The 121,896-nt window shown below is 38.5% G+C and overlaps 1 protein-coding gene and 1 pseudogene across 2 annotated transcripts; both read left to right on the forward strand.

The window, feature by feature from the left end:
- The first annotated feature begins 56,418 nt into the window (after positions 1-56,418).
- SNX2 (sorting nexin 2) lies at positions 56,419-117,668 on the forward strand. Of its 2 annotated transcripts, XM_030818284.1 has the most exons (16): positions 56,419-56,634; positions 79,294-79,411; positions 83,713-83,876; positions 85,893-85,959; positions 86,104-86,147; positions 87,491-87,632; positions 92,810-92,888; positions 99,655-99,730; positions 100,625-100,738; positions 100,992-101,085; positions 102,511-102,716; positions 109,767-109,910; positions 110,349-110,360; positions 111,086-111,166; positions 111,282-111,353; positions 113,337-113,835. In XM_030818284.1, exons 1-16 carry the CDS (start codon positions 56,527-56,529, stop codon positions 113,385-113,387), a joined length of 1,572 nt encoding a protein of 523 aa, XP_030674144.1. In that variant the 5' UTR covers positions 56,419-56,526; the 3' UTR covers positions 113,388-113,835. The 2 variants fall into 2 exon arrangements, with proteins under 2 accessions (XP_030674144.1, XP_003259935.2); XM_003259887.3 differs by lacking the exon at positions 110,349-110,360 and having other exon boundaries at positions 113,337-117,668.
- On the forward strand, positions 80,116-80,256 carry LOC115832035 (annotated as a pseudogene).
- Positions 117,669-121,896: the final 4,228 nt, after the last annotated feature.

The raw sequence follows: 121,896 nt of genomic DNA on the forward strand, positions 1-121,896 counted from the left end.
TATACGCAGTAATATATACTATTAGTATAGTATACAATAGTATATGTAGTAATACATACTATTAGTATAGTATACAACAGCATATGCAGTAATATATACTATTAGTATAGTATACAATAGTATATGCAGTAATATATACTATTAGTGTAGTATACAATAGTATATGCAGTAATATATACTATTAGTATAGTATACAATAGTATATGTAGTAATACTATTAGTATAGTATACAACAGCATATGCAGTAATATATACTATTAGTATAGTATACAATAGTATATGCAGTAATATATACTATTAGTGTAGTATACAATAGTATATGCAGTAATATATACTATTAGTATAGTATACAATAGTATGTGTAGTAATACATACTATTAGTATAGTATACAACAGCATATGCAGTAATATATACTATTAGTATAGTATACAATAGTATATGTAGTAATATATACTATTACTGTAGTATATAATAGTATATATATACACATATACTATAGTAAGTATGTGTGTATATTTATATATATATATACTATTTACTTCTTACATGACTCTCTAAGCAGTGTTTAGGAAAGTGGGTTAGAAACCACATGCTGAGCTCTCAAAATCTGGTGATACCCATGTCTCGCCAAATTAATGGAAATAATTTCTCTTTTTTGCAGAGATCTACATAGGGCTTGCTCCCTTAAAGAAACTATATAACTTGGGGCCAGGCACAGTGGTTCATGCCTGTAATCTCAGCGCTTTGGGAGGCTGAGGCAGGCAGATCACGAGGTCAGGAGATCGAGACCATCCTGACCAACACAGTGAAACCCTGTCTCTACTAAAAATACAAAAATAGCTGCGCATGTTGGTGCGCACCTGTAGTCCCAGCTACTTGGGAGGCTGAGGCAGGGGAATTGCTTGAACCTAGGAGGCAGAGGTTGCAGTAAGCCGAGATTGCACCACTGCATTCCAGCGTGGCAAAATATATATATATACTATAGAGTGTGTGTGTGTGTGTGTGTGTGTGTGTGTCTGTGTGTGTGTGTACTATTTACTTCTTACATGATATATATATATATCTATATATAATAATAATATATATATTTCTACATATACATAATAATATATATAATATATATATATATTTCTAACTTCTTACCACGGGTAAGAAAATAAAAAGAGAGAAAACTGGACATTTTAAAAGAAAAAAATTATGCTATGCCCTGTATATAATTGCATTGTTTGAAATGTGAAACAATGATTATGTTGCTAATAACTGAAAACTTCTAGATGAGAATTAACTTCTATTCCAAATTATTTTAAGATCCCTCTTTACCTTAAATGCTATGAATATTTGTCTTCTAGGATGCACAGAGATTGAATAAAAGGGAAAGATACTATAAGAATATTGGAAAAAATTATTTAACAAAATTAACTTCCATAAATATCTATGCTCCATGTGGCACAGTAACTCCTAATACATGAGTGAAAAGCACTATTTCCTGTTAGGAAATGCTCTCCCCACTACGGATACAATTACTTAAGTCCATAATTCCTTGCATTACCAAGCCAACTGAATAGAAGCCAAAGCTGCTATAAAGATTACATTGTAAAAGAAGCAAAATTTGTTGATTTGTAACTATTTTAAAGTTTAGTCTAAGGCCAGGCGCGGTGGCTCACGCTTGTAATCCCAGCACTTTGGGAGGCCGAGGCAGGCGGATCACGAGGTCAGGACATGGAGACCATGGTGAAACCCCGTCTCTACTAAAAAAAATACAAAAAATTAGCCGGGCGTGGTGGTGGGCGCCTGTAGTCCCAGCTACTCGGAGAGGCTGAGGCAGGAGAATGGCATGAACCTGGGAGGCGGAGCTTGCAGTGAGCCGAGATTGTGCCACTGCACTCCAGCCTGGGCGATAGAGCGAGACTCCGTCTCAAAATAAATAAATAAATAAATAAATAAATAAAAATAAAAAAAAAATAAAATTTAGTCTAATAGCTTAAATTTTCCCATTCCCAGGCAATATGTAGAGATTCAAAAAGTACTATTTATTGGATGTCAGAGGGCGTAGTTTTTTTTTATTTTTTAAATTTATTTATTTATTTATTTATTTATTTATTTTGAGATATGGTCTCACTTCATCACGCAGACTGGAGTGCAGTGGCACAATCTCAGCTCACTGTAACCTTCGCCTCCTGGGTCCAAGTGATTCTCCCACCTCAGACTCCGAGTGCCTGGGACTACAGGCACATGCCACCATGCCTGGCTAATTTTTGTATTCTTTGGTAGAGACTGGGTTTCACCATGTTGGCCAGGTTGGTCTCAAACTCCTGACCTCAAGTGATCTGCCCACCTTGACCTCCCAAGGTGCTGGGATTACAGGTATGAGCCACTGCACCCAGCCAGGATGTAGTTTCTTAAACTGAAATCTAGAAGTGGCTCCTTAGAACTTTTTTTAAAAGCATGAAAATGGGCCAGGCACAATGGCACGTGCCTGCAACCCTAGCTACTCAGGAGGCTGAGATGTGAGGATCACTTGAGCCCAGGAGTTCAAGATCAGCCTGGGCAATATAGTAAGAGCTCATCTCAAAAAATAAATAAAACATTAAAATAAGCATATGCTCAAGCCAAAAGTAATTCGAAAAGGCCTGACTCCAAATTATGCCAGAGATCTATAGAAAATTAATCAATTATCCAAAAAAAAAAATAGTGAGTATACTTTCTTCTCATTTTGCTCCTTTTTGATTGATGTTCAAAGAAATCTGATTCTAGAGGGAATGGGACTCCTATTCAATTTGCTAGAATTTACTTATATGCATCAGAGAGCAAAAGGCAGCTAGAATCTGTTGGAGATTTTCTGGGATTACCTGAAGATTTAAGAATTATGGCATACAGGAAAAACTACAAACTCTAAAGTTTGTAGACAAAGTTCAAAGTCACAATTTTCTAGGTTTATGTAAACTCTTTGGATCTCAGCATTTTTTTTTTCATTTAAAAAAATGGGTATACTAATGCCTCAAAAGATTAAAGATAATATATTTAAATGTATAGAATATAAGGGTCACTCTTGCATATTATATTAAAAAGAGAAAACAGAAAGCCACTTAAGGAGCCTTAAGCAAAATTATATTCACAAACTGTTTTGAAGTCAGAGATATTAGATCAAATTGTAAATTACATGAGGTTCTAATCCTATTTAATTAATTACATTAGTATGTTTTAGAGATGACATATACCCATAAGTCTTGAAAAGCTTAAAGAAAAATGTCAGTTAGTGGCAGAAATAACTATTATAGGCAGTAAATGGTAAAGAAAGGTAATATATTAAAAAGTAAAAGCCTTATTGGCTCATTTTTAAACTTCTAATAAGGACTGCAGAAATTTAACGTCCAAACTAAACAATCTAATAGAATTACTGAACATATACTTGACTGAAGGAAAATAAACATTATTTTGTAATCAAGAACCATATCTGAGTATGGTAATAGAGATGCTGAAGAGATAAGTAACATGGAAAAAAGATGCATTTTATTTAACCTCAAATATACAGTGTTCTCCTGGGTGTCATGATCTTCCTCATTCCTGGACCAGATTCTGTAATTCTACCCTAGTGACCCTCTAGCCCTTAGCTTTCAAATACAGAAGAGGGGCTCCCTACATCTTTGTGTAACATTATTGCAAGGACTCCAATACCATGGTGTTAAATATATATGACATAATTTAGTAGGGCAGCCTTTAGTCATTTCACTCAAAATCTTCTTGCTCTGCTAAAGGGGCTTTGCTGAAAGACAAATCCTGATGACTGACAGCATATGGCACTCAGATTTGTCTGTCCTCCTCCCCAGAGCTCGTATCCTGAGTCATGCTCACATGTCTGGAACTTCACCCATAGGAACTCTCTTCTGGAAGAACTTTCATTAAATTTTGCCAACAGCCTTCTGTAAGATTGCTCCACTCTACTGTCAGAAATGCTGATTTGTCTGAGGATCAAGCAAGGACTCACAGGAGTACTTTTCCCGGAAGCTCTTCGACCCCCATGCAAATAAGTTTCCAGCCCATTATTAAATAGATAGCTCTGACCATGTCTGAGATGCCAGATTCAGCCACTTCCTGCGCTGCAGAGAAATCACTGTTAGTGAACAAAAAAGTAAAAAACAAAAAAATCATGTTCTCCGTTATAAGAGGCAGCTGAACAATGGGCACACATGGACGTATAGAGGGAAATAATAGACATAGGGGACTCCAAGAGGAAAAAGGGTGGGAAACAAATGAGGGTTAAAAAATTATCTATTGGGTACAGTGTTCACTATTCAGGTGATGGATACACTGGAAGCCCAAACTCCGCCATTACACAATATATTCAGGTAACATACCTGCACATGTACCCCCTACATCTATAAAAATTTTTTAAGATTTAAAAAAAGATTTAAGGCAGAAGAATTCATGTAAATTGGGGTAATCCATGGCGTGTTGGTGGGACACAGAAAATCCAAGCCCTCCCTAACAAAATTTTAATGCTATTCTTTTGTCATAATCAGGAGGCTGATTTTTTTTTTCAATTTTTTTTTTTGTGGAGACAGGGTCTCATGTTGATCGGGCTGGTCTCCAACAGCTGGCCTCAAGCTATCCTCCTACTTCAACCTCTCAAAGTACTGGGATTACAGGAATGAGTCACTGTGCCTGACTGAAGCTGGATCTTAAAAACACTACAGTTCTCTAAAAGTATAGAGCCAGTATGGTGCTGTAGCCAAAGGTAAAGCCATGCTTTGTCAGAATAAGGTATTGAATACAAAACAGTAGCTCATTCCAGTATTGTCATATATGGAATACTGCATACAGTTCGGGTTGCTAAACTACAACATAGAGTCAAGAAAAATAAAATTCCAGGAAAGGGTGGATAAGATGTTAGCAATATATAAGTTTTGCTAATAAAGCATATGAATGCAATCAGAATGCTTTCAAAATCCAACTCAGTTACATATGAGGGGAGGAAGAACCTACTCAATACCCGTGATTACCTCCCAAGCCTTATCAGCATTTTATTTGTTTTGAGAAAAAAAATGCATATTTTGGGTGGGGCACAGGGGCTTACACCGGTAATCCCAGCACTTCGGGAGGCCAAGGAGGGCAGATCACCTGAGGTCAGGAGTTCGAGACCAACCTTGCCTGGCCAACGTGGTGAAACCCTGTCTCTACTAAAAATACAAAAATTAGCCGGACGCAATGGTGGGCACCTGTAATCCCAGCTACTCAGGAGGCTGAGTCAGGAGAGTCACTTGAACCTGGGACGGGGAGGTTGCAGTGAGCCAAGATCATGCCATTGCACTCCAGCCTGGGCTATAGAGTGAGACTCAGCCAAGGAAAGAAAGGAAAGGAAAGGAGAGGAGACGAGAGTGGATGGGAGAGGAGGGAAGGGGAGGGAAGGGGAGGGGAAGGGAGGAGAAAGAAGCTTATTTTGAGTTAGTTTTAGACTTAAAATAGAAAAAATTTACATAAGTAGTACAAAGACTTCACATATACCGTCTACCCAGCTTCCCTAAATGTTAATATCTCTCCTAACCACAGTAAAATTATCAAACCCAGGAAATTAACATTGATATTATACTATTAACTAACTAATGTGCAGTATTTATTCAAATTTCACCAATTGTCCCACTAATACCCTTTTTTCTGGTCCAGGATCCAATCCAGAATCTGACACTGCACATAGTTTTCATATCTCCTTTGTGTCCTCAGTCTGGACACTTCTGTAGCCTTTCTCTTTCTTGACCTTCACATTTTTTAAGAGTATTGGCTAGTTTTTTTGTAAAATATCTCTTAACCTTAGTTTGTCTGATGTTCCCTCATGATTAAATGCAGTTTATACATTTTTGGCAAGAATGCCTGGCTGTAAGATAGAAATATATATAGAAAAATTACAAAAAAGAATGCCCACAGAAGTTCTGTTGAGCCCTTCTCAGTGCATCTTATCTAAAAGAACATGATGCCAATGTGTCTCATTACTGATGATAACTTTGATTTCTTGTTTAAAGTCAGGTCTACCAAGTTTCCCCTCTGTAATAATTTCTCTCTGTAACTAATGAGTATTTCATGGAAAGATACTTTGAGCTTCGGTGAATATCCTTTTTCTCATCACTTTCACGCATTCATTTTAAGCATCCATTAATATATCTTACCTATACTCTCTATTACTGAGGTGTTTGTCAAACGATGATTTTCTATTTCCTCATTGTTTCTACTTTTTTTTTTTTGGCAGGGTCTCACTCCATCACCCAGGCTGGAGTGCAATGGCACAATCACAGCTTACTGCAGCCTTGACTTCCCAGGCTCAGGTTATCCTCCTCACCTCAGCCCCCTGAGTAGCTGAGACTACAAGTGCATGCCACCACGCCCAGCTAATTTTTGTATTTTTCGTAGAGATGGGATTTTGTCATGTTGCCCAGGCTTGTCTCAAACTTGTGAGCTGAAGCGATCCACCCACCTCAGTCTCCCAAAGTGCTGGGGTTACAAGCATGAGCCACCACACCAGACCTGCTTCAACATTTATTAATTGGGATTTTAAAATAAGAAAAAACTGTTGGCCGGGCACAGTAGCTCACGCCTGAAATCTCAGCAGCATTTTGAGAGGCTGAAGTAGGCAGAACACCAGAGATCAGGAGTTTACGACCAGCCTGGCTAACATGGTGAAACCCTGTCTCTACTAAAAATACAAAAATTAGCAGAGCATAATGGTGGGCACCTGTAATCCCAGCTACTCGGGAGACTGAGGCAGGGATAATTGCTTGAACCTGGGAGGTGGAGGTTGCAGTGAGCTGAGATCATGCCACTGCACTCCAGCCTGGGTGACAGAGTGAGACTCTGTCTCAAAAAAAAAAAAAAGAAAAGAAAAATGAAAGAACTGTCTACTCATTCCTGTTTTTATTTATTATTTATTTATATCAATATAGACTCATGAATGTTTATTTTATTTTATGGTTTATAATCAATTATCTAAAAAAAAAAAATTTTTTTTTTTTTGCTCAATTATTCCAGATTTGGCCATCGAGTACTTTTCCCAGTTAGCTCCTATATCCTTTTGGTAAGACTCCACATCACCTTTTGAATACTTCTTACTTTCTGGCTGTGGAAGATGTTTCAAATTCTTATTGTACTTGCTCTCACCCTGGAGTCAGTCACCTCTTCAAATAACCATTTTCTGTTTGTGCAGAAAGGGAGAGAGTTAAGCAGAATATTTTTAACTCTAGAGTCAGTCCTGGGCTTTTTCAAGTGTCTTTCTGATTCTACTACTTGGAGATACTTGCCAGAAAGTAAGTTATTTGAAAAAAAATTAAAAGGCTTACAGTACCATTTTTAAACTTTGGCTGAGGCAAACTCGGATGTAATTTCCCCATCTAACTTCTGGTCTCCTTGTTATTATAGTTCCACATACATCAGAAATAAAGTTCCCTTGGAGACTGGAGAACTCCATCTACCATTTTAACAAAATATTGAATTATGTGATTCTTGGTAGAGAGTAACAAAAGTCTTTTTTTAAGGGAGTTTTTTCAACATTCAGAGAGTTCCAAAAGGCTAGCTAGATCTCTAGTCTGAGTATTCTGGGGGGATAAAATATTTCAGACCCACTGAAGAAAACTGAGGAGCCAACATAACTCATTATTGTAGGGTTACAGACATCAGACTTTTTAGAGAGATATGATTTAGATTCAGGTTTAATGTGACAAAGATTGCTGGCTCTTTCCAATATTCATTCTCCTTTTTTTTTTTTTTTTGAGACAGAGTTTCACTCTTGTTGCCCAGGCTGTAGTGCAATGGCGTGGTCTCAGCTCACTGCAACCTCTGCCTCCTGGGTTCAAGTGATTCTTCTGCCTCAGCCTCCCAAATATCTGGGATTACAGGCACCTGCCATCATGCCTGGCTAATTGTTGTATTTTTAGTAGAGACAGGGTTTCACCATGTTGGCCAGGCTGGTCGTGAACTCCTGACCTCAGGTGATCCACCCACCTCAGCCTCCTGAAGTGCTGGGATTACAGGCATGAGCCACCACACCGGCTCCTCTTCTTTCTTAATTAGTAAAGCCTCAAAATTTGTCAGAAGTATGTGAACCAGAGCAACTCCATCTTAATTAAGAGCTGGGTAAAATGGGGCTGAAACCTACTGGACTGCATTCCCAGACAGTTAAGGCATTCTCAGTCACAGGATGAGATAAGAGGTCAGCACAAAATACAGGTCATAAAGACCTTGCTGATAACACCTGTTGCAGTGAAGAAGATGGCCAAAACCCACTAAAACCAAAATGGCGGCGAGAGTGACCTCTGGTCGTCCTCACTGCTACCCTCCCACCAGCACCATGACAGTTTAAAAATGCCATGGCAATGTCAGGAAGTTATCCTATATGGACTAAAAAGGGGAGGCATAAATAATCAACCCCTTGTTTAACGTATCATCAAGAAATAACCATAAAAATGGGCAACCAGAAGCCCTCAGGGCTGCTCTGTCTATGGAGTAGCCATTCTTTTATTTCTTTACTTTCTTAATAAACTTGCTTTCACTTTGCACTGCCAACTCACCCTGAATTCCTTCTCGAGCGAGATCCAAGAGACCTCTCTTGGGGTCTGGATCAGGACTCCTTTCCTGTAACATAGCCACCCAGAGTAGTACAGCTATACTTTCCAAGCTTCTTTAAAGCCAGGTGTGACGGTGTCACCATGGTCTGGCCAATGAGATGAGTAACTGACATTTATAACTCCCCAGTTACACTCTTAAAGAAATGGGTCATGCCCACCACTTTCCTTTTTTCTTCTTCCTCATGACTGAGACATGGACATTCTAGCAAAAGCTAGAGAAGTCATCTTATGCAAAAAACATGGAAGTCACATGCTGAAGAGGTCACACATTAAAGACGACAAGCTACAGCCTTGACATCATGGAGCTGCCATGTTAGGTATGGTCAGCTTACACTTAGGTTGAAACATGAGAAAGAAATTAACTTCTGTTTTTCTTCAGCCACTGTTATTTGGGGATCTGTGTTATAACAGTTAAACCTATATCTAACTAATATAGAAGCAGTATCTGGAAGGGGGACTTCTGTAACAAAAGACATATGTAATATTAATATAGCAGTTGAACAGGAAACAGCAAATATTCAGATAAGCCAGGGTGGAAAGCTGGTGACTCTTGTTATGTCATAATGAAACTCTGGCTAAACTCTTACCTGCCATATATTGGACAGTAAGCCATAAACTGTCAGAGTCTGTGACTCGAAGGCAACTAGCTGGAAAAATTCAGGATCTTGGTGTGTGTTGGCTGCTTCTTGCCACTTGAAGCAAAATCTTACAAAAGAGATAAAGTCTGAAATAGTTTCCCCTAAGGGAGGAGAACTCTATTTTATGAAAAGAGGCATTTTCTGTCTTGCCTGAAATATAAATTGAGTGAAAGTGCATTAATTTGGGTGCTCAAAGGTTTAAAAAAAGTCTTTTTGGTTTTTTGTTTTGTTTTTTGGAGATAGGGTGTCGCTCTGTCACCCAGGCAGTGGTGCAAACACAGCTCACTGCACCCCCAGCCTCCTGGGCTCAAGCAATCCTTCTACCTCAGCCTTGGGCCACCATATCTCACTAATTTTTGGGGTAGAGACAGGTTCTTACCATATTGCTCAGGCTGATTTCAAGCTCCTGGCTTCAAGAAATCCTCCTGCCTCAGCCTCCTAAAGTGCTGGGGTTACAGGTGTGAGCCACCGTGCCCAGCCAAAAAAGCCAATTCTTCTTTACCGAACACAAGCAAGAATAAAAAGTAGCTCTCAAGAGCAGCTGTAAGTGGAAATTAGAGTGTGGACCCCATAAAATGGAGAAATAAGGAAGGAAGGAAGGAAGGAAGGAAGGAAGGAAGGAAGGAAGGAAGGAAGGAAGGAAGGAGAAAGAAGGAAGGAAGGAAGGAAGGAAGGAAGGAAGGAAGGAAGGAAGGAAGGAAGGAAGGAAAAGAAAGAAAGAAAGAAGGAAAGAAAGAAAGAAAGAAAGAAAGAAAGAAAGAAAGAAAGAGGAAAGAAAGAAAGAAAGAAAGGAAAGAAAGAAAGAGAAAGAAAAGAAAGAGAGGAGGAGGAGGAGACTGTGGCCTGCAAACCTTTTTCAAGCACCTTTGATAAAATCCCTGACAGTCAGTGAGTAGCATCTCAGTCCAAATATCAGATGATGGCTGTGGCCTCCCACTCAGTCCATTGTTTTAAATGGCCTGAAGATGGCCACATTAAAATTGAGACGGCAAATGGACAGAGCACAGAGGGCAATAAATAGATCAGATACTTTAGTTTCAAAACTGTATTAACTGTATTAAGGTCAGATCTATGTTTGTGGTTACTTGTACCTGAAACTAATGATGCAAGTAAACCAGAAAATTTAAGTGGGGTGGGCAAGGAGGGGGATATTTTATTTCCAAGGAAATTATAGTCCTGTTGTTTTTTGGCTTCTGCTCCTGTATCAGAGTCCCATTAGGAAGGACTTAAATTCTGTAATTTGAGGAGAGTTTAATTAAGGAATTATTTGTACATGGTGAGAAGAAGTAGCAGACGGAAAGGAAGAGTAGGTCACCCCTTCAGCTTGGAACAGTGGGGTGCTATTACCATCCTTTAGAGAGGAGAGAAAACAGTTACTGAAACTGGCAGACAAAAAGAGATGCCTGACAGGCAACAAGACCTTTGCTTGAGGGACACCACAAGCCTAGGGCAACCCTGTGAAGGAGAGAGCAAGGGGAAGAAATACCCCAACCTTCCTCATTCTTCCCTTCCTCTGATCTTCCTCCAGGGATCCCCATTGGCTGAACCCAATTGAGAACAGAACAAGGAAGTTCTATTGAGGTAATCCTGTCAGTCTCCCAGAAAAAAGATCAGGGTAGAGAAGGAGAAAAATAAATAATCTAGAGGAGTAAATAAATAATATTCCACATAACCCCACACCTACACCAGCAGGAAAATGGGGTACAATGCTATGCAGCCTTTAAGAAAGGTTTATTCTCCAGTGTCCACCACAGATGAGGCCATGGAAGACGATGAACAGAGAGTTCCTCCTAGAAAACGGAACAAGATGTTGCCGTGTGAAGATCTATTCCCAGGGAAGGGGTCCTAGCAGTTTCTGTTCATCTGGACCAGTAACAGCCTCTTTCCTTTACCAAATGGAGTCTTAACTGTGGTTATTATGTTGTGAAGGAGAGATAACTTATTTTTTAGTTCATAAGTTGCTAGGCCACGAGGAAACATACCCAGACAAAATGAGAGCATTACACATAGACTTTGCTCAAGATGTGGTAATTAGATAGGACCTTTGAGTTATCTCCTCTTTGATAGGAAAGGAAATAAATATGCTTCATTTGTGAGAAAAAGCGTGTGCACAGATATTGATGTAGTTAAAGGCACTGACTGTGGCAGAGGTTGTTAATTATCCTTCAATATCTATTCTCCCCATCTTCCTTTAGAAATAGAATCCCAAAATTATATCTGGGCACATAGCCATCAGTCTCCTTTGCAGCCAACTTTGGTCATTTGACTAAGTACTGGCCAATAAAATCTAAGCAGTAGTAATGTTGAAATTTATTTTTATGTCCTTAAAGTAAAGGAAATGGTCTCTGCTTCCCTCTTTTCTTCCTTCCTACTGGCTGTGATGTGGACGGACATGTGCAACAGTGAGAGCAGTCATATCGGGCTATAGGTAAAAGCCGCATGTTGGAAATGGCAGAGCAATGAGATGGATGAAACATGGGTCCCAACATTATGAAACCACAATTATCCCCAGACAACTTATTCTTGAATGTTATTTAAGAATAAAAGAAAAAGTCTCAATTGAGTATACATTACAGAGGCCGAAACCTCTACCTTAACTAATACTTAAACCAGGTGTAACTAAAGAGAACAGGAAATGCAGTCACCCTGGAGAAAGCCAAGAGAAAGGAACCTACTCCAGATTTAGGGATGACTATGCCTTCTCTCACACCCAGAACTCTCTCCAAGACCATGACCATTTGGGAGAATACTGCAAATATATGTTGATATGAAAACCCTGGACATTTCCTCACTGGAATTGCATGTGAAAGAATCTATCAGATACTCAGTCCAGATACTTACCAGATACTTACTTTCTGCTTCTAAACTGAGGTGGCCCCATATACAAAAAGGGTCCAGCATGGCCCTAAAACCAAGAATTACTTGGACAAAAAGCAAATTCTCCCTTCTTTGAGGGGACAAAGAGTGATTATCTTTTTCTTTCTAGCATACAAAGCACAGGGGGAGGAAAAAATACACTTGGAAATGACAAAGAGTACTTTATTGAGTTTGGAGAAAACAGTGTGAAACCCAGGGCAAGGAAAGAGTCTCTACAATGACCAGTGAAGGGGGAAAGGAGGAAGAGGCAAGCAGGACTATTACCAAGAGAGAAAGGCGTGGTGGAAGCTGATTCAGAGCTCAGCCAAATATGTAATTGAAACCAGAACTGGTTAGGATGAAAGTACAAGTTTAAAAGTGAGATCACAAAACCAATTCCAACTAGCCACAGTGTTTATATGTAGAGATGGAATGGATCCTAAGAGCCTTAGGAGATCTCTTGCCTGTTTTCTAAGCAAGACTCATTCTAATGCCCAGCAGGGACACTTGAGGGCAATGAGTAAGTACATCCCCATTTGATCTGCCTATCAGATGGGAAATTCCCATGTGCTTTATATAGTTTGAAGTTTTCTTTTGAAATGCAACTATGGAAATGAAATTAAGAAGCAACTATTAAACTCTTGCACTAGAAACAATGAGTTTTACTTGACTATGGAGTTTGTTTAACTAAGATGATTTGGAATACCTTAAATACCCAGGAAGGAAGACGATCCCCTTAGGGACTCAGGGCCTGTTAGTTGTTCACCAACAGAACTAAAACTAGAGACTCACAATATTGGTAAATATCTTTTTCTTCTTATTCCCTTGACAAATGTTTGCCTGCTTGACAGAGTCCATTACTCATTTTAAAGGATGCTCATTGCCAGTTTCCTAAGTATACTATTATTAAAAGATGAGTACATTTTTTGAAAATGTCAATAAAACTTTAAGTGAATTTTAACACTGTAAGATGGAAATATCTATGCAGATGTTGTATATTGATTTCTAAAAATATTTTCTTCCCAAAGGCTGCTTCTCAGTTTTGGGTTTCGAGATCATTTCCCTCATCTACATTAACTGGAAAATTAGCACAGGGAATTTAAGTAATGCTATATGAATTCTCAATGGTCAATAGAACTGAATCAGAAGGCCCAATTTGCTATCTGCTAACCAAGAAATTAATTCTCTCTAATACTACTTCCTACCTATATGGTCTTGTACAAGCCTCTAAATCTCTCTGTTTTATTACATTTAAAATGAGAATAAGCAGCTCAAAAATTAGCTGGGCGTGGTGGCAGTTGCCTGTAATCCCAGCTACTAGGGAGGCTGAGGCAGGAGAATCACTTGAACCAGGGAGGTGGAGGTTGCAGTGAGCTGAGATCGCACCATTGCACTCCAGCATGGGCAACAAGAGTGAAACTCCGTCTCAAAAAAAAAATAAAATAATAAAATAAAAATAAATAAATAAATAAAATGGGAACAAAGGCCGAGTGCGGTGGCTCATGCTTGTAATCCCAGCACTTTGGGAGGCCTAGACGGGCGGATCACTTGAGGCCAGGAGTTCAAGACCAGCCTGGCCAAAATGGTGAAATCCCATCTCTACTAAAAATACAAAAATTAGCTGGGTGTGGTGGCACACACCTGTAATCCCATCTACTCCAGAGGCTGAGGCTTAAGAATCACTTGAACCCTAGAGACAGAGGCTGTAGTGAGCTGAGGTAGCACCACTGCACTCTAGCCCAGGGAAACAGAGCAAGACTCTGTCTCAAAAAAAAAATAAAATAAATAAAATAAATTAGATTAAATAAATTTTAAAAATAAGGCAATGCGCGGTGGCTCACGCCTGTAATTCCAGCACTTTGGAAGGCCGAGGCAGACGGATGACGAGGTCAGGAGATCGAGATCATCCTGGCTAACACGGTGAAACCCTGTCTCTACTAAAAATACAAAAAATTAGGCATGGTGGCGGGTGCCTGTAGTCCCAGCTACTCCGGAGGCTGAGGCAGGAGAATTGCTTGAACCCAGGAGGCTGAGGTTGCAGTGAACCGAGATTGTGCCACTGCACTCCAGCCTGGGCGACAGAGCGAGACTCCATCTCGAAAAAAATAGATAAATAAAAATAAAAAAATAAAATTGCTTTTCTTATCTATATGAGGAAGCACAATTGAAAGAATGCATGTGAGGCCGGGCGTGGTGGCTCACACCTGTAATCCCAGCACTTTGGGAGACCGAGGAGGGTGGATCACGAGGTCAGGAGATCCAGACCATCCTGGCTAACATGGTGAAACCCCAACTCTACTAAAAATACAGAAAAATTAGCCAGGCATGGTGGCGGGCGCCTGTAGTCCCAGCTACTCGGGAGGCTGAGGCAGGAGAATGGCGTGAACCCGGAAGGCGGTGCTTGCAGTGAGCCAAGATCGCGCCACTGCACTGCAGCCTGGGCAACAGAGCAAGACTCCATCTCAAAAAAAAAAAAAAAAAAAGAAAAGAAAAGAAAAAAGAAAAAGAAAGAATACATGTGAAACTGTACCATAAATTCTCAAATGCTGGTAGACTCCAGGCCTTTAGCTTAGGTAGAGCTGCCTCCAGAACTCAGCATCTCCAACTCTTTCTCTTGTTCAACCGCATTCTAATGCCAGCTTCTCTTCTTGCCTTCTCAGTTCTTACATTCTCCTTGCCTTCATTCTCTCTGTGTAAGAAATGGGAATTATATTATCTACCTAATGCAATTGGTATAAGGGCAACCTAGAAAGCTCCTGTTGTAATGCTTAGCATGTGGTCAACTCAATAAATCCAACTAGAGATGGGCAAAAGCAATCAGAGGCCATCTAATCCACTTCTCTTATGCAGTTGAGGAACCAGTGCTGAGAAGTGAGGAAACTGTGCAGTTAAGCAGGGAGCAGCAGATTTAGATCCCAGGTCTCTGGACTCTCAGAGCTCTTTCCACTGCAGATTGCGGCAGTATCAAAACAAATAAATGATCAAGGGGGAAATCATCAAGGCGTGTTTCCCAGTAGAGTCTTTCAGTGAAACCAGTATGAGAATGAAGTGAGGAGCAAGGAAGGGAAGGAAAAACAAAATAAACTCCTTTTCTCATGGTTCATTGGGCTATTATAGCTATATACATCACACAAATCTTCTAATGAATGTTTTATAATTTGATAAAATGCATTCTGATACATTACATAACAGAAGATTATCCAGCCACCAAAGAGTCTGAAGTAGACCAATAAGCACTAGCATAGAAAGGCATGCCCAATATATTTAGGGGCAAAAGGTGCTGCATGTTATCTACAACATGGTCCCATTTTTGTTTCATGTATATAAAGCTTATGATAATAAGTCTGGAAGGACATCATCCAGATCATTAGCAGTGGTTATCCTTCCATATAATAAAGACCTTTCCTTTTCTATTTTATTTCTGTATTATTTAAATTCTCATATTTTGATCATTAGGAAAAATAAATATTTTTTAAGTAAAAAAAAAACTTTTGAAATAAAGATCAATTGCATGAAAGTGCAATTATTCAGTATTATGAAAGATTAAGAGCTTTGGCAAGAAGAATGAAAATATTCAGCCCCTTTCTTTCTTAAAGATTATTGCATTTCCTTTATATGAGCAATATGAGCAAAAATAAAAAATAAAAATAAAACAACAGAGGCAAGCACTTATAATGGAATATCTTTTCCCCACATCCCTAATTAAATTAAAAAAAAATACAAAGCAGGCTATCTTGGAAGCAAGTATAAAAACTCTTCCCAGCCCCATATCTAAAAAGGAAATAAATCCAAATTATGTCTCACAGGACATGCACAATAGCCCTGCAGTGTTTTAATCCACTGTTACTTGGTATCTTAGTCCTAAGGATCTTAACCTTGTCTGGGAATCCCCTGAAATATACCAAAAGGTATACATTGTGCATGTGTACCATTTTCTGGGGAAAGGAACTATAATCTTCATCCAAATCCAGGAATATTAAGAACCACAGTATTCATGTATTCACACATATTCATTCTACAGACACTTGAGAATTGTTTTCTTCCGTGCATTGTTATACATGCAGTAGGAATGTTATGAGTCACTCTACACACATCATTTCTAATTCTGCCAGCAATACTGCAAGTAACGATTATCCCTTTTTTACCAGTGGGGAATATGGAGAATTAAAGGTGTCTACAAATCCTTTTTTTTGAGACGGAGTCTCTGTCCCCAGGCCGGAGTGCAATGGCATGATCTCGGCTCACTACAGCCTCCACCTCCCAGGTTCAAGTGATTCTCCTGCCACAGCCTCCCGAGTAGCTGGGACTACAGGCATGCGCCACCATGCCCAGCTAATTTTTGTATTTTTAGTAGAGATGGGTTTTCACCATGTTGGCCAGGATGGTCTCAATCTCTTGACCTTGCGATCCGCCCTCCTCAGCCTCCCAAAGTGCTGGGATTACAGGCGTGAGCCACCACGCCCGGCAAAGATGTCTACAAATTCTTTGACACTCCTTCCATTGACAGTTGGGGCACGACGCTCTTTCCCCTTGAGTCTAGATGGGCTCTGTGACTACGTTAACTAACTATGTTGGAAGTGAAACTGCGTCAATTTCCAGGCCCAGGACTTAAGACACAGGCATCTTCCAGTTAATGTCCTTTGGAATAATAGCTCTTCAAAGCCAGCCATCACATTGTGAAAAAGCCAAAGCAGCCCCCTGGAGATGCCCACACAGAGAGGAACTGAGCTCACCAACCTGCCAGCCACATAGATGGGCTGTCATGGAAGTTGATATTCCAGTCCCACTCCAGCTGCCCCAGATGATGCTGTGCGGCATAGAGATGAGCCATTATCCCCAATGAGCCTGTGGTAGGCAGAATAATGGGAAGATGTGCATATCCTAATTCCCAGAACCTATGAATATGTTACATTACATGGCAAGGGTGAATTCAAGTTGCAGATAGAATTGCTAATCAGCTGACCTTGAAATAGGGAGATTATCCTGGGATATCCAGATGGGCCCAATGCAGTAAAAAGTTCCTTAAAAGAGGAAAAGAGAAGCAGGAGAGAAGGTCAGAGTGATTCAGTGGGAAAATAACCTGACCAGCTGTTGCTGGCTTTAAAGATGGAGGAAGAGACTGTGAGCCAAGGAATACAGGCATCCTCTAGAAGCTGGAAAAGGCAAGAAAACAGATTCTGCCCCTGGATCTTCCAGAAAGATACACACCCCTGCTGACACCTTGATTTTAGCTCAGTGAGAACTGTGTTGGATTGCTTGCCTACAAAACTGTAAAATAACAGATATGTGTTGTTTTAAGCCACTAAATTCGTGATAATTTGTCACATAATAGAAAACTAACACAGAGTACTTTCCAAATTGCACATTTATGAGCAAAATGAATTATAGTTCAAAAACCACTGTGTTTTGGGTTGATTTTTTCCCCTGTGATAGATAACTAGAACAATAAAATTAAGCTCAGGATAATTAATCTTTCCAAGTGACCCAAAAAGTTCAATTACTTGGTTCTGGTATGACGTTTTTCACTGTGAAAAGCTTCATGGTCAAAATGTCACCAGCCATTCCCTCCCGCAGGCTTCCTGGACATCACTTATCTCCTTGCCACCCCCTGAATCTGCTCTCCCAGGGATTTCAAGTGCTCTCTTTGCATCAAACCCCACGTGGTCTTTTCTCTGTCCTCATTCTCAGTGGTGATGTTGTTGACCACCACTTCTCTTTCTTTCTCCAAGAAGAGGTTCTTACACACACCATTACTTCAATGTCAACACATTAAAATCCAAACATATCATTCTTAAAAATAATGACTACTTAAAAAGTTAATAGTACACAACAGCAAAATTAACAACTTTTTAGTATGCTATCCAACATTTTTATGAATGCCTAAGCCTCTTGTTTTAACTTACTTGAAGATGTTTCACAGATTTAATTTTCTATGTTTAAGTATCTTTTTTCAGTGGAACCATAAATGCCCTTTTAAATTAGTGGCAGTGAAAGTAGTTATCCTGGAAATAATTATATTTAGCAATTAACTTTTACAACAAAGCTATTTTAATCAGCTGAAATAACACTCTTCACTGGTCGTTATATTACTAGAGAAGGAGAGTTACATTTTCAGGCAGGGATAAGATCACTTCAGTTCTTCAAAAGGAACTTTCATGGTAAGTCTTCCCATAAAGTCTCCAAAGTAAAGTGGAAGACTGGAAAATAAGATCATTCTCCTTCATTCCTCCTCATTTGTTGAAGACCACCATTTCTTGATGTCTTTAAAGACTGATGATTTAAAGAAAGTCCATTTCTCCTGAGTGAAACCAGTGAGAGATATTTCAAATCTTAGAGAAACTCCCTCTGGCCTACCAGTCCAAACACAGATTAGGTGCAAGCATGTTTAACTTTAGAATATAATGAACCAAGTAGCCTTTTGACTCAAATCTCTGTGATACTCCCAGAAGTGTGGCTGTGAGTCAGAAGAGATAGCAGGGAAAATATATCACAAGGTGCTATTTGTTTAAAAGATAAACATAAAATATAAAATTTATGTTTTATGGTGCTGCGTGGTATCTACAACATGGTCCCATTTTTGTTTCATGTATATAAGGCTTATGATAATAAGTCTGGAAGGACATCATCCAGATCATTAGCAGTGGTTATCTTTCCATATAATAAAGACCTTTGCGCCAAATATTGAGTGTTTATAAATATTGCTCAAATATGAAGCAAACATGAATGTATTTCCCTGTAAACCAAGTCTCAATTGAATTTTTGTGTTCTTATTGCAATTTTACCAAATAAGGAGAATTGATACAGTGTGAATCAAAATTAAAACAAAAAGAGGATTTGAAACTAGGCTTTCATTATTAGGAAAGTAAAAAGGACTTCCAAGAACACTTGGGGAAACCTATCAATATACAAAGATAAAAAAGTCACTGGGTGACAGAGTAACTGGTCTGTTTCCCTACAGGCTGCAGGAGTGAGCTAATAAGGATACAAATTATTTTGTAGGGCTCCAAAAAAAAAAAGAAAAGAAAAATGTGAAGGTGTAAAATAACTCTACCAGTTGGCACTCTGTAGTAAATTATGGAAAATCCAACTCAAACTTGCCTAGTTAATTAGAGAAATATATTGGTTCACATAGCTGAAGGCTCAAGGACTAAGCTTCAGGCATAACTTGATTCAGGGGCTTATGCAATGCTATATGAGGTCAGTTAATCTCCAGATTTTGATTTTGTCATTCTCTGAGTGTTGGCTTCATCCTGAGGCTGTCTCCCATTGTGACAGCATTGTCAAGCCTCATGTCCTTACATCACTGGATTCTGTGGAAATGTGAGTGGCCTTCTTTCTCAGGAGCCCAGCCAAGGTCTCCCCATGTCTCCCTGTCTCTGATTGGGTTAGATGCCCATCATCAACCCCATTACTTGACCAGAAGAATGGGATATGCTAATTGGTTTTCCCAGTTTCTCCCTGGCACCGAGGAAACAGTCACACCCATACAAATATGGCAGAACATAGCGGGGTAGTTTCCCAAGGGAAATTTAAAGTATTAGAAAGTGTGAATGTTTGTTAGGTAATAGTGTCCACTATAATAAACTGGTATCAGATGTTAGTATGAGACATTTTTTATTGATACATGATATTTGTATAAATTTACGGGGTATATGTGCTATTTCATTATAAGCATAGAATGTCAGAATGTTTAGGATATCCATCACTTCGAGCATTTATGATTTCTATGTGTTGAGAACATTTCAAGACCTCTCTTCTAGTTATTTTGAGATATGCAATACATTGTTGATAACTAGTCACCCTACTCTGCTAACTAACATTAGAAATTATTCCTTCTATCTAACTGTAGGTTTGTATCCATTAACCAATCTCTCTTCATCTCCCCTTGCCACACACACACACCCTTCCCAGCCTCTGATAATTATCATTATCTCTCCCTCCACAAGATCAACTTTTTTAGCTCCCGCATGTGAGTGAGAACATGGTATTTGACTTTCTGTGCCTGGCTTATTTCACTTAACATAATGACTTCCAGTGCCATCCATGTTGCTGCAAATGACAGGATTTTATTCTTTTTATGGCAGAATAGTATTCCATAGTATATATATCTCACATATATATATAATGTATCATCACATTTTCTTTATCCATTTGTCCATCCTGGACCCTTAGGCTGATTCCAGATCTTTGCTACTGTGAATCGTGCTGCAATAAACATGGAAGTGCAGGCATCTCTTTAATATACTGATTTTATTTCCTTCAGATAAATACCCAGTAGTGGGATTGCTGGAATCATACGGATAGTTCTATTTTTAGTTATTTGAGAAAACCTCATACTGTCTTCCATAATGGCTAAACTAATTTACATTCCAATAGTGTGTAAGAGTAGTAAAAGACATTTTGAGTATTGTTTGTATATGTGTAAATGAGAAGTAAAGTCATTTAGGTTTATAAGATGGTCTAATATGCAAGTATAAAAAATATTCAGCCCAGCCACTTTGATACCTAATGAGATAATTATTTTGTTGCTCTTTCATTTGCTGTGTGTTTTTTTCAACTTTGTCTCCCACAACATCCATCCATGCAAACTTTGCTGTAGCCTCATCCATTGGCTTATCTGGATTGCTTACATCTATACCTTGATCTTCCCAATTCCTAGTGCCTGGAATGTCCCTTCCCCTCTTCATTCTCTAATATCTAAATTCTCCTTTTCCGAAGCCTGATTCATAGCTACTTTCTCTCTGAAGCAATTTAGAAATAATGACCTTTTCTTCTACATTTTCTCATAATTTTTAGGTTAAAATTTGCAATTTACTACCAATTCCCACTCTCTAGATCATGGACGATATTATTTTGACGGTGGAAGTCATGCCAGCTGACCTTAATATGATCCTAAGTTTATTCTCCATAGAGCAGTCCTGGAAGTCCCTATCAATCAATCAATCAAAGTTTGCTCATAAAATGAAACTTATTGGCCGCTTTGCATGAGCACTGGGTATTACATTCTCATTCTTTTCATTTATAACCCTAACAGCTTGTATGTTATGAGTATATAAAGCTTTGTCCCTAGAAAATGTTCAATAAATGGGCCGGGCATGGTGGCTCACGCCTGTAATCCCAGCACTTTGGGAGGCCAAGGCGGGTGGATCACGAGGTCAGGAGCTCAAGAGCAGCCTGGTCAAAATGGTGAAACCCTGTCTCTACTAAAAGAAAATACAAAAAAATTAGCTGGGCATAGTGGTGGGTGCTTGTAATCCCAGCTACTTGGGAGGCTGTGGCAGAGAATTGGTTGAACCCATGAGGCAGAGGTTGCAGTGAGACAAGGTTGTGTCATTGCACTCCAGCCTGGGTGACAGAGCGAGACTCCGTCACAAAAAAATAAAAAGAAAGAAAAGAAATAAAATATTCAGTAAATGTTTGGCAGATGGCACTTAATGGAATGGAGTGCAAAATCTAAGGGTAAACTAAATGATGGTGGTAACTGGTACAAAAACTAATTATGTATTAAGGATATATACTTCTGTGATGAGCATTTAAAATGTTAGAACTCCAGGTTTCCTTTCCCCAAACAATATGTTTTCACAAAATGGGAAATAAAATTTTAATGTAGATGAAAGCTTTCCCTGAGGAAATGGTTGGAAACCATGTAAAGCAAAATACTGACATTTAACTAATCTTGATCCTAAGAAATAAAATATTTCAGCAGATTCAGTTATTTAGAAAACACAATCTGTGGTAGGTGATATATTTGAGGAGAGGAAAAAAAAAAATCCATCCTCACAGCCAGATCTGGTTGGGGAATGATTTCTGGAATTGTGAACAATTATTGTGTATATTTTTAGCTACGGTTTTAGATGGCCTTATAGTGTTGGGAATTATAGCATTTTATAGCCCAGAAGTGATTACATAAAATCATGTTAAAGTGATTATAATAAGAACTACGAAGGCAGTAATGTTTGCTGCTCTGTAGAACACTTTGCCCAGGAGACTCTTTAAAGCTGAATGGAACAGAAAATGCTGGTAGTCATATTAGACCTGTTCCTCCAGTAAAAGTCCACACTCACTAGCAACCACAACCTGGCAACATTTTCTTTGAATCTCACATGTCATCTACTACTGAACATCAAAACAGCCAGTTACATCCTTGTAAAACAGGACAGATTAGCAATTCAGCAGCATAAGTGCCTCTTCCTTCACCCCCCAACATTTTTATTTTTATTTTATTATGTTTGTTTGTTTGTTTTTGAGACGGAGTCTCACCCTGTAGCTCAGATTGGAGTGCAGTGGCGTGATCCCGGCTCACTGCAATCTCCGTCTCCTGGGTTCAAGCGATTGTCCTGTCTCAGCCTCCAGAGTAGCTGGGATTATAGGCACCCACCATCATGCCTGGCTAATTTTTGTATTTTTGTAGAGATGGGGTTTCATCATCTTGGCCAGGCTGGTCTTGAATTCCTGACCTCAGGTGATCTGCCCGCCTCGGCCTCCCAAAGTGCTGGGTTTACAGGTGTGAGCCACTGCGCCCAACTGCCCCTCATCCACTCCCCTGTCATTTTTAATTTAAAAAGTTCTGATTTGAAAACACTGGTTTTTAATTCATTTAGGACAGTCAGTAAAGGTAATATAAAAATGTAAAAACTACAAATTTCAAAACGTCTTTTGTGTGTGTGTGTGTGACTAAGTCTCCCTCTGTCACCTAGGCTAGAGTGCTATAGCGCGATCTCGGGTCACTGCAACCTCCACCTCCCAACTCCAAGCGATTTTCCTGCCTCAGCCTCCCAAGTAGCTGAAACAACAGGCACGCGCACCACCATGCCCAGCTAATTTTTTGTATTTTTAGTAGAGACAGGGTTTCACCACGTTAGCAAGGATGGTCTCGATCTCCTGTTCTCGTGATCCGCCTGCCTCGGCCTCCCAAAATGCTTTACAGAAGAATCTCAACTAATAAAGGCAGAAGAAATGGTAACAGAACCCCCAACGAAGTAATACATCTAGCCAGTGAAACATCAATGGGTACTAATACCACTAGGCGAAATGTTCATGGGGAACTTTATAATGGATAGACCAGGTTGATAATACCTGAACATATTGATTGATCTTAGCATTATTAAAAGTATGTCAAGCAAACTGTATGTGATAAGCTGGTAAATGTTTTATCTATTGCTGCATAATAAATTACTCCAAAACTGAGTGGTTTGAAACAACAGTAAACATTTATCATCACCCACAATTTCCCTGTATTAGGAATTCTGGAGCAGTTTAGCTGGTGGTTCTAGCTCAAGAAATCTCATGAGGTTGCAGTTTAGGTGTAAGCTAAGGTTATTGTCATCTGAGGGCTTTGACTAGGGTTGGAGGATCCATTTCCAAGATGGCTCACCCATATGGCTGTCAGCAGGGGGCCTCAACCACATGGGCTTCTCCATAAGGCTGCTTGAGTTTGCAGCTGTCTTGATTGGCTTCCCCCAGATTGAGTGATCCAACAGGGAGAGAGGAAGAAGTCACATGCCTTTTATGACTTGGCCTCCTAAGTCCCATGTCATTATTTCTGCTATGTCCTATTGGTTCACAAGTCATTCCTCTTAGTCATAGTAGTAAGGGACTACACAAGGACATCAATATGAGAAAGTGAAGATTACTGGGGCCATGTTGGAGGCTGGCTACCACAAATAGGAAGTAATCCTATGAAGCATTCTTGCCCTATCCTCTGTAAAACAATTCCGGGATCTAATCCAACCTGTAGGTCTAACTACCCATTAGTTATAGCAAATGGAAGGCAAGAGGAATGGGTAGAGGAACAAATTAAACAACACCACAGGGAAGCAATCAATCTCTTCCACGATGTGGGACTGTTTAAAGAGCAAGATCTGATTTCCTCAGCCAATAAATGATACGGGGGTAGGGGAAGGTGGGGAACAGTTACAGAGTGAAAGAGATTTAAGAGATGTAACAACCAAGTGATAATGATTCAAACAAACCAGTTGGAAAATACTTCTGCACAGTTGTGAAAATGTCAAGGACTGGATATTAGCTTACATTAAGGAATTGTTAGGCATGTTCAGGAGGATAATGGCATTGTGGGTGGGTGTGTTTAATATCCTTATTTCTTATATGCTGAAGCATTTACAGTTGAAATGCTGTGATGTCTGAGATTTCTTTTAAAATAATTCAACAAAAATAACAAATAGTTGGGAATAGATGAAACGAGACTGACAAAAATTTAAAAATTGTCGTCGCTGACTGACAGGGTAAAGGGAGTTCATTTTACCACTCTTTCCAGTTCTGAATATGTTTTTAAAATCTCCACAATTTTAAGCCATAGAAAGTTTGGGATTAGTCACAGCAGTTAGCATTATGCAGAGGTATCTAGAGGAACTGCAAGGTGGTTAGCTGTGTTTGGGGATGAGGCGGGTCTGCAGCTGTGGTTCTACACTTGCATGAACTTTAGAGTCTGTAGCAGGAGAGAAGATGAACTGGGGTGCAAGGGAATGATGGGAGAGGTAGGGCGGTCAAGTGGGAGTAAATTGCAAAAGTCTGCACAAATTAGTGATAATGGTCTCTTCTGGGGAAGTGGCAGCAAAACCAGAAAGGAAGGAAAAATCCTAAACTGGTGCTTGGCCACAGCCTACAATAATCTGCAGTTGCTTCCTGTCAGATCCCCACTATTTCCTGTGTAACTTCCCTTCCTGGAGCAACACTTTAGTTTTGCCTTTTAGTGAATCTGTTACTGTTCCAACTCCAATTTCCTTAACTTTATAAAAGTTTTTTGTTCTGTTTAGAGTTTAAGGTTTGTTTGTGAGGGTGCTGAAGGGTCCAAGGCAGGGAAAGAGGATAAAAGTTGTTTTTGCTCTTCCTTTTAATCTGTCTTTGCCATAGGAATATTTCGACAATCTTTTAAAGCATATGATACATGTTGGGAAAGTTGGAGAAAGTCACTGTATAAATATGAAGTGATAAGTATCATGAGGATAGAGCAGGGATTACAAAAGAAGACAAAGAAGACTTCGATTTTTCTAAGTATTTTAAATCCTCACATTTTAAAAGTACTTGTATTTGAGTTGAACAAAAGGACCCAGAGCCAACTTTAGAAGGTTGTTTAAAATGTTTATATCTTCTCAGGCTTTCCTGGATGGAAACATTAGCAATTTAAAAACTCCAAATTATTCATGGAGAAGAATAAAGTCTTGTCTAAGGGATTGGAAAGCCTCAGAAGAAATCATCACAGAAATTGTTTTATCAAATTCTTGCTACTAAAAGATTGCATTTTATCCCAAAATTGAATGGAGTTTCCTAGCTATTCATGGCTCAGAAAAAACAAATCATCTTGTTGGTTGGCCTCAGATATAATTTGTCATTAAATATGGAAGTGAAGGAAGGGGAAAAGTTATCAAGTTTCAGTGTCCATAACTGAAATAAAGTTAATTACATGACTGTTCAGAACACATAAAAATACCTTATTGTATATATAATGCTTTTGTTTGGGAAATTTGTTTTAATTTCTTTCTATACCTTCTACAACAAGGATGTCACAATGATTTCAAATAAAGAAGTTAAAAATCTGAACCCCTATGAAAATCAAAGCACAAGTTGCAAAATTCAAAATTATGTCAAACTGATCGCTTGGGGCTATATAGAACCATAAAACCTGATTTAATTATAGCAGGGTGCTCAATAAAGAACAGTTTTTTTAAAAAGAACCTGTATTTTCTTACCAAAGGCCCCTGTTTCCTTACCCCACAGTGAGCTAGATTATGTGTGGACATGAAGGACCGGTGTCTCTGTCTGTGCTCTCTCTGGGCTGAAGGGTGGAGGCGCCCAAAAAAACAAGTATTACTGCTGCTTTCTAACTTCTTGCACTTTTAGTTTGGCCCCTGGACCAGCAGCAACCATGCTACCTGGGAGGTGTTTTCTTTAAGAAATGCAGACTCGGCCGGGCACGGTGGTTCACTCCTGTAATCCCAGCACTTTGGAAGGCCGAGGGGGGCAGATCATGAGATCAGGAATTGGAGACCAGCCTGGCCAACATGACGAAACCCCGTCTCTTTGTAAAAATACAAAAATCGTGTGAACCCATCCCAGTAGTACATTGTATTGATTGGAATGCTTTCAGCTGCTAGGAACAGAAAGGTTTGTCTTACTTTGTTAAAACAATAGGAAACATTTTCACATAGTAAGAAGTCATACGGTAGGGTGGATTCAGGGCTGGTAAATTCAGCAGCCCAGTGATTATTTCCCAGGATGCTGGTTCTTCTCATGTTTCTGCTCTGCCTCTTCAGTATATCAGTCTCATCCTCAGACTAACTCCCCAACCCCTGCCAATGGATAACTCCAGGAATTAACAGAACATTCAGAGACAGAAGGGAAAGTCTGAGTTTCCTTTTCAGATCACGGAAAATTTTCCCAGAATCCACCATTCACACATCCATCAAACTTCTCCACAAGTCTCATTGGCCAGAAGTGTGTCACATGCTTTTCCTGAACCAATCATTGTCAATGGTGATGAGACTGCTATTGGTGGTTTAGAGCAATCAGGATTACCACATTCCCACACCTGCCAAGATGTAGAATATGTGGCCAGGTGGGAAAGAAGGACACTTGAACAAAATGAGGATTTTACAAAGATGCAGGAAGGGGAAATGGCCGTTGGGCAGGCATTCAATGCATCTACTACAGGAGTAAAAATATAGCTTTTCTAAATCTTTAATTATAATGAATGTATTAGTCACTATTAAATTTTTAGCAATATTCTTTTCTGGCAGAATTTTATCTTTTTATTATATAAGGAGAGTTAGGGGTCAACATCTAGGCATGGATGGAAGTGAGACTGCGGAGATCAGCTCATTCTTTATAACATTAGCAGCAGGAGAAAATGAGAAGGCAAATAGGGGGTCAAAAAAGGGAGGCAGAAGGGCCTGTGACACTTAGAGGAGACTCTTCTGCCATCTGCAAGTGTGAGCCGGCTTCTGCTGGACAAAAGACGTGATCTGGGATGAACTGTTTGCCCAACCTGGGGAGCCTGCTGATTATTGACTGTACATGTAACCTGGAAGCTTCTGGTTCTGTGAATTTGGCAAAAAATCTACCCACGACATTTGGAAGTACAAATGGGAAGCATAAGTGGTGTCTCCTCAGAGAATAATGGTAGGGGCAGAGATCTCAACCCTGCTCTGAACTGACTTCCAGAGAGCTGGAGTTGGTAAAATGGAATGTTGTCAAAAAGTTGGTCTCAAGAGTCTTGATCTCAATGGTGGCATATAAGGGTATTATATTGTATGGTATTCTCTCTTATGTTATACTGTGTTGTGTTGCAGGATTTTATATACTATATACCTACATTTGTATCTACACCCACACACACCTGTATGTGTAAGAAAAAGACAAGGAAAGAGGGAGTTGGGAATGCGTTATGTGTCACTTGAGCAGTTTTGGCCAGAGGCAAGAGCTTCAGGGAACTCCTCTCGTGGTTCAGCTGTTTCAGCACACGGAGTGCCTCTGCAGTGCTCTGCAATCCTTCAGGAGCCCATTGTGCTCTCTCTCCCCAGCTCTTCTTTCTCGAGGTCTAATGTGGCTTCTTTGGTGTGGCTGTGGGATCCCTGCTCTCCACATAGTCCTCCTCCCTCTGAGCAGTATGGCCCATTTAGGGCTCCTGTAAGTTTCCTGTGAAGTCCCGGGCAAGCTACTTTTCTCCTTAGGATGCTTTGTGCTGCCAGCCAAGTCATGTCCCGTTGAGATCATGGGAGATGGAGTCTTTTACACAGACATTTGCAAATGAGGGCTCAAACTTGAATCTACAAGTTGGTGCTGGTGGCAAAAACTTGCAGGTGTCTGTTCCCATCTTCTGACACTCCCCACCTCAGTGTCCATTCCACATCTTCCCGCTTGCAGAAACTCTCTGGTCTCCTTTGAGTTTCTGTCTTCTCTGGGGTTCAGTGGGAGCCACGACCTGTGTGGACCCTGGAGCTAGGGGTGGCTGGGAGCCTCAGATCACCCTGGATGTTGCATAAAGGGTCAGGGTTCAATGGCACTGGCAGGAACCTCCAAAATGTGTTTCAAATCCATCAGCTTCTCTCCACATCCTAGGGAAGGGTCCATCCTTTCTTCCTGGACTGTTGCTGGTGTCTCTTAACTAATCTTGCTATTGCTCCCACAATCTGCTCTTCATATTGTAGCCAGAGTGACAGCTCCACGTGGCTGGGGAGTCCTCACAATCATGGCGGAAGGCAAGGAGGAGCAAGTCACATCTTATGTGGATGGCAGCAGGCAAAGAGAGGTTAGCAATATTCTTTTTTCTTTCTTTCTTTTTTTTTTTTTTGAGACAAAGTCTCGCTCTGTTGCTCAGGCTTGAGTGCAGTGGCGTGATCTCGGCTCGCTGCAACCTCCACCTCTCGAGTTCAAGAGATTTTCCTGCCTCAGCCTCCCAAGTAGCTGGGATTACAGGCCCATGCCACCACGCCCGGCTAATTTTTGTATTTTTAGTAGAGACAGGGTTTCACCATATTGGTCAGGCTGGTCTGAAACTCCTGACCTCTGGTGATCCACTTGCCTTGGCCTCCCAAAGTGCTAGGATTACAGGCATGAGCCACTGTGCCCGGCCAGCAATATTCTTGATTGCCCTATGAGAATGTAGGAAGACATTTCTGAAACAATTAAGATGTTGTTGTTTTCTAAAAATAATGTTTTAAAAACACTTGTTCACTTTTTTCTCTTTTTGTATTGTTAGCAGAGGTCTTCATGATTATCTCACTCATTTTAGTTCATTTTATTATGTACTCACAATATTTTGTTTGTTTTCTTCACTGAAAAGCATTTTTTAATCCACACTTTTCTATGTACTTTGAATCCAATTGAGAACAAAACAGACCAAAATTCCTGACCTTATGGGGTTTACATGGTGTTACTAGTAGGATATGCCTCACTCATATGAAAGGCATTTTAATAATGGGTAATAATTTTAAGATATAAAACATCAATTTTTGATGGCCTGAAAGAACAACCCAGTTTCTTGAAAGTTATCCTGAAAAGAAAAATAGGTAAACATGGATGCAAAACTATTCATTAAGTAGCTGCTCACCACAATAATCTATAACAGGGAAAAATTGAATACAGTCTAAATGTTCAAAAATCAGAGACCTAGCTAGGAGAGAAAATTGTGTGTCTGTATAGATAATCATTAAAAATAATTATGCTAGGCCAGGCACGGTGGCTCATACCTGTAATCCCAAGTTTGGAAAGCAAAGGTGGTAGGATCCTTTGAGCCCAGGAATTCAAGACCAGCCTGGGCAACATAGTGAGACCTCATCTGTACAAAAAAAAATTTAAACATCAGCCGGGCGTTATGGCACAAACCTGTTGTCCCGGCTACTCGGGTGGATCGCTTGAGCCTGGGAGGTCAAGGCTGCAGTGAGCAGTGGTTGTTCCTCTGCACTCCAGCCTGGACAACAGAGCAAGAACCTGTTCCCCACCCCCCAAAAAATTACGCTGTTTAGTTATTATTTAGAATATTGAATAGTCATTAAACATAATTGTGTGAAATAATATTTATTTGTAAAAATGTTCATGATGTAATAATACTAAATTTAAAAGTAGTATGGAAACAAAGCAGCATGGAAACCCTCTAATGACTCCTTTTTTTTTTTTTAATTGAGATGGAGTCTCGCTCTGTTGCCCAGGCTGGAGTGCAGTGGCGTGATGTCAGCTCACTGCAGCTTCCACCTCCAGGGTTCAAGCGATTCTCCTGCCTCAGCCTCCCAAGTAGCTGGGATTATAGGCGCATGCCACCACAGCCTGCTAATTTTTTTTATTTTTAGAGAGACGGGGGTTTAGCCTTGTTGGCCAGGCTGGTCTCGAACTCCTGACCTCAAGTGATCCACCTGCCTCAGCCTCCCAAAGTGCTGGGATTACAGGCAGGCATGGGCCACCGTGCCGGCCTCTAGTAACTTTTTATTACATATGAATAACACCAAACTGTTTTGTTATTGTTGTTTGTTTTTCAGACAGGGTCTCGCTCTGTCACCCAGGTTAGAATGCAGTGGCATGATCACAGCTCACTGCTTCCTCAACCTCCTGAACTCAAGAAATTCTCCCACCTTACCCTGAGTAGCTGGGACTACAGGCACACACCACCGTGCCCAGTTATAATAATTTTATTTTTTGTAAAAGATGGGTGTCACTATGTTGCCCAAGCTGGTCTCCAACTCCTGGGCTCAAGCAATCCTCCCACTTTGGCCTTCCAAAATGTTGGGATTATGAGCATAAGGCATTGCACGCTTAACTATTAACAGTAATTTTTCGTAGATGTTGTGATTTGGAGTAAGGTTTTTATGCCCTCTGTTTTCCAGAATTTTTTTTTTTTTTCCGAGACAGAGTTTCGCTCTTGTTGCCCAGGCTGGAGTGCAATGGCATGATCTCGGCTCACTGCAACCTCCGCCTCCCGGGTTCAAGCGATTCTCCTGCCTCAGCCTCCCGAGTAGCTAGGATTACAGGCATGCGCCACCATACCTGGCTAATATTTTTGTATTTTTAGTAGAGATGGGGTTTCTCCATGTTGAGGCTGGCCTCAAACTCCCAACATGAGGTGATCCACCCACCTTGGCCTCCCAAAGTGCTGGGATTATAGGTGTGAGCCGCCACTCCCAGCATGTTTTCCAGATTTTTATTTTCAAACATGTATTGACATGATAAATTAAAAGGGAGCAAATTAAAGTCATCAATGCTGACCTGAAAGTCTCATTATAATAGCATCAACCATTTATTTAGTGTTTTCCATGTGCCAGTCAATGCTCTAAGCACTTAACATTTGTTAGCTCACTTAATCCTTTCAACATCCTTATAGGTTAGGCAAGCCATGTTCTCCATTTTCTCCTCAGGCTGTAAATGATAAATTTAACCATTTATTATGTTAAATATCTTGCCCAAGATACACACTAGGAAGTGGTTCACCCTGAATTCAATCCAAAGTAGCCTGACTCAGAGTCTGCTCTTTTTTTTTTTTTTGAGACAGAGTCTCACTCTGTTGCCCAGGCTGGAGTGCAGTGGCGTGATCTTGGCTCACTGCAAGCTCCATCTCCCGGGTTCACGCCATTCTCCTGCCTCAGCCTCCCAAGTAGCTGGGACTACAGGTGCCTGCCACCATGCCTGGCCAATTTTTTTTGTATTTTTAGTAGTGAGGGGGTTTCACCGTGTTAGCCAGGATGGTCTTGATCTCCTGACCTTGTGATCCACCCGCCTTGGCCTCCCAAAGTGCTGGCATGACAGGCATGAGCCACCACACCCAGCCAGAGTCTGGTTTCTTAACCATTGATGCTTTTCTGCGTACAAATACAGACTGTTAAAAGCAGGTTGAATATGGCAGAAAATCAATGAATTAGATCACAAAACTTAGGGAAAAATATAAAGAGATAAGCAGAACTGTATCAAGAAAGCAAAATGACTAGAAGCTTCTCCAACATAAAATAAAGTGATCTTTTTAAAAAAACCTAAAAGCTGCTTCATAAACATTTATTGGATTAATAAATATGTAAAACACTACTGGTTTGGCTAAAAATTATTTGAAGAATAACTTTCAACTTTTCAGTTCATTAATCAGTTGTGGAAAAACCCTGTCCATTGCTTCTTTTATTTTCCCCTTCCTTTCTGTTGCTGAGGTTAACTCTTTAATAATCAGAGATACAACAAATGTGTATTACCGCTAATTGACTACTATTCTACTAAGAATGATTTTATGGTGAAAAGGTTAAGACTATTCTAATAGAAAACAGTCTTTTTCTAAGTTTTTGTTTTTGTTTTTTTGTTTTTTGTTTTTTGTTTTTGTAGTTTTCACCCAGCATGAGAAATCATCAAAAGACAAATGGGATATACACTAATAAACAAAACAAAACGAACGTGATCTCTCTACTAACACAATATATAGTCACCTAGTTGGAAACAAAGACCATAGCTCATGATTAAGAGAGAGCTGTTAGAGAATCATATGAGACACCTCCTGTGCGCCATTTCTTAGCCTCTTTGCCTCGCCTCTTAATCCTGTCACAGCTTTGGTGACCGGTAGCAAGTTCTACTACCTTCATGCTCAGCCTGTCAGCAACAGCACCTCACCTCAGCCTGTTTTAAGTACCTCTTACTCCCTATCCCGGGGTCTCTCTGACACTGTCCCAGAGGACATTCACAGAAGTCACTTAGCACTCACTCGAATACAACTGCACATGTGTGAGTCTTCTGCTCCCCAGGGGAATTGCCCTCTAGAGACTGCATCATTCACCCCGTCTTGCCCTCTGGCTAATTGTGTTCACCCGGTGAGAGGCACTGGCAGGAGATCAGCAGGCAAAAAAAAAAAAAAAAAGGTGGATCATTTCTTCTTTCATTCCTGTCCTGTTCCAGCAGAAAGTTCCTATGGTGACTGTCACTTTATAACTACAGCTCCTGTGGGCAATCCCTCTTGTTTGCGTCAGCACCTAACAGGCCATTTCCTCCCCTGGTCCCTTCAGGCGGGGCAGTGATAACATTCCATTGTTGCTAGTCCCTGGATGCCTCAACAATCCTTGCTGGTTCCCTTAGCCCTACTTACACCTCTGTAAATAGCTCTTTTACTAAATTGTCTTCAAAATCTCAATTTAGCATTCCCTCTGTTACAATTACAGACAGTCTTTTAAGAGCTAATAAGCTACCTCCTTTGTAAGAAAAGTAAAGGCAAAAAGAATACAAGTAATAAATTAGCATAGTTTAATCAATGAACTCTATGCTAGAAAGCTGAAAGAAAGAAATCAGGTGGAAGAAAGTATATCATAAGAAAAAGATATTGGGGCCGGGCATGGTGGCTCACGCCTGTAATCCCAGCACTTTGGGAGGCCAAGGTGGGTGGATCACCTGTGGTCAGGAGTTCGAGGCCACCCTGGCCAACATGGTGAAACCCTGTCTCTAGTAAAAATTACAAAAATTAGCTGGGTGTGGTGGCGGGAGCCTGTAATCCCAGCCACTCAGGAGGCTCAGGCAGGAGAAATGCTTGAACCCGGGATGCTGAGGATGCAGTGAGCCAAGACTGTGCCACTGCACTCCAGCTTGGGTGACAGAGCATGACTCTGTTTCAAAAAAAAAAAAAAGAAAGAAAGAAACAGATATTGGTTGGGCTGGGCATGGCGGTGCATGCCTATAATCCCAGCACTTTGGGAGGCCAAGGGGGTAGGATCTCTTGAGCTCAGGAGTTCAAGACCAATCAGGACAACATGGTGAAACCCTGTCTCTATAAAAAAATACAAAAATTAGTCAAGCATGGTTGCACGTACCTGTAGTCCCAGCTACTTGGGAGGCTGAGGTGGTAGGATTGCTTGAGCTTGGGAGGTCGAGGCTACAGTGAACGGAAATTGTGCCACTGTACTTCAGCCTAGGGGAGAGAGTGAGACTCTGTCAGGGAGAAAGAGAAAAAAGAAAAGACAAGAAAAGAGAAAGGAGAAAAGAAAAGAAGAGAGGAAGAAAGGAAGGAGAGAGAGGGGAAGAAGGGAAGGAAGGAAGGAAGGAAGGAAGGAAGGAAGGAAGGAGAGAAGGAAAGAGAAAGAAAGAAAGAAATTGAGCTTATAAATACAAGTCAAAAGTTTGATAGGGAAATGAGATAAAGATCATTCTTGTTTCTGAAGCTGAAGATACAATTACAAGGCTAGTCAAAAGAAATCTAAATACAAGAAATGGACTTATATTTATTGTTTTTGATGTTTAACCAAATAAACTGTTATTGTATCCACATAAACAGTTCCTAAACATGTTCCTGGGAAGAGATACAGTGAACTAGCAATATTATTCATTCTAACAATATGTTGTCAGCAATTCACATGTTTGAAATGGTCATAAACAATGACTTCAAGTCTAAACACTATTAGCACAGGTCACTTGATTTACAAACACTATGATAAATAAATGAGCTTTTAGTTAATACTAATGATAGGCCAGGCCCTGTGCTGATGTGTTCATATATATCATCTCTATTTATTTTCTTTAAAACAGTGCTGGAATGTGCAGTTGTCAGCTTATTGGATGCTCTCTTTCACAGAATCCCCTTCTCTGTATTGTTCCAAATTAGGGTTGGGCAAAGAGCTTAAGATTTGGAAGGCAGAGCAAGCAACAACAGTGACTCTTGGGAGATTGTCAGACACAATAAGAAACAGATGCAGAGGTGCCCGGCAGGTCCCAGCTTGTCCTCTCTGTCCACTGACCAGCTGTGGCCCCAGGCTCACCATGCGATGCTTGCCTGTGGACTAACACAGCCTATATCTTGGATGAGAAAATATTTTCTCCTGTACCACCTTACTCAAGAATCAAATCCTCCAGAGGTAGAGGGTGGGAATCCAGTCAGTCTAGATTGGCTTACTTGCCTTTCCATGAGGACAAGCACTTTGATATACAAGGGATTGCATATTGAGAAATAGGTAACTCCTGGGAAAGGAAATTAAGGCTAGAGAAAGGGGAATGGATGCTAAGGGGCCAAAAATAATAAGAACATCAAGTGTCCAGCCTATGCGTTTACCTGCTATGTTCTGTGTCACTGACTAGCTAATAATAATAGACAAAATTTATTGAGCACCTTCCCTGTGCCAGTAACTCAGAATTTGTATGTACTATCATATTTAATCCACACAATAATCATAGGAGGTAGGTACTTTTCTTTCTCTATTTTCTGCTATAAACTGTAACTGACCAGTGATGGATCTAGTTAGAGGTTTGACTCTAATATCAGAACTACTAGATTTTCAACACCAATTTTGCTAATTTAGGGGAAACTTTGCTGGAAGTTTTATGAATCCATCAAGCAATAATCCCAGTACTACTAATTTATATTGTAGTGACTAACTATATAGCATAAATCTCATCCTTCATTACATAGGAGAGTTCTAAGCTGCACTAGATATTTTATTTTATATTATTTTTAAAGTTAAAATTTAAAAACCTACGTTTTCCTTAAGCTTTTAATTATAATTCATAAATTCTATATTCTATTTAGTGAATTTTAACACTCACTTTTAAGGGAGCTTTTATATGTTAGTTAATCTAATGCTTTAAAATATTTTTAAACTGAACTTAAAAGTATATTACTTTTTTTAACTTTTAATACTACAATTGACTCAAAAATCTCTATATCAAGTAATTATTTTTTAACAGTTTCGTTTAGATATGATTCATATGCCATACAATTCATCCATTTAAAGTATAAAATTAAGATGTGCAACTTAAAGTACATAATTAAGTGACTTTACTATATTTCTAGAGATATGTAACCATTATCACAACCAATTTAAGACATTTTCATCACCTCACAAAGAAATTCCTCACTGCTTAGTCAAGTGATTCTTATAAATCAGCTGAGTTAAATTTATAGACAAGGTTAATCTTAAATTCTCTTAATTGTTCTAATACTCCTGAACTTAGTGAGATTTTAACTTAAAATCACAATTATAAAACCATTACCCAATTACTCATTTTATTTATTTATTTATTTATTTATGTATCTATTTTAAGATGGAGTTTCACTGTGTTGCCCAGGGCTGAGTGCAGTGGGGTGATCTCGGCTCACTACAACCTCCACCTCCTGAGTTCAAGCGATTCTCCTGCCTCAGCCTCCCTAGTAGCTGGGATTACAGGCATGCGCCGCCACGCCCATCTAATTTTCTATGTTTAGTAGAGACAGGGTTTCTCCATGTTGGTCAGGCTGATCTTGAACTCCCTACCTCAGGTGATCTGCCTGCCTCGGCCTCCCGAAGTGCTGGGATTACAGGTGTGAGCCACCACGCCCGGTCCAGCTACTCATTTTAAATTGGAATCATGGGCCCCTTCTAATAGGCCAAAATACCTAACACATTATAAACATCTAAGTATAGATTATTCCTTAACAAAAAAATTTAATAACATGGTTTTGATTTACTTCATCATTTTTACATTTAATTCCAAGTCTTCCCTGAGCTAAAAATACACCTGCCCACTAAAGAAAAATTATGTCAAACAAACATAATTAGAGATTTGCTTTCTAGAGCAAGTTTGAGGAAATATTTTCTTCGCTAGATGAAAATACATACCAATAAGATATTTTGGCCAGGATTTGAGATCTAGAACTAGCAACACACTCAGAACAACTTATCTCATAATGGTGAGTGACAAGTCATGCCCAATTTGATAGACACTATATCAAGAGAATTGGCCGTTGGTGGCTTAGTGGCAGCTGAAGGAAGGGAGTTTGGAATAACCTAGAAGACAGAGAGGCCCAAGTTATATGGAGGCAGGCAGAGTCCAGAACCTTGTACAAAAAGAAATTTTATATGATGAAAGAAGCTGAGGAATTTTAGGACAGGAATGTGTGACATTTTGTGTTGTAATTACTCTGTATTGTTGTCATCCATCCTTCAGCAGAAGTATAATATGGTTATGTTTGAAACATAAGAGGACAACTGGATAGCTAAGAGTGATGTAAGGAAGCATCAGTAATGTAAGCATTGATGCAGGCAGCAATGTAAGTTGATGCAGATGCAGAGAGCACTCCCCTCTCCAAAATGTCCTTGGTTTATTAGAGAGGGCTCTGACTGCTGTGAGTGGGATGGAGGCTTGAGCCAAGTTATTCGGATATTATAGGAAAGGGTGAAGGGTGAAGGACTTCAGAACCCCCAGGCAGCAGAGACTTGAGTTAAAGAAGAATGCAACCACATGCTTCTTAAGGAAAATTTATTCCTTAAAAGTAAATGAAATAGAGAAAAAATATGGAGAAGAGATGATGGGTTATTTCCTATCATTGTTTCTAAGAAGTCATTGAGTATCGAATTTATGCTGAGTTATAGAATTCTACACAGTTACATTCAGCTACTCAGCAGCTCAGCAACCAAAGAAAAGGATTTCTACATCCTCTTTTTTTACCAATGCTGATGAAAGAAGGTTTCAGCCCCTCATGTCATGAGGGAGGAAATGAATCATTTGGCTGCTCCAGCACCTACTTACTTCCCTTGAATTGCATCAACAGCCCCAAGAATTTTGAATTTGGGTGTTTGTAATTAAATGGAATGTTCTGTCAGTTTTTCATAGGAATTGTTTATCTTCATAACCCTCTGATTTGGCTTTATATAAAGACTTTTCAACAGTGTTTCGTGTGGGGCTGTGCTCATGTAGCCCCAAACATCTGATCTGTTTGGTGAAGTCAGTTAAATCACTGGCTGAAAATAATAGAAACAGATAAACTGGCTACTTGTCATCATGAAGACTCAAAAATTGGGCCTTATTTCCTACTTTTAATAAAGACACTTTTAATATTAATTACATAAATAGCCCTTTGTATGTAAACCAGGCTATTTGGGTTTGGCACCTTGAGCCCCTAACTATAAAACAGATTTTTGAGAAGTAGTGTCACTTTTATTTTCCTCTCTGCCTAGGTGTTTTGTTAGTAAAGGGATACAAAAGAGGAAGAGCGAGCTGTGCTTCGTGACACTGCGCCCTAGCTTCTGGGAGCTCTTTCACTCGAACCACCATGGTTATCCTGGCCATGCCTAGCATTTGTCCTACCTAGAAAGCCGCCAACTCCCCCACAGAGAAGTCTGTGAATGCCTAGTGAGAGAAGTTGAAAAAATCTGAATCGCAATTAGTAACTCTTCACACAACTTCGGTAAGCCATTAAATTCACCACAAATTAAATTTTGGTGGCATTTTATACCTAGCTCTGCAGAACAATTCCTGCTGTTAACAGAGTTGACAGTCTACTGAATATCTGTGTGGCTTCTCAACTGCTTTGGGGATAGGAGGTGTAGATGGACAATTACATTAATTTCTGCCTGGGAAAGAAGAAATATTCATGCAAGATTGAGCAGAACTATCATAATGAGTTTGCTTTGTTCTTTTGCCGAGGAACACAGCATCCTCTGCATTGCCCTTCTTCATATGAAAAAGCGTTTCTCCACAGAGTGGAGAAGTTCTTTTGGGCCTCTGTATAGGCCATGTCAGCTGTACAGGGAAAACCAAGAATGTGGCATTCCTTGCAAAGAAAGGAGATTCATTTTGAAATTGCTTCTCAACTTTCACATAAATTATGCCCAATATTTTAACACAATGACAATATGATCAGCTTTCTACTTCAGAATGTGTTGAGTTTTTTCCCTATCTTTATGCAATTGTGAAGTACATAGGAAACCAAGTGGGTAAATATAGTGTTATGGGCTGAATTATATTCTTCCAAAAGTTCATGTGTTGAAGTCCTAACCCCAGTTCCTCACAATGTGACATTATTTGGAGATAGGATCTTTACAGACGTAATAAAGTTAAAATGAACTAATTAGGGTGGCTCCTAATTCAACATGACTGGTTTCCTTATAAAAAGGGAAATTTTGGGCAGAGCACAGTGGCATATGCCTGTAATCCTAGCACTTTGGGAAGCAGAGGTGGGAGAATGACTCGAGCCCAGGAGTTTGAGATCAACCTGGGTAACATAGCAAGACCTCGTTTCTACTAAAAAAAAAAAAAATTAACCAGGTGTGGTCACACACACCTATAGTCCCAGCTACTCCGGAGGCTGAGGAGTTAGAGGTTGCAGTGAACTATGCTCATGCCACTGCACTCCAGCCAGGATGACACAACAAGACCTTGTGTAAAAAAAAAAAAAAAAAAATTATTAGCCGGACATGGTGGCGCACGCCTGTGGTCCCAGCTACTTGAGAGGCTGAGGCACGAGAATCGCTTGAACGCAGGAGGAGGAGGTTGCAGTGAGCCGAGATAGTGCCACTGCCCTCCAGCCTGGGTGACAGAGCCAGATTCTGTCAAAAAAAAAAAAAAAAAAAAAAAAAGGGCTGGGTGCAGTGGCTCACGTCTGCAATCCCAGCACTTTGGGAGGCTGAGGCGTGTGGATCACGAGGTCAAGAGATTGAGACCATCCTGGCCAACATGGTGAAACCCCGTCTCTACTAAAAATACAAAAAAAATTAGCTGGGCGTGGTGGTGCATGCCTGTAGTCCCAGCTACTTTGGAGACTGAGGCAGGGGAATCGCTTGAACCCGGGAGGTGGAGGTTGCAGTGAGCCAAGATTGTGCCACTGCACTCCAACCTGGTAACAGAACGAGACTCGTCTCAAAAAAAAAAAAATTAAATATTTTAAAAATAAAATTATGTCATCAACATATTCATTATAAAATTCTGATTAAACAATCTCATCAGTCATAGCTGTTCTTCTGGACTCTAATTACAGACCTTAATGAGGCAGTGACATTACTAGAAATGTAAAATTTTCTGGACTGGGCAAAGTGGCTCACGCCTGTAATCCCAGCACTTTGGGAGGTCGAGGAGGGCAGGTCACGAGGTCAGGAGATCCAGACCATCCTGGCTAACACGGTGAAACCCCGTCTCTACTAAATATACAAAAAATCAGCTGGACGTGGTGGCGGGCACCTGTAGTCCCAGCTACTCAGGAGGCTGAGGCAGGAGAATGGCATGAACCCGGGAGGCAGAGCTTGCAGTGAGCTGAGATCGCACCACTACACTCCAGCCTGGGCAACAGAGCAAGACTCTGTCCCAAAAAAAAAAGAAATGTAACATTTTCTGGATATCAGCAAATACCACAGAAAAGGTGTCCCTCTTCTTTGGCCTTGTAACTTGACCTTCAAGCTCTATAAATTCCTATTCTTGAAACCTCTGGGCCTTGTGACTCTTAGATTACTACATATTGACTTCCTTTTGCCTGCTTATCTAGTATCTTTTACTGCTAACACGAATTTATGTTCATCTTTTCTCTCTGTCACCCTTAAGTCCTTTGCTGGCTAATCCTTCCACCCCCACCATCATTGCTTTTTCCAAAACGTCTCTGGAGAAGCCTTTAGCTCATTAAGGGGACTTTCCAGCACTTTCAACATTGTTATACTTCTGTTTAAGTTTTCACGTGTCATAAATTTCATATTGTAAATTCTTTGAGGGCAAGAACCATACATTTTATTTATTGGTTTATCCTAAGCACCCACTGTGAGGTAGGTGGCCTTTTCCACTTAATTGATTACATCTATATCATTTTAAATTAGTGGTATGTAATTATTGTGATTTATGATGCTTTCCACACTTCTACAGATCAAATACACACCTTTTGTTAAGAAATAAACACATTTACTTATAGAGTAGTATTCATAAACATAGAAACTGGTTTTGCTTTTTGCGTGAATATCTGTTGGTTGATTTTTATTTTTTATTGCTACATTTGACAAACCTAATGTCATTAAAGAATTACGCTATCATTTAAGACCTTTAACCATGTGACTGCTTGTCTCACATGTTTACACTTGAAACTTTTCACTGCAGTCAAATAAGCAAGTAATGTAGATATTATCTACAGAAAGAATTCACCTGCGATACAGGATGTTACAAAAACAGAGAGTGAGGACATTTTATTGCTGTAGACTTCCCTCATTCAGCTGGAAATTTTCCCTTTTCATTTAACATTAAGTTGAATAGAGTGAATTTTGCATAAATACAGACATTTTAATCTTCATCTCTGATGCAACTCAAGAACATACATAACTGTTGTGTCCCATACATCACTGCACTGTTCACAGTCTTTCTGGATAGATCTCCTGATCATGGTGATGCAGTGGCTTCTATTTGCTGTGTGATGCTTCACTGTTCTGATGTGTCTTGTGTCTTTGCTCTTTGTGAGTTTGCATCTCTACATCTACGCTCCTGAAGATATTTCCTAATGGGCATTTGGCCTGAAATTTAGGTACAGCCTCCTGATCCATTTAGCAAAATGTCCTGGGGTGATGTGGGAGTGGTTGGAGAGATTTCAAGGCAGATAGGTAATTGGAAATCTAATGAAAGAGTAGTGAGTAGGAGGGCCTGATCTAGGATCAGATAAGAGGTATAGTTTCAGGGATTTGCCCTGGAGATAGTGGAAGGTCTTACAGAGCAGAGAAAGTAGGTGGAAAAAAAAACACAACTATGTGGAAGAGATAAATCAGAGCCCAGTTCTCTGGAAACGGCTGCAGTAATGACACAGAAAACTGGCTAGTGGGGATGAAGGTGAGTTTCTCTTTTCAGGAAAGGTGAAGGAGAACACAGGTGCCCGAGAGTCCTGAGCATTAAGGAGGCCAAGCAATCCTGCCATCTCCTCAGACATGTTATGGGGCCCAACAACATGGCTGCCAGCCAAGAGCACAGCCAGAATGCTCAGAGCTTCAAATCTCGATTAAGTAGCAATTGCAGCAATATTTCAAATTCCTTATTAGCAGGGAGAGATCTAATGCCTGATCACCTTTCTTTACTGAGGAGAGACAGAGCAAACTACAAATAATGGGGTACTTAGAGCAAAGAGCTTGGATGGAGTTAGAGCTAGAATAGAGAACTGGCATTTCTCATACAAGTGCTAATCTGAGTAAAAATATATAGAATGCTTTTCCACTCCACAGGATTTTATACAAATTTATTAAATTTATGAAGCTTATTTTAAAATAGGATTATTTCTAAATACTATATAAGAATACAGCAAAATGCAAATTCCTAGATACCATTACATTGTATCACTCACTCTAATGTCCTAAATGAATCTCACTTTTGTTAAATAGAAATTGTAGGAGGCCATTTTTTGGACTGAGCTCCTATACCAGCCTCCATCGGATGAAACTAAAAACCAAAAGAGTCACTCAGGTCAAAGTTCCATGTCGCCAAACTGAAACTGAGTTGTTATCTGGCCTTCTGAGAAATTGGTAGAGAAAGATCAGGCCAAATTTCCCAGACAGGCCAGTTTCAATGGACATAAAAATGAAATTCCCTCAGCTTTAATCCTTACCAAAATAAATAAATAACCAGAAGTAACCAATGTTAGTCAGTCATTTTTCTATTGTTCTGTCTTCCTGTTCCTGCCTTACAAGGGCTATAACTTTGAAACAACCAATCTGCTGTTCTTTCTTTGTTTTTGCCTTCAGCCCTTTTCTGTCTATAAAACCAAGCTCCTCTACTCACAGCTCATGGGGAAACTTCTTCTATTTTCTAGAATGAGTGTTGCTCATTTCTAGAATGATGACTAAAGCCAATTAAGACCTTTAAATTAAATTGTTGTTATTTCATATTTTGACATTTAAAAAATCTATTTTATATATATATGTATATATTATTTTATATATATATGTATATATATTTTTATATATATATATTTTTTGAGACAGGATCTTGCTTTGTCACCCAGTCTGGAGTGCAGTGGCACAATTATGGCTCACTGCAGCCTCAACCTCCCAGGCTCAAGTCGTCCTCCCACCTCAGCTTCCTGAGTATCTGGAACCACAGGCATGTGCCACCATGCCTGGCTAATTTTTAAAATTTTTTTGTAGAGACAGGGTTTCACTCTGTTGCCCAGGCTGATCTCGAACTCCTGGGCTCAAGCCGTTGCCCTGCTTTGGTCTCCCAAAGTGCTAGGATTACAAGCGTGAGCCACCATGTGTGGCCTATTTTGACATTTTAAATCAAGTTGAATTTCCAGCCTTGAGTAGGCCTTCCTTTCATTTTTTTTTTTTAAGATGACTCCTAGGCTCTTGATTAGGTTTATCCACAAAGTTCCATTCAAGCTGCTGCCATATTTTCCTCTGAATGTGCCCGTAGAAAAGGAGATTTGACTGCTTTTTGCTTTCAGATCTCCAGAGGAAAATCTCTTTTGCTATCCTCATGCTTCTTTTTACCTTGTGGTCAAAGCAAAAGAACAACAACAAAACAAACAAAACAAACACAAACACACACAACACACACACACACGCAGAGATATGTCTTTACAATCTACTTTCATCTGCACACAGCCTTTCTTCTTGTTACATTGGAAAGTGGGAGAAATGTTTCTCCGGCAACCTAAAGCCAATCCCTCACTTGTGTGCTGAATTCCATCCCCTTTCACCCTTTCAAATTTAAATAATCATGGTGGAGTCTCAGGAAGGAAAACTCCACAGGTGATAAATATTCATCTGTAGAAAACTATTGACACGGCTGGGCGCGGTGGCTCACGCTTGTAATCCCAGCACTTTGGGAGGCCGAGGCGGGCGGATCACGAGGTCAGGAGATCGAGACCAGGGTGAAACCCCGTCTCTACCAAAAATACAAAAAATTAGCCAGGCGTGGTGGTGGGCGCCTGTAGTCCCAGCTACTCAGAGAGGCTGAGGCAGGAGAATGGCGTGAACCCGGGAGGCGGAGCTTGCAGTGAGCCGAGATTGCGCCACTGCACTCCAGCCTGGGCGACAGAGGGAGACTCCGTCTCAAAAAAAAAAAAAAAAAAAGAAAACTATTGACACAAGAGGATGTTAACAATATGTTCTTAAATGAAAAAAGTCTGTACAACAATATGTATATTAGAATAGCATTTGAAATAGATAATACAGATACATAGGTAGATAGAAAAGACTGAGAGAATGTATATATGAGTAGTGATTATTCCTTAATAGCAAGATTATGGGTGGGGGTATGTGTGTCTGGAGGAGTGTCTGCATTTTCTAATTTGTATGCATAGAGTTTAATTATGTTTGGAAATTAAATTTTAAATACTTAAAGAGGCAAATCATGAGGGTAGCTGTTCACTCCCACTACGAATAAAGTCAAGTCTCCATCTGGAGCTTTAGGCTTTGAGTCTTATCCAAGAGCGCGTATTTGAATAACACAGTAAGAATCCATAGCATCAATCTTATGTAGACCTTTAAGAAAAGTACATTCTTGGCCCTATCCCATCCAGATAATTTGAACCAGAAAAGCTGAGGATAGAGCCCAGAAATCTGTGTTTTCTCAAGCCCTGCAGGGGATTCTGATGCACACTAAAGTTTGAGAATCATTGCTCACCATAAGTTGACTTCTACACAAAGACATAGTCCCACGGAGTGTGGAAAAAGCATAAGCAAATTGATTGTCATCTGCCCATGCTCTCATGAACAAATGAGAGAGAAACAAAAGAATCCTTAACTAAGAGAAGGCTAAGGGTTAGTTTCTCTCATCACCCTGTGCAAATGGAAGAGATGGATGGGTGGAAGCATTTCTACAGCCAACAAGTCTTTAGGAAAATTGAGCTTGACCATGCCATAACAAAAAGGTCAACATGGGCCAGGCATGGTGGCTCATGCCTGTAATCCAAGCACTTTGGGAGGCTGAGGTGGGCGGATCACCTGAGGTCAGTAGTTCAAGACCAGCCTGGCCAACATGGTGAAGCCTCATCTCTACTAAAAATACAATAATAATAATAATTAGCCGGCATTGTGGCACATGCCTGTAATCCCAGCTATGCAGGAGGCTGAGGCAGGAGAATTGCTTGAACTTAGGAGGTGGAGGTTGCAGTGAGCTGAGATCATGCCACTGCACTACAGCATGGGCGACAGAGTGAGACTCTGTCTCCAAAAAAAAAAAAAAAAAAGGTCAACATGAATTAACTGGTAGCCAACTGGATGTGTGCTCTACTGTGTTATGCTGTCCCAAGAGATGATTATTGGACCCTCCTCCCATTGGGCTGGCTAGATGTAGTCCTCTTATTGACAGGGGCAGGAAACTAGATGCACTGCCCAGTCACATCAAGAGAAATCAGGCATCAGGGAAAGGCTGCCAGGCAAAGGGGACTCTCCCTTTTAAAAACATATCACACACTAACATTTTAAACAGAACATTGGTACTTAAAATGCTGCATTTAACTGACTTCCATTAGCCTGTTTTCTATCTAAGGATATGGTTTAAAACATATTAAGGGAGAGTCATTACAATTAGTATTTGTCTGGAGGGGTTTAGGACTTCAACACATGAACTTTTGGAAGAATATAATTCAGCCCATAACACTATATTCACCCACTTGGTTTCGTATGTACTTCACAATTGCATAAAGATAGGGAAAAAACTCAACACATTCTGAAGTAGAAAGCTGATCATATTGTCATTGTGTTAAAATATTGGGCATAATTTATGTGAAAGTTGAGAAGCAATTTCAAAATGAATCTCCTTTCTTTGCAAGGAATGCCACATTCTTGGTTTTCCCTGTGCAGCTGACATGGCCTATACAGAGGCCCAAAAGAACTTCTCCACTCTGTGGAGAAACGCTTTTTCATATGAAGAAGGGCAATGCAGAGGATGCTGTGTTCCTCGGCAAAAGAACAAAGCAAACTCATTATGATAGTTCTGCTCAATCTTGCATGAATATTTCTTCTTTCCCAGGCAGAAATTAATGTAATTGTCCATCTACACCTCCTATCCCCAAAGCAGTTGAGAAGCCACACAGATATTCAGTAGACTGTCAACTCTGTTAACAGCAGGAATTGTTCTGCAGAGCTAGGTATAAAATGCCACCAAAATTTAAATGCCCCATCCAAAGTGGCTATCCTAGGAAATTCTCATAAAAGCAAACTGATAACTGTAATAGAAGAATATGCCCATAATTGCACCTTAATAGAGTTTTTAAAATTTGGGAAAAAATTGTTAGTATAATCTCTATCAATTACAATATAATTTCTCAGATAATTTTAGGCCTCTTTTGTGTAATTTATTCATTAAACATTATGTCATAATTAAATATAAAGATTATGTAATTAGAATATGCCCTTAAATATGGAGGGCAGCTAGGGAACATGTCAAGGCTATTTCTTCATTGGTAAAATGACAACTTTAATACAAAAACATACTAAAGAATAAGATGTTCTCACTACGGACACTATAAATAATAATGAACAAAAATGTCACAGTCTAGGCCAGTCATGGTGGCTCACATCTGTAATGTCAGCATTTTTGGGAAGCCAAGGCAGGAGGATCACTTGAGGCCAAAAGTTCAAGACCAGCCTGGGTGGTAGAGCAAGACGCCATCTCTATGAAAAATAAAAATAAAAAGTCGAAGTCTAAATCTATGTAAATAACACATTGACTCTATGTATAACATTCATTTCCCACTTATGCAAATATTTTCCATTTATTCCATATTTGCAAAAATAAAACCATTTTAAAAATACTTCTTTAAAATTATACCATCTCCTTAAAATTATACCATCTTCATTTCCTCGAATACCTATATTTACTTCCAAGTAATAATTTTTTTTAAGTTTTAGGCTTTGCTGGATATTATTTTATGAAAGGATTAGATATTGCCTTAGGAAACTTAAAAAAAATTTATAAAAATTCTTTCCAATGGATACAATTTTTCTCTGTTTCTAGTTTGCTAGTGCATTGGCTTTTTTTTTTAGGGTATGCAAATGTATGGAAATGATTCTTTTAATAGGAGAAATATCTATGTTCATTATTCTTGTTTCCTGAACCCTGTTCTGACAATGAGCTCACTCCAATACCAGAAATTAAGTTTCTTGGTAAACTCAGAGCTATTTTGAAATTTTATTTGTCTAATCATGATGTCTTGAAAGAAACATAATTCCCGTTCAAATGCCATCAGGCTCACTGATTTTCGAGATGATTTCATGTGTGATATAAAAACAGTAGGATCTGAGATTCCCTTGTTAGTCTTAACCTTCCAATAGATCCTATACATGCTGGCTTGAAATGACAATACTGAAATACTGAGCTCTTTTATGATCACATAAAAACATACCACTGTTATTTCCACCCATTTTAATAGTTCATGGTGGGGCTGGGTGCGGTGGCTCACGCCTGTAATCCCAACACTTTGCAAGGCCAAGGCAGGAGGATCACTTGAGGTCAGGAGTTCCAGACCAGCCTGGCCAACATGATGAAACCCCATTTCTACTAAAAATACAAAAATTAGCTGGGCATGGTGGCACATGCCTGTAATCCCAGCTACTTGGGAGGCTGAGACAGGAGAATCACTTGAACCTGGAAGGCAGAGTTTGCAGTGGTGAGCCAAGATCCTGCGACTGCATCCAGCCTGGGCAACAGAGTAAGACTTTGTCTCAAAAAAAAAAAAAAAAAAGAATAATTTATGGTGTAGGAAGAGCAGATTAAGCAGAAAGTAAAATGAACGTCTAGCTCCATATGCCTTACCACCTCCAGGCCACCATTCTGTCTTATCTGCCCAGAATTTAAGGATTGAGATTTTCATATTGGTTATGCACATTATGTTGTCTAATTTTCCCAAGAATCCATTAAGAAAGTTACTATTTTTATTATCTTCACCTTATAGATGATGAGACTGAGTCACAGAAACTCCAAAGCCTGCATGCTTCTCCACCACACAATATTACCAGAGATAGAGGAACCCCAACCCATTTACACTCATGGAATGCACAACTACCAGTTTTAAGCCATGGAATGGCCTGCATACACTCTTCTTTCCTAAGACTTTGATTTTTTTATAGTATTTACATTTTGATGATAGCAACCGTGATAAAGAAGAATTCTGCTTCTCAGCAGTGATTTGTAGTTGTATTATTTTGGATTAGATTTGGCTGCATGTGACAGAAGTTCTCAAACAATGGCTTAAGGAAGATCGCAGTTTGTTTCTATCTCATGTAAAAGCCTAAGGCAGGCATCTCTGGGCTGCTGCAGCAGATTCTCAGAACAGGGACTCAGGCTCTGCCTACTTTGTTGCTATACCAGTCCCAGGTTTACTTTATGGTCCAACATAGCTGCTGGAGCTCCAGCAATTGCATTTGAATTCCAGCCTGCAGAAGGAGAAAGTGTGGGAAGGGCAGGCCTTCCTTTTTTAAAGACATTTTCCAGAAGTTACACGTATAACTCTGTTTGCATTAAATAGGCAGGCCATACTTATTCACATGGCCACCCCTGGCTGTTAGGAAGGAGGAAAAGTTCCCTTTGTTCTGGGTTGCCATGATGCCTGCCAAAACCTGGGTGAAGTAAGAATGGGGTAGGAATGGATTTGGGGAATCAACCCAGTCTTTGCCACAGGAGAGGAAAATACATTCGTGTTAGATGGACACAGGGTGAGCTGGGGGCCATGGTATACTGGAGAGCATATGCTCACAGAGATATGGGCTACATACAGCCAGATTTAAAGAGAAGCCAGAAATCTAAATTTTTATGTGAGATTTCTTGATTCTTAAATATTGCCAGTTGATTAAAATATAAAAAAACAGTGCTGACCAAATAAAAGCCATCTGTGTCAAGCCTAGAGGCTGACAGTTTGCTTCCTATGATCTAAAACAATGGACTCTGTTTCTTTTTGAGATTTACTATTTTCAATCAAACAACAAACATTGATTGAGGACTACAGTGTATAAGGTACCATGTCAAGGGTGATGAAGGACAGAAAGATACAATCTTTCACTGGAACAAGAAAGTCTCTGATGTAGGAGACAGAGTTCATGACTAGAATTGAAAAAAAGAGGTTGCAGTAAACTACTCTTTAGTTTTGCTTCATTTTGTTTTGGTTTTGGTCCAGTTTCTTTACCTAGCCCCTAACACTGTATCTTATTTCCTTAGGTCTTTTCTCAATGTTTAATAGTTTCCATTCTCATTTTAACTCACTCAAGTAAATGAATCTGTCCCTAGAATTCCATACTTCTAAAATGTATCTCTTGGAAATACTGAGTCTCCTCTTCCTTATTTTGTTGCTAATGTTTTGGTTGACAGAAAAATTGTTTTAAGCCTTTCTTTACATGTGCTAGTCCTTGTAAAGTTAACCATATACACATACATATCATAATTTATGTCTGAACTTGACTTATTGTCCTCAAAAGGATGTGTGATGGGACAAACATTATTAATATGTAAATGTCTATAACATTGATTCCTGCTCCTCCCAGAAGTAGAGAGTGAGAAAGAGGTATTGGTGGCAAAGACCAAAGTCACTCCATCAATTCTCTTGGGGAAAAGCAGTGAGTGGAACACCAGCTAGTCTTCCCCTGCCCTAGGGTGATGAGTCACTCAACATTCCTGGTGTCCTCTGGTGCTGTATGACTGGCAGATGGGAGTCAGGACCAGCTCCATAATTTGCAAGGCCCAGTGCAAAATGAAAACATGGGTCCCCTTGTTCATAATTATTAAGAATTTCAAGTTGGTTACAACAGAGCATTAAGCCAAGCATGAAGCACTTCTGAGTGTGGGTCCTGTGTTGCTGCATAGTTGGCGGTGACTGTAGTGGTGCACCACTGGACACTTCTGGCCAAGGGAGTGGGGAGCGGCTGGGCAGCAGGAAAACATAGGCTCAGAGTTGTAGGGTGAAGCTTTTGTTTCTGGGGAATCTGGGGGTGACAGAAGCACAGGGGCAGTTTACAGTATAAGATTTTTTTTTTTTAATGGAGGGGGATCAGGGTTTTCTTGTTTCCTTGTTTGTTGAAGTGTTCCTATGATGTGCATGTCCCCCTTTATGGTGTTCAGGAAATGTGGCCAGGCGTGGTAGCTCACGCCTGTAATTCCAACACTTTGGGAGGCCGAGGTGGGTGGATCACCTGATGTCAGTAGTTCGAGGCCAGCCTGGCCAACATGGGGAAACCTTGTTTCTACTAAAAATACAAAAATTAGCCAGGTGTGGTGGTGGGTGCCTGTAATCACAGCTACTCAGGAGGCTGAGACAGGAGAATCAGCTTGAACCCGGGAGGCGGAGGTTGCAGTGAGCCGAGATCATGCCATTGCACTCTAGCCTGGGCAACAAAAGCAAAACTCCATCTCAAAAAAAAAAGAAGAAGAGGAAGAGGAAGAGGAAGAAGAAGAAGAAGAAGAAGAAGAAGAAGAAGAAGAAGAAGAAGAAGAAGAAAGAAGAAGAAGAAGAAGAGGAGGAGGAGGAGGAAGAGGAAGAGGAAGAGGAAACAATTATTATTAAAGGATGCGTTAATCTGCAGCACTCCATTGCCATTCAGGCACTGAGACATAGGAGTTGCACTATACAATGGACCCTTGGACAGTGCAGGGATTAGGAGCCCTGACCTCCCTCCCCCACAAAACAAAATTGGCATATAAGTTGTGACTCCCCAAAAACTTAACTACGAATTGCCTCCTGCTGACCAGAAGCCTTATCAATAATGTAACAGGTGATTAACACACATTTTGTATATGTATTATATACTGTATTCTTACAATCAAGTAAGCTAGAGAAAAGAAAATGTTATTAAGAAAATTGTAAAGAAGAGAAAATATATTTACTGTTTATTAAGTGCAAGTAGATTGTCATAAAGCTTTTCATCCTCATCATCTTCATGTTGGATAGGTAGAGGAGGAGGAGGAAGAAGAGGAGTTGGTCTTGCTGTCTCGGGGTAGAGGCAGAAGAAAATCCAAGATTAAGTGGATCCACAAAGTTCAAACCCATGCTGTTGAAGGGTCAAATGTATAACCATTTCACAGTTCTTAGTAATGTCGCTGATTAAGGGTTGGCCCACACTTTTATAGTAATAGGAATTTATTTGTTTGCATTTATGGCCTGTGAAGAAAAACAACAACAACAACATTATACTTGGCCATCTATCTCCCTCCTTACCTCTCTCCATCCCTCCCTCCCTTCATCCAGCCCTCTTTTCTTCCTGCCCTCTCTTCCTCCCTTCCTTTCATCTTTCTTTCCTTTGCTTTCTTTCAAACAATTGTGAAGACTTTCATTATTTTCCAGTAAGAATCTTAAAACATTTTCACTTAATGATAACCAATCATACTTATTTAAGCAATCGAATGATTATTTTTCCCAATACCATTGCAAAGAATATCATAATAAATTCTTACTTGTTCAAGGCTGCTGTCCTATATGTAACCTCACTCACCAGGAGCTATGTTCAAAGATAAGGCCCCTCCCTTCACTTTCTATATATTTTCTTTTTTTTTTTTTTTTTTGAGACGGAGTCTCTCTCTGTCACCCAGGCTGGAGTGTGCAGTGGCGCAATCTCGGCTCACTGCAAGCTCCGCCTCCCGGGTTCACGCTATTCTCCTGCCTCAGCCTCTCCGAGTAGCTGGGACTACAGGCACCCGCCACCACGCCCGGCTAATTTTTTTGTATTTTTAGTAGAGACGGGGTTTCACCGTGGTCTCGATCTCCTGACCTCGTGATCCGCCTGCCTCGGCCTCCCAAAGTGCTGGGATTACAAGCGTGAGCCACCGCGCCCGGCCACTTTCTATATATTTTCTAATTTTTCACAGAAAGTTCCCTCAACCCTTCTGCCTTGAGTAATAGGTCACTCTATCCCCTAAATACAGCTTGTGTTGGGTTCCAAATATCACTTTTATACCATCACTTTTTTTTTTCTTAAGAGATGGAGTCTTGCTGTTTTGCCTAGACTGAAGTGCAGCAGCACAATCATAGCTCATTGCAGCTTCAATCTCCTGGACTCAAGGGATCCTCCTGCCTTAGCCTCCCAAGTATCTGGGACCAGAGGTGCGTGCCACCACACCTGGCTAATCCATCAATACTCTTGAAAAAAAAAATCCTCCTTTGAAATATATGACACCTCCTATCTCTCCTTGTCACTGGAAACCACATATTTCTGGTCACTCTTACTGAGAGGCTTCAAAATCCTTAGTTCCCTTGTTCACCAAGATCATCCTTAAAAAGCGTAACATTGAATCAGTCCAACTATCCACCTCCACTCCTACACCAACATTGCTAGGCTACTGGAGAAAATCTCATAAATGTAGAGATTATTTCTATCATATTGTCTCCACCTCATTTGGGCTTTCAATACTACTTGTCAATCCCTTATATGTCCCTAGCGAATGTTCTCTCCAATTCTACACACAATCTATTGAAAATGCTCTTCCTCATGCCACTTATGCTGACACTAATTTCTTTTCTCTTAGTAATTAACTTCCCCCCTGCTCCCGAAAAATATTGCTTTTGGGTATTGACTTTTTCCGTTTCTTGCCCCTATATTTACAAACAAGTCTATAAATACATCCACTGAGGTACACTGATTGCATTCATTGTCCCAATTAACCACCTCCCTTTTCCACACCCTTTGCTCTACAATTTTGTAGTCCCTTCCCATTCTGATCCTGTGCTTGCCCATGTAACTTCCTTTTGTGGAGGCTTGAAGAAGTGCTTGCCTATTTCTGCCTTCTGTTTGGAGCTCTGCTAGGACCTTGAACAGAAGCCCAAGCTAACCTGCTGGAGGATGAGAGCACATGGAGCAGAGCTGAATTGTCCTAGCCAAGACCATCCTAGTCCAGCCTGTCTCAGCCAATCTATCAGCTGACCACAGAGCATGAACAAGCCTGAAGATAAGAGTTGCCAAATCTGGTTCAGTAGAACTGCCTACTTAATCTGCAGACTCATGAGAAATAATAAGTAGTGGTTGTTTTCAGCCACTACATTTTGGGATGGTTAGTTATGTAACAATGGCTGACTAATACAAACTCTCACCTCCATCTCTGCGCTCTCAGAAGAAGAGGAATCCTTTCTCCTTTTTAAGACAAATTTATCTACTTGCTCTTTATCTCATTCCTGCATTTCAGATCTCATCCTTTTGATTATCTCTCTCTATATTGCATTTTCAACCTCTTGCTCCCCCCTTTGACCTCTTTCCCTTACATACTAATATAAGCATGTTCAAACCTTTCCCATTAAAATAAAACAAACATACAAAAATAAACCTGTCTTCCAAAAGTTATTGACCTATTCTGTCATTCTTTTCATTTATATTCCTTGAAACGATAATAATTTATACTAGTGCATTAGTTAGGGTTCTCCAGAGAAACAGCACCAACAGGATGTATGTATTAATAGAGAGAGATTTATTTTAAGCAATCGGTTTATGCAATTGTGGAGGCTCAGTGAATTTAAAGTCTGATGATGTAGGCTAGCAGGCTAGAGACTCAGAGAAAAGTTACAATTGGAGTCCATAGGCAGTCTGCTGGCAGAAATTTTTTCTTGCTCAGAGGAGGCCAGTCTTTGTTCTACTATGGCCTTCAATTAATTAGATGAGACCCACCCACATGATGGAGGGTAATCTGTTTTACTCAAAGTTTTCCAATTTCAATGTTAATCTTATCCAAAAAGCATCTTCACAGAAACAAACACTATAATGTTTGACCAAATATCTGGGCACCATAGCACAGCCAAGCTGACATATAAAATTAACCATCACAACTTGCTACACCCTTTTTTTTTATTTTCATTAACCATTCACCTTTTCAGTTATCATCTTATTAATCTACCCAAGGTATGTGATACCACAAATGCTCTCTTCTTTGTCCTTTTACTTTCTTTACAGCCCTCTCTCATAGATTGCTTCCTATCTCTCTGACTGATGCTCTTCAGGTTTATTTATGATCTTTCTCCTTCCTTCCTTCCTTCCTTCCTTGCTTACTTTCCTTCCTTCCTTCTTTCTCTGTTTTTTTTTTTATTTATTTATTTTTTTTTGAGACAGGGTCTCTCTGTGTTACCTAGCCTGGTCTCAAACTCCTGGATTCAAGGGATCCTCCTGCCTCAGCCTCTCAAGTACCTGAGATTACAGGTCTACAACTGTAAATCATCCTTAGGGTTGTGCTTCCCAGACTACCTGGGCCTTCTCATGTAACAGTGGCTCCAGCTACCAAATCTGTATCTTCCTCTTAGCTCGCTCTTCTGAGCTTCATTTCATTCATTCTTTCATTGAGGGTGTTAATAGGTTGTCTATCTTAATGAATGCAATGCACTATGGGGCCTTGTGGCGACTTTTAAAATGTCCCCCCAAAACCCTGCCTCCTGTTATTCACACCCTTGTTTTACTCCTTCCTTTGAGTGTGGGCTTCCAATGAATAGAATACAGCTAAAGTAATGAGATGTTACTTATGAGATTAGGTTACAAAAACACTCTGGCTTCTTTTCTTACTAACTCCCTCTTACCCTCTCTTAGAGCTGTCTCCTTCTGTCTTTCTCAAAAGTCTTTGCTCTGGGAGAAGCAAGCTGACATGTTGTGTGGGAAGCCTTACGAAGAGGCCTGTATGGCAAGGAACTCAGGTTTCAGGCCAATAGCCAGACATAACTTGAGACCTGCCACCAGCTATTCTAGTGAGCTTGGAAGCAGGTCCTCTCCAGTTGAGTCTTGAGATGACTGCCTACCTGGTCAATACCTTGATTGCAGCCTTCTGAGAGACCCTGAGTCAGGGACACCCAGTTAAGCTGTGTAACTAATGAGCTGGTCAAAGGGATGTGGACATAAGTGGTGTGTGCAACTTCTGGAATGTGCCCTTAAAAGGAAGGTAACATCATGTTTCCCTTTGACTCCTTTTCTGCTGGCTGGAATGCAGTGTAATTGTTGTGGTGAGCTGACTTGAACTGTGAGGATTCTTGATCCACAAAAACCATGAGAAAATAAATATTTATGGTTACAAGCTGCTATGTGTGTATGTAATTTGTTTTACTGCAATAAATAACTTTTACAGGGCTGGCTACTCAGGATCCATCCTCAAATAATGAATGCTCCCTGACATCAACGATCCTTCAGTCCATTAGGGGTGATAGAACAGCGTCTGTGACCACAGCACAACATGGTAGGTGTTAAAATATACACAACAACTGGTGGGAGCACAAAGAGAAGATAATTTCAATAGTACTTGAAAGTGAAGTGACTCACTCAGTGATTTTATTTTGTCATTGAATGAGGAGGCTAATCATTTGATGAAAATGAAGAGAAAAAGATGGGATACTTGAGAAAATGACTTTTTAGCACCTATGCTGGGAAGAATAGTTGAAGGAATTGGAAACGAAACAACTAATGGTATTTAGGCAGTGTAGAAGTCAGAATTGGAAGTAATGGACTGACAGGATCTTCAATCTGAGATTGGGATTTATTATGCAAATACTTTAGCAATCTGGATATAAGATTAGAGAAATTGATGGCTGAATTTGGGATTTCAGAGAAGATGAAACAGAAAAGCAAGGAACCAGGAAGAAGATGAGCTGAGAAAAATAGCAAGACAATTATTGCAGTTCTGGCTCATAGAGTTTAGGCTGACTAGGGAAAGAAAGACAATCAAAGCTTCTGAGAGTTTAGGGAAAAGGCACCTGATTCTGATCCCCCACAAATCACTGAGACTAAGGAGTCAATGCTGTGTTTGGTTTAAGCCTGGGTGATGTATTCCCTCCCTGAGGTGGAGAAAACTCACAGCTGAGAAGAAAGTTCAGGTATACGACCATGAAAACCATGAATGCACTATCAGAGACCACTAGTTCCCTACTTTCTTCCAGGGTAAGTGAATCCCTAATTTTTAGGGGGAGAAATAACTTCATTTCCTAATGTCTTCTGTAGCTAGAGATGGCCATGTAGCTAACAAGCTGGTCAAAGGAATGTGGACAAAAGTGGTGTGTGCAACTTCTGAACTGTGCCCTTAAAAGGAAGGTGACATTATTGTTTTCTTTTCACTCTTTTTCTGCTGGCTGGAATGTGGTGTAACTGGTGGTGAGCTGACTTGAACCATGAGGAAGAGACTACATCCTAGGGAGGGTAGAAAAACAGAAGGGTCTCATGTCCCTGAATGATCTCATAGAACCTTCACACCAGCCGTAGTCCTACATGAGGGACAATTAAACTTGCTCATTTTTCAAACCACTTTTAATGTGGGTCTCTGTAACAAACATCAGGACCTATATTTCACCTATTTCAGATGTCCACTAAAAAAGATAAGCTGGGAATATATACGGCCATAGCATAAGACAGAAAGTAGTAAGCAATAAATAGAGACACATGTAAAAATTAAGGATGCGTATAATAATCACTTCAAGTCAGGCTGGGAGCTTTCATAAGAGGTTAAAGTTTCTGACCCATGACAGACTCCAGACTTTCCATAAGGTGGTGGATTGCAGGCCAGGGAATGTGAGTATGTGCTCTTAAGAATCATCCATTTATTTTCCTATCATTTTTCTAGACCTTTTGACTTATTGAGAAAGAAATTATGTGGCTCATGATAAAATTGGAGTGAATCGCAGACGAGAAATTATTCAGGTCCCTTTCGTTATCTAGAGCTGCAATCACCAAATAGGTAACCACTGGCCACATGTGGCTAATTAGATTTAAATTAATTAAAATTAAATAAAATTTTAAAACTCAGTTCCACACACCGGCCACATTTCAAGTGTTCAGGGGTCACAGGTGGCCAGTAGCTACTTTATTGGACAGCACAGATAGGGAACATTTCCATCATGTCAGAAAGTTCTATTGGACAGTTCTAGAGAGATCTAAGAGACAAGTACGTGTCTCTCGCTCACCAATACTCCATCTCGCCTCAGCCTGTGTGCAATCCAAGCCCAGAGACTGGTCCCCAGGCTCTACCACTTCCTACAGAAGATTTAAAGTAGTGCCAACAGAAATTATTTAGCCTAGTCCCGCCAAGAAGGTGATGTGGTAATAAAGTCCAAGATTCTGCCACATAAGTCGGGTCAGCAAGTCGGCGGCGAAAAGAGGGCCAAGTCCCAGACTTGCTGGGAGGAGGCGGGACAAAGGGGCGGGGCGAACGCAGCGCGCTCCGGGTGGGCGCCGTCTAGAGGCCGGGGGCGGGGCCGAGCGCGGCTGGGCGGGGCCTTGAGAGGCCGGCCGGGGGCGGGGCAGCTGGCGGGTCGGCGCGGGCCCAGCCGTGCGTGCTCACGTGACGGGTCCGCGAGGCCCAGCTCGCGCAGTCGTTCGGGTGAGCGAAGATGGCGGCCGAGAGGGAACCTCCTCCGCTGGGGGACGGGAAGCCCACCGACTTTGAGGATCTGGAGGACGGAGAGGACCTGTTCACCAGCACTGTCTCCACCCTAGAGGTGAGACGGCGTCGCTGTGGGTGCTGCGCTGCGTCGCTGCCGCGCGTCTCACCTTTCCCCTGCCCCGACTTGTCCCTCCCCACCCCCCGGGTTTGCAAGGACCGTCTTGGGGTGACACCTGTGACGCGAGCCCCACCTCCAGTGCCGTGCTTGGGCTGAGCGCAGGGCCTCCTCAGGAAAGCAGCCTGCGGCCCGGGGGTGCCGACCTAATCCTCAGAGGGGCCAGGACCGGACTGAGTATTGCAGCGGCCCTTTCCCAGCTCTGCTGGCCTTCCTCGGTGTCACTTGCACCTCCTCCTCTTAAAGCCAGAGAAGGGCTTGCTCTGCATCCCAGTAAACCTCCACCGAGCTCGCCGGGGGCTTCAGTAGCCCTTTTGGAGGGGTGCTCGCTTTTCCTTTTCCGAGGGAGGGTGTGCGGCTGCCAGGGGAGGGCAATGAAGTGAGCGCAATGAAGTGAGCGCTGAGGGGTTGAGGGTCTGTGGGGAACGAATGGGTGCACTTTCGCAGGAATGGCCCTTCACGGACTGCTGGTTCCTCTTGAGGTAGCTGCTTCTGATTTGGACTGTTAAATAGGTAAATGCATTTGCCTGTTTTTGTTTGTCTTCAGTTCCTAGACTTTTAAAAGGTCATAGTATTTATAAAATGTAAAGCTGAAGGCAGGATTAGTCCAGGAAACTGCTGTTGTGTGTGTGTGTGTGTTTTTCTAAGTTACCAAGGGAGAAATAGAAACAGATCTCCACTCCTTTTTCCTCTTTTCTCGCTTGATCAGCGATCTCTGAAGCTGTGTGTTCCTGTTTTTGTCAAAGGAAACACCCTCTAAACTTAACTGTATTGGGCCCTCCTATATCCAGTTCACATTTGAATTGCTTTGCGTTTGATGAGAGCACCCACACCTCACAGCCTAATTTTAAGTGTGTGTATGTGAATTAAAATGTACGAAATTTCCCAGAGGATTGTTTACCGTGGGCTATACTTGCTTATAAAGTACTTTTAGTAAGCTTTCTTGGCTTGTTCAACTCTGCACCAAATCAGTTGGAAATTACTATAAAATATCTATTATCTGAAATTCAGTTACCTGAAACTGGAAACCCGGAAACCGTTTTCAGCACTGATCACATTCTGCTAATTGCATGTGTAATGTCCCAGCCAAACCCCACCTCCCCTCAGCTTATAGGTTTCCTGCAGGTTAGTTTTAGTTTCCTGATCATCTTTGTGTCTCTTACAAAATCTTGAACATGTGTATTTATTAGGTTGGTGCAAAAGTAATTGCAGTTTTTGCTATCCGTTTTAGTAGCCAAAAGCCGCAATTACTTTTGCACAAACCTAATAGTAAATGTTTCCCTGAGTTAAAACCAGCACCTCCTAAAATTAATAAAAATTATTTTGCAGAATATATTTTCGGGGATTAGTATCCTTTTAGTCCTTTCTACTTACTATACAGCTACTTTAACATCTACATGTGTTGAAAGTGTCTGCAGGATCCTAAGACCTGTATTCCTTTTGGAGGATACAGTTTTTCTAACCAGCGAGAATCAGAACAAACTTGATTGACCCTAGTGTGAACTAGAATACTGTGAAGGCTAAGCATTCTGTTGGGGGTCGTTTAGAGTTGAGTAGAAAGAACTATAATCTGTATTTCCCATGTGAATAAAACTTTAAAAAACAGAGTGTTACAACCTTTTTTCAGTAAGTCTGCAAAGTTTGATTATGAATAGTTTATCTTGGTTAACGCACTGTAAAAGTTGTAAACACATTTGTTTTTGATTGTTCATCTCAGCACCTTATTTAATGTACTCATTTAGGTTACTAATTTTCAGAAGGTGGTGTGGCTATGAGATTTGTAAAGTCAGATTTTTTTTTTTTTCCTTTCAAATTTGGGAAGGATATATAGCAGTATTTCCTAGTATACCAAAACTGCTTTAAAGGAATGTTCTTTCAGTACTTCACTTTTCTTTTAAACAGTGCTTCTGAAACTGTGGTGTCCCGGAGTATCCACAGTATTCATCTTTAAAATGCAGATGCCTGTGCCTCACTGGAAACTGCATGTTTAATAAGTGTTCTAAATCCGTGTTTTGCAATCTTTATAAATAGGGATCTTGTTGAAGTGCAAATTCAGATTCTATAGGACTGGGTAGAGCCCAATATTCTGCATTTTTGACAAGCTTTCCTGATATCAGTGCTTCTGGTCCATAGACAACGTTGAGTTGCAAGGCCCTAGGTGATTCTGATATAGATCATCAGGCTTGAATAGTTATTACCTAAGAAAATATCTACTACTTAAACCATAGAATCGAAAGTAAGACATGTAAATTAATGTCTTTTAACTTAAAGTAAGTCAGAGTTTATTATATTATTCATAGAGGAACTTTTTCATTTAAGAGCATTTAATTTGCAGGGGGATCAATTGAAATTTAAGTGAAAATCAAATTATAAAAAGCTTCAATGGCATAATTGTTTAGCTTGTAATGCTTATGCATTACTATATCTGTACACTTATGTGTATATTTTTACTTTTATTATTTTTAATTGACAATATACATATTTATGGAGTACAGTGTGATGTTTCAGTACCTGTGTACAATGTGTAATGATCAAATCAAGGTACTTAGCTTATCCATTACCTCAAACGTTTATCAGTTCTTTGTGTTGGGAACATTCAAAATCTGCTCATCTCGCCCTTTGAAAAGATACAATAAATTGTTAATTTTAGTCAATGTATGGTGTTCTAGAACACTAGAATTTATTCCCCCTATTTGGCTGTAATTTTGTATGTTAACCCATTTTTGACTATTGGCCCCTTCCCAGACTCTAGTAATCACTAGTCTACTTTCTACTTCTGTAAGATCAACTTTTTTAACTTTTACATACGAGTAAGAACATGCAGTATTTGTCTTTCTGTGCCTGGCTTATTTTACCTAACATAATGTCCTCCAGGCTCATCCATGTTGTTGCAAATGACAGGATTTCATTCCTTTTTATAGTTGAATAGTATTCCATCATGCATGTATACCACATGCTCTTGATTCATTCATCTGTTGGTGGATACCTAGATTGCTTCCAAATCTTGGCTATTGTGAATAGTACTGCAGTAAACATGGGGGCACAGATATCTCCAACATATTTATTTCCTTTCCTTTGGATATTTACCCAGTAGTGGGATTGCTGAATCATACGGTAGTTGTATTTTTAGTTTTCTGAGTAAACTATACTGTTTTCCATAATGGCTATACTAATTACGTTCCCATCAGCAGTGTATAAGATAACTCCTTTCTCCACATCTTTGCTAGCATTTGTTATTTTTTGACTTTTTATTTATTTTTATTTTTATTTTTTTGAGACAGAGTCTCGCTCTGTCACCCAGGCTGGAGTGCAGTGGTTCGATCTTGGCTCACTGCAATCTCCACGTCCCAGGTTCAAGCAATTCTCCTGCCTCAGCCTCCTGAGTAGCTGGGACTACAGGCGTGCACCACCATGCCCTATATTTTGACTTTTTAATAGCTATTCCGACTGCGGTGAGATAATATCTTATTGTGGTTTTGATTTGCATTTCCTTGATGATAAGCGATGTTGAGAATTTTTTTCTTATGTGTATATTTTTTAACCCAATATTAAACTCCTCCCCTTTCAAAATTAATAACAGCCACATAAAGCTGTATCCCCTTTCAAAATTAATAACAGCCACATAAAGCTGTATCAGTAAATAAAACATTTCAAACCCCTACTGTATGTTTCTGTTGTGACTGTGAAACAAAAAAGGGATGGAGACTGAGAAGGGAATGAGAAGGGAAAAAATCTGGGAAAAGCCTGTTCTTTTATGGTATCTGAGAGGCAAGGCTTTAACTTGTTTATGAGTACTGTTTTATTCTTTAAATGGTACAACCCTAAGCTTAATGGTGCTTGACCTTTAAATACAGTTTTGCATGGAGTAGTAGATAGTACATTTTTAAAAAAAGGTCAGGAATTTATATTAACTACCTGGTTCTTTTTTAAAAACAGCTGTGTTGAGATATGATTTATATATCATATAATTTACCCATTTAGTATGTACAATTTAATGGTTTCTAGTGTATTCACAGATATGTTCAACATCACCTCAGTTTTAGAGCATTTTCATCACATCAGAAAGATACCCTGTACCCTTTAGCTATCATCCCACGCCTTAATTCTCTCATCCCCTCTGCCCTCAACTCTAAGCAGCCACTAATCTACTTTCTGTCTCTAAATTTCCCTATTCTAGACTTTATATGAATGAATCGTGTAATACATGGTCTTTTATGACAGGCTTTTTTCCTTTAGTACAATGGTTTCTAGGTCTGTAGCATGTATCAATACTTCATTCCTTTTTATGACCAAATAATATTCTATGGTATGGCTGTACCACAGTTTAACCATTTGTTGATGGACATTTAGGTGGTTATGAATATGACCGTGAATATTCAGCTATTGTGAATAATACTGTTAACATTCGTGTACAAATGGAACTGCTGGGTTATGTGGTAACTCCATGTTTAATCATTTGAAGAGTTGCCAGACTGGTTTCCCAAAATGGGATGAGTTGGAGGCACTTTTTTAAAAAGTTATTTTATTTTTTCAAGTTCTAGGGTACATGTGCAGGATTTGCAGGTTTGTTAATAGGTAAATGTGTGCCATGGTGGTTTGCTGCTCCTATCAACCCATCACCTAGGTATTAAGCCCAGCATGCATTAGGTCTTTTCCCTAATGCTCTCCCACCCTCCCCGTACAGGCCCCAGTTTGTTTTGTTCCGAGTTGGAGGCACTTTAAATAGTCTGAGGTTAAAGGCCTAAAGAAAGAAAGTGCAAATAATAAAGGAGAAAAGAGAATTTATGTAATAACAGGTTAAAAGATAATATTCAGAAGACTTATAATGCCTCCCTTCAGATGATTCTTAGGGGAGGGAATAATAAGTTTATTTCACTTGAGGTTATGTTATATCAGTGAAGATAGCATTAGGCAGCTAGGACTGCTGGATGGGCTAGAGATGTGGCTTTGGGAGTCTATCTTAAACTTATTGAAAACACTAAACCGGGATCTTTGTAGAAATCTAGTCCTCCTATAGTGGAGTGTATGAACCAACAGAAGTCAATATAATAAATACAACCATGTGAATAAATACCTGCCATACCAGTGATATATGTGTAATTAAAAATCTGCACAAGGTACAGAAACAGGTGATATATATGTAATTAAAATATGCACAAGGTACAGAAGTAGTATAGAAGAGTGGGGTGACTTGATTGCATAGAGATGATCTTTGAGGCCTTGAAAGTGGTTGAGAATTATCAAGAGAAAGAAAGTAGAATAAGACAAGAGACACTTTTGATAAAGAGGAACTGAGAGCAAGTTTAGTATCTGCTGTTCTAACACAACAGATAGTAAAAGTGTATATAACTTGTTTTCTTTTCTTTCTTTTTTTTTTTTTGACACGGAGTCTTGCTCTGTCCCAGGCTGGAGTGCAGTGGCGCTACCTCAGCTCACTGCAGCCTCTGCCTCCCAGGTTCAAGCAATTCTCCTGCCTCAGCCTTCCAGGTAGCTGGGATTACAGATGCACGCCACCATGCCCGGCTAATTTTTGTATTTTTAGTGGAGACGAGGTTTCACCATGTTGACCAAGCAGGTCTTGAACTCCTGACCTCGTGATCTGTCCACCTCGGCCCCCCAAAGTGCTGGGATTACAGGCCTGAGCCACCGCACCCAGCCTTGTTTTCTTAATTCTGTTTTCTAATCCTTGGGCCTCCAACTTTAAATGTATGAATTTTTTGAAAATTTCATTATGAATTATGTATGTTTCAGAGGGAAAAATTTGTGAACAGGTATTTAAATGCATTAAGCATGGAAAATTACTAGAAAGAGATTTATGAAGAAGCATGATTCAAGTTGACCACTTTCTCTTGAAACCATTAAATTTAAGGAGTTTTGAATGAATTATTTTTAGATCCTATAAAAATATGTTATTCTATTAAGTTGCTTAAGACAGGGATGCTCAGCTTTTGTTTTTTTTTGGTTTTTTTGAGACGAAGTCTTTGCTCTGTCGCCCAGGCTGGAGTGCAATAGCACAGTCTCGGCTCACTGCAAGCTCTGCCTCCCAGGTTCACGCCATTCTCCTGCCTCAGCCTCTCCGAGTAGCTGGGACTACAGGCGCCCGCCACCACACCCGGCTAATTTTTTGTATTTTTAGTAGAGACGGGGTTTCACCGTGGTCTCGATCTCCTGACCGACCTCGTGATTCGCCCGCCTCGGCCTCCCAAAGTGCTGGGATTACAAGCGTGAGCCACCGCGCCCAGCCCAGCTTTTCTTGAAGAGATTTTCTTAGCCTCTTCCCAGCCTCTGGCAACCACTGATCTGTTTTCTGCCTCAAGTTTTGTCTTTTCTAGAATGTCATATAGGTGGAATCATAGATTATGAAACTTTTAGAGTTTGACTTTCTTTAACTTAACATAAAGCATTCGAGAGTCATTAAGTTTGTTCTGTGTATCAATTGTTAATGACTTGTTTATTATTGAATTTAGTATTCCATTGTTTGTATGTAACAGTTTGTTGATCAGCTGAAGGACATTTCAGTTGTTTCCAGTTTGGGGTATTTATGAATAAAGCAATATAAACATGTACTTACAGGCTTTTGTGTGAGCATGAGTTTTCAGTTTTGCAGCGTACATACTTACGAAGTAGGGTGGCTGGGTTGTGTGGTAAATATAAGCTTAATTTTAAATAAACTGCCAAACTATTTTCCAAAGTGGCCGTACCATTTTGCATTGCATCAATAATGACTAAGAATGACAGTTTTTCCATATCCTTGTCAGCACTTGTTATTATCAGTTTTAATTTTAGGCAGTGGTGAGCTTAAGGCTAGTCTTGCTAGCAAGAACTACATGTTACATTTTTAGGAATTTTATGAACTAGTTAATAAACAGCCATTATTAAAAATTAAATGCAGTGAATTTAAAATTAAATACATACATAGGTAAAGATTATAAATAATTTTATAAATTTTTATTAATGTTATAAATATGTAAAAAATATATATATAAAGCTCTTTGCTTTCTAATTCCTTTAGTACATTTCACTATTACCTATGCTCTTGAGATTAATTATGTCTGTTGTGTCTGTATGGTGGAAGGTACATGTCTTCCCAACTCTACCACAGAAATCAGCAAAAGCTAAAAATCTGGATCTTCTCCTCTGCAGATCTGATTGCCAAACATTTACCAGAACAACACTGATTTTTAGCCATTCTAAGAGGTGTTTAGTGTTACCTCGTGCCTTTAATATATTTTCACTAATGAGTCATGTTGCTGAGTATCTTTTTATGTACATACCATCTGAATATTATCTTTTTTGGTTATGTGTCCTTTTACATCTTCTGCTTATTTTTTTATTTTATTTTATTTGAGATGGAGTCTTGCTTTGTCGCCCAGGCTTGGAGTGCCATGGTGTGATCTCGGTTCACTGCAACCTCCACCTCCCGGGTTCAAAAGATTCTCCTGCCTCAGCCTCCTGAATAGCTGGGATTACAGGCGCCCACCCCCACGCCCAGCTAATTTTTGTATTTTTAGTAGAGACAGGGTTTCACCATGTTATCCAGGTTGGTCTCTAAGTCCTAACCTCAGGCAGTTCGCCCTCCTCAGCCTCCCAAAGTGCTGAGATTACAGGCGTGAGCCACCACGCCCGGCCTATTTTATTTTATTTTATTTTATTTTGTTTTATTTTATTTGAGATGGAGTCTCACTCTGTTGCCCAGGCTAGAGAGCAGTTGGCGCAATCTGTGCTCACTGCAACCTCTGCCTCCTGGGTTCAAGAGATTCTCCTGCCTCAGCCTCCCTAGTAGCTGGGATTTACAGGTGCCCACCACCATGTCCAGCTAATTTTTGTATTTTTAGTAGAGATGGGGTTTTGCCATGTTAGCCAGGCTGGTCTTGAACTCCTGACCTGAAGTGATCTACCTGCCTCGGCCTCCCAAAGTGTTGGGATTGCAGGCGTGAGCTACTGCACCTGACCTGTTTTGCTCATTTAAAATACTGAATTTTGAGAATTATTTATGTTCTGAATATTTTTTTTCCCAGTCGGTGACTTGTGTTTTTTGTTTTGTTTCTTTGTTTTTGTTTTTTGTTTTTGCTGAGATGGAGTCTCACTGTGTCACTAGGTTGGAGTGCAGTGGCATGATCTCGGCTCACTGCAACCTCCACCTCCCCAGTTCAAGCGATTCTCCTGCCTCAACCTCCTGAGTAGCTGGGACTACAGGCACGTGCCACCATGCCCAGCTGATTTTTTTTTTGTATTTTTAGCAGAGACAAGGTTTCACCATGTTAGCCAGGATGGTCTCGATCTCATGACCTCGTGATCTGCCCATCTAGGCTTCCCAGACTGCTGGGATTACAGGTGTGAGCCACCGTGCCTGCCCGGTGACTTGTGTTTTTGTTTGATTAACGGTATCTTTCTCAGAGCAGATGTTTAACATTAACATTTAAAGGAAAGCTGTCTTTTCTTTTTTTATTGATAGTATTTTAGATGTCACATATATGAAATCCTTTGCTAACTTTAACCCACGGTCACAAAGGTTTTGCTTATAGTTTCTTCCAAAAGAATTTGGAATTTTACATTGTACATTTAGGATTCATGTTGAGTTAATCTTTGTATGAGATATGGGTTGACATTCTTTTTTTAAAATACAGATACTTAATTATTCCAGCACCATTTGTTGAAAGTCCAGCCTTTCTTTATTGGGCTGTCTTTTTCAGAAATGAACTGACCATATATGTGTGGGTTGACCTATTTCTGTTTTATTTCATTGCTCTATTGAGAATCCTTTCCCAGTCTACACTGTCTTGATTATTTAATCTGAATCTTGAAATCCAGTCGAATGACTCCTCTAACTTTGTTATTTTAAAAATTGCCTTGGCTATTCTAGTTCTTTTGCTTTTTCTTATAATTTTAGAATCAACTTGTTGATTTCTACTGAAAAATCCTGCTGAGATTTTAATTGGGATTGTGTTGAATTCATAAATCAGTTTCAGGAGAATTAACCCATTAACAATATTGAGCCTTCAAGCTATAAGCATAATCTCTCTCTTTATTTAGTTAGATCTTACTTGATTTTCTTTCACTAATGTTTGTAGCTTTCAGCATACAGATCTAGCACATATTTTGTTACGTGCTAGATCTGTATGCTGAGTATTTCATAGTTTTTAGTGCTTTTATTTCTTTTATTACTTTTTATATTTCCCCTTTGGTGCATGTTGACCCTGTATGATAGCAACTGTTCTAAACACTTACTAGGTTTAGTAGGTTTTTGTAGAGTCTGATGATTTTCTGTGTAGGTAATCATATTGTTTGTGATTGTAGTTTTATTTCCTTCTCTCAGTCTTTATACCTTTTTTTTTTTCTCTTGTCCTAATGGCTGGGTAGGACCACCAGTATAATATTGAATAAAAGTGGTGAATATTTGAATAAAAGATAGTGAATATTCTTTCCTTTTTCATGACCTCAGGATATAAGATGTTATCTATAAGGTTTTTTTTTTCTAATGAGCTTAATCAAGTAAAAGAAGTTCTCCTCTGTTTCTAGTTTTCTGAGTTTTTATCCATGAATGGATGTTAATTTTGACAAATGCTTTTTCTGCATTCATTATGATAATCATATAGTTTTCTTCTTTAGTTTATTGATAAGGTAGATTATATTGTTTTTTTTTTTTCTTTATTTTTTTAAGCCCCACCCTCAGAATGATTTTCAAACTGATTCAGAAAGGTTGAATCATCATTGCATTCCTGGGATAAACCCCACACAATCATAATGTATTTATCCTTTTTATATATTGCTGGATGCAATTTGCTAGATTTTGTTTAGGCTTTTATGTCTATGTTCACGACAGATAGTTGTGTTTTCTTTTTCATATGTCTTTGGTTTTCATATGAGAAATGCTAGCTTCATTAAGTGATTTGGCAAGTGTTTACTCTTATTCCATATTCTTGAAGAGGTTGTGTGGAATTAGTCTTATGTCTTCCCTAAATGTTGATAGAATTTACTAATGAAGTTATCTGAATTGTAGTTTTGTTTGTTGGAAGGCTTTTAATGACAAATTCAATTTTTAAAATACAGGACTACTTCATGGTGAACTTTGGAAATATATCTTTTAAGGAATTTATCCATTCAGTCTCAGTTGTGAAATTTATGGGCATACTGTTTTTTGTAATAGTTGTCATCCTGTTATCATGTTTGTGGAGTCTGGATGGTAAACTTTTTTTTCCTGATACTGGTAATTTACATCTTCTGTTTATTTATGTATTTTGATTTGGTAGAGGTTTGATATCCCCTTAGGATCTTCTCAAACAATTAGCTTTTGCTTTCATTGATTTTTTTCCTCCTGTTGTTTCTGTTGTGAATTTCATTGATTTCTGCCCTTTGTTTTCTTTCTTCTGCTTGCTTTGTGTTTAATTTGCTCTTCTAGTTTTTTTTGTTTGTTAATTTTTATTTTTATTTTTATTTTTTTTTTGTAGAGACAGGGAGTCACACTATGTTGCCCAGGCTGCTCTCGAACTCCTGGCCCCAAGTGAGCCACTTACCTTGGCCTCCCAAAATGCTGGAATTACAAGTGTGAGCCACTGCACCGAGCCTGGTTTTCTGGTTTCTTATTAAAGTAGAAGCTTGGATCATTGATTTGAGACTTTTTTCCGTACTCTTGCTATTTAGCTATGTATTTCCCTCTAAGCACGACTTTGGCTGCATTCCACAGATTTTGATAAATCCGTTTTTGTTTTCATTCAATTTAAAATAATTTCTAGTTTCTCTTGTGACCTCTTATTTGATCTATGAGTTATTTAGAAGTACATTATTTAATTTCCAAAATTTGAGGATATTCCAGATAGCTATTACTGATTTCTGGTTTCGTTTGGTGATGGTAAGAGAATGTTTTATGCGTTTCATTTTTTTAATTTGTTAAAGTTTGGTTTATGGCCCAGAATATGTTCTGTTATGGTGAGTGTTCTGTGTGCACTTTTGAAAAGAATGTATAGTCTGTTTTGTTGAGTGGAGTGTCTTATAAATGTTAGGTCAAGTTGGTTGATATTTTTCTATCTTTCCCTGTTACGTATTTACTTGTTTTATCAATTACTGAGAGAAAAGTGTTGAAGTCTCCAAGATAATTGTGTATTTTTAATTTTTATTTCTTGTTTTAGTTCACTTAGTTTTTCCTTTATGTATTTTGAAGCTATTTTATTACATAGATGGTTAGGATTGTTTTGTCTTCTTGGTAAATTGACCCTTTTATCATATAATGTCCCTTTTTATTGATGATAATATTTCTTATTCTGAAGTTTACACCCTCTGATGTTTAGCACAACAGCTTTCTTGTAGATTGTCTGCATGACATATCTTTTTTATTGTTTTACTTTTAACTTATTTAATATGTCTTTAAAGAAGGTTTTTTTAGGCAACATGTGTGTAGTTATTTTTATATCCAGTCTAGCCATCTCTGTTTCCTAATGGGTATGTTTAGGGTATTTATTTAATTATTGATGTGGCTAGATTAGATCTACCATTTTATTTGCTTACTGTTTTTCTCTTCAGTTTTTTTTCCTTTTCTCCTTTCTTGTGTATTACTTTATGTTTATTAGTATTTCATTTTATCTACTGGGTATTTGTTTAATATCATTATGTTTAAATATATATTTTAGTGGTTGCTCTGCAGCTTAAAATATACATACCTGAGTTGATACTATACTTCACGTAAAATGCCAAGCTTTACAACCACATAGGTTCATTTACCTTCCCTCCTTTACGCTTGGAAGTCATTGCTGCCCACACCAATAGCATAGTTTTGCAGTTGGCGCCATCCTCAGGAAAAGTCAAGACAGAATACAAAAAAAAAATGGCAAAATGGATCCTTGCAAGCATGGGCCATTTTTTTACATTTTGGCTCCCTCCTTAGTCTGCCTGCTATTTTTTACTTTTGTTGCTTTTTGTATTCTATCCAGAATGTTTAGTGTCGTGTCTGTGGGGGAGGGAGGCTTTAGTGATCCTCGTTGATCTTGTTTGGAATCCGAAGTGCCACATTTTAATTGAAGAGATACTAGCCAAAAAATCTTAAAATTTTTTATCCTGCATACTACCAGGTGATGGTGTGGGGGAATAAAGGAATATTCATTTATTAAGAAAATAGATGTCTACTCAATTGTATATCTTGGACAACTGTAGTTCTCATCATGAAGAACCTGTGCCACAGACAGAGAAGCCATCAGTATTCCTTTCCACCATCACTTTCTCATTTGGCACTTGCTCTCCACACTCATTTCCATACACTAGAAAACAGCTCTTTTCCCATTCATTAGGAACCTGGAAGAGGCATGGAGAGGCAGGACAAAGATAAGTAGGTTTTTACAATCTTTAAAGAGTGACAGCTCCCTTGGCTGGGTGTGGTGGCTCACGCCTGTAATCCTAGCACTTCGAGAGGCCAAAGCAGGTGGATCACTTGACGTCAGGAGTTTGAGACCAGCCTAGCCAACATGGTGAAACCCTGTCTCTACAAAAAATACAAAAATTAGCTAGGCATGGTGGTGCATGCCTGTAGTTCCAGCTATTTGGGAGGCTGAGGTAGGAGAATTGCTTGAACCTGAGAGGCAGAGGTTGCAGTGAGCCAAGATTGCACCACTGCACACCAGCCTGGGGGACAGAGCAAGACTGTCCCCCACCAAAAAAAGAAAGAAAAAGAGTGATAGCTCCCTGGCAATTGAGCAGGGCACTTCAAGCTGCTGATGGTTGGACACTTGAAGGAAGTGGATTCCTCATAGCGTCTCCATAGTGATATGACTGCTCCCCAGCAGCCTCTACTTGAGTTGCCCACTGCCCACATCATTCCCATTGTGCAGTCCACTCTTGGGCTCTGGACTATGAGGTGAAAAGGTTGTTTTTGTTATATAAACATGTTTGTTTTTCTTTCTTTGTTTCTGGTGTGAAAACTATGAGCACCCAAGGTATTAGCAATATGAACTTTCAGTTACGATAAGAATACATTATACATTGCAAATAGTTTACATGTATTATAGCTGTATACTGTATTATAATCTTTACTTCAACAGTCATGTCTATTTTAAAGAACTTAAGAGGAAAAAATAATATGTTTTATTTATTCAGATATTTACCATTTTTATTGCTTTTCCTTTACCCAAGGTTTGCGCTTGTAATTTTTCTTTTTAGCATAAAGAATTTCCTTCAGCATTTCTTTTTGAGCAGATCTATTGGTGATGAATATTCTTAATTTGTACTTCTTCTGAAAACTGTATTTCACCTTCAATCCTGAAGGATATTTTCATCATGAAATATAGGTTTCTGCGTCAGTAGGTCTTTCAACACTTTGAAAGTGTTATTCCACTGTTTTGTAGCCTTTGTGATTTCTGGTGAGAAATCCAGTTGTTTGAATTGGTATTCCCCTGTAAAAATATGTTGTTTTTCTCTAGCTGCTTATATTTTTTCCCCTATAGCTTCCATTTTCAGCAGTTTGAATCTAATGTGTGTAGGCATAGTATTCTTTGATTTTAGCCTCAATGAGGTTTGCCAGGCTTCTTGAATCTGTACATTTATATTGTTCACCAAATTCGGGAAATTTCAGCTACTGTTTCTTTAAATACTTCTGCAGCAATCTTTCATCCTTCCTTCTGGAACATTTTAGTATTGTCCCATAGGTCCTTGAGGCTTTGTTCATTTTTTCAGCTTCTTTTCTCAGGAGAGGTTATCTTTGTTATTCAGATTGGATATTTTCTATGGATTTATTTTCAATTGCACTAACACTTTGCTCTGTCAATAACAATAACAACGCATTATTCTCTTCAGCCACAGCTCATTCTGTTATTGAGCTTATGTGAATTTTTTGTTTCAGGTAATTTTTTTTTTTCAGTTCTAACATTTTATTTTCTTTCTTCTTTTTTGTAGCAGCTTTCTTTTTTGCAGCAGCTTCTGTTTCTTTGCTGAGAGCTGTCATTTCATTTACTTCAAATATGTTTACCTTTACTTCATACAACATAGTTAGAAATGCTTTTAAAAGTTTTAAAAAATAATACATTCAACATGTGGGTTATTTCTAGGTTGACATCTGTTGATTGTCTTTTAAGATTTGGTCACATTTGTTGGACTCTTTATGACAAATAATTTTGGACTATATCTTAAACATCCCAAATGTTATATTGTGTAGGCTCTGCATCCTGTTATAATCCTCTGGAGACTGTTGGGATTTTTTGTTTTTTTTTTTTTGTTTGGTCAGGCAATCAACTTGCTTAGGTTCAGATTCCAAATTTCTGTTTTGCCTTCTGTGGGCAGTGGTTCTAATCTCAGTTCAGTTTTCAAAGCTTTTGCTTCTTCAGGTCTGTCTCATGCAGGCACCATTCAGGTCTTAGTCTGGGACTTTGACAGTGCCTAGGTATCAGTTGAGTTTTCCAGTCTGTGAGAATTGCTGTGCTGTTTGGCTACACATGTGCTGCTCAGGGTTGACCCAGAGATTTGCACACATTCATTCACAGAATTAGGGGATCCCCTTCTCCAGTGTTTTCTCTGGGATTTTCCCCACATTCTTCAGTTTACAAGACCGCCCCCCCCTTTCCCCACCACACACACACACACACACACACACACACACACACACACACACACACAGTTCCTCTAGCCTGAAAGATGAGGTTTCTTTTGGCGTTTTATCTACCTGTGCTGTAGCTCCTGTAGTGCAGCTCCATGCCTGGGACTTGGCTTTCAGCAAATCTGCAAGGGAAAAGAGGGGGAAAAAAAACAGGGATTTATTCATATACACATACTCCTTAGCTCATATGACCCCTCTGTCTGATTCATCTGGCCATAAAGATGAGATTTCTACCAGAGTTTAGCTGTCTCTGTCTCTATACCATTGCACAGGTCTGTGACTGAGGCCCACTTTCAGGACAAAACTATTAGAGAAAAGAGGAAAGGAATAGACTGTCTGCCTTTTACAATCTGTCAGAATTTGTTTACTTTTTAGATTCCTCAAGTACTTTTTAAATTTTATCTATAGGCTTTAGTTATAATCAGAGAGAGGGGCTCTAGTTGGCTTACCACTTGTATGAGTCATCTGTTGCTGTGTAACACATTAGCGACTTAAAATAATAAACATTATATCACAGTTTTTAAGGGTTGGAAATCCAGGAGCAGCTTAGCTAGCTAGGTATTCTCATCCAAGGTCTCTCATACAATTGTAGTCAGGATTTCAGCCAGTGCTGCAGTCATCTGACAGCTGAGGAGGATCTACTTTTTTTTTTTTTTTTTCTCACAGAGTTACTCTGTTGCCCAGGCTGGCGTGCAGTGGTGCGATCTCAACTCACTGCAACCTCCGCCTCCAGGGTTCAAGCTATCCTCCTGCCTCAGCCTCCCAAGTAGCTGGGACTACAGGTATGCGCCACTATGCCTGGCTAATTTTTTGGTATATATAATAGAGATGGGGTTTCTCCATGTTGGCCAGGCTGGTCTTGAACTCGTGACCTCAGGTGATCCGCCCACCTCAGCCTCCCAAAGTGCTGAGATTACAGGCGTGAGCCACCCTGCCTGGCCGAGGAGGATCCACTTCTAAGCTCACTTTCATGGCCATTAAGAGGAACCTTCATATCCTCGCGATGTGACCTCTCTGTAGACTACTCAGCATCTGACAAGCCGTTTTTCCCAATGAGTGGTCAGAGAGAAAGGGTAATCACAAGACCAACCAAGATGGAAGCCACAGGAATTTATAACCTAATGTCAGAAGTGACATACTATCATTTCTGCTGTATGCTGTTGGTCACACAGATCTACCCTGATACAGTGTGGGAGGGTACTATACAAAGATGTGGATTCTTGGAGGTAGGGATCACGTGGGTGGATCCTCTTGGGGGCTAACTCTTGGCTGTAACTCGACCTCTTTGTATTTCTGTGTTCTACAAAAGCAAGATAAAATACGGTATGTTATATTGGGAGAACTCCAAACAATTTTTCATTACATCAGTGAGCATAAAATGCACATCATAGAAAGATGGTGTGTGGCCGCAGATGAGGGTTTATGGGAAAAACTAGTTGCTTACTTTGTATGTATGCAAAGGGGGTTAGCTTTTAGACCATAGTCAATGAGAAGTCATTGAAGAACTATGAGCAAGACATAGATTTTTAGATTTCCTTGTAGCAATATGAAGAATATACTGGAAGTTGGGGAAGAAGATAGTAAGACAGTTCACTTTGGTTGGGCAGAAAAAAAAATGGTTTTGGGTTGTTGCAGCAGAGATACATATAAGTGAGAGAAAGGATAGAAGATAGGGGAATTGTCTAGATATGGAAGATGTGGGTGGTACGAGAGTAGGACTTTGGGAAAATATCTGGATTTCTGAATTGGGTCACCTACCAAGAAAGGCAGTTGTTTCTTCTTCCCAGTATTTCTGCCTTTTACTTCCTTTTCTTGTCTTTTTGCATGCAGCTAGAACTTTCAGTATGATGTTGAAAAGAAGTGGTAAAAGGGGACAACCTTGTCTTGTTCCTGATGTTACTGGGAAAGCTTCAAATTTCTCACCATTAAGTATGATGTTAGTTGTATGCTTTTTGTAGATGTTCTTTTTCAGGATATCCTCTATTACTAGTTTACTGAAAGTTTTTATCATTAACAGATATTGGAGCCACTCTGTCATATTTTTATGTGGATGCACTATAGGCTATTTGAATTTTTTTTTTTTTTTTTTTTTTTGAGATGGAGTTTCGTTCTTGTTGCCCAGGCTGAAGTGTGATGGCGTGATCTCGGCTCACTACAACCTCCGCCTCCTGGGTTCAAACAATTCTCCTGCTTCAGCCTCCCGAGTAGCTGGGATTACAGACATGCGCCACCATGCCCAGCTACTTTTTTTTTTTGAGACGGAGTCTTGCCCTGTCGCCCAGGCTGGAGTGCTGTGGCGCAGTATCAGCTCACTGCGGCCTCTGCCTCCCGGGTTCCCGAGATTCTCCCACCTCAGCCTCCTGGGTAGCTGGGATGACAGGCGCCCGCCACCACGCCCGGCTAATTTTTGTATTTTTAGTAGAGACGGGGTTTCATCACATTGGCCAGGCTGGTCTCGAACTCTTGACCCCAAGCGATACGCCTGCCTCGGCCTCCCAAAGTGCTGGGATTATAGGCGTGAGCCACCACGCCCGGCCTAATGTTGTATCTTTAGTAGAGACGAGATTTCTCCGTGTTGGTCAGGCTGGTCTCGAACTCCTGACCTCAGGTGATCCGCCTGCCTTGGCCTGCCAGAGTGCTGGGATTACAGGCGTGAGCCACTGCTCCTGGCCCTCAATTTTTATAGTAATATAGAACATCTGGTAGACAAACTTGTGGTTAATTCTTTGTCATATCCATCATTATTTTCTTAAAACTCAGTTAAATGATAGTCATTGAGTGTTTTGCTGCCAGATACGGAGTAAAGAGTAGTGAGCAAGATGAGATAACTCTTTCTTTCTGTATACAGCGTGCAGTCTATAAAACAGATAATACTCACAATGTGGTAAGAGAAATTATGACAGAAGTAGGTACTCTGTGGAAGCATATAGGCCAATCACCCAATCACAATTTTCTAGAGTTACAGTTAAGGTTGTCAGGAGTACTTTCAGAGGAGATAATACACAAACTTGTTCTTTAAATTCCTTCAAGTGGAAGTTGCTAAGTTAAAGAGAGGCCCACTTTTGTGAGAATTTGAGACTTTAAGAATTAGTTCTTGAGAGAAAAGAAAGCCTCTTTAAATTTTCCTATAAGGGTTTGAAACTACTTTTGAATGTTCTAAAGAGATATTTTTGTGCCACTGAGGGTGGTTTACTTAAAAAGCTGATGAGAAAATCTTATTAATTAGGAGTGGCATCAAAAGACTATTGATCCTACAAAATGCTTAGTAACTGCTGGGCGAGGTGGCTCATGCCTGTAATCCCAGCACTCTGGGAGGCTGAGGCGGGTGGATCACCTGAGGTCAGGATTTCAAGACCAGCCTCACCAACATGGTGAAACCCCTCCTCTACTACAAATACAAAAAAAATTAGCTGGGCGTGGTGGCGGGTGCCTGTGGTCCTGGCTACTTGGGAGGCTGAGGCAGGAGAATCACTTGAACCCGGGAGGTGGAGGTTACAGTGAGCCGAGATCGTGCCCTTCCACCCCAGCCTGGGCAACAAGAGTGAAACTTCATCTCAAAAAAAAAAAAATTGCTTAGTAACTATAAAAGAAAATATTAATACAATTTGCCTTTAATTAAGAAATTCTATTGCAAAATCTACCATTAAGAAAGTAAAAAGGTAAACCAAAGGTTGGGAGACTAAATTATTAATACATATCTGACAAAGAATTTTTATCCAGAATATGTAAGGAACTTCTGCAAATCAATAGGAACAACAGAAAAATGAACAAAATATTTGAAGAGACTCTTCACAAAAGGATATCTAAATTCCCTTTAAACATATGAAAAATTGCTCACCATAATTTCTTATCATGGAAATGCAAATTCAGAACACAATGATACATACTCTAAATGCAAGAGTAGCAAAAGTGAAAAAAATGGAATATATCAAAATGTTGGCAAAGAATTGGAGCAACAAAGTTTCATCTGCCGCTGGTGGGAGTGTAAAACTATACAACCACTTTAGAAGATTGTTTACTAATAACTTCTTTTTTTTTTATTTTTATATTTTTTATTTTTTTTATTTTTTTTTATTAATTTTTTTGCACACAAAAACAATAAACATTTTCTAAAAATACATACAAACAAAAAGATGCGTATCAAACATATTAGGAAGGTTACACATGGGAAGTCGGGGAATAGAAATGGGGGGTGGGAGTTAAAATAAGGTAGAGAGGGACTTTATGTGGATCAGTGATAATAACTCAATCCTCTATTTGACAAAGAAGAGGGAGAAGGAAGAGGAAGAAAAAGAAAGTGGGATAAAGGATCAGAAAGGGAGGAAAATAGAAAAAATTAGAGTATGACTCCAGGGTAGACCTGTTTTGTTGTCACTGAGTTGGTTGGGGTTGGTTTGTCTGTTGTATTTTTCATGTTTCGCCAAGTTGGCCAGACTGGTCTCGAACTCCTAGCCCGAAGTGATCAACCCGCCTCGCCCCCCAGAGTGCCGGGACCACAGGCGTGAGCCACCACGCCCAGCCCCCACATTGCTTCTGGCCTCCATTGTAGACCTCCCAGACGGAGCGGCCGGGCAGAGGTGCTCCTCACTTCTTCCCAGACACGGGGCGGCCGGGCAGAGGCGCTCCTCACTTCCCAGACGGGGCGGCCAGGCAGAGACGCTCCTCACTTCTTCCCAGACGATAGGTGGCCGGGCAGAGGCGCCCCTCACTTCCCAGACGATGGGTGGCCGGGCAGAGGCGCTCCTCACTTCCCAGACAATGGGTGGCCAGGCAGAGGCGCTCCTCACTTCCCAGACGGGGCGGCCGGGCAGAGGCGCTCCTCACTTCCCAGACGGGGCGGCCGGGCCGAGGCGCTCCTCACTTCCCAGACGGGGCGGCCGGGCCGAGGCGCTCCTCACTTCCCAGACGGGGCGGCCGGGCCGAGGCGCTCCTCACTTCTTCCCGGACGGGGCGGCCGGGCAGAGGCGCTCCTCACTTCTTCCCGGACGGGGCGGCCGGGCAGAGGCGCTCCTCACTCCCAGACGATAGGTGGCCGGGCAGAGGCGCTCCTCATTTCACAGATGAGGTGGCCGGGCAGAGGCGCTCCTCACTTCCCAGACGGGGTGGCCGGGCAGAGGCGCTCCTCACTTCCCCAGACGATGGGTGGCCGGGCAGAGGCGCTCCTCACTTCCCGACGGGGCGGCCGGGCAGAGGCGCTCCTCACTTCCCAGACGGGGGGGCCGGGCAGAGGCGCTCCTCACTTCCCAGACGGGGGTGGCCGGGCAGAGGCGCTCCTCACTTCCCAGACGGCGGGTGGCCGGGCAGAGGCGCTCCTCACTTCCCAGACGGGGGTGGCCGGGCAGAGGCGCTCCTCACTTCCCAGACGGGGGGCCGGGCGAGGCGCTCCTCACTTCTTCCCGGACGGGGCGGCCGGGCAGAGGCGCTCCTCACTTCCCAGACGGGGCGGCCGGGCAGAGGCGCTCCTCACTTCTTCCCGGACGGGGCGGCCGGGCAGAGGCGCTCCTCACTTCTTCCCGGCCGGGGCGGCCGGGCAGAGGCGCTCCCCACGTCCCAGACGGGGCGGTGGCCGGGCAGGGGCTCGGGAGGGTGAGGCGGGCAGAGCACTCGGCGTCAGGAGCTGGCGAGCAGCGTGGCCAACATGGCGACCGCGCGCCTGCAGCAAAGGAGAAAAAGCAGGCAGCGGTGGCGTGCGGCGGCAGTCCCAGGCAGTCCGCGGTGCGGGCAGCAGCGAGCTGAGTAGATTGCAGCCTGGGCCACAGAGGGAAAGAAAGAGAAAGAGAAAGAGAGAGAGAGAAAGAGAAAGAGAGAGAAAGAAAGGAAGGAAGGAAGGAAGCTAGCTGTTTACTAATAACTTCTAAAGCTGAACATTCATCTACCCTGTGAGTCAGCTATTCCATTCTTAGGTTTATACAAACATATTTGTTTACATGTTCACTAAAAGATGAACTAGAAAATTCATAGCAGCACTATTGATAGTATTAATAGTAAAAAATTGATAAACTTCTAAGTGCTTAACACTAGAGTGGTTCAAGTATGGTATTCACACAATGAAATATTATACATTTATGATAATGAGTGGTATACTACTACACAGAACACTATGGAAGAATCTTACATACATAGTAACATTAGGGCCAAAAACCAAACACAAAAAATAAGTACCATATGGCTCTATTTTATGGAGAGCAAAAATAGGAATAATTGATCCATACTGGTAGAAGCCTGCGTGGTAAAGAATGGGAGGGAGCATAAGTGGAACTTCTGGGTTTGATGGTAATGGTCTTTCATTATCCAAGTGCATTTGCATAGGTATGTTGAGTTTTTGAAACTATCTAGCTGTACACTTTTGATATATACAGTATTTTTGTGTTATACTTCAATAAAAAGGTTTTTAAAAGACCCGTTTTGGCCAGCCACAGTGGCTCACGCCCATAGTTCCAGCACTTTGGGAGGCCAAGGCGGGCAGATCACCTGAGGTCAGGAGTTCGAGACCCGCTTGGCCAACATGATGAACCCCATCTCTACTAAAAATACAAAAAAAAATTAGCTGGGCACGATGGTGGGCACCTGTAATCCCAGCTACTCGGGAGGCTGAGGCAGGAGAATCACTTGAACCCTGGAGGCAGATGTTGCAGTGAGCTGATATCACGCCATTGCACTACAGCCTGGGCAAGAAGAGCAAAATTCTGTCTCAAAAAAAAAAAAGACCTAGTTTTAACTATTGTAATACGAAAACCGTAATAAAGATAAAAGCTACACAATCTAGGTTTCATTGTGTTACTCATACGTTAAGGTTAAAGAAGTACAAGAGTGGCTCATTCCTGTGATCCCAGCACTTTGGGAGGCCTAGGCGGGTGGATCACCTGAGGTCAGGGGTTTGAGAACAGCCTGACCAACATGGTGAAACCCTGTCTCTACTAAAAATACAAAAATTAGTTGGGCATGGTGGTGCATGCCTGTAATCCCAGCTCTTTGGGAGGCTGAGGGAGGAGAATCACTTGAACCCAGGAGGTGGAGGTTGCAGTGAGCCAAGATTACACCATTGCACTCCAGCCTGGGCAATAGAATGAGACTCTGTCTCAAAAAAAAAGTACAAGAATAATCATTTGCTTAGATGAAATATAAATGTCTTGAGAGGTCACATTTTTAGTTTGAAGTGATAGAAATTTTAGAATAATTGGTCTTAATTCAACTAGTAGTAAGTTTTCCTCTTATAGTAAAACAGTGCTTTGAACTTCTTGGACATGCAACATGTTTTCAGGATCTGTTGAGTCACGTGGAATTTTGGTGTTTGGGTATATCTGCCCCCCACCAGGAAAAAATAAACAAACATGGCAATAACAAAAACAAAATTAGGGATTTTTGAAAATCAAGGGACATGATGTGGTTTTGGTTCTATTGTATACGACTGTGTAAAATATTAAATTTGGTTTTTGTTAATTATAACTCAGTATGACAAACTAGTACCTCCAAAAAGGATGACTAGAAAAGGTTTTCTGGCCAGGGGTGTTGTCACACACCTGTAATCCCAGCACTTTGGGAGGCTGAGGTGGGAGGATCACTTGAGCTTGGGAGTTCAAGCTGGGCAACATGGTGAAATCCCATCTCTACAAAAAATAAAATAAATAAATAAATAAATAAATAACCAGGTGTGGTGACGTGCACTTTTAGTCCCAGCTACCCTGGAGGCTGAGGTGTAAGGATCGTTTGAGCCTGGGAGGTCAAGGCTGCAGTGAACCAAGCTCACATCACTACACTCCAGCCTGGGCCATAGAGTGAGACCCTGTCTCAAAAAGAAAAAAAAGGTTTTCTTTTTAAAATCTTAAGTGACTTTTTGTTAAGAAAGATGATGAGTTAAAAGTGTGTTATTAGTTCATTCTTACTCTCAGAGGAGGAAATATAAATAGCTGTTCTTGTTCTTTCCTCCATTCTTATCAAGAGAATGTTCTATTTCTGTAGTACATGGTGACAGAATTACAATAGGTAAACATGCCAATCCATTACCTATTATTGTTCTTTTTTAACAGTCAAGTCCATCATCTCCAGAACCAGCTAGTCTTCCTGCAGAAGATATTAGTGCAAACTCCAATGGCCCAAAACCCACAGAAGTTGTATTAGATGATGACAGAGAAGATCTTTTTGCAGGTAATTGTCATGTCTTTATTTTTTAATAATGGTCAATTGCAGTATATTTTCTATTAGATAGAAAATATCTAAAACAAAACTGAAATTTTGTGTAAAGTGTTAGTGGTAGCTCTTGTAACTACTTAGAAGGATGGAGAATTTCCAATCCCATCGCTCTGTGAAAAATGTGGACTGTCCAGAGAAGCAAAAATGTGGTTCTTTCTGGCTGTAAGCATTTGAGAATAAATTGTATATTATAATTTGATTGGGGGCAGTACTTACATGCAAAAGACTAATGAGTGTGATGTTCATACTTTGAGAAATAGCAGTGAGTATACTTTTTTATTGCGTAGAAGTTGTCCCAAAGCAAAATTAAACTATGGATTTAAAAATTATTCTATATTTATGTTTGAAAACTGTTTTAATAAATTGCTGTACTATTTACCATCTGTTCCATTTGACCCACTTTTAGGTGAATAAATTGATGCCTAAGGAATTTGTTTTTGATACAGGGGCAGGATTTGGTGTAGTTCATCCTAACTTAAGAAAAAAAGGACTCTCTTTAACAATTATCTGCTTTAAAATTAAAATTAATGTTTTAATATTAAAAAGCAACATCTTCCTTAAAATTAATGACACAAAAAATGAAAATGGTAAATTTTGTGTGTTTAATAGCCTAATTTACCTGAACTGGCTTTCAATGAGTTAAAACTTAATATGGATGGATTCTTTTGTGGCTCATAAGCTTGGCGTTTTCACACTAAACATTTTTAACTCATGAGATTGGGACTTCACACTAATCTCTAATCTTTGAGATGTGCCTCCCTCAAACCTTGCTGCAGTATTGGCACATTTCCCATCTCACATGAAAAAGGAAAAAGAAAAAAAGATAAAAAATGAATAATTATGTTCTTAACTTTCATAGTGGTTCAATATTCAAACCATTCTGTGTTTTTGTACAAACGTGTTTGAAGATACAATCCTCCATCACAAAAATCCATATAGTTTACACCTTGATTCATTCCATGATCAAGTTGTCACTGGAGATGAATTCACATATTTTATTATGTCACAAAATTAAAAGTATGATACCAAATACCAATCATGTTCTCTTTTTAAAATTTTAAGCCACCTAACAACTTAGAGTCAAAATCACCGTTAACCAAAGTTGTAGTATTTCAGTATTTGTTATTGTGTCCTTTCATGGACTTTTTTCCAGGCAATCTTTCAAAGTTGTTTCATGGTTTTTGTGTCTTATGCTAAAAGATGACACAAGTTCTTTCTCTACTTAGCAAATACTAATCTAAAATTCTGTGTATTCCTTTAATGGTATAGGGTCATACATAGAGGTTTTCAATTATCCATTTTCTTAAAGACTTCTTCACCCTATAGTCTCAGATTTCTATGTAGATGAGTATGTTTAAACCTTATACTGTAACAACAGAACTGTGTCTGTGTGTTTGTGTACGTGCAAGGTTTTTTTTTTTTAACAGTATGCACAGCTGATCAAAGAGTTAGCCAAGTGAGGACTATACAATGATATTTGCCCACTTAGCTTTGTTAGAAAAAAAATTAAAAACAATTTTTAGACAGGTCTCACTCTGTCACCCAAGCTGGAGTATAGCCATGCCATCATAGCTCACAGCAGCTTTGAACTCCTGGGCACAAACAATTCTCCCACCCTTTCTTCTCAAGTAGCTAAGACTTCAGACATGTACCACTATACCTGGCTAATTTATTCATGTTTTGTAGAGATGGGGTCTTGCTATGTTGCCCAGGCTGGTCTTGAACTCCTGGCCTCAAACAGTCCTCCCACCTGGGCCTCCCAAAGTATTGGAATTACAGGCGTGAGCCACTGAGCCCAGCGGGAGAAATCTTTATAGTGTTTTATTCTACCTAGCAGTCTATACTAAATTCTGTGATCAAATATGGTGAATATCAGTGTTTGTTTTAAAAAAGAGAGATGGGAACTAAAGAACAATAAACATAGTCATCTGTCCCCTTTGTTAACCCAAAAATAGAAACATTTTTTATGCTTTAGCTTTCATCTTAAACTCAGCTGTATTTCATAATGACATCATTAAGTGACTGAAGACCTAATCTGATCATTTTTGTATGAATGAATGAGTATTACACTTGGTTCTTATTTATAATACTTTTTAACAGGTGTAGCATTCCTCCTTCTATGGAGGAGTATGGTTCTAGGAAACTATAATAAGGAGCAGCATATGTTACTGGGATGGTGAAAACTATTGTCCAGTAATGAGAAACTTATACTCGATTTGTTCCTCCTCTACCAGAGGAGAGAATGTAGATATTGCTGTAGTGACATTGACATAATCAGTTCATACATGTCTCAAAGTATGTTTCCAAGGAAAAATTAATCTTTATAGTTAGTACCTATGAAGCATCTTCCTGAACCTTTAGGTCTGCTTTAAATTAAACCTTGTGAATTTGTAATATATTGGTTTACTTAAGCTAAAAGGTGTCATGAAGAAAATTTAAGACAGATTATATATATGTATGTTGAATCTAAATCCTACAATTTTTGAATGAAGCAGCCTGTTAGTGTAAGTAACACAAAACTCAGCATCAGTAAAGTAAAATGTGATTAAAAAGTTTAAATGACTTTATCTGTACTGATTCCTCAATAAAGTTACTATCTCTTGCAATATTTTGCCTGTGGGTCTGTTGCCAAATAACAGTACTTCTTTCAGAATCTGGGGTTTTTGTTTTGTTTGGTGCTTGTTGTTTTGCTTATTGTTGTAAATATCTCACACTTGTAGCTTTGATATACTGCTTTTTTTACTTTATCATATTACTCATTGGTTTCATTTCTTTACAAAAAGAGTAATAAATACCAGCAATCATCACAGCCTGAAGTTGCATATAAGCTTTTATTTTGTTACGGTAGGCTTATGTATAGCCTATTTCAACATCTATAGTCCATTTTCCTTCCTCTGGTTACCGTAGTTTGAAAGATTTTTAGCTATTGATCATTTTTGCTTTTAATATGAAAAAGTAAAGAGATCATCTATACCAAGTAAGGATCTCATCAACATGAGATAACCAGTAAGAATAGCTTGATAAAATGTTGACATGTATAACCTTATTTCAGGTAAATATGCTATTACTGCTATACCTTGAGGTATTAAAATTAAAATGGTTCACTGACTATCATTACCACCATCTTGAACCTCTTAAGAATCTAAGAACCTCAGGTTAGAAACCACTGGCCTGGTCCTGTGTTTTCCTTGAGGTCCTGCCTTCCTTTCCTAGTATCAGTTCTACAAACCAGCAAAGTTGTAGTTTACATTATGGCCACCAGTTGTAATTTTCCCTTTCCTAGCTCTGCTTTTTGCATATGCTATTATTCCGTTATCATGGAATTCTTTCTTCATTTTTTCTCTACCCATTTCAGTCTTCTCAGATCCATTTTGTAAACTGTTCCTGATTTTTGTCTCCCAGCTCAACTCAAATTGTAGTGTTTGTTCTTTAGCTCATGTGGCAATTAAATGTCTTGTAACATTCTTTTCATTGTTTGCCTGGCTATTATTTAAGTCTTTTATTATTATTTAACATCCCACATGCTTATGTCTTGTTTTCCCCAACTAATTATAATCTCTCTGAGGGCAGGTATGATATTTTACATTTTTGTGTGTTTTTCTGTTGCACTTAGCACAATGTTATGTAGCCTGTAGACATTCAGTTTATTAATTTGGTTTTATTTTTTAAAATTATTAGTATTAGATTTTTCAAGTGAGTGGGCATTTTAATTTAAAACCTAAACACCTATTTGTTTTGTGTCATATTTGTGTATCCAACTAATATCCAGTAGTCTTTAGCAATTAATTGCTTTAGATTACTAACTTTGTACCTTTTCCTAACTAGTTTTTAATCCAAGTTAAAATAGTTGTGGGCAGACTTCCGCCATAAAATGTGTTTATATGTATAAAATAATCATAATATTAGTGTAAATAACTTTTTGAAAGGTAAGTTACCACAAGTATGAGATGTTACAAATCCAGACATGAATGTGGAATCATCTACATCACTGCTTTTCTTTCAGCCTTATCCCTACCACTAGTATAATTAAGCTAACTTAATAGGATTCTTTCTAAAACCAACGAAGTTACAGTTGGTTTTAAAGTTGTGATAAATAAGGATGCATAAAATTCCTTTGTGACAATTATTTTTAAATGACATTATTTTTATATTTGTGGGTAATATAAAAATATTTTTTATAATCCGTTAACTGCTATGTAGAATATTGGGGGTTTGCTTGCCAGTGTTCTTAACTAACTTGTTTAATCTGTGTCTAGAAGCCACAGAAGAAGTTTCTTTGGACAGCCCTGAAAGGGAACCTATCCTATCCTCGGAACCTTCTCCTGCAGTCACACCTGTAACTCCTACTACACTCATTGCTCCTAGAATTGAATCAAAGAGTATGTCTGCTCCCATGATCTTTGATAGATCCAGGGAAGAGGTACAGGAAAATGTATTCTAAATTAATATGTAAATATATACCTTTTTTCCCCACCCAACATCACTCTGCTGTTAGTCATTTCTAATCAAAGCCTTTCCGACATTTTGGGAAAAGAATATTGGACCAAATAAGTTATGGGATCTGGCATCTATCTTCCCCCACTCTACCCAGTGACCTGGGCATATCATTTACCTTGTTAAGTGAAGGAGTTTGTCATTTCTGATTTTATGATAACAGTGTGTGTTTCCTAGGGTTTCTCTGTTGGTCAGATGATATATAAAAGTGCTTTGAAAACTGTTAATCACAATAAAGTGATATTTTGAGTAAATTTATTTGATAAAATTTGTAATAAATACTGTTAATACTTAAAGGTTGATATTGAAAAAGAAGGGATGATGGATATCAGTTAAAGGTACATTCTCATGATTTGGCGGTAATTTCTGACAAGGTGAATTTGGAAAAGAAAAATTATACGGAGGTTATTTTAATGGCAAAATTATATATTTAAAAGTCATTCATGGAAATATATCTTTAAAACGACCATGATTAAGTAACAACCACATACAAAAATATGAACAATCTCGCGAACATAATATTAAGGGAAATAAGTAAGACATAAAAGAATACTTACGTAATTCTAATATATGAACTTTAAAAACAGGTAAAACTAAGGTACAGTGTTAGATGTCAGGGTAGTGGTTATGTTGGCAGGTAAATAATGGGTTGTAACTGGAGGGGAAGCATAAGAGGGCCTCCTGAGCTGTACTGATGATGCTTATTTCTGATTTAGGTTCTGGTTACAAACGTGTTCACTTTGTGAAGGTTTATTGAACTGTACACTTAAAATTTATACACTTTTTATGTAATGATTTTTAAAAGTTTTACTTTAAAAATATCTGTACAAGAAGACAACCTTGAAATAAAACAATTATTGTTTGAAACACTTTTCATTTAGATAGTGTTAGACTATTAATAATTGCCTTGAAAAATTTGCAAAGTTGAATAATCTCTGAACTTTGTGCTTGGGAATAACAAAGCTTTCCTGCAGAGCTGATGTTTGGATTGCTTATTTTTAATGGCATTTGCAAGGGCTTCTCTGAAGTCTCGACATAGGGTTGTCGTTTTTCCCACTTACTGCTTTTTCACTGAGGTTTATAGTGCCTTCCTTCGCCTCCAGAAGAACATGTGTTTATTAGATAATTAGAGAAATCTTGATACTAAAGTTGCTTTTCAGTATAATCACTTCTGCTGGGATGTAAGGTTCTACTGGTAAAAGTAATGACTACCTACCTCCTTGGTATTAAAGGGTAGAGATAGAACTTTGAAAAATGCTAGTATTAAAGTTAATTAAGGAGGTAATTTTTTAATAATCTGAATCTGAAGATTTAGTATATAGAACAAAAAATTTCACAATATTTGTACAAAAAGACTAAAACATTTTTTCTGCATCTGATGAATTAACATGAGATTTTGGGCTGGGCGCAGTGGTTCACGCCAGTAATCCCAGCACTTTGGGAGGCCGAGGTGGGCAGATCACCTGAGGTCAGGAGTTCAAAACCAGCCTGGCCAACATGGTGAAACCCCGTCTCTACTAAAAATACAAAAATCACCCGGGTGTGGTGGCAGACACTTGTAATCCCAGCTACTTGAGAGGCCGAGGCATGAGAATTGCTTGAACCCAGGAGATGGAGGTTGCAGTGAGCTGAGATTGAGCCACTGCACTCCTGCCTGGGCAACAGAACAAGACTCTGTCTTTTAAAAAAAAAAAAAATTGTTACTTCTCCAAATGGTCTTTTTCGTGCGTGTGTGTGTGTGTGTGTGTGTGTGTGTATTTTATTTATAAAGCCAGGAAATGTGAAAGTTTTTATTGTTTTTCAAAAATGAAGTATGAAGTGCTGGGTAGCTAAATTATTTGTGTGACAGTGACTCTTACAGAAAATAGATGACAAAAATTAGTGTCATGACAATAATTTAAATTATAATTTTTAATGCCGAAAAATAAATTATACTTTCTAGATTGAAGAAGAAGCAAATGGAGATATTTTTGACATAGAAATTGGTGTATCAGATCCAGAAAAAGTTGGTGAGTCAATACTTATTATATTTTGTATTTGCTTTTTATTAGTTTGTTGGTTTTGTATTGTTTTTCTTCATACATCAGTATAGTATTAAATGAGTTTTTTTTTTATGCACGTGATTTTAATAGTAGTATTTGACTTTTTTGTAGGTGATGGCATGAATGCCTATATGGCATATAGAGTAACAACAAAGGTAAAGTTTTTGTGCTTTTAAAAAAACTATGGAGCCCTCATTATGTGTAGTATGAGGATATGGCTATGATTAAGGTAGAAGTGATCCCTGTCTTTATAAAGGTTACCACCTAATAAAGATTGCCAAAAAGTAGGTACAATGAGTTGTGAGTGGTTTGATATGTAGTGTTCAGTGAGAGTATGCAGAATGGGACCTGGTTTAGACCTCTGGATGCCTAAGCCAAGACATAGGTGAGGGAAATGATGGGGAGGAGGGGGAAAGAAGAAGAATGCTTGTTCCAGGTGAGGAATTTGCTTGTGCAAAAGCCAAAAGTCAAGCAAGCATTGTGCTTTCTAGAATCTCCAAGAAGTGATGCATGATTGAATTGTTCGGCAGTAAGCCTTTGTGTATTATGAGCAGCCACATTTTAAGGAGTTTGGCTTCATCCTAAGTATAATGGAGAGCCATTAAAGAAGTTCAAAGAAGAGTGTGGCACAATTAGGTTTTTGTTTTAGAAATATTTCTTTGGCCTCAGTATGAATTGGGAGGGTCAAAGTAGAGGTCAGGATTTCCAGTTAAAGGGACACTGCACTGATTAAAGGATTGTGTGCCTTTAAATCTTAAAAGAGCGTGTCTGTCACAGCAATTCTAGCTGTGAGCAGTAATACTTTATACCAAGAAAATGGTTCTGGAGATGAGCAAAATAAGTGGCTTCTTGAGTTATGTGGGTGGTAGAATTGACAGGACTTGGATGTAATGGGTGAGGGAGGAGAAGGATGCCTAGATTATTGACTAGAGGGACTTTGCAGCTGTGAGAGTGATCTGTGGAGAAAGGCAACACGGGCAGGAACACAGTGAGGATGAGGATGACAGTTGTTAGTTCATTGGATAAATATTCATTAAACACCTACCATGGTGTCAAGTTTTGTTGCAAGCAGTGGGGTATAGTAGTAAACAAAAAGACAAGGGTGGCATCTTATAGAACTTATGTTCCAGCAGGGGGAAATAGGGTAAGTTTGAAGTGCCAGTAAGATTTTAAGTGGAGGAGTATTTGGATATATTGGACTGAAGCCTTGAAAGATATCTGGGCCAGATGTAAAGATGTAAGAATTATTAGCATAAATAGAGTGAATAAGATAGTTAAGATAGAATAGTGCAAACACTTTTTTGTCCTATTAAGATTCTGTAAAATACATCTATGGTTTAGGTTTTTTTTAGTTAGAAACCTGTATACCACATTAGTTAGATACTCTGCATTCTTTTGCAAAGTAGATGTATGTATGTGTTCACAATTATGTGTGACATTAACTTGTGGAATAATTGCTTGCTATTCAAAATTTGAAATACCTCTTCTTCACTTGTAGACATCTCTTTCCATGTTCAGTAAGAGTGAATTTTCAGTGAAAAGAAGATTCAGCGACTTTCTTGGTTTGCACAGCAAATTAGCAAGCAAGTATTTACATGTTGGTTATATTGTGCCACCGGCTCCAGAAAAGAGTATAGTAGGTAGGCACAAATTTTTCAAAAATTGATTTTTGTTACTGTTACTAGTTCAGTTTTAACTGTATAGATCTGTGGATTTCTTAATCATTCACTGTCAACATTTTATAATGTGTAGAGATAACTGAATTTAAATATTTCATTCTAATCATGCATGGATTGAAGAATGTATTAGTAATAGTTTTATTTTCTAACACTTGAGGATTTTTGTTTATGTAATACAGTAATGTTAAATATTGGGTTGAGACTGTGTGTGGTGGCTCACACCTGTAATTCCAGCACTTAGGGAGGCCAAGGTAGGAAGATCACTTGAGGTTAGGAGTTCGAGACCAGCCTGGCCAACATGGTGAAACCCGTCTCTAGTAAAATACAAAAATTAGCCAGGCATGGTGGCACGTGCCGGTAATTCCAGCTACTTGGTGGGCTGAGGCAGGAGAATCACTTGAACTCGGAAGGCGGAGGTTGCAGCGAGCTGAGATCACGCCTGGGCAACAGAGTGAGACTCCGTCTCAAAAAAAAGAAAAAATTGGGTTGAAATTTACCAAGTTAAAAGCAGTTAGAAGCCCTAATCTTTTAGGGTCATTAGATTACCATTTTACTGAGCCACAATCAGAGAATACTTAATATTATTAATATGTTAACATTTTTCTAAGGGATGGAAATGTTACACCCTCAGTAGCCTTGGCTCATATAAGAGCTATTTAAATTCATCTTAGGTCATTTCGTACCTCAGTTTTTTTTTTTTTGAGACGGAGTTTCGCTTTTGTTGCCCAGGCTGGAGTGCAATGGCGCGATCGCGGCACACCGCAACCTCCGCCTCCCGGGTTCAAGCGATTTTCCCGTTGCAGCCTCCCGAGTAGCTGGGATTACAGGCGTGCGCCACCACGCCTGGGTAATTTTGTATTTTTAGGAGAGACGGGGTTTCTCCATGTTGGTCAGGCTGGTCTCAAACTCCCGACCTCAGGTGATCCGCCTGCCTCGGCCTCCCAAAGTGCTGGGATTAGAGGCGTGAGCCACCGCGCCTGGCTTCGTACCTCAATTTAAAGTTTAAAAACATTTCTACTTTTTTTTTTTTTTTTTTGAGATGGAGTCTCACTCTATCATCCAGGCTGGAGTGCAGTGGTGCGATCTTGGCTCACTGCAACCTCCGCCTCCTGGGTTCAAGTGATTCCCCTGCCCCAGCCTCCCGAGTAGCTGGGACTGCAGGCACACACCACCACGCCTGGCTAATGCTTTTTGTATCTTTAGTATAGATGGGGTTTCACCATATTGGCCTGTCTGGTCTTGATCTCCTGACCTTGTGATCCGCCTGCCTTGGCCTCCCAAAGTGCTGGGATTACAGACGTGAGCCACTGTGCCCGGCCACATTTGTATTTCTGTAAGCAATAAAGACTTAGTTAAGAAACTGCAGAAAATTACAAAAGAGGAGGAAACCTCCATAGGCCTACCATTAAAAGACAATCTGTCATCTCAAAATTTTGTAGTATTTTATTCAATGCTTTTTCAGTCATAGGTTTTTATTTACCTTTTTCTTTTTTTTCCTTAAAAGTAATTATCTTCTCTGTATTGTTCACAGTTTTAGTATATGTGCTGCTGAAGTGAGCACTACCATTACTTTTCTTTATACTTAGATTAATCTGAAAGTTTTTTTTTTTTTTTTTGAGACGGAGTCTCACTTTGCTGTCCAGGCTGGAGTGCAGTGGTGTGATCTCGGCTCCATCATGGTGGCTCACGCCTGTAATCTCAGCACTTTGGGAGACCGAGACGGGCAGATCACCTGAGGTCAGGAATTCGAGACCAGCCTGGCCAACATAGTGAAACCCTGTCTCTACAAAAATACAAAAATTAGCCGGGCATGGTGGCTCCTGCCTGTAATCCCAGCTACTTGGGAGGCTGAGATGGGAGAATTGCTTGAACTGGGGAGGCAGAGGTTGCAGTGAGCCAAGATTGTGCCATTGCACTCCAGGCTGGGCAGGAGAGCGAGACTCCATCTCCAAAAAAAAAAAAAAAAAAAAAAAAATTTTGCTGATTTTTTTTTTTCCCCCAAGCTGGTCTCAAACTCCTGGCCCCAAGCAGTCCTCCCGTCTGGCCTCCCAAAGTGGTGGGATTACAGACTGGAGCCACCATGCTCAGCCAAATTTTGCTGATTTTTAAATTATTGTTTTTACTTTTTTAAACGTTAGGTTTATAAAGCAATGTTATTAGTGCCTGTTAGTTTCAAAACCTAATGTATTTTGATGAATTCGTTATATTCTTTCTTTTTTTTAATTCAAAAATTGAGTTTAGTGGTTAACTTTTTGGTCTTTCAAGACCCCTTTGTAGGGATGGTTCAATCCAAAGTGTTGAAATCTATAGGGATGGTTCAATCCAAAGTGTTGAAATTACAGGCATGAGTCACCACACCCAACTGAAATACATTTAACGTGGATTAAATTGCTTAAAACTTTTTTGCTTTTTCTTGAGATGGAGTCTTGCTCTGTCACCCAGGCTGGAGTGCAGTGGTGCTATCTTGGCTCACTGCAAGCTCTGTCTCTGGGGTTCATGCTATTCTCCTGCCTCAGCCTCCTGAGTAGCTGGGACTACAGGCGCCCGCCACCACGCCCAGCTAATTTTTTGTATTTTTAGTAGAGATGGAGTTTCGCCATGTTAGCCAGGATGGTCTCTATCTCCTGACCTCGTGATTCGCCCGTCTCGGCCTCCCAAAATGCTGGGATTACAGGCATGAGCCACCGCGCCTGGCCTGTTTAAAACATATACACACACACACACACACACACACACACACACACACACCCCATCATTCCAAAAAGGATTTCAGGCAACTACATGTAATACAGTTTATATAGAGAGAAGTTATCAGGAAAAAAATAAATGTAGTCAAATAGTAATATGAAGCCGAGCAAAACAATTTCTTCAAAGTATGATGAAGTCTTGAATAATTATTAAAGGTGAGTGACAAATTGATCTTTGAACTTCTAATTACATAGCTGGTGGTTTTCAAGTAACTTACACTTATAGCAGGGAGCGTGGAAAAAGAGTCATAACTTCTCCTCTTTGCTGGGAAGCTTTATAACTGCCACCGAAGGGAGAAGAGTCTTCATTAGCACATAACTTACTACTTTGGTAGGACCTTAGTTGACCTAAGAACACTATTCCATTTAAACTATTAGAACAACAAAGTTGAAAAGTATTAAAAGTTAACTAGTTATGGTAGGTTGTTTGGGGTTTTATTTATTTATTTATTTATTTATTTATTGGTCACAATGTCCCTTAACTATTACCTCTAAAAAGTAGAATGGATAGGTCTTTAACTTCAGTGAAGAACTACCCAGTGGTGAGATTTTTTTTCAGGGAAATTAGAGTTTGTGAAACAATTCACATCCCAATTCTGGTAGTTCAGTCAGAGGTAGTTTTAGGTGTCTTAAGATTTCCTTTTCGGCCGGGTGCGGTGGCTCACGCTTGTAATCCCAGCACGTTGGGAGGCCGAGGCGGGCGGATCATGAGGTCAAGAGATCGAGACCACGGTGAAACCCCATCTCTACTAAAAATACAAAAAAAATTAGCCGGGCGTGGTGGCGGGCTCCTGTAGCCCCAGCTACTCGGAGAGGCTGAGGCAGGAGAATGGCATGAACCCGAGAGGCGGAGCTTGCAGTGAGCCGAGATGGCGCCACTGCACTCCAGCCTGGGCGACAGAGCGAGACTCCGTCTCAAAAAAAAAAAAAAAAAAGTTTTCTTTTTCAAGCCATTGTATTCCATTGGAATTTTAAACAAAACATTAATAGGTGATTAATAAGTTAATTAATGTGCCAAAGTGAAGATGTACCAAACTGAAGAATTGTGTGGTTTTACATAATCCATTTTTAAAAGGCTTTATTGGAATATAATTTACATACCATATAATTCATCCATTTAAAGTGTCTAGGTCGGGTGCCTGTAATCCTAGCACTTTGGGAGGCTGAGGCAGTTGGATTGCTTGAGCTCAGAGGTTTGAGACCAGCCTGGGCAACACAGCAAAATCTTGTCTCTACAAAAAATTAGCTGGGTGTGGTGGTGCGTGCTGGTGGTCCCAGCTCCTCAGGATTGCTTGAGCCTGGGATATAGGGGCTGCAGTGAACCGTGATCATGCCACTGCACTCCAGTCTAGGTGACAGAGTGAGACCGTGTTTCGAAAAAGAAAAAAAAAAAAGGGTATCCAATTCCCTGGCTTTTAATATGTTAAGAGTTGTGCATACATTACCACAGTCAATTTTAGAATATTTTTATTACCCCAAAATGGAATCTGGGATCCCTTAGCCATCATCCCCTAATGTCCTCATTCTCCCCAGCCCTAGGCAGTCACTAATTTACTTTCTTTCTCTAAGTATTTGCCTATTCTGGACATTTCAGGTAAAGAGGATCATGCAGTAGATGATTTTTTGTGTGTGACAAATTCCTTCCACTTAGCATCATATTTTCAAGGTTCTTTCATGTTGTGGCATATATCAATACGTTGTTTCCACAGAATACATTTTTGAAAGGAAAAAGAACAGGAGAATAAAAGAGAAAAATCTGCAGTCTGAAATTAAATTGTCCATACAGAAATAATTAACATGACTTATTTTTTAAATCTGAAGTTATAAATGACTCTGTGAAAGAGCTTTTTCTTTCAACCATTGTAAAACCAGCTATGATAAGTAAATAAGAACATGCTCTTAGAATCTGCAGGAGGGGAAACATAACAAATTCATGGATTACATTTACTTTTATTTTTGTCATCTCTAAGTAAAGAATTTTAATTATTGCTCATGAGAAATGAAAATGTTAATTGAGCTTAAATTTATTGATTTGAAATTCCATTATGTATATTGGGTTAGAAACACATTTTAATTTACCAGGAGTATAAAATACAACAGATAAAGGATCTTTTTGATGTAAGCTTTTCTGTAAACAAAAGCAGTATGGGTCAGAAAACTATAAACATTTTATCTGTTCTCTCATGTTCTAAGTATTTACCAAGTAAAGATGTTAACGTATCATGAGATTTAATTCCTCAAAACGTTTTTGCTTTTTAGATAAGATACCAGTTACAAGTTTAGGGCTGTTAAGTTCAAATTTTGAGTGTATTTTAAATTATGAAGAAATGATTATAAAAGACTTTCACAGCAATATAAAGTCATCATAAATCTCATTCAACTTCTTCAAAGGGATGACCAAGGTCAAAGTGGGTAAAGAAGACTCATCATCTACTGAGTTTGTAGAAAAACGGAGAGCAGCTCTTGAAAGGTAATTCTAGACAGCTGTATTTTATTACTCTCATGTTTGTACTTTAATATAAATGTAATTCCATTATATGGCACAACTGTGTTTTAATGACTAAATTTTTTCCAAAGTACCACTTGATGGCTCTTAAGGTTGCTTTAAACTTTTTTAAGAAAATTACTTCTTTCAACAAAATACTGTATAATTGTTCTGTATAATTTTTATTAATCCTCATCAGTAGTCTAACAAAATAACACCTGTTTTTCTATTATATGCTACAAGCAGAAGCATATAATAGAAAACATATAAAGACATGAGTTAGCTGGGGATAGAACTGTATCATAGGTAGTCGCCAAGAGTTACTAAGAAACTGCTAAACTTGGAAAACATGGAAGTTGTGAATGGGGGGAAAAACATAAAAATTTTTGGATGAAAATAATCCCAATTTGGTCTTATTTAGGTTTCTAGGAAGTTATACCACATTCATATACTGTATTGGATAGTATAGCTAATTATAGTTCATCTAAATTAATTTTTCTGATGAGTTTTTACTTAGAACATTATTAAATACAGTGAGAAGTACAGTTTGTGCCCCCCTTGTTTTTGTATAATTGATTTTTACATGAATGTACAAAAGTATTAGTCTTTGCTTGAGTTGACTGTATACAGTTGGCCCTCCATATCTGTGGGTGCCTTATTTGTGGATTCAACTAACCATGGATGGAAAATATTTGAAAAAAATTATTACATCTATACTAAACCGGTACAGACATTTTTGGTCATTATTGTCTAAACAATACAGCTTAACAACTGTTTTCATAGTATTTCCATTATATTAGGTATTATAAGTCTAGAGATGACTTAAAGTATATGAGAGGCTGTCCATAGGTTATTATGAAAACACTATGCCATTTTCTGTCAGGGATTTGAACATTTGCAGATTTTTGTATCCGTAGGATGTCCTGGAACCAGTCCCCCACTGATACTGAGGGACAGCTATACTTAAAGACTAATATATATGCTCTGTTTTCCTTTAGAGTACTTGACTCTACGCATTTCCTATAGCTTTGAAGACTTGTCTTCATTGAAGCAGACTAAAAGGGGGACGGATGGGAGGATGGGAATAACCCCACTTCCATCATCTTAGAATTATTCCTTCCTTGCTGTGCTGACAAAGTGAGAAAACAAATACAAATTATCTTAAAGCCCAGCATTTAAGACACAAGTTGGTAATTACCTAGGCTTGAAACTTTCTATTTCATTGGTTTTTTTGTTTGCTTGCTCTTTATTTTTCTCTGGCTTAAAATCAGCGGTTAGGGTAAATAGGACAGGTCTTGGGGGTAGTATCTATTTCTCTAGGTTGCAAATTGTTTTTTAAAACTATTTCAAGGCAACTTGTTTCTAGTTTTCAGTAGTAAGTTGTTTAAATTTTAAGAAAAATGGCACAGTGAAGTTAGATTTGAACAATTTACATTAAGAAAAGCTAAGGAATATGTAGTTTAAAATCTTAGAGAAGGCTTAAAATTGGGATTATGTCTGTGAGAATCAGCAGTTACCCAGAAAATGGATTTAAATTGCATCAAGAGAAGTTTAGTTTAGGCATTTGAATCGATTCTATTGTAGGAGAGGTCATAGACTGAATATTTTTAAGAATAAAGGTAGATAATGGTCTGCCTTGATTTCACTTAGTCTTTCCTGAAAATGTAACCATGACCCTTTGAGAGACCTTTCAAGTCTTATTTTCCTATGAGTAAATTTGAAGTATTTCAGATGGCATGCTTGATAAGGAACTTAATGAAGATTTATTGTACCAAGGACATATAATTTGATTCTACCTTTACCTTTCTTCCAACTTGACTGCATTGGATAGTACTTACCATACCTTCATGTACTATGAAATGTTGAGGAGAGTTTTAAGGGATATTGAAACTTGACCCTGTTTGTATAAAGACACTTTCTTTACTGATAAATGCTACTTGTTAAATGCTACCATAGTGGAATTTGCAATAGTGAAAAAAAGAAAGAAGCAGTATAGTATGAGGGAAAAGTTCATTTTCAATTAGAAAAAAATCACTGAAGAAAGTATAGGCATAAAGGTATAGAAGCAAAGGAACTGGAATGGTTTCTTTTAATCTAATTTTAATTCTTCTGTCCAAGCTAATTTTCCTGTACACATTTTTTTTTCAGTCTGTACAGGATTTTAAAACTGCATTTTTCTTGCCCTTTCATATAGCCAGCTTTTCTAAAGTGATTTTTCTGTGGTATTTCTTAAACTTTAAACATCAAACAGGTACATCTGTGGGATACCCAACCCAGTTGGATCTGGTGGGTTAGGGAAGCATTTTTCTTTGTATTATTTTATGTAATAGTATGATATTTACGTATTTGTTCAAACTTAGATAATCCAGATGACTACCTTGAATGAAAGGATAAATATCTGGTATTAAAGGTTAGGAAGCGAAAAGGAGTGGTTAAATACCCAAGTATTCCCCTGTGCCACACTCAGTAAAGTAAGCAGAGACTACTTCTATTAAGAGTAGCCCTAACATCACTTGTTTGGTTTTCTTGAGAGTGCTTCAAATCTTTAGATCATATTGAGTGTATTTTATAGGTAAGGATACACATCTGTAAATATAAAATGAGAAATTTAGAGCATAATAATAAGTGTATAAGATTTATAATTCCTTTTCAGTTGAAACCTGTACTAATACTACACACTTTCTGTGTAACCTTACGTAAATTACTTACATGCATTCGTCTTTAAAGTGTAAGTGTGAGGCTGGGCGCGGTGGCTCACACCTGTAATCCCAGCACTTTGGGAGGCTGAGGTGGGTGGATCACGAGGTCAAGAGATCAAGACCATCCTGGCCAACATGGTGAAACCCTGTCTCTACTAAAAATACAAAAAATTGGCTGGGTGTGGTGGCGTGTGCCTATAGTCCCAGCTACTTGGGAGGCTGAGGCAGGAGGCTTGAACCTGGGAGGCAGAGGTTGCAGTGAGCCAAGATCGTGCCACTGCGTTCCAGCCTGTCAACAGAGTGAGACTCCGTCTCTAAATAAATAAAAAATAAATAATAAATAAATAAATAAAATGTAGTGTGTCAGGATTGTGTTCATTTCAAGCATCTAAAAATCCAACTGGCCTAAACAGTTAATGTAGATTAATCCACTCTTTCAAATCAAAGAGTTTGGAGTAAGCAGCTGTTCAGGATTATCTAATTCATCAGAAAATTCTGTTGCTTCTTTCTGATGTCTGATAATACAACCTTTTCTCACCAGTCTACTGACTTTGAGTCCAAAGGTGTTAATTAACTGCATAGCCTCCTAATTGGTGTCCCTGATTCCATTCTTGGCACTTCTACTTTAATATAGAACTTTACAGTAGTCATTCTAAAATATGAATCAGATCATTTCAACCCCTCCCCACGCTGGCCCCATGCCCCCATTTTACTCAATAAAAGCCAGAGTCCTTTTAATGGACTGCAAGACTCTATATGACCTGCATGCCTCACTGTGTTACCCATTTGATCTCATATCCTCTGTGATCACTCACTCTGCTTTAGGCCAGACTGACCTTTTGCTGCTTCTCAAACACCCTAGGCATTTTCTTACCTTAGAGTCTTTTCAACTGCCTGCTCCCTCTGCCTAGAATGCTTTGTTCCTAGGTATCTGAATAGCTAACTCATTCCTTGTTCAAGTTCATATGTTCAAATAACACCTTTCAAGTGAAGCCTATTCCAGTCATTGGCTTTCTTCTGACCTACTCTATTTATATTGCCACCAACCACATCTTAAATACTTCGTCCCATTTACCCCATTGTTCTGTCTTTTTTTCCCATAGCTTTTGCCACCTTGTCACATGCTTTATCATTTGTATGTTTATTATGTTTATAGTTTATTGTCTATCTTGTACTAAAATGTAAGCTTCACCAGGGAATGAATCTTAGTCTCTTTTGCTCACTGATGTGTTCCATGTACTCAAAGCCGTACTTAACAGGTAGTAAGAGCTCAGTAAGTATTTGCTGAATGAACAAGTGAATGTCATCCAAGACCCAGGCTCTCTTTTATTCTCCCATTATGTGTGCTTGTGTTTGAGTTTGAAGCAAGATAAATATTTGTAACTCCGTTGCTCTCAAGCATTTTATATAACCTACTTTATTTTGTTTTGTTTCTGGTAAGTAAATAAGAATTTGAAAGCCTTGAGTGATTTTTCATCAGTAACTTGAAGTAAATTTGAAGAACAATTACTGAGCACCTCTTATTGGATGTGATATTGATCAATTCCATTGTCTTTTATTTCTGTCTTTTTTCAGTGTTTCTATTTCTCCCCATACCTCTTTTCCTGTCTTCTTCCTACACTCATTTACCCTTTTTGTCGTGTGTCTTTCCTTTGTGTTACAACCATCTCTGGTCTTAATTCCGAATTGGCATATGTTTATAAATATTTATTGTTTTAAAATCCATTTTATGTTTCTGTTCTTAATTTCAACATTATGTAAGCTTATATATATAAAAGCATATAAGCTTATATATGAGAAACACATATAAACTAAAAAAACATATTTTTTAATATATGTATTTAGTATATGTATTTAGTTTTATTTTATGTTGCCCTTGAGAAGGAAAGTTTTATTCCCTTTTTCTGGAATATCATTTTTCAAAATTGATTCTTCAGAATGCTAATATGTGGTAGAATGAAAAAGATCTATAGTCAATTGAGTTTTGTCAACATAGGGTTTAACAAAGTTAAACCAGGGTTGTTTTCTGTAGGAGTTCTCACAACACTTAATAAAATGCTGTTTGATATGAATTTTAAAAGACAGGAATATGTATATATTTCAGACTTTCTTGATATGGAATCAGTCTTTTTCATGGAATATTACGTGAGACTAGTATTCTACAGAACTCACTTTGGATGGAAAGCTGTTTTAGAATATAAATGATACAAGGTATTTCCACTTAGGTTTGAAATATTGGAATATTTCCTTTTTTTTTTTTTTTTTTTTTTTCCTGAGACGGAGTCTCGCTTTGTCACCCAGGCTAGAGTGCAATGGCGCAATCTCGGTTCACTGCAACCTCCATCTCCCGGGTTCAAGCAATTCTCCTGCCTCAGCCTCCTGAGTAGCTGGGATACAGGTGCATGCCACCACCCCCAGCTAATTTTTGTATTTTTAGTAGAGATGGGGTTTCACCATGTTAGGCTGGTCTCGAACTCCTGACCTCGTGATCTGCCTGCCACAGTGCAGGGATTACAGGCATAAGCCACCTCACCCTGCCAGAATATTTCTTAGAGGTTAAGTACTAGATGTTTTGTCTTTCTTGGGTTTTTGCTTTTTACAAGTATCTGAGTGCCTGCTGTTACCTAGCTGTTGTATGCCCTGAGATGAGCAACTTATGCAAACTGCCTTCAAGTAGTACTCAGTCTAAACAACTAAATAACTTATCTGATATATTGTGAGAGAACTTCAGTGTTAAAATTGTAAGTCAAATTCAAGTGGGGAAATACCAGCATTTCTTAAACCTGCAGGATTAGTGTTCTTGCTGCATCCCTTTTTTGGCTTCACAATATAGGCAGCAAAAATTTTTTTAAACCCAGCATAGATTGTATTGAAGATATCTGTTAAATGCTCTGGTTCTAGTATAATGACTTCTTATGTGGACTACTGACTTAAAATGAAGTTTAGTATGCTGTATATTTTATTTAAATATATAAAAACAGAAGTTAACATTTTGATACTGATAAAATAGTCATTTTGATCAATGTATAGAATTTGACTTTAGAGAAGATTATCACTTTTGGAAACATTAATTTTAGGCATATTTTATAATCATAAAAAGATAGAAATTACTACATTTATTCTAAAGAAATAAAATAAATGTGTTATTGTGAGGAAAAATATTATAACTGAAATATTACCGCATATAGTTATTAACTTGGGGAAAGATAGCAGTTGTTTTTAATGGGATTAGATGAGTAATCGAGAATCATCAAATAGTTCACCTTATTTCCTTTTACGAAGTCATGATTGGTAATTTATTATGGGTGACAGGCACGTGTGAGCTTTTCTAATAAAGGGAAATTGATTTCATAGTGGTATTTCTAACTTTTTCATTTTTGTGCATTTTATGTGGTATTCATTTATTTCATTTTATATGATATCATATTAGATAAGACATTTACCAAAAACAGCAAAACCTTAAAAATAGAAATACTGAATAAATACCTTTGAAGAGGTATGGGGAAAATATTGAAGAAAATTTAGTTCTTGTTAAGTGAGGACTAAAGCTAATTGTGATCGTTTAAATATGCTGACATGCAAAAAAATATTGATAGACTCTTCCCCATTCTGATGATAATAGCAATTTAAAACTTGGTTGAGTGGAGTATATATAGTAATATTAATATGTTTCTTAGAACTCTAAAATTATAGTTGAGAACATGACTCCACCCAAAGATAAAATTATGCAACAAACTCACATACCCCTTTACAACATTAATGCTTTGCAGTGAGAAGTTTGGTGAGTTATTTAACCTCTCCCCACTCCCACCCCTTGCCATTTCTCTTTTTACATAATTATGAAAACTGGATAGTATATCAGTTTTCAAAACATGAACAAAAACCTTTTTAATTATTAAATTGCTGTAAGATTCTAAGTAATTACAGTGAGAGTAGTCTAATAGGAGGTAGTGAGGACATCTTTTTTCCTAGTATTTCTATTTTTTTATCATTTTGTTGAAATATAATTCAAGATGCTACTGATAAAGGAGCAATTGTACTCTTAAATCTAGGTATCTTCAAAGAACAGTAAAACATCCAACTTTACTACAGGATCCTGATTTAAGGCAGTTCTTGGAAAGTTCAGAGGTATTATTTCTATATTAAAATTTTGTGTATGAATGTTCTTGTTATTTGTCATTGTAATTTATATGACTATATATAGTAAATAATTGGGTCAATTACCCTGCTAAATTAGTAGCAAAATATCTTTGCTTTGATACTTGTAGGGTGATTAGTCCCTTTCTTGAACACTTAAAACAGGATTTAAGAAAGTGATTTATAAGTAGTCTAACTCTGAATGCCCTAAGTTGTTCCGCAGGCATCATGTTGAAATAAGTTTATTCAGACTTCATTTTAGAGAAAGAGAAAGTTGAATGTGTATTTGCTTGTCTACATTTTGGTATCCTTATTAAGGTTTTGAAATGCAAATTTGTCACTTGAAAGAGCCTAAATTCTAAACATGATGCTCTTTTTATTTGAAATGTTTGGTATATTTTTGGCTCCTAAGAGCAATTTGAGTTCTAGTTTGCATTTTTTTCTTTAATTTACTTGAGTTGCAGAATTTTTTAAAAACTCAAAATCACACAATGCTAACTGAGCATGAGGAGATTTTTCTCAAGACTTTCTTCTTTCCTTATAAACAGTTTATTTCTGTTAGCAAACAGGTGGCCAGTGTTAGGGTACTTGGCAATTTCTTAATATATTTTGACAAACAGGGTGTTTGTTCCATCTAAATGTAAACGTGCAGAAGAAAAGCAAATGGAAAGTCTATTTTTTAAGTTTTCCTTTGAGAATGTACAAGTAGTATAGTTGAGAAATTAGATCTCACTATTGAAATGTATGAGAGTGAAGGAAATACAACCTCTTTTTTAAAATTTGTGTGTGGGGCGGAGGGGGGAGGAGGGGGGATCACTTTTGTGCCTAGTTAAACCTCCAGGCTTTTAACCGGTTTGTTTGCCCTTATTTGTCATTCAATTCCAGCTGCCTAGAGCAGTTAATACACAGGCTCTGAGTGGAGCAGGAATATTGAGGATGGTGAACAAGGCTGCCGACGCTGTCAACAAAATGACAATCAAGATGAATGAATCGGATGCAGTAAGAGCTGATTTTTCGACTTGAATAATGAGATGAATTAATGAGCCCAACAATTGCATTTTAAAGCTGTACAAGTGGAAAATAGGATATTAATTTGCTTATTGAGTTTAGTTCTCAGCCACATCAGTTGGCCACCATGGTTATACATGGTTAATTTGTTGCTTTAAAGCAAGGAATGTAGCTTGCTATTGGTAACCTAATTTACAATGGTTTGTTCTTCCTAAATTAACTCCATTTTTCATTTTTTTCTTAGTGGTTTGAAGAAAAGCAGCAGCAATTTGAGAATCTGGATCAGCAACTTAGGAAACTTCATGCCAGTGTTGAAGCCTTGGTCTGTCATAGAAAAGGTTTGTTTGCTTTACTGCTTACATGGTTAGCACCATAAAACTAATGAAAATATTTTATTTAAATTTTATGAAAATAAATATTCTGAATTTACTGCAGAAGAGAGAAAACAATCGTTTAAGACAATGTTTTCTTGTTCAACTTTATTATTTAAATTTTTTTGTTCTATTTTGATTTAATATCTAGTTTAGAAGTAGAAAAATAATGAGCTTAGAAAACTTAACTGGTACAGATGTGAGCTAAAAAAAAGAAGAAAGAAAACTATATTTGAATTTTGGATTAAAACGGTCACTTGATTAACTTGTTAAGTATAGTTACAGTTAAATGGATGAAGAGGTCTTATCAATTAATAACTTCGATTATAATAAAAAACTTGAGATTTGAAAATTGCTTTTTAAAAATTTTTTGGAAAGTATTTGTTTTGTGTGTTTATTTCCTGTAAAACCCTTTGAAGTATTTTCTTCATTTTTGAACTACAATATTGAAAAATCTGGAGGTTTTGCTAAAAGTTCATAGAAAATTTGAGTTGTAATATTTTAATCCACAGTGAAATTACAGTTTTTTGGTTTATTTTTAAAGAATCCAACAATGTAAATATCAATTGTCCAAGATATTTAATAAGCAAATAATATGTAACATTACCAGCGATACATTTTATTAAAATAATTATAGAAACTTATTAATACATTTATTATTGAAAGTAGTTTGTAACAGCTTTTGCCATTTGAATTATATATATCTCTTAGGGAAAGGGCTTTTTTGGAGAACTTTACATAATGTAGAGCAACGGAGCAGTTTCCAGGCAGTGTAATTGTTAGTCATTGACAGTATTCAGCCTGTAAACATCTACTTTTCTTTATTTGAAATATCTGAAATGATCACATTCTAAATCTTTTTAGAAATTCTGATATTTTACTGAGATTGTTTTACAACAAAGGAAACAAACAAAATTTATGTTGTGTATATAATTTCACCTTTGTTCCTGTTAGCTAAATAATATTCTCATTAAAATTATAGACGTTATTTTCAATGACAAATGTTTAAAGGCCAGAAATGTGGTATAAATCAATTGTGAGTATTACCAGTTCTTCTCATATTAAAAATATATTTCATTTTTAGGAATGGACAGAGAAACTGAACACTGTGGGAGAAAAAACAGGAGGCAGATTTTTATATTAAATGATTTAAACATAGTTCATCCCTTTGGAATATAAGCAGTGATTTGTCCGTGTTTTCAGTAGATCTCCGAGCACTTGGCATTTATGCCTGAGGCATTTTAATGACTAATTGTTTCATATTAATTAATTTACAATATTATTTGAGCAACTTGTGAATAAGTCAAATTTAGAGAAAAGTGGAAAAATCAATACAATATTTTAAAATTTTATGAGTGAACACTAAAATTGCATGCTTTTTTTAAATTTCAGAACTTTCAGCCAACACAGCTGCCTTTGCTAAAAGTGCTGCCATGTTAGGTAATTCTGAGGATCATACAGCTTTATCTAGAGCTTTGTCTCAGCTTGCAGAGGTTGAGGAGAAGATAGACCAGTTACATCAAGAACAAGCTTTTGCTGACTTTTACATGTTTTCAGAACTACTTAGTGACTACATTCGTCTTATTGCTGCAGTGAAAGTAAGCCCTTTCTTGCATGCTTCTCACTTGTGTCGTGTACTTTAAAAAGTATTTTGTTGCCTATCAATTATGTATTTACATGTCTAAATTCCTCCTATACTAGCATGAATAAAATGGCTTCAAGATAAGTATACATAGTACTTTCTTCCCTATGACTTGTACAGTACAATAGTTAGAATTAATGTTTTTAACAGGTCTAAGGAATGACAGATAAGATAGAAAACATTATACATTTACTTATGTATTTGCTTATACAAGTGTGGAACTAACTAATAGTGTTTGTTTGCTCATTCTAGCACTAACTGAAACTACTCACCGTACTCTATTATCATTAGTAAAGCTGACTGTGTAATAAATAGGATAAAACCAGAAACGATTATTGCAGTGAATATGTTTAATGGAGGCTTCATCATGAATTTGGATGTAATCAGATTTTGTATCCTCAAATGTGTAGTCACCATGTGTTTATAGATGAGATAGGACTAGATTAGATCATAAATTGTGTTATTGAATGGCAATACTTAAATATAATAGTCCAATTTCTGAATAGTTGAGAAAGTAATCCAGTTAGTAAAAATTAGTATTCTACAGATATCTGCAGTATTCAGACAGTTAAACTGAACTGAACGTTACTCAGTGTATCCTGTTTCAGAAGATACTTTAAGATCTTTGAATTTTTGTTACGGATATTAGTTATCATGGGGTTTGGGGGGTACTGGGTATTTACCTTTTACCTTGAATTTAAACATCTAGAAAGTTAATGAGATCTTGTTTCTTTCTTATGCAAAATTTTTTCAGCTAAAGTCTGTGATCAAGATGAGTTAGTACTCATCTACAGTGAGCATATTTATTGATGGTTCTGTTCTCAAGCGACTGGTGACATTTATTACTAGAGCATTCTTAGCACTTCAGAATGGTGCTTCCATTTATTTGGTAAAATTGCCAATTTTACTTGTATTTTACTGTTTTAAATGTTGTTCCTTATGCTGTTGGTGATTAATTTTTCAGTATTTAGAAATGTTAATATAGATAGCAGTTGTCAGAGTATATATACTTCATTATGTATAGGCAGCTTGTGATGTACGGAGATCCAGTTTACAGATTTGTCCCACCTACTCTCACTTCTTACCAAAGTGCCCAATATCATGAGAGCTGTTGTAAAAAAGTGTGACACTTCCAACAAACCTTTGGGTCAAAAAAGGGGAGTTGGGCAGTGTCTGTAAGAATACATATCTGGGCCGGGCGCTGTGGCTCACGCCTGTAATCCCAGCACTTTGGGAGGCCGAGGCGGGTGGATCACGAGGTCAGGAGATCAAGACCATCCTGGTCAACATGGTGAAACCCCAGCTCTACTAAAAATACAAAAATTAGCTGGACATGGTGGCGTATGCCTGTAATCCTAGCTACTCAGGAGGCTGAGGCAAGAGAATCACCTGAACCAGGGAGTCAGAGGTTGCAGTGAGCTGAGATCGCGCCACTGCACTCCAGCCTGGCGACAGAGAGACTCCATCTCAAAAAAAAAAAAAAAAAGAATACATATCTGCTAATAACAGCTAGCCTGGAAAAAGACCCCCTGGCAGTGATGGCCTGCCTGTGTAATGGATATTGATCCCTCAAAAACAGCTTTCCTCATACCGTGTTTTGCTGTGTTACTATGTTTCCTGAAATTAGTTATATTCATGTTTTCCAAAATATTTTCTATAGAACACTGGCACCAAAAGATGGATTACAGTTAGCTAAGTTTGGGAAGTTATGTATATAGTATCCCTGTTTGCGAGATTCAGAATGCCTTTTAAAAGCTCAGAACTGGTTAGGAGTGAAAAAGAAAACAAATTTTAATCCAGAGGCTTCTAAATTCATTTGAACAAGAATTATTTTCCACCAAATATCTATTTACATATATGGAACACATTTGTGGAAATACTGAATTAATGATTCATTGACTAAAAGAGTTAAAGAGCTGTGGTCAAGTTGCCTTCAGGTAAATTAAGCTCTTTAAGATTAGTTTCTACTGAAACCTAGCTCAGATCAACTACACAAAGGAATTAAGATATTATGGAAGGAGGTGACAGGTAATTTTTATGGTTTTTGTTTTTGTCCTATTCTTTGTTTTAAACTAATTCATTTGTATTTGAAAAAATAATGCACATACATGATAGTTCTAATAGCTCAGCAAGGTAAATTTGCCTGCGGAACTGAGACCTGTAGTCTCTGACCTCAGTCATAAACTGTTAGGTTCTTGTGTGTCTTTACAGAATTAGCTATGCATGTACATGAAGCTAATTCTCCCTCTGTCCGTTTATTCCTTCCATCCCCTTCTCTCCCTCCGTTCCTTTCTCAAAAAGGTGTATACTGTGTGTAGTGTTCTTTGTCTGCTTTTTACACCCACTCCACTTAATAGAGCAGCCTCCCTATCAACATAAGTAGATGTCTTTTTTTTTTTTTTTTTTTTTTCAGACGGAGACCCTCTCTGTCGCCCAGGCTGCAGTGCAGTGGCATGATTTCGGCTCACTGCAAGCTCCGCCTCCAGGTTCACGCCATTCTCCTGCCTCAGCCTTCTGAGTAGCTGGGACTATAGGCACCCACCATCACGCCTGGCTAATTTTTTTGTATTTTTAATAGAGACGAGGTTTCACCGTGTTAGCCAGGATGGTCTCAATCTCCTGACCTCATGATCCACCAGCCTCAGCCTCCCAAAGTGCTGGGATTACAGGCGTGAGCCATTGCGCCTGGCTGGTAGATGTCTTTTTAATGGTTGTATAGCATTCCATCATATAACATTTAGATATACCTTGAATTATAGTCTAATCTTTTAAAAAATCAAGTATTTTGATAACTCTTTGGACGTAAAGATTCTATAAGTAGAATTGCTGACCAGAGGGTATATGCATTTTAAATTTCAATAAGTATTGCCAAATTACTGTTCAAAAAGATTTTACTTTGTACCCTAACCTAGCTAAACCTATGTGTTTCTTTTTACTACCAACCGAGAATGAAGGTTTTTTGTTTTATAAGTTGTCGTTTACTTAGTGTGAATCAAGACATCTTTACAAATGATAAACCATTTACATTTCTTTTTCTTTCTTTTTTTTTTTTTTGAGATGGAGTCTTGCTTTGTCGCCAGGCTAGAGGGCAGTAGCGTGATCTTGGCTCCCTACAACCTCCGCCTCCTAGGTTCAAGCAATTCTGCCTCAGCCTCCCGAGTAGCTGGGACTATAGGCGTATGCCACCACAGCCAGCTAATTTTTCTATTTTTAGTAGAGATGAAGTTTCACCTTGCCAGGATGGTCTCCATCTCTTGACCTCGTGATTTACTCACCTCAGCCTCCCAAAGCACTGGGATTACAGGCATGAGCCACTGCACCCGGCCCTACGTTTCTTTTTCTGTGAATGAACTCTTCATGTCCTTTGCCCAGTTTTTGTTTGCTTATTATCTATTTCGAATAGGTGCTTAATATTAATTAACCTTTGGTTTTATCCATATCGAGCATACTTTTCTGATGATAGTTCTTCAAATTAGGAGTACTTTGGGGATTAATATAGAGCCATTGTTGGGATCAAAGAACATCAGGAATTGGAACACTAAAGAAAAAGCTAAATTTTACCCATTTCAAAATATTGCCTAAGCCTGGCATTGTGTCAGGAAACTCCTGTTTTCCTCTTTTGTATAGTACATAGTCTCTGCAATTTAGAACTATAAGTTTTGGCTGTATCCTTACAAGCATTGTCATGTATTGGGCTTCTTTGAACCACTAGAGTAGGGTCAGAGATTGAGGGCAATGGTTCTTAATGTTTTTAGCACTAGAACTCTTCATAAATAATTTTTGGGGATCCCAATTTATAAAACATACTAAAAAAATTTATTTAACTAAAAGATGGGTTCCCCAAGGGGTTTAAATACTTTATTGTTTGGCTATAAATACTCAGCACCTCTTCAGAACTCCATGAAGCTGGGCAGCATATTTTCAGATTAACTGAATTACAATATGATAATAATTAAAATTGTAGCATCAAATTTCCTGATGGGCCAAAAAAAACTGTTAGACATCTACAGTCTTGTCTGAGAGCAGCTTGCATACAAATGTATGCCATAAATTAACAGAGGAATGGAGGTCCTAAATGGATGATCCGTGTAAACTTATCCCTTTTATAATGGTTCTACTAGAGCGGATTAGTATCTTGACATACAAAGGGAAACATTGTTACTATTTAATTGATTTAATATAGCATTGTTAGAAGTTTGACTGGTGCTGGTTCTTTTTTATTTTCTGTTATTTTGTTACAAAGGAAAGAAAACAAACGAAGAAAAAGTTAATTTGTATATTGAAGATTAATTTTTTTTCCTGAAATAACCTGACTTTAGTAGTCTTACCTTTATCATAGCTCCTACATCTGTACCACAATAAACATGTCCTGGTTCTAGAATACTATGAGATAATAAATTGGACAGGGACCAAATTAGTTTAGATTTAGCTTATCAGTGGAAAAGCTGGTTTATGTATACATTCAGAACTTAAGCAAATATTGAATTAAAGGGCATATTCATTAGCTTTTTCCCTGTATTGGTACATATTTTAAGGAATCAAATTGTTACTGAACAGAGGAATTTATAAATGAAGAAAAGATATGGCCCTGTTTCCCTAAAGCAAGACTAGGCCTAAAATCTTACATTACTTTTTGGTGGTCGTGTGTGTGTGTGTGTTTGTGTGTGTAGGAAGTGAGAGGTATTGTCTGTCTTAAGCTTTCCAACATGTAGTCGTGTGTGTGTGTGTGTGTATATGTAGGAAGTGAGAGGGATTGTTTGTGTTAAGCTTTCCATCATGCGGCCGGGGACAGCTTTGAATACAGCCCAACACAAATTCACAAACTTTATTAAAATGTCATGGCCGGGCGTGGTGGCTCATGCCCTGTAATCCCAGCATTTTGGGAGGCCGAGGCGGGCAGATCATGAGGTCAGGAGATGGAGACCATCCTGGCTAACACGGTGAAATCCCGTCTCTACTAAAAATAAAAAAAAATTAGCTGGGCATGGTGGTGGGCGCCTGTAGTCCCAGTTACTCAGGAGGCTGAGGCAGGAGAATGGCATGAACCCGGGAGGCAGAACTTGCAGTGAGCTGAGATCCGCGCCACTGCACTCCAGCCTGGGCGACAGAGCGAGACTCTGTCTCAAAAAAAAAAAAAAATTGTAAAAAACACTGATGACATTTTTTTTTTTTTAAGCTCATCACTTAGTGTTAGTGTTAGTATGTTTTATGCGTAGCCCAAGACAATTCTTCTTCCAGTGTGGCCCAGGGAAGCCAAAGGATTGAACACTGCTGTGTTAAATGACAGTGACTTTTTCTGAATCTATTTGTGTTAGATGTGTTACTTTTGGATTTTAGCCTAACTTAATTTGACTAAAGCAAAGTTAATTTATAATAAGGGATGTTTTAGGAAAAACATATTTTAAATATAAGAAAAGCAGACAAAGGGGACAGTAAGATTCACTTAATAATGTAAGAAAAATTATCTGAGAAGGCAAATTAAATATAGCAAAGTGGATTTAAATACCCATTGATAAGGTGCTTTGACTGCCAGTTTGCCCTGGATATCTGTTGTCCTGGTTAATTTAAAATGTTCACAATCCTAAAGAATTCCTTTGGAAAAATGCTTTGGTTTCTGGTTGATGGGATTTTTTAATGCTATTGTCACATTTTTAAAAATTGCCATATGATATAAATGCTGTCTAGTTATACATTTTTTCCATAATACTAAGCTATCCTTTGCACTTTTAATAGAAAGCTTAACAGTTAACTACATTTACATATGTATGTTATTTAGAAGTAATCCATAATGGCTGTACCTAGTGATTATTAAGCATCCACTAGGTTAAGTCACTATGCAATAATATACTCCTCATGTTATTTCTAATCCATAAATGTAGACATCACTTCCTACCTTTCATATTTGGGATCATTACAGCTTGGAGAAGTTCAGTGAATTTACCCATGGTCATACGGTGACAAAACTAATATTAGAACCAAATTTGATTTTCTCCAAAGCTTGCTTTTTAAAAATACACTACCTACATATTTTTCTCTTCAGCAGATCCCTATAGGAACATGTATTTTTACTGCTTCATGGTTCAAAAAGTTTTTTATTTGGAATAAATTAAAATAACTCAGGTTTAGTGCTTCCTGGTTCACCCAATTTATTAATGTTCACTTCATGAATGTTTGATTAGTAATTACTAAAATAATTTTAATATTTCTCTAACATCAAGCCAGAAAGGGGATTCTTAGTGGGTTCTCCCATCCTATCCATCATTTTTTTCATGAGACTTCTAATTACTCTAATTTGTCCATACTTCATTTCTTTTCTCTGTTCACTTGCCCTTGCTCTGCCAGACTCCTTGAGAGAAGTCATGGATTTGGTTGACTTATTGTATTAGGATCGTTTTGTCTGTTTCTTTAGTTCTGCAGTGTATATATAAAAAATATGTGTAGTCCTCTTCGTCTTTTGCCCTTTTCATCTTAAGACTGTCTTTTTATTCATTTTGTTATATTTTACTTTTTGATTGCTTTGCCTTTTTTTATTTGCTATGGTAATTTCTTCTACCACATATCTTATGAGTTTTTCCCATTTTGTCTTTTCAATTTCAGACATGTTTCTAATACTTAATATGCTTCTAATATTATTTAGTGGGAAAATTTCCAGTGTAGGTATGACACTAGCATTTTCCTATTAAAGACATCTTTCTTCAAAGCATAAAACGCTGTTATAAATCTTATAAACCATATTTAAAGCCCTAAAGGCTAGTGATGAAATGGGTTTTGAATGTAGTTTTTATTCTGAACATGTTTCATCCAGTGACAGGGTTTTTTTGTTTTAAGCAAATGAATATGGAGATTATTTTCTTTAATATTGGCATACTTATTTTCAGTATCTTAGTATATTAGAATAGCACTTAAATACTTGGTTTTATTGCTCTCAGTGTTATAACACTTCGAGTGTTATGAAAGTATTTTAAATGTTACTCTTACTTAATAGCATTATGTTATTCACTTATAGGGTGTGTTTGACCATCGAATGAAGTGCTGGCAGAAATGGGAAGATGCTCAAATTACTTTGCTCAAAAAACGTGAAGCTGAAGCAAAAATGATGGTTGCTAACAAACCAGATAAAATACAGCAAGCTAAAAATGAAATAAGAGAGGTGATTACTAAATGCTTTATCTCTTAAGTTTTTCATGAGTCATTCATATATACATAATTTTTCATAATTTTTTTCTAAACCATTCAACACTTAGCTATTTTTGCATATTTTTGTGAACTGTGTTAGAATTACTTTAACATTTTGATCATTATTAAAATCTCCAGAGCCCTTTGTTACTTATGGAATGGATAAAGAAGCATACAAGGAAAACAGCTAAAATTAACCTTTACATTAATAATTACACATTTATTATTAGATGGTTAATTTTATTTCAGATTATTATTTTGTGTCTAAAAATGGTTTTAGAGCTAGATCTCTCCCACATTTAGCTGTCCAGGCAACATTATCCCCCCATATATATGTATTATATATGGTATTTTAGTGAATTTATATAAGTTTATTATAATTTATACACTTTTCTTACCATGCTTCAATAAGGAAATTGAAGAGGTAGGACAACCTTTATATTACTAAAAATAAATGTACCTGCCCTTTGAAGAGTATGTACCAGTGTTTTGGTTACATAGTGGGAAAAATATCATTTCATTGCTTAAATCTTCAGTTATTTTAGTTGTTTCATTGTTTCATTGTTCACTAATTTTGTTGTTTCTGTACTGAATTTAATATTTATTGATGGTCTTCAGTAGACCATAATTGCACATTTTTTTCCAATCTGGTCATTTTACCATTACAAAAATATTTTTAAAATGTTCACCATGTAATTTTCCTAATTTAAAGTATTTCCATCAGCATATAAATTTTGATGAACATATATCCTTGGATTTAACAGTATTGATATATTCTGAAGTAATTACTGATATAAAAAAGTAATTAAGAAAATTACACTGTAACACTGATAATTTATTTTGTGGTGAATTTTATGCCAAAATCTTTCCTCTTATATTTAATTAAGCTTTGGACATTGTAGTTTATTAAGTACAGTATTGAAATATCTTAATATTGAGCAAATCTGTGGAATATTAATGGAAATTAAGCTAACATGCGTTTCTATTGGTTGAAAGTTAAATGCAATTTCTGTTGATGCTAAATTGTGCATTGCCAATATTGAGCTTTCTCAGGATTTTCAGGCATTGTGATTAAATTGAGTGGTCTTGACAGTACTATACTTTTTTTTTGAGATAAGCATAAAATATTTCTTTGTTTGTTTTTATTAGTGGGAGGCGAAAGTGCAACAAGGGGAAAGAGATTTTGAACAGATATCTAAAACGATTCGAAAAGAAGTGGGAAGATTTGAGGCATGTATAATAATTTTGCATTTATCTTAACAACATGGTCACATTTTGCTGCAATTTTGTGGTAAAGTTGAATTTAGCTTTCTACTAACGGACTTTTTTAAATGTACTTCAACAGAAAGAACGAGTGAAGGATTTTAAAACCGTTATCATCAAGTACTTAGAATCACTAGTTCAAACACAACAACAGGTAAGCCATTTTTGTTTATAACTTAAACTTCTAGAATTTGTTTTTGGTATACTTTCTTATTTTAAAAAGATGATTAATGAACTCGGCATTTAAACTCAAGAATAAGAAATGGAAGACAGAAAGCCAGTGATGGTAAAGGATAAAATGGTAAACTAATTGGAAACTATCTCAGCTTTTTTTTTTTTTTTTTTTTTGCCTCTGCTTAACACTAAGGCAGAGATAGACTTTTCCCAGTTTTAGGCCATCAGAAACCTCATGGGCAACTTTCCCCTTTCACTGTCTTTCTAGTTTGTTTTCCTTGTTGGTCAGACCTGTTTGAGTAAATTCTCATAGTAAGTGTGAGAATATTAACAAATAGAACTTAAGCTAAATAGAACTTAAGCATAACAAATAGAACTTAAGCTAAACACTTGCAGAATTTAAAAAAAAACTGTACTGTTTTCATTTTTGCTTTATTTTGTTTGGGGTTGGTGGTGGTTGAATGCTGCAAGTGGCATTTGTCTGATTTACCATGGATTTTAATGGCATATTAAATAAAAAGATAATCGCAGAAAATTTTCCTGTATATTTTAATGTAAATTAGAGTAACAGGTCAAGTAATTTAATATCTTGAAGGATTTTTTCCTTCCAGTTTTAAAATATGTGGATCTAGAATGTCATTTGTGTAAAACATAATAGGTTGTTTTTGAATTAAGTAGTATAATGTCTTCAAATTGTCTTTAATTTTTATTTAAACAGCTCATGAAGTTAAATTTTTTAAAATATGAAAATAAGTCATATAAGCTTGTTTTTAAAGGAATTGTTTTAAACATGACTTCAGTTTATATTTCAATCTGTTCTCTGGACTATTCAAGGAAGACTGACAGTTAATTCTATCCAGTCCTTTTTTTTTTCTTGTTCAATATTTTCTTTTCTTCCTCCTTATATCCCATTTTTTTGGTCTAGCAATAACGTAAACTGTCAGTATGCTCTGAATTGGGAAATCCTGTCACTTTATGCTGGAAAAGGTCATTGTAGTTGTATTATTTACTTTAATATATGGTAACACTGTTCTATGTAAAATTTTGCATAAAACAAAAAATTGTACATTAAAAGAATTCTATTATTTTACATCAAAAACTAAAAGTAGCCAAGAGTAATTAATGTTTTAAATAATTTATATATGAAATAGATTGACGGACTTCAGATAAGGAAATTAAAATGATTCCTTTAAGAACCAGACATTGGCCGGGCGCAGCGGCTCATGCCTGTAATCTCAGCATGTTGGGAGGCCGAGGCGGGTGGATCACCTGAGGTCAGGAGTTTGAGACCAGCCTGGCTAACATGGAGAAACCCCGTCTCTACTAAAAATACAAAAAAATTAGCTGGGCGTGGTGGCGCGCCTGTAATCCCAGCTACTCAGGAGGCTGAGGCAGGGAATCCCTTGAACTGGGAGGTGGAGGTTGCAGTGAGCCGAGGTGGTGCCATTGCACTCCGGTCTGGGCAACAAGAGTGAAACTCCGCCTCAAGAAAACAAAACAAAAAAACCCCAGATGTTAGTAAGTATTAGTCATTGTTAGTTAGCTATTTGTATAGTTTTTTTATGTTGTTTTTGTTTTTGTATTTTTTGAGACGGAGTCTTGCTCCGTTGTCTAGGTTGGAGTGGAGTGGTGTGATCTTGGCTCACTGCAACCTCTGCCTCCTGGGTTCAAGCGATTCTTGTACCTCAGCCTCCCCAGTAGCTGGGATTGCAGGCGAGTGCCGGATTGCCAGGCTAATTTTTGTATTTTTAGTAGAGACGGGGTTTCACCATGTTGGCCAGGCTAGTCTCAAACTCCTGACATCAGGTGATCCACCCACCTCAGCCTCCCAAAGTGCTGGAATTACAGGTGTGAGCCACCCCTCCCGGCTTATGTAGATTTTTTTTTAATGCTGTACGGGATATATGCATATAAATGACAAAAAGGTAATGAGAATAACTTATATTTTAATTATCATTCACAGCTGATAAAATACTGGGAAGCATTCCTACCTGAAGCCAAAGCCATTGCCTAGCAATAAGATTATTGCCGTTAAGAAGACCTTGGATGTTGTTCCAGTTATGCTGAATTCCACAGTGAAATCATTTGAAACCATCTAAATAAACCACTATATATTTTATTAATTACATGTGGTTTTATATGTATATATACACACACACACACACTCTGACATTTTATTACAAGCTGCATGTCCTGACCCTCTTTGAATTAAGTGGACTGTGGCATGACATTCTGCAATACTTTGCTGAATTGAACACTACTGTGTCTTAAATACTTGCACTAAATAGTGCACTGCAAGACCAGAAAATTTTACAATATTTTTTCTTTACAGTATGTTCTGTAGTATGTTTACCCTCTTTATGAAGTGAATTATCAATGCTTTGAATAATGTTCACTTACACATTCCTGTACAGAAATTACAATTTTGTGATTACAGTAATAAAATGATATTCCTTGTGAAATATTAGTAACAAATTATTTGGGTATTTAAACATTAGGAATCTTTTCAAAGCATTTTTAATAGGAAGAAATTTTTCTTCTAGATGTATATAGGTGATGCTATGATTCCTTAATTATTTTAATTGACAAAGCTGAACTCATTAAATGACTAAATGAAGCTTAAGTTTTCTTATGAAACCATCATAAATCAAAGAACATTTGTCTCTTGCTTGTCTTGGGTAAAGAAGAGAATAATTGTCTTTGCTTGTTTTTAACCATCTCTATTACAAGTGCCCAATTTAAGAATTAGGAAAAAAATGTATTTATATACTTTTACAAATCCCATGGATTTTGTTCATCTTCTCGTTGTCTTCAGAATCTTGTACTTTGCATATATTTAATTTATTCTTGTCTTTTTTTTTCTTTCTTTTAAACTAAAAGTATATCATCTGTGCTCACAGTTGACAAGGAATGGTACCATGTTAAAATATACCATGATTTGATGAATAAGCAAGCACAACACAAAGCAAATTTGAAGTAAAGTGAAATTTAGTTTGCCTTGGGTAATGTTTTTACCCATTCTGTATGCTACTTAGACAGCTGTTATCTAATCCTTAATGCTGATGAAACTTTAAGTTATGGCTGGGTGTGGTGGCTCACGCCTGTAATCCCAGCACTTTGGGAGGCTGAAGTGGGTGGATTGCCTGAGGTCAGGAGTTCAAGACTAGCCTGGCCAACATGGTGAAACTCCATCTCTACTAAAAATACAAAAATTCGCTGGGTGTGGTGGGCCGTGCTTGTAGTCCCAGCTACTCGGGAGGCTGAGGCACGAGAATCGCTTGAACCAGGAAGGCGGAGGTTGCAGTGAGCCAAGATCGTGCCATTGCACTCCAGCCTAGGCAACAAGAGCAAAACTCTATCTCAAAAAAAAATGATGACTGGTGTCAGAGCTATTTTTGTTTTTTAAAAAATATTCTTACAAACACCCCTCTTCTTGAGCTTAACCACCACATGTCCCTTCCATAGGAACAAGATATGGTATGTGTAACTAAGTCCTCTCTAGTGAGTCACTGGATAAAGTTTATATATCAAAGTATCCTTAGCATGTGTTTGCTTCTGCTTTAGTTAAAATGTTAAGTCTTCTATAGGTGTTATTCATATTTATACTCCCACACCCCAGAAGAGTGGCTGATACATTATAGGTTAATAATAAAGGCTTGATGGGCCAGGCACAGTGACTCACATGCCTGTAGTCCCCGCTTCTTGGGAGGCTGCAGCAGGAGGATCTCTTGAGCCCAGGAGTTTGAGGCTATAGTACACTATGATCATGCCTGTGAATACCCATTGCCCTACAGCCAGCCTGGACAACATAGTGAGACTGTGTCTCTAAAAAAAGTGAAGACTTGATGAGTTGAACCGGGAAAACAAAAGTTTGCTCTTCTAAGAAGAAACTGAAGCAGAAATAGTACAATCATCTTTTGTTGCTTCTGGGAATACTTTTCAGAAATGAATAATTCATAGTAATATATATCAGATGCTGTCTTGCTCCTCCATTAATATGGAGCAAAAGATAGGCTTACCAGGAATAGTTTCACTAGAATGATGTCCTAGTGTTAGATCCACAGTTATATTACTTAGAAAGTTTACACATGGGATAGTTATTAAAGTTATTATTAAAATCTTCCATTCAGATGTGGTACATTAGAATATTCAGTACCTCCAAGTGAAATAATAAATATTTTCAGCCTTGATTAAACTCTAGACTCCATTCCAGACTTCCATTTCCCTTGCCCACGTTTATTAAAAGATGAGTGTGCTGGAAATTTCAAGTATTATATGAGCCTGTGATACCTACCAGTATTTAAACAGGATTTAATTATTTCAACACTCCATCCATCAATCTTCATTTCTCCTGTTAAGATAAAAATGCTTTCATCCCAAATAAATAAAACGAGAACATTAATAGTGCTAATAACATAATCTTTTCGTTGGATAGGTCTGAATTTAATGTTTTTTTTTTTTTTAATGAGATCAAAAGTTAAGGACTAAGGCAGCAAAATATTGTGAAACAAGCTGAACTTGGGATCAACATACATTTGTTCAGTCTTGTTTCATTTAGTAGCTGTATGACTTTGGGCATATCACTTAAATCTCTTACCTATAAAACAAGTACATAAAACTCTTGATTTCTGAAGTGCCTTTCTACTTTAAAATATTTCGTTTAAAATATCAAAGTTCAATGTAAATATTATGTTGGAAAACAATTCTAGTCAAATAACTTCTATTAAGCAAAACAAGACAAAATGTGTGTAAAAATATGACTTCTAACACATAGATTTACTTGATTGTATTTTCTACTGAACTACTTTCAAGTATTCAGCTTGTTTTATACAGATATATTAATCTCAAAATAACTTTGTTTCATTGTTGCTACTGCTTAAAATTCTTTTATTGTCTAGATCTAGTAAAGTTTGCTGCATTCATTGTATTAACGTTGGTTCAAAAGTAATTGCATCCTTTGTCATTATATAAATTGTTTTCTAAATGGCTTTAACTATGACATAAGCCTTTTAACATAATCACCCTTCTTTAAAGGAGGAAGTCAGATGAGTAGAGAAGGAAAGTTATATTCCTTTACAAATGCTCTTAATTTTAATGTCTAAGGGAATTATAGAAACTTCCATTATTCTGCCTTAAATAAGGGATGTTACTTCAGTTTTCTTGTCATGGCTCCCTGCGTGGGCAGTCATGTTAACAAGAGTCAGGGAGATAGCAGATATTCCGTAATAGTGACTGCAGATAGGCCAGTCAAAGTCTTTTATTTTGAAGGGAAGTCGCTGGTACTTAGGTGGGAAAATAACACCTGTGAAAAGGAAGTCCAAGTCATTGGCTCAGGGACTTTGGAGGCATTTTCATATCATATTCACTAGTCAAGAAACGTGTAGATGGTATGTGTGAGTGACATAGTCTGTTTCCAAGTATTAGAAAACAGACAATAGAATCACCCACCCTCCCTCCGACACACACTTCCTTATGGAAAAACAGAATCAAATAATTATCATTCCTAACCCTCACAGTGAAGGATTTGGTTTCATGTAACAATGAAAGTAGATAATGGGTCAGACATGGAAATAGCAATAAAAGGGAATTACAACAAGATAAATGTGAGTAATAGTTCATTTTCCTGCATTTGTGATGAGGGCCATGAAGATAGGTCATGGTAATCTGTGGAGAAGGTCCTTAAGAGCATAGAACAATATAAATATAATTTGAGCCATATATATAGTTTTTAAATTTTCTACAGCCAAATGTTAAAAAGTAAAAAACAATTTTAATAATCCAGTAGCTCCAAAATATTATTTTAATATATAATCCAATATATTGAAGTTACAAGATATTTTACATTTTTTGATATCTGATGTATATTTTACACTTTCATCACATCTCCAGACTGGCTACAATTTGATCAATTGTCACATGTGGCTGACTAGTGGCTATGATAATGGACAGCATAGGTTTAGACAATGCCTATTCAACTATTCAACTTGTTTTACATTTATAAGTTTCAAAATGCCTTTATTTCATTGTTGGTACTTTTTTATTACCCAGATATAATAAAGTTTTCCAAGTTTCATTGTACAAATGAAATGAGTTTACTGTGGAAATGAAAATGCAGAGTAAGTCCAACAGCTAGTTTATTTATCATCCTGAACCCAGTGAAGAAATCAAAGCTGAATAAAAGGGACTCCTAGTTGTTACTCTCAAGGGCAGGTATAATTTAGGTGCAAGACTTTGTAGCATAATGTTTTGCAAGTAGTGGATGTTCAATATCTACAATAAATGAATTGTAGTACTATATTGCTTGAAGGAAGTTTATAACCTGTCTAGAACAACTTTCTCAATTTTACAAGTAAACTAGGAGATCCAGGGCTTAAATCATGATTGAATTGATTATTCCTGTTAAATCTGTGTGTGAACCATATGTGAACATTCTTTGAAAATGTATGATAAGCATTTCAAGATTTCTGTTTTAATTATTAACATTCAGAATTCTAGGAAATCTTTTGGGATACAGAGAACTTATTTCTTCCAACTGTTGCTTCAGATGCTGAGAAGATTGTAGAAGATAGGGAAGCTGTAGTTTACTATCTAGTTTTTTAATGCACATGAAGTAATTTAAAATGCTCTTCCTTTCTTGTCACATACTTTTAAAAAATTCTCTAAAGATCGAATAATTTTAAGTATTTCTTAACTGGACAAAATGGAAACTTTGTAATTGAAGCCAAACAAGGTGAAGCTGCCCACCTGTTAATACACAGAAAATTATTTTCTTATTAAGGTCAGTTAATGGGATAAACCGTTTTAAGAGAGTTGAGAAAAAAATAAAGTTCTATTTTAAATTTATACATGTAACTGTTTAATAAAAACTAAGTCAGACAAAATTTAACAAAACTAAATTGCCTTCTTACTGCTTCCATAGTCAGTCTCGAGTTATCTTGATTTTAACCTACTCTTATTTTCTAGATCTTCACTTCAAATATTCTCACTATATATGTGTATACAGTGTGTTTGTATATTAGTGTGTAGAAGTGTGTGTGTGAATGCAACAGGCTTTTAAACCAAACTTAATTTCTAAATTGTAGTTTTAAGTATGTCCCAGCCTTCTGTAACTGAGACATAAAGCCAAATGCTTATGTTTTTAGAGTTATATTGCTTAGGTATCAAAATTTTACTAAGACCAACTTGAACTGATTAGACTTTTGAAATCTCTGCCCTTCTTATTTTATTTCCATTATCTGTCTCCTGAGGGTCAAGATCTTGTGGCTGGGACCATATTGAGTCTCCTATAAAAAACTGTTCTTGCCGGGCCTGGTGGCTCACACCTGTAATCCCAGCACTTTGGGAGGCTGAGGCAGGCAGATCACGAGGTCAGGAGATCGAGACCATCCTGGCCAACATGGTGAAACCCCGTCTCTGCTAAAAATACAAAAATTAGCTGGATGTGGTGGTGCGTGCCTGTAATCCCAGCTACCTGGGAGGCTGAGGCAGGAGAATTGCTTGAGCCTGGGAGGTGGAAGTTGCAGTGAGCCGAGATTGTGCCACTGCACTCCAGCCTCGCAAGAGAGCTAGACTCCCTCTCAAAAAAACAAACAAAAATATTCTTTTAGTCCTTCCCTACTCTGTCAGTCCTACAACCTGCTCCCAAACTGATCTTCCTAAATAACTCTTGTCATGGTACTATGCTCAGAAATCTTCATAGACTCCTTACAGTCTGCAGATAAAAGTTCAGATGCTTGCTCCATAATTTGGTTTCAAACTATTTTTCCTCTCTTGATTCTTATCCCTTAACTTCACTCACCTTTTGCTTTAATGAAATTAGGCTCCTGTCTCATGAGCATGCTCTATTCCCTCCTGGTTCATGTTTTTGTTAGTGACACCCCTTCTCTGATTAACCTTTACCTTTTAACAGCAATTGTTTAAATCTTGTCCATCCATTAAACTTTCAAGCCAAATCTAAAGTCCACATCCTTTTAAGTACCCTAGCTAGAAGGAATGTCTCGATCTCTCAATAGGACTCCAATAGCACTTTGTTCATTTTAGATTGCAATTACGGAGATCTATCTTGCATTATAGTTGTGTGGCATTACTGCCATGACTAGTTTGTATGTCTCTTGAGGAATGACTATGCCCATGTTGTTTCTTGTAGAAACTACTGTTTTACAGCCAAGACAGTGTAATCGAGTGATTAAGAATGCAGTTACGCATTCAGCCTACCAGTATGAATCCTAGCTCAAGAGCCTACAATATTGACTTTAAGCAAGTTATTTATCTCTAAAAGTTACCTTCCTTATCTGTATAATGGAAAGTGTTCCCTTCAGATGCTCCTTAAGGACACTAAGATAATGTGAATTTCTTAGCAATAGCAAGTGCTAAATAAAATAGTAGCTATCATATATCCAATAAATGTTTACTGAACACTTAACATCTCAGTCTGAACAAAGTACTCACATTTCGATTATTTCACCAGTCTTTAGGGCTTCTTCAAAACAACGAGTTTATGCTTGACTATGGTCTAAATAGGCTTACCAAAAAGAGTCCTTCCCAGAATAGTATGCCCTAGGAGATCCACACTGGGAGCCCTGGGGCTGAGCATCAGAGGTGGAGGGGAAAAAAGCAAGCAGTCAAAATCAATTTGTATTCAGCCAACAAAAGTTTAGAACTTCACCCACTACAGAGATACTCTACTATAGATAAATGAATGTTATCAGTAAATGTCAGAAACGTTTAAAGAAGCCTGGAGACCAAGGATGAAATAGAAATATGGTTATTAGGGAAAGAAAAAAGAACCTTGAATATGTTGTAAGCCAGAGGAAATAGTAAATCATGGAAGGAAGATGGTGAGTGAAAAAATTATAAGAACACTCGATGCGGCAGCAGTCAACCAGCCAAGTGATGGTAAGGGCCTGAACCACTGTAGTGGACGTAGGAAAGGAGGTAATTTAGGGAAATCGTAATTAAGATGGTAAGTTTCATTTATTCTTTCATTTATCCATCCATTTTGAAATCAGCATGCTAATTTCAAAATCCTGGGTAAAACTAATACCTAAGGGAAGAAAGAAGTCAGGTAGATGGAAAGAGCCTCAGAAAGAAGTGGGAATATTTCTTACTCTGCACAAAAGGAAAGGGAAGAATGAGTATATTTGGAGATGAAAAAAAGGCAGGACATTTTTTGTTTTGGCAAAGTAAGAAAGCCATTAGGGAGTAATGTCAGCAGAAAGGCCAAAGAAGATTGGATACCAAAAAGAATGGCACATGTTTAGAAAAAAAAAGGGGGGGGAGATGAGTAAAAGGACTATTGATGAGTGCTAAATTTCAAATGAGTGAAAATCGTGAGTTTACAGTGAAGCCAACTGAATTAAATATACATTTCTTAAGCCATCAGAAAGTATGACCTAAAACTGATGGTATTTTTTCAGTATTGGGGATTGTTGGCGGGTTTGAGAGAACATTTAGGGAGAAAGTTGCATTGAGAGAAATGAAGGCAAGAGAAAGGTGACAAGCATAAATTAGAGGATTTCAATGTGGTGATGAAGTGAAAGCAGATTTTCTACCAGAGAATAGGAGAGAAGAATTAAGAAAGTAGTCAAAGGAGGGAACTTAAGTTTCAGAAATGAAGACGTTAATTTTTAGTATGTTGGCATGTTTTGAAACAGAGAATAACTTCAATATGGCAACTAACCTGTACTTAGTAATGCCATCAGGGTTATTTCTGTGGCATTCCTAAAATTTGCTTTTTATTTATTTTATTTTTTATTTTGAGACAGAGTCTCACTCTGTTGCCGAGGCTAGAGTGCAGTGGCATGATCTCGGCTCACTAGCTTGAACTTCCGCCTCCCGGGTTCAAGCAATTCTCCTGCCTCAGCCTCCACAGTAGCTGGAACTACAGGCACATGCCACCACAGCCGGCTAATTTATGTATTTTTATTAGAGATAGGATTTCACCATATTGGCGAGGTTGGTCTCAAACTCCTGACCTCAGGTGATCTGCCCGCGTTGGCCTCCAAAAGTGCTGGGATTACAGGTGTGAGCCACCATGCCCGGCCTAGAATTTGCTTTTTGATTTGTCAGGTATTTGGCAGTTTTCTTGCTTGTCAATGCATTACAATCTACTTCATCCTTTTGATTTATTTTAGTTGATGTTTATCAAATTAATACATGCACATAATCTGAAAACTAGCATTGAAAACGCTAAATAGCCAGGCGTGGTGGCTCATGCCTGTAATCCCAGCACTTTGGAAGGCCAAATTGGGTGGATGGCTTGAGCTCAAGAGTTCAAGACTAGCCTGAGCAATGTGGCAAAACCCTGTCTCTACAAAAAAATACAAAAAATTAGCTGGGCATGATGGTTCACACCTGTAATCCCAACTACTAGGGAGGTTGAGGTTGGGAGGATTGCTCGAGCCCAGGAGGTTGAGGCTGCAGTGAGCCATGTTCATGCTACTGCACTCCAGCCTGGATGACAAAGTGAGACCCTGTCTGGAAAGAAAAAAAAAAAAAGGCTAAATAAAAAACAGTGGTTCTCT

This window comes from Nomascus leucogenys, chromosome 2, assembly GCF_006542625.1.
Source record: "Nomascus leucogenys isolate Asia chromosome 2, Asia_NLE_v1, whole genome shotgun sequence".
Classification (NCBI taxonomy): domain Eukaryota; kingdom Metazoa; phylum Chordata; class Mammalia; order Primates; family Hylobatidae; genus Nomascus; species Nomascus leucogenys.

Bases quoted from the DNA above. Each gene is read 5' to 3' on its own strand.
- SNX2 (XM_030818284.1), top strand. From the start codon at position 56,527: ATGGCGGCCGAGAGGGAACCTCCTCCGCTGGGGGACGGGAAGCCCACC. The intron at 56,635-79,293 runs GTGAGACGGCGT...CTTTTTTAACAG, and splicing joins GCACTGTCTCCACCCTAGAG to TCAAGTCCATCATCTCCAGA. The intron at 92,889-99,654 runs GTAATTCTAGAC...TCTTAAATCTAG, and splicing joins CGGAGAGCAGCTCTTGAAAG to GTATCTTCAAAGAACAGTAA.